Source organism: Meriones unguiculatus, chromosome 6 (assembly GCF_030254825.1).
Source record: "Meriones unguiculatus strain TT.TT164.6M chromosome 6, Bangor_MerUng_6.1, whole genome shotgun sequence".
NCBI classification, from domain to species: Eukaryota; Metazoa; Chordata; class Mammalia; order Rodentia; family Muridae; genus Meriones; species Meriones unguiculatus.
In genome coordinates, this window is record NC_083354.1 from 122335873 (window position 1) to 122480051 (window position 144179).

General features: G+C 41.7%; 1 protein-coding gene and 1 non-coding gene across 2 annotated transcripts; one reads left to right on the forward strand and one right to left on the reverse strand.

Moving 5' to 3' along the window:
- Positions 1–27810: 27810 nt before the first annotated feature.
- Positions 27811–118943, reverse strand: Ca8 (carbonic anhydrase 8). The gene is made up of 9 exons (XM_021645023.2): positions 118751–118943; positions 117878–118069; positions 108089–108213; positions 72314–72409; positions 67852–67914; positions 67033–67081; positions 65706–65818; positions 47693–47862; positions 27811–29909 (listed from the first exon to the last, which is right to left on the reverse strand). The coding sequence occupies exons 1-8, from the start codon at positions 118848–118850 to the stop codon at positions 47728–47730; spliced, it is 873 nt and encodes a 290-aa protein (XP_021500698.1). The 5' UTR covers positions 118851–118943; the 3' UTR covers positions 27811–29909; positions 47693–47727.
- Positions 102451–102582, forward strand: LOC132654969 (small nucleolar RNA SNORA17). The gene has a single exon (XR_009592569.1). It is a non-coding gene; the product is annotated as a small nucleolar RNA SNORA17 (small nucleolar RNA).
- Positions 118944–144179: the final 25236 nt, after the last annotated feature.

The following is a 144179-nucleotide window of genomic DNA, read 5'->3' on the forward strand; positions in this document are numbered from 1 at the left end:
AAATCACATGATTAATCCATCTTTACAAAACCCTATATGAAACAATATTATAATGCTTATTTCCCAATTTAAATAAAGTTAACATTAGCTTAACAGTTCATTGGAGTAGAATAGCTTCCAAAAATAGACAAATTTATGTACTTAATACAAATGTGCCAATATAATTTAATGGCCAAAGAAAAACCTCAAATAATGGTATCAAAACAAATGGGCACTTTAAGTTTTAGGATAGAGATAAGGCTTAATATCCCCTTTTTATGTTATGCCATACACATTTCAAAGTAAGCACAGAACTAAAAGGAAAATTTGAAACTATAAAATTTGTACAAGTCAGTGAGATAAACCAGTAAAGTCATTGCCAAAATGTCTGAAAAATGTTACACAGAAGAAAAAGTGTAGAGAGCTGATAATCATCTATACATGAAAAGGTGCTGTCTGGTGTTGAAAGATAAAGTGTTGATCAGATTTGAGAGCAAATATATATGTAAGACGTCAAGAATAATAATTCTCTGAGGACTTTTTCAAAACAATCCTGGGAAATTGCCCAAAAGAGGACAGTTGAAAGAAAGAGAGAGAGAGAAAGGAAGAAAGGAAGGAAGAAAGAAAGAAAGAAGAAAAGAAAGAGGAAGGGAGGAAGGGAGGGGGAAGGGAGGAGGGGAGGAAGGAAGGAAAAGGAATCAAGTCAAAAATAAACAATGTAGCCTGCAGAAAACAAGGGACACAATGAAGCAACATGTTGGAAGAGTCTAAATGACCAGCAAGTGGGGCCTTCACAGTACCAAGAGCAAAACAAATGGCTTCTACACTTTCAGCTTGAGGGGTAACATGTGTATGATGTCCTAGGGACTCTGGAGACAGAAACTCAGTTTGAAGAAGTAACAACCATGTAGCTACAAAGTAAGGCTCTCCTGACACGGCTTTGATAGACTTACTGCATCAGAAACACTGAACACTGGCATGACTCAATTCCAAAATGATTGTGTTGGTGGTGCCAAGAAATGAGGAAATCTCTAAATTTAAGGGGGAATAGTTGGAAACATGCTTTAAAAGTCTCAACAAATGGACAAATTGCAAGTGAATGAATGTGGGAAGTTCTGTAGTGGACTAGACCCGTTAAGCAGCAAAATGTGATTAAGACATAAGCACAATGGTTTGGAAATCTTCATGTGAGTTTTTAATATTAATATTTCTTAACCCTCATTCTAAAGATCAAGACAGCTCTTTCATTTAATACACTCTTAAATATGCAAGTAAAATGTATTAGCATACCACCATTATATGTGAAGGACCCTGTATATAAATGAAATTATTGAGATGTGTTGCTATGACAACTTATCTTTAAAATATGACATACTGTGATGAAAGACAAATGACAGAAGTTGAAAGATTTAATTAAAATAATTCAGCTGTTCTTACTGCTTTCTGACTAGCTTCAGCTTGTGATTAAAATGCAAATAATAGTAACAGTTATCCTGCATGTATACATCACTTGAGACACATTCGTGGCTGATATATGTCACACTTCTTCATACATATGATTGTTGTGGATATAAACATATTTTTGTTTTAATCCCAGTTGTTGGGTATGGGACTGATTAAGATTGTCCATAGCAGCAGGCTATTTGCCTCCTGCAGGCTCTGAGAGGGGCTCTTGGCCAGCTGGAATTAGTTGAATTCTGAGGACTTTGAGGGATATAAATATGGTGGCTCAGAAGAAGAAGGGGTGGGTGGCAGCTTGGAGGAGACGGAGGAAGACTGCCTGCTGCTCTTGCTGGCTGGCTGTTTTGCTGGCTACCTGGATTTCCTGATGACAAATATTGGTACTGCCCCCCCCCAAAAGAATCCTAAGACTCTACCCAGGAGGAAGGAGTAAAGAGGGCTAAGTCCCTTTCCCTGACAACCTTTCTCCCCTTCCTGGGGTCGGAGGGTTAGAAGGGAGATACAAGTTTTAAGGAACCTCCAAATACAGTAGCATTTGAAAAACTATCCCCTATATACGATCTTAGAAATAAATGATGAGTAAAGTCCAAGAATATGACAGGAGTGAGAGGCGGCTAGGGAGGCTTGATAACTAAATGGAATTTTGGAATTTAAAAGGGGTACTGGGGAGCCAGGGGGAAGAGTCTCCGTCAGTAAAATGCTTGCAGTGTAAACACAGGGGCCTTAATTTAGATCCATAGCACCCAGCAAAGGTGGAGGGGGAAGGATCCTTGTACCCCTATGTGCTGTAATCCCAGCACTGGGGGAACAAGCTAGAGGATCCCTGGGTCTCACTGGTCAGCCAGCCTTCCGAATGCATGAGCGCTAGGTTCAGGGACAGATCCTGTCTTAGCAAGACGGAGAGCAACTGAAGACACTGGTGGCAAGCCCTGGCCTCCACAGACACACCTACCTGTTTACATGCACGTTCACACACACACACACACACACACACACACACACACAAATTAAACCAAACTTTAAAAGGAAAGGGATGCTGGGAAATATAATAAGATACGGATAAAGAATGAATTTCATTCATAATAGTGTCCCTGTATTTGCTCATTTGCTGTGACAAATATCAGTGTCATATAAAGTGCTGACCCCGGGGAGAAACTGGGCAAAGAGTTCAAAGGGACGTCTGCATTACCCTTCAAATATTTCAGAAGTTGAACACAATTCTACATTTGATTTTGGCCAAAAGCTGGAGAAGCTACCAGCATGACACTAAAAGAATTATTTAAGTTGAAAAAAAAAAAAAAAAGGGGGAGAATTCAGGAGAAAAGGTTGAGCATAATAATAAATGATTACTGTTCAGGGTTAGCCTACAGACTGTAGGTTTTTAAACACCAGAGAGGTGTGAAAAGCACCAAAGTACGCTAAAACGTGTATGGGAGTCCAATGAACATGGAATGACATAAAGACTTAAGAGTGATCAAGGAGACACAATGACAACCTCCCATTCACTGTGTTAGCAAATTAAGACTTGGCCACACTCTGGTCAGAACTAGCGAATTCTCGGTGTCTGTATCGCTACCAGAGCTGACAACACAGCCTCTTCAGAAAGCATCTGAAAACTACACATTGAAATCACTCATGCTCACACTCAGATATCCAAACCCTGTTGATCATAAACTCCTCTAGGAATCGACAACAGTAATGCTACATCAGCTGTTGTGAACGAAATTGTAAAACAGTGCATACATTTATAAATAAGACAGTTATTACAGATAAAGCGCTAAGATGTGTGTGTATGATACACACATACAGTAGGTGAACTAGTGTGGCATCAAAGTTAGGAAGACTTATGTGGTAACATGGTCAGTTCTCCAAAAAGTTTTCAGAGCAGAAGAAACATGAGCTGTAACATAGTAAGTTTATTGTTCATGCGTTATAATAAAGAGAGATACAGAGAAAAAAAACCCACAAAATTATTTTATCTGTAAACCAATAGATAGATAGATAGATAGATAGATAGATAGACACAATGGATGTTTTAAATAAAATTTGAATGTGTAAATACTTCTCCCATTTTGATATGTGTTTACATAAAAAGTAACAGATCATGTGTGCCGCCTTGAGAGCAGTAGGTAGACTCAAAGAGAGACGATGAAGCTGGCTTTCTGGTCCAAGAAGACTCTAACTGAGGCCTGTTGACAAAGGTTTAGCACCTGGCTTGCCCTGACTGACTCCTGGGGGGTAAAGATGCCCACTACAGCTGATTCCATGTCTCCAAACGTTCCTTAAAATCTAGCAGTCTCTCCCAGGCCTCATACTCCACTAATTCTAGCCTATTTTCTTTCTGAAGTTGTGTAGTTAAAATTTAAATTTAAAAATATCTATTCCACCCAAGGACACCCCAGAGGCAGAAATCAAAACATCAGATTAAAACCTTTGAAAGCCTAATACTTCTCTAGTGTCACTTAAAATATCTAAGTTAATAAATGCCCAGCTAGGCTATTTGGATGGTGGTCATTGTCTTCCTGACAATAGGGATAAATGATCTTAAAATACCTTTAAATGAATGTCTTATCTGCTTCATCATCCATAAGCTTCCTGGTTCCTGAATGAAGAGTAAGATAATTAAGGATAGTGAATTAATTTTCTACTCTTGTGCAACAAATTAGCACACACTTAGCAACTTAACACCGTATGAATTTATTATCTTTCATTTCTGTAATTCACAAGTCTGAAATGGGTCTTACTGTGAGGCTAAAGAATAAGAGAGAGTGGAGTCCAAAAGGCCTCACACAAAGGCTGTGAAATTAGCATATGAAGGAAACCAGTTGGCAAAGAAGACTAGCCTCTCCCACCCAAGGCAGACAAGTAATAGTTAAGAGCATACATGAAAGCCTGCATTATGCAAATGATCATAAAAGTCCCAACCCTTTATGGAACAGGCTCCATTCTGCTTTTAGCCTTCTTCCGACTTCAGCCCACTTATCCCTTGAAAGTGTACCCTTTCTTTCCAACCATCTCTGCTTTCTGCTGCAGCCCAAATATCTCGGTCCAGATCCTTCTGCTGGGACAAAAGAATTTGCAAATCCAGGTGTGACTATCTGCAAGTGTCCAGTGAGTAAAATCAAGACGCCTGGAGAATTACATTCATTGCTGGGAGATTTGTGGGGAGGGGGAACGGATTCATGACTTTCCCATCTTCTCGAAGTCTCTCAAATTTTTCTGCAGCCCATTTCCCCATGCTCAGGGCCAGGGTAGTGAACGGAATAGCGCGCCCCTCCACGGCTGGCCTTGAAACGAAATTTCCTGAGGGGATCCTAAGTGTAAAGCCTCTGCCTTCCCTCCGCATTGATCCTCTAACACAGCAGGGAAAAGAAGTGGTTTATACAGATGTAAATACCAACAGCAGGACAAGGACTTGACAAAGACCAACAAGATAGACAGTGCAAATGGAGAACTGCTGTCGCGCTTGGAACTAGGAAAAGAAGGTTGTGACTGGAGGGTCCCCCCTGCGTTCAGAGCCAAAGGTGAGCGATGAAGAAACACTGACTAGCAAGCATGACGAGCAGGGTGCCAGACGCTGATCAGGAAAGAGGAAGCACATAGTCCTTCCGTACAGTGAAAGGACGTGTTCCTTTCTCTACTGGCAGGGCTCAGTACTTAGTGCTTGCTGCTCATCCAGAGAGCCGGAGTTTCCAACCGTGTTGGGCATCTCACAAACACCTGTAGCTAGAGTCCCAGGGAATTCAACACACACTTGAGGGAAAATGCAATTTTTTTCAATTCTATAGATTTTATATTTTTATTGTAATTTTATGTGTATTAGCATTTTTTGCACATATGCCTATGTGCCTAGTGCCCACAAGGACCAGCAGATGACATTAAATCTCCTGGATTTGGAATAACAGTTATGTGTCACAGTGTGGGTGCTGGGACGCTAATCCAGGTCCTCTGGAAGAGCAGCCAGGGTTCTTAACCACTCAGCCATCCCTTCAGCCTCTGATTCCTTATTACAATAGAGTCATCTGATATAGACACCGTAACAAAACCTAAGCAAACTGATTAGAATCTTCCATAGCTAATTTGGTCTCATAATAATTTGGTTAAAGTGCTCAAAGAATTTCAAGTTTTTTTGGTTGCTAAATTAGTCAAACAGGCCAGATCGAAAAATCCTGGAGTTGGGACTGGCATATTTTTGAGGCTCAAAAGCTCACATAGTCCCCCGGGTCCTCAAAATATGGCTGCAGGAGTAATCATCAAAAGCTGTACTAGGTGATCTTCTGTAGGCAAAAAGCCTACAAGGCCTTTAATAAATTCCAAGTCCATCAGGGATACAGGGATGGATCTGACTGGGCTCACAAGGGAAAAAAGGAAAGATAGACACATGGACACACAGAAAAGCTGAGATCCAGTAGATTGGGCTCTCTGATGGGGAAACTTCAGCATTTGGAAACTTTGGGGTTTTTATTAAATAGAGTTAAAAGGAGGCCAAGCTACTGCATGCAGCTGCACATGTGGGCAGGATTCCTACACACAACAAGAAGGCAGTGTACAGTGTGTATCTGGATCAAGGACACGGGCACAGCTGCTCTAGTAGGAGCAGTCTCCTGGTGGCCAGCCTCCGCACACATTATCAAAATCCACGCATGGCTTACTAGGGAAAGGGTAGCCATTCTCCTCTAAGCTTTACCCCTAAGGAGAAGACTTTGCCACTTCTCCCTGGGTCTGAGGTTATGGAGTTCTTGATAGGGTCATGCCCGGGTCAACAATACGTATTCACTAATTTGGGGGCTTCCTCCACTCCCTACGAGTCATAACCGAAAACATGTCCTTTCATTCTGTTTTCTTTTTTTATTCCCCTTGGAAGAGCCAAAAATATTAAAGGCAAATTTAAAAGGCTTTCTCTAGAAAGCTAAGAGGAACATATGACTACTCTGCCATTAAAAAGAAGAGTGCCCAGCTGGGCAGTGTTGTCACATGCCTTTAATCCCAGGACTCCAAAGGCAGGCTGATGTGGATCACTGTGAGTTTAAGGCCAGCCTGGTCTACAGAGCTAGTTACAGGGTAACCAAGGCTACAAAGAAACCCTGTCTCAAAAAACTGAAAGAAAGAAGAAAGATAAAAAAGAAAGAAAGAAAGAAAGAAAGAAAGAACACAACAGTGAGAAATTAAGTCCTACTAACAAGAATTTTTTAAAAATGAACTAGTTTCTCTCCAAAGTAGGCTGAAATATGATACATCTTGATTTATCAATAAAAGAAAATTCCATTTCTACTTCTGCTATCTTCCATTTGTTTTGTTTTCTTTCAACACAGAATGTCCTTAAGGAGAAAGTAATTTGATGAGCTACAGAGGTGGGGAATAGGAAAGAAGGTAATAGATTCAAAATAATTTTAATTCTTCTATGTAAATATATTCTGCTTTTAAATCTAAAGCTTGAGTATGATTTTTGTCTCCTGAGGTGAAAAGAAATATATCTGGTGATTCATTTACAAAGAGATAATATTTGTTCTTGTGTTTCAAAAGAAATGCATTCTAAGGAAGCTGGTATGTATATTACCGGAGAAATGCTAGATTCTCAGTTCTGGAAGCATTTGGGGGAAAATAGTGTAATTCAAAGTCTCATTTCCCCCAAAGGAACAATTTTATAATCAGATGGCTAACTAGAAAATGCTCATGGTTAGATATAATAAAGCTGAAAAGGAGTAAAATAGGATGGTAGTCTAGCTAGTAATGGGAGGAATGAGAGATCCTCATGACCTACTGCAATTTGGCTTTCTTTTTTGTTGAAATGAATATAGAATTCAAGGAAGCACAATTACAAGTTCTTATAAAAATGCTATGAGTAATTTTTAATATTTATTTTTTTTCCTATCTGAGACTTTCAGTGTCATCAGGAGGAGTCACAGAAGTGCTCGGATGATGTCACTACAGTCAGTCATCCTGAATTTGTGAAAGGCTAGCAATGTAATCAGGACAAATTGTACCAAAAACTCTGCATGGCTGTGCTTGTGAAAAAAATATTGTATTGTCACTCTCCCATTAGTGGCATTTCCATCACATAAAGTCCTAGGAATAAAGAGACATCGTGCATAGAACAACTTGAAAAGGAAACAAGTATAGTTTTTAAACTCATGAACATGGACATACTGATTAATTTAAAGTTTACAAGCCAGGCCACTTGAAACATTAAATCTAGACTATTTTAGGTGGCTTTAATATTTAACAGGAAACATAAAGAGAAAACGGAATATTTAGTAAAATTATTTTAACTAAAATATGCAAAATCAAAATTATAAATATCTCGTCCAAAGGTAACTAGTAAATGAAGCTAGTTTACTCAAATTAAAAAATTAATAATGGAAATGAATAAAAGTCAATCTATATGTACATTTCTCAACAAAACAACTGGATCTCATTAATTTATAGCTTACTAATCAATTCAGATAAATACTACAGTATCATACAATTTACAGAGAACATAAAAATACTGGGGAGATGATTATACTTAAAGGGTTCTAGCAGGCCCATGCACGGCAAACATGGAGCCCACAAGACAGATGTCCTTTGCCCTATTCTTGCTAAACTGCTAGATTGCATTTTTAAAGCTAGCTACCAAGGCCTATTCCTTTATTTGGCCATTGACTCATTCCTGAGACTGATCACCAAGGTCTAACTATCAAATCAGCAAGGTCCAGCAATCAAAAGCCATTATTTCAACTAACCTAATTAAATATCCAATCAGAAACCACCAACTACTCCTAGCTCATTCTAACACAGACGTCCCCCTTTGCCCTTTTAAAGTTAACACTTGCAAAGCTATTTGCTGATGTTTCTGCCTGGTTCAGCTTCAGGCACCTTCTCTCCTTGCCTTGCTTAATAAAGGATCACTTGCATTTGGTTTTTGCTTGAAAACTGGTGTTTGGGTGTGGTCTGTGCCAGGCAGAGAGAGGTAGAGGAGAGGAAAGGAGTGAGAGAGGGAGAGAGAGAGAGAGAGAGAGAGAGAGAGAGAGAGAGAGAAAGAGAGAGAGAGAGAGAGGAAGAGAGAATGAATGAAACTTGGCCACATTTGAGTTGCTGAATCCTCAAAGCCTTCGCCAAGGACACAACCTTCTCCAACAAGGTCACACCTACTTCAAGAAGGCCACACTTTCTAGTCCTTTCCAACAGTTCCACTCCCAGGAACCAAGCATCCAAATATATGAACCAATGGGAGCCATTCTCATTCGCGTTAACACAGCCTTGAAATGGTAAAACATCCAGCATGTTTTCGGGGAGCAATAACTATGTTAATGGGTATAATGACAATGGAGATGGTGGGTCGTTTTTTAGCAGGAGGAATGAGAAGGTTTCCTTGATACATGCCTATCATGCTAAGCACATTCTGCTGCTTTGCCAAGGAGCATGTTTAGCAGCTGAATATTTGTGTCTAGGAGTTTTTAACCTAATCAAATTGTTTAGCAAAAACTGTTACCACCCAGGCCTTCCTCCTCACTAACCCATCACTTGTCTCTATTATCCCTTTTGCTGACTTCCCTGGCTACAGTCTTACAATATTCAGTGGTGAGGTCTGAACCAGGATGGAATGAATTGGTCTGCTGCCCCCATTTAGGAAATAATTATGCAGTCATATCTACAATGGATGACCAGGACTTACAGATTGGCAATTTCTGCTTCCAAATGACAATGTATTACTTGTCACTTCTTGAACCTGAGCCATTCATATCAGCCCTGGAAGTTGACATTTTTTTAAAAATACATTTTCTCTGTGTTTTCTCCCCATCAGATTTGTTTGTGCTATTTCCAAGAAAAGTGCCATGGGAAAGAAATATTGGCTGAGTGACCGGAACGGTTCTCTCAGGTGGAACACGATGTTGGCTGGGTAGGCACTGAGGGTAACACAGTGAAGAGGCCTGGTGACTGAAGGAAGGACAAAGGAAATTTTGAAAATGTGGCCAAACAAAACAATACTATGTAAAAACTGAAAATAATTTATGAAAAACTTGTCATTATCCCAGGGAGAATCCCAGCTTCCAACACTGTTATCAACCCTTCCCTGTCTGTAAAACAAAGCTGTGTGTGTGTGACAAAAGTTCCTAGAAAAGTTAAAAGATGGAACCCGACATCTTCTAATGGAAACAATCTAAGTGAACATCAAACAGGGTATAAATAAAATGTTAACATAAAGTGGGATAGTTCATGTGTAGGAATCATGTTGGGGGGAAAGGATGATCAAATTCTATGTAGATTGAAATAAATGATAGAACAGAGATACACAAAATGGCACTGGAGAGATGGTTCAGTGGTTACAACCGCTGCTGCTCTTCCAGAGGATCTGGGTTCGATGCCCACATCCACAGGACAATTCATAATTGTTTCATGCCTGCACCTGTGTGTACAAGGCACAGACACACACACACACATATATGTGCAAAATACCCAAACACACAAAATAAGAGGTATACAAAGAACTAATGCAGTCACAAACTACATCAGTGAGCTGTAAAGCTGCCCACTCCCCTGGGCAGTCTGTTGTGGATGTAACTGAGAATGGTGGTTAAAGGGGGCTTTAGTTTTAAAATGGCTAACTTCGTTAACAAACAAGGTGAAGGATAACATTTCGTTTCACCCTTGGTGGTGGAAAAACAGTTGTTTTTAACTTTATCACTTGCACTTTTATGAATGTTAAATGCATAAAAATTATCATTCAACATTATGATAAAATAAAATAAAACTCCAAAATGAGTTAGCACAGTTTGCGGTATTTCGTTTGGACTGCGGTATTGAGGAGGAATGGTAAGCAGATACCCCTGCTTCTCACGTGGGCCCTGAGGGGATTTCTGGGTGCTGGGTAACCTGGAGTCTGTGGGGGCAGATTAAGGGTAAGATACCCTAGATACCACAGCTCAGCAACGAAGTCACATAACTAAGAGGCTGCGTTCTTGGGACTTGAACCTCTGGGCTGAATCACCTGAGCCCGTGTTCTAAAATTCTGCTCACTTTCTGCCTGTCACACACAAAGCCTCCACCAAATGCTAAACTACCTCAAAATGCTCAAAGGAAAAAAAAATCATCATACAGACTGATTTAAAAAAAAAAAAAAACGAAACAAAACTCATGCCTGTTCTTGGTGTCCCTTTAATGAGGGTGGCTTCCGGTCACCCATGGCGGTGAGGATTTAGCTGGTGATCTTGATAGCACTTGGAAAATAAAGCTGTGCGAGTGCACTCAGCCCGTCAAACAGAACGTGAGAACACCCTTCCTCTAAAGAGGAGGGATGGGATGATCTTTCTGGGTCTCTCCCACGCCCTGTGTTGTCTCCTAGCCTCCCTTCAAACCTGGCCTGTAAAGACTCTGGTTAGTGAGTAAATGAGTGTGTGGAAACAAACAAACAAGCAAACAAACAAACAATTAAATCCATTTTAACTTTTAATTTTTACTTTCCTTTCAGAGTGGAAAGAAAGACAAATCAGAAAAGCATGAAGCACGGACTGGGACACTTGTATGTATGCTGTGACAGCAGGATTTCCCCCAGTGTCAGCCAACAGAGAGTTTATATTCAAGCCATCAGAGACTGTTCCCTGGCTCCATGATCCCATCCTGCCTCACTACAAAAGGGAAAGGAGGCCAGATCTTTTCTTATCATCTAGGATTCCTGGGGGGAGACTGAGGCATCATTTCTGGCTTTGAGGTAAATGTGTGGCTTTCATTAGCATTAATGGGAGCACTTCACATAGAAAGAACACACTCCGGGTTTTTAAATGCTTGAATGATGAGCTGCACAAAGCTGGAAGAGCCTCTCTGATTTCTGCAGCTCTGCCCGCGGTGGCCGCCCTTGGATTACGAAGCACAGTAGGCTGTCCTTTTAAGACGCTTTGCCACTTATTCGCTTCAGAATGCTCGAGCAGAGAAAGATGTTCTGGAAACACAAGTGGCTCCAGCATGGAAGGTGAAAGCTTTCAGGCAGCCCTCTTGTGCCAACCTTTCTTGTGTGTGGGGGGGGGGGTGAGGAGTGGGGGGGGATAAAAGACTCTACTAATTAAAAAAGTGACTTGAGGCTCTGATTTTTTTTTAACTAATAGCTTCAAAGCAAAAGCAAAATAACAGTCCTGCTCTTGTGTCTGTAAAGGGTGGAGAAAACCTGCTGAAATATGTGAATCCAACAAGCTGGGCATAGCTTTCTCCTAGATTTAACAAAGAAACAGAATCCCACTCTCCAACCCCACCCCACTCCTGTGCATATGTGTGCGAGTGCGCATGCTCATTTTCCTATTTATGTGTGTGCATGCCTGAGGAGACCAAAGGTTGATAGCAAACGAAACAAAACTCATGCCTGTTCTCGGTCGCCCTTTAATGAGGATGGCTTCCGGTCACCCATGGTGGTGAGGATTTAAGAGTGACCCATGGGGTCACAATTCAGGTGCTATCCACTCTGGCTTTTTTGAAAGAGTCCCTCATGAGCCTGGGGCTCACTGATGAGGCGAAGATGGTTGACCAGTAAGCCGCAGCAGTCTGCCTGTCTGTGCCTTCCCAGCACTGGAATTACAAGATGGCACCCACACACAGCACATCTCAGTCTGTGGGTTGTGACCCATCTGGGGGTTGAACAACCCTTTCACGGGGGTCACATATCAGATAATTACATTGTGATGCATAACAGTAGTAAAATTCTACGCATGAAGGAGCGTCAGAAATAATTTTATGGTCGGGAGTCAGAACAACACGAGAAGCTTTACTAAAAGGTCACAGCGTCACGAAGGTTGCGAACCACTATTCTAGAGGGTTCTGGGAATCAAACTTTGCTCCTTGTGTTTGCAGGGCCGTGGGACGCGCAGCGAGCACAAAGGAGACACTGAGTGGGTTACTGCTGACCCATACATCCTCTTCAGAAACACTTTAAGAAATTAGCAGCCGTAGTACAACTACTTTTAATCAAGAGGACAATCCTATCCTGAATGTTTGATCTGCAGTGACCAACTGTGTTGCCTGCAGGCTGAAAGGGAAAGGAAGGGTTGATGTGGTTTTAAGATAGCCTCAAGGGCTAGAGAGATGGCTCAGCAGTTAAGGGCGCACCGTCTGCTCTTCTAGAGGTTCAGAGTTCAATCCTGGCAACCACACAGTGGCTCACAACCATCTATAATGTGAACTGATGCCCTCTTTTGTCTTACAGGAGTAAATGCAGATAGAGCCCTTAAGTAAATAAAACAAAAAAACAAAAACAATAAAACAAAACAAAAAAAAAAGAAACAGAGAGAGAGAAGCCAGGCATGGTGGCTCATGCCTGTAATCCCAACACTCAGGGAGGACAGAGGCAGGAAGATGTCTGTGAGTTCAAGGCCAACCTGGTCTACAAAGTGAGTCCAGGACATCCAAGGCTACACAGAGAAACCATATCTCAAAAAAACAATTAAAAAAAAGGCTATGAAATATTCTGGGTAATTTTAATATTACACATATTCTCACCACAAAAGCATGGGTTCAGCAATGGTTCCTGTGGGGATATCTGTACCGACATGAACAGACAAGTGTCGTTTTACATTCCCAATCTTTAAATTTGTATTTGGTTGTAACTGGAGTTTGTGTCTGGTAATAAAATCAGACAGCAAGGTGTGTGGAGGAACAGTCGGCCAAGGAGACAGCCAGGGTGGAAAAGCAGCCCTTGCCTTTGTGGAGGTAAATACTACCTGAGAAGGTCAACCGTGTGGATTAATATTTAAAAAATCAGAAAATCTCTCTGAATAAAGTAAGCCGAGGCACTGCACCTTCCTGTGTCTTGACTCATCTATGCATTGTGCCAGCCACACCAGGCCCAGGTGCCAGCTCCCAGGCAGGGGTGGGACAGACACCTGCTGTGCCCAGTGCATTCCATCTGCCCTCATAGCTGAGAGTCAAGACTTCCCAATACCGGTTTCCACCACTCCAGTCCAGCACAAATGAAGCGCAGAGCCCATGTTTGGATAGTATCCACTGTGGTCACATCTGCTGCAGACCTTGATCCTGCTGTTTGTGGTCCTTGGCCGTGTCTTATTCTGTCTTCCATGTTTTAATCATGTCTCCACTGCCTGTTACAGTGGCTGCCACTCAAGTGTTCCATTACTAATTTATCAAATTGATCCCTTATCTGTGTCAATAGGTTTAGGGTTTAATAGTTCAAAGTGACCGGTCTCGCCTTGTTCCCTAACACCTCCATACTCTTCCTGTGCATACATGGATTCATCTAACAAAGTTTGTTCATCCTCAGGGTCAGGCTGCCCGATCCCTTTATCGTATCTTATCTGTTGATATTCTCATATCTGAATCTTTTCACCTCACCTTTCTCTATATCTTCTTTCTTTAACTTTCAAGTCCTCAACTACTTCCTCCAAGAAGCCTTACACAGATCAAAATGTCTATTTACTTTTTTGAACGCAAAGTTTATTCTATGCACATGGCTCTTGGAAAACAATCTGGGTTATAATGGGGTATGCTTAGCCCAAGAAGTGGGTTTCAATGAGTGTGTTAGCGCCTGAGTGTGAGTGGGGAGTGTGGGCCTGTGTGTTCCTGCTGTGGAGCCCAGAGTTGATGTTGGATGTTCTCCTCTGTTGCTTTCGCATTTTGAGACAGGTTCTCTCGCTGAAACTGAAGCTCACAGACTTGTCTAGACTGACTTTCCAGCAAGCCCCCCAGGGACCCTTCTGCCTTCCCAGCACTGAGATTGCAGGCACATGCTCTTGTTTTTGTTGTTGTTGTTTGTTTGTTTGTTTAGCAGGGCTTTGAGCTTGCACTGCAGGAATTATATTGGCTGAGCCTTCTCCCTCCACCTCCAGGATGGGGTTTCCTTTAGCATGAAAACATCAGTTGAAACAGTTGAGGCTCGCAAAGCATTTGCTGACTAAATCAATGATAACATTGCATCCATGCTCCTTCCTTCCAAGGAGATGTCAGAGCACTAACCGTGACATTTAGTATATAGCAATAGAAGAGGGTTTGACATAGTCTTTCCCATATCATGTATATTCACCGTCTATATAGCCCTTCCGTTGTTAACAGAGCCTGCACTGGGTGACATAGATCTCCTTTTTAAAGATTCAATCCATGCCAGGGTATACACATGTTAAAGACCATAGCAACGTATACGATGAGTATTAGGTAAGATCATAAGCTTTTCCGACCCGAACATCATCCAAACCCAATTTCATCCTGTTTTCTGTTTAGGTGTGATTATAGAACCGCCTTGGTGAAAAATAATATCTCCTGTCACTTATGGAGCCTCACCAGTGGGGCTGCTCTTCTGAATTCTCTGCATCTCTAAAAACAGGACAATGCATTGATCCCATGCATCTACTCCATAATAAGGAAGTACTGTCCAGTAGGGTGGGATAAATTAGGAATGCCAGGGGAGAGAACTGAAGGGACTACTGTGAGCCAACACTTATCTTATAGATCACCTCCCACAAACCAACATCCTGTCCAGAAAGAAAATTGTCCTGTGTAAGGAAATGAGGCTTTTAATCCCTGAGAGACCATTAAGTCTCCTTGTCACTTAGTTCTGTACACACTGTGCTGCCGCAAAGAGCCCTGCCCATTTCCTCACTGTGTAGTTCAGTCATTAAGTAATTGTTGAGTTTTTCCAAAGCAGGGAAAATGCTGTCTAAAATCTAGATAAAGCAAAACACATTTAAATCCAGCAGCCTGTGCTCATATGCATCAAAATACCATCTGCTTCATCCGTTCATTCTCCTGCAAAAGTGTTTATAGGGAAAATCTTTGAGAAGTTTATTAGTGTTGTGTATCTGGAGTTCTCAGGAAAACAGAAACATCAAGAGAGACCCTGCTTTAACATAAAGTAAGAGAGAACTGGCTCCAGAAAAGCTACCCTTTCACCTATACATGCGCGCTGTGGGATGATAGTACACACATTCAAACATATACATCACACACACACATGCACACACAAGTATGCACACATATTAATAATAGTAGTAGTAGTGATGATAATAATAAAATAAACGGTTTCTAATCTTTTAAAAGAGCCCCCAGAAAGTTACCAAATCCCAAATAATGTTGGTGAGAGAAACATGAAATAACTCAGTATGCTTTGTGAGTGTGTGTGTGTGTGTGTGTGTGTGTGTGGTGAGTTGGAGATGCTAAAAGAGGTGAGGAGAGGATATAAATACAGTATCCACGTATGAAACCCTCTAAACATATTTAAATTAGGAAATGGATGAAGTAAACCCTCATTCCTATTCTGTCATCCTATTACACTAGTTTTTAGAAAGAAAAATTTGAGTTAATTTTCACAAGATGGTTTTATGTATAATATAATTTTGTAAATACAAGAACTCATAAGGCCTCCAATGATAGTATGAAAGTGTGTCCTTTTGCCAAAGATAATAGCAATAAAGATGAAATCCATCCTCTGAGAGGCTCCAGAATCTGAAGAATGCAAAGCTGGAAGCGAAGGGTTGGAACGACATTGAAAAATAAACTGCACGGTCAATTTACATAACATACTTCCAATATGATGACAACTGTCCTAGCCCATACTCAGTGCGCTGCCTTTCAGGGCGTCCTGCTCACCTGCTGCTCTGTCAGGACGGCGCTGCTTAGGTTGTCTCCACACCTTGGCAAATGAGAAACAGCTCCTTGTCCTCCAGAATCGTTCAAGCCTGCTCTTGGGAAGTCCAGGTTACTCACAGAAAGACCCTGCACGCATATCCTCTCCTGGACCCCAAACAAAAGCAAGGATGGAAGACTTGCCTACTTGCTGGAGCCCGCTTTCCCCAAACAGCTTTTGCACAGCCTTTCGCATGTATGAGGCTGGGTATCTTGCAATAAAGACTTCCCTAGACTTGAGTTCATGTTCTCTCTATCTCTCTCTTTCCCTTTTTCTCTCTTTTTCCTTCCCTCTCTTCCTCCCTCCCTTCTCTTTTCCCACTTTCTAATTATTCTAAATATACTTACTGAATACTAAATTATGTATATGATAAATTTTTATTTATTTATTTATTTATTACAATTTATTCACTTTGTGTCCTGGCTGTAGCCCCCTCCCTCATCTCCTTCCAGTTGCACCTACCTTCCCTCTTCTCCCCCTATGCCCTTTCCTTAGTCCACTGATAGGGGAAGACCTCCTCCCTTTCCCTCTGACCCTAGCCTATCAGATCTCATCAGGGCTAGCTGCATCATCTTCCTCTGTGGCCTGGCAAGGCTGCACCCCCCTCAGGGGGAGTTGATCAAAGAGCCAGTCACTGAGTTCATGTCAGATACAGGCCCTGCTCCCCTTACTAGGGAACCCACTTGAAAACTGAGTAGCCTATGAGCTTCCTCTGAGCAGGGTGTCTAGGTCCTGTCCATGCATGGTCCTTGGTTGGAGTAACCAATCTCTGCAGGCCCCACTGGGCCCAGGTTTTTTGGCTTTGTCAGTTTCCTTGTGTAGTTCCTATCCTCTCCAGGTCTTTCTCTCTCCCTCTTCTTCCATAAGGCTTCCTTCACTCTCCCGAAAGTTTGGCTATGAGTCTGAGTACTCCTTTGATATCCTGATGGGCAGATTTTTTCAGAGGCCCCCTGTGGAAGGCTCCCGTCCTGTTCCTTGTCTCCTCCTACTTCCGATGTCTATCCTGCTTGAACCCTTCTTCATTGCTGGTGGGAATGTAACCTAGTACAACCACTTTGGAAATCAATCTGTTGCTTTCTCAGAAAATTAGAAATAGTGCTACCTCAAGATCCAGCTATACCACTCCTGGGCATAAATATGCTAAACCATGCAACAAGGACATTTGCTCAGCCATGTTTGTAGCAGCTTTATTCATAATATCCAGAATTTGGAAACAACCTAGATGTCCCTCAACTGAAGAATGGATACAGAAATTGTGGTACATTTACACAATGGAATGCTATTTAGCAATTAAAAACAAGGAAAACATGAAATTTTCAGGCAAATGGATGAAACTAGAAAAGATCATCCTGAGCAAGATATCCCAGAAGCAGAAAGACACACATGGTATATACTCATTTATAAGTGAATATTAGCCATATAATATAGGATAAACATACTAAAATCTATAGTCCTAAAGAAGCTAAACAGCAAGGAGGACCCAAGGAAAAAGGTTGAAACCTCACTCAGAAAGGCAAATAAATTATGAAACACTTATAAATAGTATTTCATTCAAATACAATTTGTTCTATTTGTTCAAAGATATGTTTGAAAGAAAAACTACTAAACTTAAGTGAAATTCAAAAATTCATTTATGACTCCCAATCTCCTGCTAGGAAAGGGTAGCTTTCCTGATGACCACAAAGAAGCCAACTGTATGATTTAAACAATGTTTTTCCTATAACTGAGTTTGATGCACTTTTTTAAATTTCTTGGAGCCAAGTTTGAATAGAATTTCACGGGAAAGTTCCCATTGAGGCTGGCTGAATTCCAATATAATTTGAGAGCAATTTAATTTTATCCAAGAAATGGTTCTATAGTTAAGATATAAGCCAGGCCAAAAGGAAGCAAAAGAAGCATATTCAGATTTTACCATCTCTAAACACTTTCTTGAGTGCTACTGAATGACTGATTCCATCTTCAGTGGTGGAAAAAAATCTCAGCTTTCAGAAATGCAATTTTCTTCCAACCCCACAGCACCACTTCCAAATAAACTTGCCCGTATAGCCTGAGAGGTACAGCTCCTAGGAGGCGGTATTAAAACATCTAAATAGATATAGTATGCCCTTTCTTCTATCTTTTGTCCTTCTTAAAAATGTTTGAAGGGTAGCCACAACTCTCCCCCACGACACCAGAGAATGACAGCTCTGAATTGCTACACTAGTGGGTGACAGGTGGACTACCATTCAAAGTGACAAAGGAAAGGGTACTAGGCAAAAAGGTGACATAAAAATTAACAATAAATAGAGACTGTGCACAGCCTTAGAGCCACATTTCATCATTTCTGAGCAACACCTTAGCTTTTCCATTTTTCTCTATGTCTTGATACAAGGTGATATGATCTATTCAAGTAACATAGGCTGCTCTGTCATTTAAATATTTGCTATCACCAACCAAAGACCATGCATGGACTCAATCTAGACCCCTTGCACGTGTGTAGACGATGGGTATCTTGGCCAACATGTAGGTCCTTTAGAAAGGGCGGAGGGGTCCATCTCTGACATGGACTCTGTTGCCTGCTTTTTGATCACTTCCCCCTGATGGGGCTGCCAAGCCCTAGGGGAAAGCCAAGCCACAGAAGAAGAAGATGGACTCTGTCCTGATGTGACTTGATGTGCTGGTGTGAGCTGGTAGTGGGGGCAGCTCCCCTTATTTGAGGAGTAATGGAGGGGGCAAGGGAAGTGAGAGGAAGGATGGGAATGGAGGAGAGGAGGGAGAGGCTAGGATCGGGATGTAAAGTGAATAAATTAATATTAAAAACAAAAAGAAAACACTTTAAATAGAAGGTTGACAAGGATATTCAGTTTTTGTTATATAGGGTACATGGGTTTAAAAAAATACTTGCTATATTACTATATTCCAAGAGAAATATATGGACAAAATTCTCAAGAAAATAAATTTTCTGAATGTTAGTTTATTTAACCACCTTCCTGGGGTTACATTTGTGGAGTTAAGACTTGAAAACCATTAATAATTCCTTACCAATTAACCACTTCTAATTAATTACTTAAAATGGAGAAATAAGATTTCAGAGTAATTACTGCAATAAGGTAATAACTGATATTAGGCTCTTACAATTTCCTTTTCAATTTAATGAATGTTTCCTTTTATTTTTATTAGTTAGTGTTAATCACACAAAGTGATGAACTACAGTCTGACGTTGCTGTACCTGCGTATAATGGATCCCTTTATACCCTTTCTTCTCCACTCCTTCTCCCTTTCCACATTCCATAGAGGCTTCATTGACTTTCATCTCCTTTCTTTTGCCCCCAGATTCCACATGTGAGACACATTTTTTGGGGGAGTCCCTGCTCATTTTGCCTAACTTGGTGGTGTTCAGTTCCAGTCACTGTCCTACGAATGACAAAATTGTGTTCTTTTGTGACTGAATAAAACTCCAATGTGCACATAAACCACACTTTCTATGTATTCTTCCATTGGTGCCACCTAGGCTGATCTCATGGCTTAGCACACACATACACATGTATATATAGTGCCATGACAAATACACAGATATAGGCACTCAACAGTGTGCTTATGCAGATTCATTTGGGTATTTATCAGAAGTGGCAAACAAGGGTACATGGTAGTTCTATATTTTGAGAAAACCCGAATAGGGATTTCCATGGCACCTGGACAATTCACATTTTATTGTGGTTTGAATGAGAAATGTTCTTCATAGGCTCAGACATCTGAACACTTGCTCCCTCGTTGGTGAGGGCATTTCAGAGGCTATGGCCTAGCTGGAAGAAATGTATTAGTGGAAGCAGGCCTTGAGGGCTCCTGACCTCAGCCCATTTCCAATTTGCTCTTTCTGTTTCATCCTTGCATTTGAAGATGTGAGCTTTCAGTATCCTGATTTCACTGGCATGCCTCCCTACCATGATGGACTCTCAGTCTACTAGAACCATTAACCCAAACGAACCCTTTCTTTTCTAAGTTGCCATGCTCATGACAGCAACAGAAACCTAATTTACCATTTTACCCTCCATATAGAAAGATGCTTTCTCCTGAAAATATTTGTTGTGTTTGGTTTGTTTTCCTGATAGGTGCGCTAGCTAAAGTGAGATGGAATCTGAGTGTGCTTTTGATTTACAGTTTTATTTCTTCTGTTGACAACTGTCTGTTCAGTTCACTTGCCCATTTAATTGGATTCTTTGCCCTTTCGTAGGGCCTTTCTTTTTTCCGCACTTCCATATTGTGGGTATCAATCCTTTGTCAGCCGAACAGCCAGTAAAGTTTTCTTGCATTCCTGGGTTGTCTCTTCATTCTGTTCACTGCTTCCTTTCGTGTGCTTTTTGTTTTTTTTTTCATTTCATGCAATCTTATTTTCCAATTCTATTATCTTTTGGAAATTTGTGGGAAATTATTTGAAACTCCATTGTCTATATTTGTCTCACTGCAATTCTGATTATTTTGACTAGAGCTATTGTAAATAAGATTATTTTCCTGACTTCTTTTTCAGAAAACTTGATAGTAATGTATTAAGAAGCTGCAAAGTTTTGTGTGTGTGAGTTGGTTTTGTAACCCACTACATTACTGCAAGTGTTCATCAGATCTTAGATTCTTTAGGCTGAGTCTTTTTGAGTATTTTAAGTACAGAGTCACAGCACCCACCAACAGTTATTATCTGGCATTTTTCTTTTGGTTTGTATCAGTTTCATTTTTTCTCTTGCACCATTGCTGTGGCTGTGAATTCAAATAGTACAGGGCCTAAGACTAAAGACAGTGAACACCCTCATCTGGTTCCTACTTTTAAAAAAGTTTTCCATTCAATATGGTATTATTAAATTTCAATGTATTTTTGGTTAATGGTTTGGCAAATATAGATTTTACTATTTGGGGTATGTTCCTAGTTTCATTGGAGCTTTTTATCATGAAATGATATGCTCTTGGCTCAGTCTTGGTGGGTTGTGTGTGAGTTCTTTGAAGTTTTCTGATTTCAAATAACTTTCAAAACACACCCTAATGGCTCCCTAGATTTCAGTGAAACGTGATAGCCCTTTCTGCTTGAATTGTATGAATTTGTGTCATCTCTCCACTTCTTTTGGTTAATTCACTTAAGAGTCTGCAAACCTTGTTTATCCAAACAGACTACATGTTTTACTGAACTTGAAATGGACATTTTATTTCCCATCTCATTAATTTCAGCTTTGATAGCTATTACTCTCTTCTAATTTCCTGCTTGGCTTACTCTTGCTTGTCTAAGAACTTGGGGCACATTTAGGTTATCTTCTTGAGATCACTTGGATTTTTCATAGAGGCATTCATACCTACAAATTCCCTCCTTAGAACTGCTTTTGCTATATCCCACAGATATAAGTTGTATTTTCATTTGATTCTAAGTGTATTTGATTTTCCCCTATTGATTTTTTTCCAATGATCACTGTTCAAAAGCAACTGATTGTTCAGTCTTCCCATAATTGTGTGTGCTCTCTATGACTCTGATTCTGCTGTTATTTCTGGTGGTATCCCTTGTTGTATGATAACATACAACAAGATACAAGAAGCTGGTTTATTTTTTGTTGTTGTTGTTGTTGTTGTTGTTGTTTTTTGGTTTTTTGGTTTTTTTTATTGAAGACTCCCCACCCTATCCTACCTTTGGACACAGGTCCTGCATAGCCAGGCATGACTGTTCCTTTTGAAAACTTGACAGTCTAGAATCACTTCAGACTTCAGAAGGAAGTCTCAATGAGGAATTTTCTAGATTAGTTTGGCCTATGGGCATGCCTATAGTGTCAGTTGAATAACTGAGGTAGAAAAGCACACGCTAAATTTCATGAGCTGGGTGGGCCTGGACCGAAGGAGAAAGCAGTCTGAGCACTACCATGTGCAGGCCAGTCTACAGCCCTCTGCTCCTGACGGCAGATGTAACGTAACTGGCTGCTTTAAGTTGCTGCTGCACCGGCTCCCCCACAATGGTAATGTATGACCCAGAATGGTGAGCCAGGTAAACAAACCTCTGAATTCTTAAGCTGCTTTTTCACCCGATTTTGTTACAGCAACAGAAAATCAAAGTAGAACATCTTCCAAATACTTTTTTCTGTCATTCTAATGCACATTCACGAGGTTCCCAGGGGGCCCAGAAGAGGCACTGATCCTCCGGAACTGGGATAACTCACATGGTTGTTAGTCACCATGTGAGGGCTAGAATCAAACTCAGGTTGTCGGCAAGAGCACCTCGTGCTTTCAACTGCTGAAGCATCTCTCTGCGCCCACAATCTCCCACCCTCAGATACACTTTTCTGAAGTATCAGCTTACATCCCCGAGCTTTCTGCCTTTTTCGCTCTCAGCGTATCGGAGACAAGATTCTACCCTTTCCTTTCCCTCTTTCATCATAAAGGCATATATTACTTAGTTTTTCTTTTAAAATCTAACACTTTTGTTTCTAGATTTCACTTGGTCTCTGCCATCCACTATTGACTCTCATGCTGCCTTCTCCTCCATGGAAAAAAGATCTCCCTGCGGTCACCTATCTGGGTTTTTCATCCAAATGTGTGGAGATGCAAAAAAGTACCTTGTGCCTATAATCATTTCCTTCCGCGTAAGCAACCTTCCCTTTTAAATTATCAAAGAGCAAGAATCCTTGTGGTGGAATGGAGCACCCTTTGGGTATAGGCCCAGGAGTATCTGAGTCTTGAGGTAGGCCAATTCTCAGTTTTCTAAGGAACTGCGATATTCACTTCCAAAGTGGCTGTGTAAGTTTGCACTCCCAGCAGCAATGGAGGAATGTTTCCATTGCTCCACGTCCTTGCCAACATGTGTTGTCACTTGGGTTTTTGATCTTAGCCATTTTGACGGCTGTAAGATGGAATCTGAGAGCCATTTTGATTTGCATTTCCCTAATTGCTAAAGATGTTGAATATTTCTTCAAATGATTATCAGCACTTGATAGCCCTCTGTTGTGAATTCTGTTTAGCTCTCTACCCCATTTTCAAATTTTATTATTTGGTTTGTTGTTGTCTAGTTTTTTGAGTTCTTATATATTTTGGACATCATCCTTCTGTCAAGTTGGGTTGGTGAACATCTTTTCCCGTTCCGTAGGCTACTGTTTTGTCCTATTGACAGTGTCCTTTGCCTTCCAGAAGCTTTTCAGTTTCATGAGGTCCCATTTACTAACTGTCAGTCTTAGTGTCTACACTATTGGTGTTCTGTTCAGATAGTTGTCTCCTATACCAATACAATACAAGATATTCCCCAATTTCTCTTCTATCGGGTTCAGTTTATCTGGCTTTATGTTGAGATCTTTGATCCACTTGGACTTGAGCTTTGTGCAGGGTGGATCTATTTTTATTCTTCTACATGCCAGCATCCAGTTAGACCAGAACCATTTGTTAAAGATACTTTCTTTTTTCCACTGAATAAAATTGGCTTTAAAAAAAAAAATCTCACCTGTGTTCATGGCAGCTTTATTTGTAATAGCCAGAAACTGGAAATAACTTAGGTGACCCTCAACCAAAGAACTGACAAAGAAAACATGGTACATTTATATTACCAGTATTACTCAGCTGCTAAATAATAATAATAACAATAACGTGATGAAAATTTCAGGCAAATGTATGGAACTAGAAAAAAAAACATCCTGAGTGAGATAACTCAGGCTCAGAAAGACAAACATGGTATGCACTCATTTCTAAGTGGATTTTGGCTATAAAGGATAACCATGCTGCAATCCACAGACCCAGAGGGCTAAGTAACAAGGAGCTCTCAAGTGGGGGTAGGGGGAACAGACACATGAATCTCCTTGGGAACTGGAAATAAAGTAGACATTGGAGGTGGACTTTAGGTGGGTAGGGATGTGAACAGTGGGACCACTTGGGGGAAGATGGGGGGAAGACAACTGGAATTTTGGGGCATTTAGGGGGTGAGGTAAAAACCTAGGTAAATGGAAACTCCAAGGAATGTATGAGGATGACCCTAGCCAAGACTCCTCGTAGTAGGGGATACAGAGCCTGAATTAGCCACCTCCCATAACCAGGCAAGTCTTCCAGGGGAGCAACTGGGACACCAACCCAACCACAAAGCCTTCAACACACAACCTGCCCACAAGATGTGCCAGAGAAAAGGTGGCACAGAAACTGTGGAAGTGGCCAGTCAATGACTGGTCCAGCATGGGGTCCGTACCATGAGATGAGCCCATGCCTGACTGTCTGGAGAGCCAGGAACCAGAGGCTGGAAAGTCCAGAAGCCTTGGGTAGAACCAAACACACCCAGCAAAAAGGAAAAAAGAAAAAGAAAAGAGGATTCTTAATGATATTCTGCAATACTTGAAGAAAGGAGCCTAGCATAATCAATCGTCATCAGAAAGGCTCTCTTCAGCAACTGATGGAAACAGACGCAGAAACCCACAGTCAAACATTAGGCAGAGCTCATGAATCCTGCTTTAAAGGGGGAGGAAAGAGTGTATGAGACAGAGGGGTGAAGGGCACCACAAATAAAAGCCAACAAACTCAACTAACCATGGCTCACAGGGGCTGACAGAGACTAAACTGACAATCAGGACACCTGCATGGGTCTAACCTAGGCCCTCTGCCTATGTTATGGTTGTGTAGCTCAGCATTCTTGCAGAACTCCTAACAGTGGTAGTGGGTGTCCCTGACTCTTTTGCCTGCTTTTAGGACACTTTTCCTCCAACTGTGTTGCCTCATCCAGCCTAATTGCAACTTGATATGCCATGGTTGGTTGATATCCCTGGAAGGCCTGCCTTTTTCTGAAAGGAAACAGAGGAGGAGTGAATGTGGGATGGGTACTGGGAGGAGGGGAGGAAGGGAAAACTATGGTTGAGATGTATGTATGAGAGAACAGACTTTAAAAAATTAAAAAGCAACAGAACAAGTAAATTATCAAAGAGCATGTATCTACCTTCACTTATAATGATATCTGAATAAGAATGTTTTAATGTGCTTATTCAAGTGAAAAATTCAAGGAACTGTTCACCTAATATTTAAAATAATTTTCTCTATTAAACAATAGAAAACTATATCCACAATGGCTATGTGAGACTTGTGAACCAAACAAACACACAAAACAGCAACAGAAACTGGTAGAAAACACAAACATAGGCTTTTGTGTCTGTGAGTTCACACATGCACATTCTTGTGTAGACCTGGAGACCGTCCTCGGAGCACACATGAAATGATGAAACCGTCCTCGAAGCACACGTGAAATGATGAAACCGTCCTCGGAGCACACGTGAAATGATGAAACCGTCCTCGGAGCACACGTGAAATGATGAAATATTTAGTCCAGAATATCTTCTAACTTAATAAAAAATGCTGAGAACATTTAATTTGAAATATGACCCCCAAACCTTTTTCTTCTCTCATGCAAGCTTGTAAGGATGATTCTTCTACTCCTGGGCCAGGACTATGAGCAGGATGACATGGCTTCCTTTACTTTACATTGACAGGCTGCTAAACAGTTAGGTGTTCTAAATCTATGAGAAAAAAAATTTTAATGTTTGATGTTTGACCAAAAAAAATTATTCTACATATTCAAGAAAGTCACACGAGTCCAAGTAGCATAAACACAGATTTATACTCCCAAACATTATAGGAATAATGCTGAGGGGAAAGGGAAAATCAGAAACCAGCAAGAGAAAAGTGATTTGTCCCTCAGAAGGGAATATAATTGATAACACCACAGGAGAAACTGTGGGTCTCAGAAGACAGTGGGCCATCCCTTGTTTGATGAAGACCATTACTAAAAAATATTACATACATCAAAACCAAGTTTTACTGATAAAGGTGAAATGAAGACGTTATGCTTAAACAAGTATCACGAGGACTTGCCCCAAAGCACTGCCGATGGAAGATCCTCAGCGTGAAGCCTGGAGATACCAGATACTAATCTGAACCTATAGCCATAACAACAAAACATGGAAAACGTAGGTCACTACAGAGGAACAGTAAGTGGACATTTCTCCCTTACACTATAGTTGTCACTTAAATGACTACTATATAAAACACTGCTATATCATTGTACTGTTAGATCCACATCATATAGAAATGCAGCATTCTTGGCAATAACAGCAAAAAGGCAGATGGGAACAAAGCAGAACTAGAGCAAAAAACTTGACACTAGTCAATAACCTGAAGCCCTGGAACCAAATGAACATAACGAGAGTGACAAATAAAACTAAATAAGAAACTTTGTGACGAGGTATTGACTCTCCTTTCTCAGTCTCTTTCGCATGTACATAATTATAAAGATTCATTCTAAAATACATTATTGAGGATGACACATCTAGAAATGATGTAAGATAATAATATCCTTTGGTCATATCACAAGAATATATATATATATTTATATATATTAGAACAAAAAGGGAAGTCATGGGGCTATTTTGGAATAACTAAGATGATAATAAAGTTGGTGTAAAGCTAAAATCAATTCTCAGAAATTAGAACATACACACACATAAATATAATAAATTCTAGATCAAGACACTAAGAATATAAACTCAAAAGGCAAAAAAAATAACAGTAATTAAACAGTTATAAATATGTATACCCTTAACAACAGAATACCAAATGCACAAAGAAAATACTAAAAGAGTTTTTAAAAGAAATGCTCAACTTAACAATAGTAGTTGGAGACTTAAGTGTTTACTTTCACTAACGAGCAGAAGGTTGACAAGGAAATAATAGCCTTAACCAACGCTGTAAGTCAACTAGATGAACAAGCATCTATAAAACACAGTACACAAACGAAAAGCAAGCATCCACGTCAACCATGCTCATGCCATTCTCCATGACACATGAGAAAGCCTGCATAACTTGTAAAGTACCCAGATCATACTAAATATGTTGCCTACCCATAAAAACAGGATAATCATGAATGAGTATGAAGGCTTAGGAACTCATACTATGTACAAATTCACACATGTCTAAAGTGGCAATTGAACTAACCATAACAGTGCAGATTGCAGAGAATACATTGAAGTGAATGAAAACCTAAAAGTATCATTTCAGAATCTATAGGCTGTTTCTAAAAGCGCTTAAGGAAAACTTGCAACTGAAAACGTCTAAAAACCAAAAAACCTCAATGAAACCACGCAATCTTGCCCCTTAGGATACTGGAAAAGGCAGAGCTTAAATCCACAGTAAGCAACAAGTAATGAAAGAAAATACAGACTACATCAGAAACCCAACAGAGGAAAAAAAAAAAAAAACAAATCAAACCTCAGTTCTTTGGAAATCTCACCAATATTGGTCAGTCTCTGGATAGACTGGACAACAACAAAAGGAAACAACTTCCAGAGAAATGGTTCAGTGGGTAGTGGCACTTGCAAGCTTGTAAGGATGATTCTTCTACTCCTGGCGACCAAAGTTTGATGCCATGCCCAGGACCTACATGGCAGAGAGAGAGAGAGCCAACTCCTGAAAGTTGCCCTCTGACCTCCACATGCATATTGTGTCATGCGTGTACATACACACATACAAACACACATGTTTTGTTCATGGAGAAGACTGAAAGTACCTTGGCTGATAAACCTTCTGGGAACAATATCCCCTCACACACCGTTAGGTTCATTAATGACCACTACTCAGATACACTTCTGTATGTGAAAGCTTTATGGAAAGGCATTTCAGCTCGTTGCCTTTACTCTAAATCTCAAGCTTTATTAGATTCACCATAGAGCCCTCCCCCACATCTGCTCCAGAAGGCACAGGTCTCAGTGCATAACTTTTGATTTTCTTTCCCACTCACGATCAAAGTAATATAGATTTGAGAATAGTTATTTACAGTTTTATTGATGGACTAATTAGACTTTTAAATCCATTCATACAAGCACACACCAGTTTTTCTACTCTCAATCAGCTGCAATTAGCATTTGAAGGGGTTTTTCATACATATGAATTTTGGCGAGGGTTAGTGGCTCACACCTTTAATTCCAGCAGAGTTTGTGAGATTAAGGCCAGTCTGATAACCATAGAGATATCCAGGATGACCAAAGTTAAACAGTAAAAACTTCTCTTAAAAAAGAAAAAAAGACAGACAGAAAGAATATTAAATCTATTAAACCTCACCATGAATACTCATCTTAAATGGCCATTTAAGAAATACTCAGAGAATAAAATTTGGTTGCTTTATGAAATTCTTATCTTAGACTAGAGGATGAACACATGACAGCTAGACAGCATTCTGGAAGTCAATTGCATTAGTCTCTGTTGTTACATTTTCTACTTCATATGTTTCAGGGAAAGATGGGTAGAGACTGGAGGAAGGGTGAGATATGGAAACCAAGAACTCAAGTGCAAGTCAGCCCTGTAGGAGGGGAGACACGGACACCTATGAATGGCTGTGTCCCAGGCGCCGATCTACGAAAGCAGCACCAGGCGGACCATGTGACCGGCCAAGCATGGAGGGCTTTAGATCTAGTCCATAAACTACGGACTACAAAAAGTATGGATGACATAGCTATAAATGATGTCATCCCTGCAGCCATGGCTGAACATGGTCTCACAGTGCTAGCCTAGAAGATGTAAATTTAGATTACAGGGTTCTAGGTGTTTGGTTTTTGTTTCACTTATACTCCGCCATTTCCATTTTAGCAAATACTGAAAGCTGCACAAAGAAAGTATCCAGGGCCTCTCTGTGTCATCAGAGGTCCTTGCCTCTGATGGGCCTCTGGACCCACATGGCAGAGAGAGAGAGCCAACTCCATGTGGCTGGTCTGTTGTATTCCAGGGCTACTGATCATTCCTGTATCTCACTTTCCTAATGACCGTGGCTCTCGTCTCCTTCCTGCCAACAACTCCACTTTGAACCTTCTTTGCTTCTTTTTCAGGAGGTTTCTTGCAGGTTTAATGCAGCCTCTACTCAACAGATCCAAAACCTTCTACCTACCATCATACAATCCCTCCAAATTGAGATTGATGTTTAAGTTATTTGTTTTTTGCAGCTATTTTAACAACCAATAACATTTATTTATTAAGTTCTTGCTTTCTTCCATTATCTCTACCAGTTTACACCATTCCTCCGTCACAATGAACTGTGACTAAGGATGTGCTTAATTCACAGCCGCTTTTAAAAGAAGAGTATGGTTGACCCTTATCTTACCTCACCACAGAAGAGCAATCTATAAAGAATTTTGATGTCTTATAAAGTGTACAATACTAAATTAATATAGAATACCTTTGAATTTATATTTCTATTATGGAAACAAAGCTGTTACTGGGATGCTGTGTCCATCTTTTTTCCTATTTCTCATGCTATTCTTAACTTCGTAGAAACCATGCTTTCAGATATGTCATAACTATATTATATTCAATTAAATTATTTTTAAAATAATATATATAAAGTATTTTTGCATTAGCTCTAAATTCATTTGCCATGACAAACCAGCTTGACATTAAATTTGGTACGATTTAAAAAAAAAAAACACATGAGATAATTTTTGAGGCCTTCATGTTATATTTTGAAATTCTAGGCTGTTGTAAGTCAAAACTCTTATTTTATTATGAAGAATTACAATAGGCTGGAAGTGAGCAAGACTTGGCTGTGGAAATGTTTTTTTTTTCTCATATTGTTATATGATACAATCATATTAACAGGTCTGGAAGCTACTTTCATTCTTTCTACACATAAGCAATAAGCAGTATGTGCAAAAGTATGAATACCAGAAGCTGTGGTGTATGCATACACACTGAGTTTCATTACGATAACAGCAGTTCTAATATTTCATAACAGCATGTTATATAGACAGTGGTCACAGATAGTCATCAAAGCTGGAGTAGCTGAAGACAATGCAAGCTTGAGGGTTAAGACAAAGCTGCCACTCAAGAGTTTCCATTCCGCATCCAAGGGTTCCGTGCGACCACTGTCTTCTTCCTAAAGCAAAGAGAATGAAGCGGTTAGGTGACTGGCACCCTTTCACAGCATCTGAAAAGCCTTTCTAGAGCCCAACTAAATATGGTGGAAATTAAACACGATCTAATGTAAAATTTTTTAAATATCTTCTCAGGTTTTCTATCTTTGTTATTTTCTTATAGAGTCTACCATAATTTTATTTCTATGTCAGAAAGAATTAGAATACAATATCATAGCCACAGATATTTTCAACTGAATTAATACTTGAGTTCTATCACAAATGAAATACTTACATGTGAAGTCTAGTAACTAAAAATAAAGCTTTAAATTGCTATGAGTTCATATGCAATAGTCATGGTGGATAGGAACAACTTCTTGGTCAAAAAGCATCTTAAAGGTCCTATGCCTTACCCATTTAAATATAGAATAATACACGAAACAGTACTTTGGGAGGATAACAAACCACAGGTTGCCCAATGAAGAGGTTTGAATGAGAATGGCCTCCACAGGCCATGTTTGAATACTTGGTCCCCAGTTGGGAAGGATTAGGAGGTATCTAGAAGTGTGTCACTAGGAGCAGGCTTTGAGGTTTTACCATCCAGTTAGCTGTCTCTGGCTCATGGTTGTGTCTCAAGATTTTGGTTCTTATTTTCTGGTTCTGTTGCTCTCCTTGTGTGGTTCCGGTCCTCTCCAGCTCTTATTATTTCCCACTTCTTACATAAGATTCTATGTATTCTGCCCAACAGTTGGCCATAAGTCTCAGTGTCTGCTTTGATAGTCTGCAGGGCAGAGGCTTTTGGGGGCCCTCTGTGGCAGGTTCCTAGGTTGCTTCCTGTTTTCGACTTCTTCTGATGTCCAACCTCTTTGCCTTTCAAGATGGGGATTGAGAGTTTTAGTCAGAGTCCTCTCTCTTGCTTAGTTTCTTTAGATGTACAGTTTTTAGTAGGTGTATCCTATGTTATGTCCATATGAGTGAGTATATACAGAAAATATGAACACAGGGAACTTCCCATAGACTCGTACTCCAACCAAGGACTATTCATGGAGATAACCTAGAACCTCTGCACAGATGTAGCACATGATAGTTCAGTGTCTAAGTAGGTTACATAGTAATGGGAAGAGGGACTGCCTCTGACATAATCTGATTGGCCTGCTCTTTGATCACCTCCCTCTGATGGGGGATCAGCCTTACCAGGCCACAGAAGATGACAATGCAGCCACTCCTGATGTGATCTGATAGACTAAGATCAGAAGGAAGAAGAGGACCTCCCCTATCAGTGGATTTGGGGAGGGGCATGCATGAGGAAGTGGAAGGGAGGGTGGGATCGGGAGGGGAGGAGGGAGGAGCTTATGGGGGAATACAAAATGAATAAAGTGTAATTAATAGTAAAAAAAATAAAAAATAAAAAAAAATTGGTTCTAATCTATTGCCCCAGTGTCATGCCTGCCTGACTGCTGCTATGCTCCCCAGCATGATGTTGATGTCATGGACTCTAGCCCTCTCGAACCACGAGTCCCAAATTAAATACTTTCTTTTATAAGTTGCTTTGGCCGTGGTGTTTTTATAGCAATTGAAAAGTAACTAAGACACCGATTAGGTCCTGATGCTCTCATGCAGATGCCCAGTGTGGTACTTTCAGACAATAGCTATCCATTCAAAGACATAGTGCATCTTAGGGGTATAGCTCAGTGACACAGCACCTGCCCAGCATGTGGTTCAATCTCTCAGCACCACAAAAGCATGTGGTTCAATCTCTCAGCACCACAAAAGGAAAGGAAAAGCTAAGGATTCATAAATTTTTTGAGAAAAAAATAATTTCTGGAAATATATAACAAAGACAAAGACACCTAGTCAATTTTATGTGCAAGATTATTCACCACCAACACAGTAACAAGTAACTCTTCAACAAAATATAACACATGAAAATACCTTAGAATCATCTATATAGTGTCCCTCTCCATCAGTCCATATGCCTGTATACACTTGCATGTCATGAATATACACATCTGGACACATAGAAAGTTCATAAAACAAAGGATTTTAAATGTTGGGGTATATAGTTCCAAACGCTATTTCAAATAAATCCTGTCTAAATATAAATATATAAATAAACCAGCCTTTTAAAATATTTCAGATTGACAGATTAGGTTGACATGATAGTGTATACAACATGATGTTCTGAGCTATACTGTAGAATGGCCATATCAAGCTAGACAGTAGATGCCTTTCCTTATACGATTGTCAATTTGTGGTGAGAATGCTTAAAATCTATTTTATCCATTCTCCAAGAATACACTGTTTTAAACTACAGTCACTATGATGTTCTCTGAAACCCATTCCTAGCTTAAACTTCATAATATGGTCCAACATCTCCTGACTCCTTCTCCATCAAATCTATAATATTTGGGCCTCAAATATCTGATTTTTCTAGGGTAAAATAGTATGTCAAAATACATATCTTGACAATGATAAACATAAGGAGTACAAATGAAATGCATGAAACTGACTGCTACTCAAATTGATGCACCACATTTAATAAACATGCAAGCATTTTCTGCAAAGGAAACAATATACATTGTTTCCCAAAATGTGTTCCGAACAACACTAAAAGTTGGTTGGAAAAACATGTCTAAAAAACCTGAGGAGACTCTAGAAATGAAGTTCTTAACTCAGAATCATCAGGATGTCCTCACCACCTTGCACTGTAAATGTCTGAAAGGACATTATATTCAGGACGGAAAGAACCCTTACCGACTTAAGAGATCACCCCACGTCCCAGAGCTCTACCGTTCTCCTTTGGGATAGGCCGCTTCACACACATTCTCTTAAGTTCATAAAGGGGAGTTTTACCTGAAGAACATATCCTAATTTCTAGTAAATGTTAAACCCAAACAACAACTAATAAAATATGAGTCTGTAATATGCCATCGGTTTTGGTTTCAGACCTGACCTCATATGATCTGACCTCCAGTATATTCCACAGTGCAAAGGCTCACATGTTCTCTGGTATCCTTTTCATTTCTCAAGCTCCGGGGGCATGATAGAAGGTTCTCAGCAAATGCCTACGAAATTCTAATTAATCTTGGCATGTGATATGCTGGTAAACTTGGATGCTTACTTGCTAAAATATGCCCAAAGAGGAAGCTAGAAACAACGGAATGGAAATATGCTAGGTCTCCTCTGTGCCATTTCACAGAGGCCCAGCCTGCTACCTGACCCCAAACAAATGCCACGAGGAAGGCGTGATGTGCACAAGCATGTGTGTATGTACTCCACACACACGGGGACGCACATGCACAAAAAGTATAGCAAAAAGATGACAACAGCAGGTGTTCCTATTTAACTCTTTTATTTGCATCAAAATTACGTTTAGGCCATTTACACAATTAAATGAGTAAACGTGTTTGCTATGAAGACTACCTATCCTCTGCCTTCCGTGTCTCGGTGGGGCGGTTTTATGAGCATCACAGACCACGATGCTAAGCTCACCATCCAATTTGCTTGGGCTGACTTTCCAAACGGCAGGGGAAGATTTGAGGCTCTTTCCTCCAGTCAGCCGTTCCTCCTCACACACACAGAGGCACGCCACCCAAAACAAGTGCAGAAATCATTACCAACATCCCACCCTGTAATTTTGGTTGAATCGATTATTTTATGTTATAGTAATGATAGGTAACAGTCAGAATGAAACTATGTGTTTCACTGGAATTCTTTCTTTCCTGCATGTTGCTTTCTCTGAACAGAGTAAGTACCTTAAGTTTTTCATAATTACTTGAATTCAGTGCTATCTAGCAGCTGCCCTACTTGCTCCAAGAGGTTATGGCATATCTTTGTAGCTGGGTAGTGTGGCATATGCCGTTGATCCCAGTACTTTTGAGGCAGAGGCAGGTAGAGCTCCTTGAGTTCAAGGTCAGCCTGGTCTACATAGCAAGTTCAAGACCTGCCCAGGTCCATAGTGAACTCCTGTCTTTGCATTTACATCTCTGCAAAAACCTCTTCTAGACACTCAGCCACAGCTGCACTGACTGATTTCTGTATCTGGGATCTCACTTCACTGCCACCCTAGGCATGTGCCTTGTTCATCAGCTGGAGAGCAGACTCTCTTTCTGACACTGCACCAGAGCCTGGGTGGAGCAGAAGAAGCCAGGAAACGTGAGTTCTCAGGAAATCGCTCCTCCACCCTTCTTAAGCCCAAGTTCCTTATTGTCAACTCTCGTCTGCCCTCTCCACACGGTAAGCACTTCCAAGCATCTTCCCCTTGGAAGGGGATTTTAAGATATAATGCTTCTCAAAGAGTATTCAACTAAGACAGCTAACAGCATCTTCTTTGCCCTCCAATGTGCAGAGACATCTGCTGCAAACTCCCAGGACTCTGAGAGCCCATCACAGAAACACCACTTCCTCCATCACCACCATATGCTTCCCGCTCCTGAAGTCCTGCTTCCCTTATCTTTCATCTTGTTTTCTCATCCTTGCAAACTTGTACATATAAAGAAATACTCTTTTCTGCTATTGGAATGTAATTTGCGGTAAAAAAAAAAAAAAAAGGAATGTCAATGCTCAATCAGTGATCATTATTTGTGAAAAACATTCCTATTGATGCCTTCTGTGTATTTTCTAAACTCTTTCTGATAACCATATCATCTGGTCATCAGAACATGAATCTGTTTGATAAAACAATCTAAAGAAAATGACAAAGAAACAGAGGTAATCAGGCTTGTATTCTCCTCTTTGGGATGTCTTCCAAATATCCACTTGTATAATAATATAAACAGAATATAAACAGAAAAGCTTAAATGTAGATTACATTTTTCTGTTCTGCAATGATTATTATTCACAATAATGACCTTGAAGTATGACCGCATTCTAAAGTCTGTTAAATCTTCAGTTCTTTCAATATAATTATAACAGATGTTATCTTTCATATGCCTATTTTGAACCTTAATTTGTCTTCTATAAAGAGACCCCAGGGAATGCATGCAATTCAGATCCCTTCAGGGAATTTCCTGAAAGGCTACGAACAATACAAATGCACGTGTGCACACATCCTGCCCCTCAAAGGCCAGAGGCTGACATCAGCGACCATAAGTCTGACTCAGCTGACTATCTACTAAAGCATCCTTTTAAGAACAATAATTGAAGACCAAGTCTCCAGGATGGAAACTTTTAAGAATTGGTGACATGGGGGCTAGTGATGGCTCAGCAGCTAAGAGCATGTGTTCTTGAGAGCACCCAGAACATAGTGGCTCACAATCATTCCAAACCTCAGTTCAGGGAACCCAAACTCCTCCTTTGACAACAAAGGTAGCAGGGGCACAGAGAGTACACACACATACGTGTAGGCAAAACACTCACACACCTAAATTGCTTATTACCAACTCTTGTCTGCCCTCTACACAAGGTAAATACTTCTGGGCCTCTGCCAGGCCTTGGAACCTAAAAACAAAATTTAACTTAAAAAAAAAGTAAAAGGAAATGGTGATGTGCTGAGAATAAGAACTCCTTTTAAGCAGCCATTTCCTGGGGAACTAGTGGCACATCCTTGGGTGTGTCGTACAAGCTCCGCTGACATGGACTTAGCTGTGCACGCCTGCCTCCGCCCTAGCCTGGAAGCTACTTTAAGCGGCTCAGAGGAGTCACACACAAAAGAAAAGGGCTGCAATTCAATGTGCTTCTATTATAAGCAATGGCACAGAGCTACCTGCTTTTCCCACTATTTCCCACCATAGCCACTAAACACGGGGAAACAAAAGCACAGATAGGGAAGCATCAAAGAAGAGAACAGGAGTGGCAGTTGCTTTTGAATACTCCAAGGTGCGATACTGGGAAACAAGCATCTGGGCTTAGAGCATCGGAAATAAGCAGACACCACAGTTAATTTAGTTAAAATTTAATAGAGGCACCCATTGGTGCAATGGAGTAAGAACCATTCAAATTAGAAATCCATTAAACTGTCATTACTGACAAATGCTACCACGGTTTAGCTAGAAAACTCGAAATAAATAACTGTATTAGATATGAGAAAGTTACTAGAAGCTGTGTGAAAGGAACATTAGAAAAGCAGGTTCCAACCTAACAAATCATGTTTCCCACAAAACATGCATTAATAGGGAAACAAAATGGAGAAAGATGTGAGTCGCTATGGGCAAAAAAAACATCACGTAACAGTGAGAGCTCACGCTCCATGAATGCCAATCTTGTACTTAACATCGTATTAAACTACTTGGTACATGCTCAGCCACAACCCAGATGCTTCTGTCCAAATATGCCACCAAGAGGACTGTCAACAAAGGAAAAAAAATACATGAAGTATAGTTTTACAGTACATGCATGACATAAAATTACAGTAATTGTACTAAAACTAATGTCTACCCTCTGTCCCTCAATATTAGAAAAGAAATGAAGCGATATGCAAGACAAATCACACATTCTGGTGGTATTCTTTCCTTCCTTTTTCTTGTGTTTTGTTGTTCTCTTTCGTTGCTTCTATTCTTCTAGTAAAAAAAAAATGATTCTGTTGTTTATCTGGACATTTTAAATGTGTAAGGACACCTGATAAGGAGTCTTGTCCACGCTGTCACAACTGCTGCAGTTAGTGCCTATCACCGCACAGAGTAATGGCAGTGTCAGGAACGCCAAGGACCCCACGACTCGCTGCAGCGCAAGAGTCGGCTCTGTGCAGGTCGGCAATGAGGAGAATTTCCTAAGGATTCAGCTGCCAAAAGTAAAGAGGAACCTCAGCTGGACATATATGACCGGTTACAGCATGAAATGACACAACTCTAGCGGACGGTCATTTACCCCTGACTTAAATAAAACTCTGGTAATTTATTACTAAGAACATTTTAAGAAAATTAGCTATCAACTAGGCCACAGTATAGCTGATTATAGCAGAACACTGGAAATGACCACGTGTGAATACATTTTAGCACACGTTGAAAAGTAACATACTGGAGCTGGCTTAGTGGTTAAGAGCACTTGCTGCTCTCCCAAAAGATCTGGGCCCGGGTCCAAGTAGCCACAGGGCAGTTCACAAACATCCTTGACTCCAGTTCCAAGGGAATACAATGATGAACACCAGGCATGCATGTAGTTTACACACATACATGTAGATTACATCAAACGCAAAATAAAATAAATCTTTAGAAATTTTTTAAAATAACCTATATTTAACAAGCACAGTTTTCAATGACAAGAAGACATAGCATCAAACCAGCAAATAACATAGACAGAATAATCCCATATGGAGCATTACATCCATGTATACACAGATACATACGCAGATCAAATATAAACAAGTAATGATGGAATGATGTATGCAACTATCCTTACATAGTTATACTGCAGAACAAATAATATAAACACTTAGATTTTGGTTTTTTATTGTAGCCTCCCCACCACCTCTGAGACACAGATTGCTATCCTTTTTTGTTTGTTTGTTTGTTTGTTTGTTTTGCTTTGCTTTGTTTTGTTTTTGAAGACAAGCGTTTCTCCGGGCTGTTCCTAACTCACTTTGTAGACCAGGCTGTCCTCGAATTCACAGAGATCCACCTGCCTCTGCCTCCCAGAGTGCTGGGGTTACAGGTGTGCGCCACCACGCCTAGCTGCTACAGCTTTCAGTGAGGGGAGAGGATCAGCAACTCTGTCACAGTCACACCGAGGACTCATGCTCACATACACGCTGCAGGGCCTACAGCCACACTGGACACCTGGGGCCGGTGATGGCTGTTGCTGGCAGCACAGTTCCAGAGACACAGCTGCTTCGTGGAATGCTGTATTGCTTGAATTTTTTTTTTAACGATGTATACCTATCAACTGTATTGGGAGTCATGAAAACATAAGCAAAGAAATAACTCAGAGGTTAGCCTGTTACAGCGTGACTAGGGAGGGCGAGGAGGAGGTGGACTGGATGACAAAAACCCATTCTGTAAAATATTCCCACAGTGGGCGTATGTGAATCAGTGAACCCTCAGAGGAATTAGCAACATGCCCCACAAAGTGAGAGAACACACACATCCTCCCCGCTTCCCCAGATAATCTCATTCCCAGGGGATTCTCTAAGAGGGAAGAGGAGGCAGAGAGGCCTGAGCTACAGCTGAACAGCTCACGGAGGGGAGTTAACCCCACTGCGATCTGAATGGCTTTCCTGGTTGTGGCCTTGGGCAAGCTACTCAGCACTTCTGTGCCTCAGTTTCTTTAGCTTTAAAATGCAGGTAAGAGCATGTGCCTCTCAGGGTTTGGGGAGTATTAAGTGAGATGCTGAACAGCACACCGTCTGAAGCCATCCATGGTGAGCATTCAAACAGGGAGCTTGACCCACTCTGTGGAATAAACCTTCCTGCTTAATAACCGCCCACTCCTCAGCACTGGAGATATGAAACACTCGAATTAGCTTCTAAACTTATTCAGAGGTAAACCTATGTGATATTTTGACACTTTCTCCTTCTCAGTTAAGACTACACTAATTAACGAAAACATTTTATACACGACAGTGAGTCGCATTTTTCTTCCTTCTTCCCCACTCCCTGGTGTGTTGTAAGGGTGATTGAGTGTCTAATTACTTCTTAATTGAAAGCACATATTCTTCATTTTTCACTAGTTCAGGCTTAATTCTTCTAGTCCAGAAATCAGTCAATGAACTTAAGTTGAATTGGGATTTGGGCAGCTATTATGAAAAAGGGTTTGTTTGCACTGTGTCTCATTATAAGTAAAGATGAGTTTTTACCTTATTTCCCATGTAAATATTTCAGGTACCAAAATGTGGCATAAATGAATTATTTTGACTATTAGGAACATTGCTATTCTTATTTGTTTTCTGGAGCAATACAGTGATTTTTTTTTCTGTGATCCACTAATTATAATCATTCTTTAAAGGAAAAAAAATGACATTAAAGAAGCATGGCTGCGCTTTTGAAAAATCAGAATGAATTTGCACGCCTGCAAATATTCACTGCTGTTTTCCTGCAGTACACAGGTGTGGGAATAATCCCATGTGAGCTAGAGGACCATGCAAATCTGAGAACATTTAAAAATACAACCATTTATGTACATCAGACATACATATTTGCTGAGAATATGAGTTCCCCCAACAAGAGAGCATCCCAGCAGGGAGCAGAAGGCACAGTACTTCATGAAGATGATGGACTATTCCCTTTGGATATTATGCTGGTGTGAATGCTGAAGGAAGTATTTCCAGTGAGCAAAGCCTTAATTGTTTTTTTTTTTTCTCCGTAAGTATGAGGAGCAACCATTTGGAATAATTTAGTTGAGGGCAAATCTTCAGGCAAAAGATTAGATTAAAGAGTGTCTTGAGATCCAATTCCGTGCCACACTCCTCAAAGTCTCTGAAAGTATTGTATTTTCTATAGACAAGCGCTGCAGATCTTTAATTCCTAGTAAAGCCCCTTGCAGAATGGACGATGAGAACTTGGAACGGTAAGAAGATGGACCACTTGCAGGGTTTGTTTTAATAAGCATGGGAATGCAAAATAAACTCTTCCGCCATTGTCATGGATTTACAATTTTAGCAATTTATTTTGAGGAGCTGTTATATAGTGACATATTTCTTGACTGGAGAAATCTCTATATAATCTTAATAAATATTTCACGTTCTATCAAAAGTGCTGGGGGTAGATTGTTGTAGCTCTGTCATGAAAACAATTAACTGGGGTGTTTAAACAAAATTAAAATAGCCAGAGAATTACGCAGATCTATGTCATCTGCCTTTAAAAAATTCTCTAGAATTTACCATTAAAAGCAATCATTTGTCTCTGGTTATATTCCCACTGAAAACATTTTAAAGTAGATGGCTCCTTAGCCTTTGGAGGCTCATGTCAACATCCACTTTCCTCTTACAAGATTTCTTCTATGTATGCTTGAATGGTCTAAATGTTTGTCTCCCGATTCTTACCGGGTTAGTATTAGGAAGTAGGGCCTTCAAGAGGAGGTTAGATCATGGAGGCAGAGACCAGACTATGGTCCTTTCCTCACTAATACTGATGCCATTTCTCTTCCCATCTGTTCAGGTTGACCTTTTGGTTAGAAGCCTTACTTAGTCTTTAATGGCTGAGCTACCTCCAGCCCTGAGACTGTAGGTTTCTCAAGCACTTCCTGCACGTAAGCAGAATCCTATGTAGTATTGGAGGGGTAGGGGTTAGTGCCCTTAACCTGGACCTTAACCTGTACATGAATGAGATGAAAATATTGACAAAGTAAAACAGGGGATTCAACCACTCTGACTTGCTTCTCTACTTCCTCAGGAACGTCTAACTTCAAGCTACATAGTGCCGGCTAATACAGATCAATTTTCCAGAGCCCATTTCAGAAGACACTACAGTTAACACCTAGACAATTAAAGGCACATGTTAATAATGCTACCTTTCATTGTGGGCTACAACAAAGAACAGAAAACCATCCCACCAAAGGCAGGCATTGCCAGCCAGTCCCATCACTCTTTCTGTGCTGAGCTCACAGTGGAATTCAGAATTTTTAATACTGTCCAGACGGTTTCTGCCGGCTGACTGGAGTTGACATGAGTGCTGTTACGTGTGTCTTACCTTGGCAGTTTTATTTAGAATGCATACAACAGTTTTACATAATCTGATGCTGTAATTATGTAAATCAGGCTGTGATGACAGATATGGAGACACTACACAGCTCTGGAAGCCATCAGAAGGAAAATATACAGAAACAGGTGACATATTAGAAAAGTGGCGTAAGGTGAGGGAGCCAGGGTCCTACATGGCCCACCTTTGGACATCAGCCAGCAGAGCGCTGAGCCTATATAAAGGGACTGTGCATACAATTGGAGTCCATGAAGCCTTTAACATGAAATGAGCATCCCCCCTAGATCTGCCCTTCCTTTCCTAGAGGCATGAAGTAAACAGGGGGTCTCTGGGCCCTACATCTCCTAGCTCTGCTTATCCTCACTACCTTAGACCTTCCAGAACCACAAAGATCCCTTTGGTTTTGGATTTCCTCACACTTGGCAGTCTGCATCCTGCTATTGCTGTCCGGCCAAACCTGTGCAGTAGTATACCCTAAACCTGACTGACTTGAACCTTGACACAGTAAATATTCTTAGAAGTCTTCCATTAAGAAAACTAGCCTAACATAGTAGTTTACAAACGGACTTAACTCCAGTACATAGGAACTGACACGTTAGTAGAGCAAGGAACAGGCTAAGTTGTAAATAGCCAATCTGACTTTCTAGGAAATTCTCTGGGTTTTTCTAATTGGGAAAACTGTTAATCTTCCTATGATCATATTTTCCCTTTAAGGCTCTCGATCAGAATGGAACGCTGGTGTGGGAGTTGCTTTCTATATGGTTCTGTTTCTATAGTGTCCTGTGTTAAAAGGAGACCACAGACTCATGTATCTTAGAGAAAATATCTTCTTAAAAATCCTGATTAATCCCTGAAGGAAGGGAGGGCTTGGGACGGAAGGAGGAAGGGAACCACGGGGGGGGGAGGGAATACAAAGTAAATAAAGTGTAATTAATAAAGAAAAAAAAATCCTGATTAAAGAACATTCTATTTCTGAGGAATTCTGTACTCATTTTTAGCATTTTTGACAATTTCTCCAAATTACATTTTTAGCTTTTACCTCTTCTAGCCAAAGACTTACTATAAAACGTTACTAACTTCTGCACCTGCTCGTGTCCATGCTGCCTACTCTCTCATTTGCCTTTGCCATGATACAGTTAGTCAAGAAAGAAGGAGGCACATTCACCACACAAGCCCACAAGTCAAAGGCACCCAAGAGGTCTGCTGGACTAAGCCTTTGTCCAGCCAGCTTCCCATCGACGCCATGCAGGAAGGAACTGGGAGAATTCTGGTCCAGAGCACCCCTCAAAAGCCTTCTCTCAGGTCTGACCTACTTATCTGTGGAAAAAGTCTACCCTGCAGCTCCTAGAAGAAAATTCTTTCCTTGGCTGATGTATGTCCTCTCAGCTGCCTATTTAGAACCATTTTTATGTCAACACGTATCTTTTGAACAAACACGAGAGACAAATAGAATATATTTAGATCACATACATTGGCCACAGCCATGATGGCTTTCCTCTGGAAAACATTCCTTGGTGTTAAAAAATCATGAAATTGTATTTTAGGGATCAGAATATACTTAATGCTCAACAAACACAGTAGTTCTAGGCTGCAAAATCTTTTCTTCCCAAATGGCTTTGTAAATTCTCAGGTATAAAAAAAAATAATTTCAGAATTTTTAAACACAGTAAATCATTAACATTTCTAAAATATAAAAAGGAAAAGATACACACTTCAAGGCAGAAATTACTAGCCTAGTGCAGTAATCATGAAAAGAGCCTATGCAGCTCTGATATTCTTGACTCTTGTGCTAATAATAATTTTATCACTCATAAGCCAAACCTAAGAGATGGCTTAGGCATTCCTGATGTTTAGGCATTGTACTGACATCATTCTGTAAGCTTTGGACAATCTATTTCATCCTAAGGGAATGCTGTAGGATCTAGTAAACAGGAAACAGCCTGATCTGTTATTAAGTTGTTCAACCCAAGTGGTGCTAACTGAAAACAGCTTTGAACAGCTTTCCATTTATCCTGAAGGGATAATGGGTAGGCTTCAACACCGAGACTTTTCTCACCTTCCCCACACGATCCTTCTTTTCCCATAAGGCTTTGTGTTTTTCTAGCCTAGAATTCTTTCTGGTTACAAAAGAAAACATATGTGAAATTGATGCTAGCTATTGCCTCATCAAAGCTGAGAAGAAAAAACTATTAATTGCAAAAGCACATGTCGGGAAAAGTTCAATATAGGCAAGGACCTAGAGAGAAAAATGCCAGCAATTCTGAAAAAGGTTTATTCTGGGATGTTTGCTGGACTTTTCTTCATTCTTTCTTCTTTCTGATTGTTGTTACTGTTATTTTTAAAGGGATAAGAAAATTATTTTTAAAACATGTATAATTGGTGCTTGCAGAGAGTAAATCATTGTGATGCATTGTAGTTAGTGGAAAGCTGTGCATGGATTAATGATATTTGAGTCTTGGGTAAGCTACTCTGTGACAAGTCCAAATGGCTTTTAAATCAGGCTGACACTTAATAAAACAGGCACATAATTATTTCTGGATCAGTACCAATATTATGATACCAGGCATAATGTATAAACTGAAGCCCAAACCTGGTCTTCTTATATATTGCTGTGACTAAGATTTGGTTTTGGTTTTCTGAATCCTATTTTTAAAAATTCAAAGACTCATTAAGACTGGAGAGATGGTTCAGCAATTAACTTTCTGCTCTTGCAGAGGACCTGTGTTTGGTTTCCAGCACCCACACTGGAATGCTCACAACCTCCTGTAATGCCTGTTCTGGGGAATCTGACACCCTCTTCTGGCCTCCATGGCCATCTGCACATATGCAGCACGCACTCACACATACACATAAATAAACATTAAAAAATACCTTCTAAAACTGAAATAAATGATGACCCTCTTAGCAGAAATTGTCTCCCTGAAATGTGAGCCATCACTGCTGAACCAAAGAATTCCCAGCACTTTGGCAAGTTACATGTTAATTTGATAAACAACTACCAATTCCTAATTTAGATATCCTAAATGCTTACATAAAAAAAGGTCTCAGATTCCTTGTGGGAATAATAATTCTTATCAAAGCCCTCCAGATGTCCAGAAATGGTTCATTTTAAAAACCTGTCATGTTAATTCCAAAACTAAAGTCATTTCAAAAAGCACAGCTGAAATAAATCTGAATTATTTTAAACATTTTTAGGAGAACAAGTACCATGGAATTAGTTCTGAGAGCTTAAACTAAATATTTATGCATTAAATTCAAATAATTTTACTTTAATAAAAATTTGAATTACGTGCCTTAAGGCATTATTAAATATCAAATAAAAAGAACACATCCATAAGTCTGATTTCCCAATATAATTTTATATGGAACTATGACTACATTTGTATTATACATTTAAAGACAAAGGGATCATGCATTCATGAAAAGACAAAATCAGAATTAGAAATTCTTAAGGCTTTCCCTCTTTGAAAAAAAAAATCTCGATTATAATTAGTTAAAAACCTAGAAAAAAAGTAAGCATATTTTTTCTATTAAATAATTAAGGATTTAAAATACACAAAATCTCAGTGCGAGATTTCACTATCTCTGTGTGATAAAGACAGAGAACAGTGATGCACGTTTAGATACTCAGACAGAAGTCACTCATAGATTCCTATCTAGGACCAGGTATGAATCAAACACTCAGGGCAACAATCTCATGTCACTAAAAGTGCTGTTTATGCTTAGCAATATTCGGGTAAAGAATGCCAACTACAGTCTGGAAATCCTCTTTTGCTGCCAGGCACCAGTCCCTTTGCACCTCTCTATGACCTTCTCAGTGGCCCTCTCCCTGTGGGTCTGTCCTCTCCTTCCCCCAGCTTTCCTGCCACTCTCAGCCTCATGGTGACCACCCTGTTCCTCAGTTAAGCACAAATCAAGGCACAGACAGGTCTCTAAGTCACCACCCCCTTCCTCCTTCCTCTTGGGGCACACAAGGATCTTACCAAAACTGGTCTCCCCGGGCTCAGGGTTGCAGCCTTTCCAGGTGCAAAGTCTCGGAGAATAAGATCTGTCCCCCAGGACAAGGTGCTAAGCTGCATGCCCTGCTCCTCCTCTGTGCATGCAGACAAGTGCTGGCAGTTCTTGTGCTGAAAGCACAATCAGCCTCAGCATAGTGCTTCACCTGGCCCAGTTTACCATAATAAATACATAAGGTATGTGTGCATGAAACATCACAGTGGATACTGTTGATCTGTGGACTTGATAGGTTAATAGCTTGTTTATTTATTACTTATCTATATCTATCTATTTATTTATTTATTTATTTTTAGGAAGATCAATAAAGCCAGGCAGTGCTGGTGGTAGAAGGACCCAGAGCTTTTCGGGGGACTTGAGCATACTTTAAGAAACCACCAGGCAGCCGTTTATCAAGTTAAACAAACACTCCTCTGAAAAAGAGTGTTTCCCCAGTGGCAACACTTTCTATTAGCCACAGCCTCTGCAACACGCATCCTCCATTGTTAAGCCACTCTCACCACCAGAGTGGAGACAGTCTCCAACCTCAGCCCAAGTGGTGATAAAAAAAAACGGTCCTCAGTCAAGATGTTCAGCTTCGCTGTTCAAAAAAGGGATTGCTTAAGGCAATGAATGACCTGTCTTCGCTGTCTTTTGATTACCTCTACTGTAAAGCCCCATATAAAATTGCATAAACAGTCAATTAATCCCTCTGCTCCATTTGAATGCCATATATTTTCCCTCTGTGCCAGATAGTTCCATATTCACACAGACTAATTTTCTGATCTTGGTGCTTAATTTTGATTTTCAACTTGACTGATTAAAAAAAAAGTGTCCAGGACATTAGAAAGTTCACCACTGGGTGTGTATGTGAAAGTGTTTACAGAACATTAGGGCATGAGGGCTCAGAACTATCCAGTGGATTAACGCTCTGGTAGGTTCATATAATGGCATTGATGGAGAGGGTGAGAGGCAGGGACAGGGCCTGGCTGGAGGAAGCAGACGACTAGAGACTGTTTCCTGCCCTGGCCTCTTTCTGTATATGTGCTTCCTGTTCACCATGAAGGTCCTCTATCACGTGACACCATCATGTTCTGCCCAAAAGACAAGGCCGAGCAACCATGGACTGAACTCTTTGAAACGATAAGCTAAAGCAGCTCCTTCCTTTTAAGATGTTTCTATCGGATATTTGTTCCAAGCAATGAGAACATTAACCAATGCATCTCTACCCATGAAATTTTAGCAACCTGTCTATATAATCCCACTATTATGATGGACAGGTATCTCTTTATCAACATCCTCCAACTCAAACTCTTTATATTTCTGGTCCCAAAATGGCCTCCTACAGTTCTCCTGCTGTTACTCAATGGCATTCTACCCATGGTTTCCTAAGACCCAGACCTCAGCATTTAACCTGATGATTCGCTCTCTGTCCACCCTTACCCAGCTCATCAGTAGATACCATCTACAATTTCTATTTCCTATGCATTACCTACTCTCCATTGCCACTGTTTCCAATCTCAGGTCCAGGCCTCCATGTCTATCATTTAGCTACCCCACAGATTTCTTAAAATTGTTCTGTTCTTGATCTGCTCTACCTTAATTCAATCTACTAAATTTCTTCTTAGGGATACATGGGATAAAGCCAGTCCCCTAAGTCAAAGTCTTTAACATTTTATGACACGTTACATACAGAAGGTTCATGACACATCCACAGTAATGCCAAGATTTCTTAGTGCGGCTGACAGCGTCTGCTGTTTGGGTCTCACCTGCTTCACCCTTTATTTCTATACTCTAAACACACCAGGGTTTTCTTCAGGGACCTCATTGCACCTGTGTCTTACCTCCTCCATAGCAAGCATGCCTTAAAGCCTTTGTAGAAAGATATTTTCTCTTCCTAGAAGTTCCTTTGTCACTTCCTTAGTTCTCCTCATTCACATAATGTATTAATACTTGCTATGGTATATTTTTCAGTACTCATTTCTCTACTGTCAGACTCTACCTCTGCCTCTAGATTCTAGAAGGGCAGAAATCATGTATGTCTTTACCTGGATACACACACAATTGGTCAGAAGTGCTCAATGATTATTTGGGGTTTTCATTTTAGCTCTTTGGCTCATCTATGTTGAGATTTGACCTAAAGCACCCTTGAACTTTCTTTCTTTAACATCTGAATTACTCTACAATTCTTCCCATTCTTAACAATGATAAAGTTGCTGGACCTTCACTATCCCAAGTTAGAGAAAGGAGAATTTGCACTGGCCAGTTGAGAGAGGAGAATGAATGAGGCTGCTGCTTCTACAAGTGCAGTTCTGAGAAACTTCTAATTGGCCTGAAGACAAGCCAAGTGTGACACGTGATGTGTTATAGTGGGTCCATAGTGAAACAAAACAATTCCAGTCCTTAGGGGTTTGACATACAATAGAAACATAAGGAACACACAAATAGATAAATGGAAAAGGGGTCACAAAATGAAGTCTGCGTTAAGTGAAAAGGAGAGGATCACTGTTGAAACTGGCGTTTGAGCTCAGCCCAGCGCAGATCAGAGGCCAAATGTGCAAAAGGAAGGAAGTGCAGTACAGAGTGAGCAAAGCATATTCCAGGAAATGAGACCGTAGCATAGAACAATAGAAGAAACAGGAAAAGAAGATTGACAAGAGCATCACCATTTTACATCTCCTTTAAGAGTGACCAGGTCGTGAGACTGTGAGCTCTGCAAGGCCTGAGATTTCCATTCAGCTGTGACTTCATAGTGCCTAGTATATGCTAACTCACATATCACGCCATCCTCTCAACAGTTCATCCCTGGTCCCAGCTCTGTCCTGCTTCTCCAGGCACTGTTCTAGCAGATATGTCCTGCTTATGCGAAGCAGCTCTCTGCTACAGTTTCTCTGATTGATACACACTTAGGTGGATTACAAGGTAAAGGAAGATTCCCATACATAGTAACATTTGCATATTTTTATCTTTCCCGTGTCTGTGAGCTCCCTAAAGGTAAGTAGTAAGTATGTTGAATTCAATGTCATTCAATAAAATAATGTACAATATTAAAAGAGCTAATATATGTTTCTCGACTTAGGAAATAAAAACTACTTCCAGAGAAACAAACAAAAGAGAGTAATGGTACAGGGGTATGAAAATGCATCATAAATGTATCAAGATGAAGTGCATTTTGGCAGCCAAACTATAGAATGACTTTGGGATGCTGGGTTAAGGTAACTCATTTCCTTGTCTGTCTCACATACCCTGATGCAGATGGCTTTGTTCCTGGTCTCTCTGGCTACTGAAATGCAGCTCGGATGACTCTGTCACTCAGGGGCTGGGTAGGTCGGAAATTGTCTCCCAAAATCCCATCACAGCCTTCTACAAGTTCTGCCCCCTTAACATGTGTCCTGAGTCTTCGAAATTCTTCTATCTGAAAAAAAAAGCAGAATTAAAGGGAATTAGTCACTAGCCACACATTAGCAAGTTCAGAGATTCATAAACCATTTAAAATGTGCATAGATTACAGAATAAAAGAAAAAGTGAAAGGTGAGCTTCAAAGACAGAGGAACAGAGCTGAAAAGAGAGCTCAGCCCTAGCAGAGGACCCAAGTTCAGTACCCAGCACACCCGTCAGGAGGATGCAGCTGCCTGAAACTCCAGCTCCAGGGATACAGCACACACGTCTGGCCTCAAGGGGACTGTGCTCATAGTGTGTTTGTGTGTGTGTGTGTGTGTGTGTGTGTCTGTATTTATACAAACTTTAAAATAATAATAAATCAAAAAATTTGAATAGATTTGGTTGTTCCAGAAATAAGTACATCAGACAAAGCCCTTAAAAGATGATAACAGGAATCTATGTAATTCCAATGTCTATAGAAGCCTACTAGATTTTTAATGTAAAGATTCCATCACACACACATACAAAAAAAAATGTGTCAGCTTAAAACACACACAGAGAGAAAAAGAGAGAACAAATGAGTTCTTAGAAGTTTCTCAAGTACATCCCTAACTCGCCAGCTCTGATGTAAGTGTGGGTCATCTCATTAGTTATCACATTTGCTGCAAGGATTCATGGATTCCTAGAAAATTCTGGCCAAACATCCATCTGACAGAGGATTAGTGTCTTGAATATATAAAGAACCCCCCCCCAATAAAAACCTAACTAAACACTAAGAAAATAAACAACCTAATTAGAAAGTGGTGAATGGGACCTGGAGAGACAGCTAGCAATTAAGAGTGCAAACTATTCTTTAAAAAGACCTAAGTTTAATTCCCAGCACTCACACCAGTAGGTTCAAAACTGCCTGTAACTATGAACTGAACAGAGAATTCTCAAAAAGAAAAAAATACAAATGGCTAAGAAACATCTTAAGAAGTACTCAACATCTTTAGCCATCAGAGAAATAAAAATTAAAACCACTTTTGGATTCCATGTCACCCAAGTTAGAATAGTCACATGGTCATGATCAGTATACAACCAACCAACAAATACTAGCATGAATGTGGGAAAGGGATTTTTTTTATAACCGTTGGTGTAGGTGTAAACTATTTCCACTTTGGAAAGAAGTCTAGAGGTTTTAAAACTAATAACCAAGTTATAACATTCCTTGGCACATACCCAAAGAACTTTATATCACTATAAACAAATTTTCACATCCATATTCATTGTTGCTCTTTTCATATCCATAATAGATAGAAAATGAAATCATGCCAAACGTTATCAACTAAGAAGTTAATAAGACAACTGTGGTACATACACACAATGGCATATTACTCGGTCATAAAGAAAAATGACATTTGCAAATGAAACTGGAAAAATTATACAGATGGAGCAGTAAGTCAGACCCAGAAAGACACAAGACAACGGTGGAGAAAGTAACGCAAATGAATTATTAGGTAAAGGTCTTATGGAAACCTACTAGCCGATGAGCTAATTTCAAAATATAACTTTAAAAAAAATGGGTTCAAATGGAGGCACCTTAAATTGGTGCACATCACCATGCCCAGAGGACACGGGTTAGTAAATATGTATTGCAATGCCAGACATGGGACACATCCCTCAGGCGCCCCAAAGCTCTAGAACAGCATAGGGTATTATCATTGCCCTCGCTGCCCACTAGCACTGCATGCCAAGACCTTATTGCTGAACACACCACACACTATGACTGCAGGCCATAGAGAAGCCAATCTCAAACTGTCCAGAAAAATTACTCCCTGCTCGTTAGCAAGAGTAAAACATTATTGTTCTTATTAAGAACTGGCTCTTTGGCCTCTCCACCCCCGAAGGGAGGAGCAGTCCTGTTAGGCCACAGAGGAGGGCTTTGCAGCCAGTCCTGAAGATACCTGATAAAACAGGATCAGATGAATGGGGAGGAGGTCCCCCCTATCAGTGGACTTGGAAAGGGGCACGGTGGAGATGAGGGAAGGAGGGAGGGACTGGGAGGGAATGAGGGATCGGGACACGGCTGGGATACAGAGTTAATAAAATGTAACTGATAAAAAAAAAGAAAAAAAAAAGAACATGGATGCTACAATACTGACCTGCTAGGAGAGATGTGCCCATGCCATGACTGTTTTATAGGGTGACTAACTGCAAAGACAGCAAGCTGTGCAGAGGCGCATAATTGGTCAAGGTGATGAAAGGAAGAGACGGAGTGCTTAGCCCTATATGAGACATCTTTAAGAACTTCCCACCAAGGCTGAAGGAGCATCCCGGAAGGGGAGGCAGAACTTAAGAGCTGGAGGATGAGGAGGATTGATGTGAAATGCTGTCTTCTAGGCATGACACGGCTATTAGTCATGAATCACAGGAACTGTGGTTTACCTGCATAGATACTTAGGATGAAGGCATCCAATAGAGATGGGGGTTGGTCTCCAGGCCTGTCCTCTTACTGAGGTACCACTGGTAGGTGACAGCTGCTCATTAGGGAGAATCAGTATTCTTTGAGGATATGGCCACTAGTAAGTTTCTCAGGCCCTCTGAGTAGCCCCATGCACATATATGTAGCACTAATTGCTTTTAGTAGGGTATCGTAGAAGAAGAGGACGAGGAAAAGAAAGAAGAGATAAAGATAGGAAAGATGTGAGATATGAGTGGTGTTGGAGGTTATGTATATGACTATATTTCATTACATATATGTATAAAATGGTAATAAAATTAAACAGCTAAGTAAATAAATAAACTGATGCCTCTATCAGCAAAAGACAGACCCTGCCTCTCATCTACCATGCTGGGGAACACAGGTGCAAAGGATGTTTCTTGTTCTCCCAAAGTGCAAACCCAGCTGCGTTTCTTAGCCATTTACAGCCCATCTCCCCCTCTGAGGTCACCTCTCCACATTATGACTTGCCTATGACATGTGAAGAGGTTTCTAGGTCTCAGATGACCTCACCTGTCAGGTTTGAGATTCTGAAGAATCTGGACTCTACCAGATGTGAATGTGACAAGAATGTAACTAGCAAGCAACAATATTATGTGTGTTCCCCAAGCTCATCCTTCCTGTTCCCCAAGTAACCTAAAACTTACATTACTTTGCTAAAATACTACACAGCAATAAGGCACAGCCATGCTTCATTCTTCTCACATGAGGGAACTGAGGCTAGAGAAGCAAAGAAAATATCCAAATTAGCTATTGCTCCTCCCAGCTCCACAACAGCCTCTTCAAAAACTCCAGTCAGATCAGTACAACTATACCTCGCTTGTCCCTGGTACTGGGCACTGAAATCTGAACATCCATCCAGATGTATCAACGTTTTGTAGTTTAAAAAAGTCTGTATCAAAAGAATTCTGTCTTCCTTAAAGAGAAGCAATGCAGAAGATCAGCTAAGTCAGGGCTGCTAACTAAAAGCCTGGACTTCAGGGGGCCAGGAAATCTCCAAATGATAGCAAAAACATACACGTGTATTCTCCTACATCCACAGCATTCTACTTCTGTCCACTCCCCTAAAGCGCTGGGGAAAATTAAATGACAGGTTAGATTGCCAGCCTGGTTACAAATACGACTTGTAACGTTTTATTTATTTATTTATTTATTTTTCGTGTCTCCAAATACGGATTGGTTTTTCTAAGTGAGGAAAGTCTGGCCCAGCTGGAACTGCCCTGCTGATCTGTGTCTTTCCTGTGTCTACATATTGTGTTTGCATAGCAGTGCCAGTCAGGCAAGTAAACCAGTAAATCGTTTCTTTCCCTGGCCCTTCTCAGGATCCTACACAGTACCCAATGCTTACGGCAACTGAAAACTTCCTAGAACCGAGGCTTCGTGAGAGTCCCCTGTCAGTATTTGCTTTCGCCTTGATGTTTTCCCTAAGGGGGAAAGGGAAAGGCCCCGGGCACTGCAGAGTCCTACACTAGTTCAAAAATAATGCAGTGGCGAGGGAGTGGGTTTGTGGCCAAACATCTGTCATTCTCTCTTGGCTCTGCTACTGGCGGTCCTAAATGACCAAATGGTGTCACCTCTTTCTGCCTCAATATCCCCAGTGCAACAGAGATGACAGTGATGACAACATTCTCAAGGGTGACATAAACAGAAGAAGAAGAAAGAACCGGCACACAGTTACTCAGCATAGTGCCGTCAGCGCTCCACTAACGCTAATTACTAACCAGCCATCCACTGTGCCACTTCCTTGTACGTCAAACCTTTAGCATTTGGAGAGAAATCTTTAGCCGAAAGGGATAGTAAATCAAGCCACTGGGGGAAGCCCAGCCTCTCAGCATTCACTTTATATACTTCAAACTCTATGAGGAGTCTGCACCAAAGTTCAAGACCCATGGGAAGGGTCAATGAAGGGTCAATGAAGAGCAGTGTGCTCTAGAAACTTAACTGCCTAGGCACATTATAGGAACTATGTCATCCTTTTTTTTTTTTTTACTGACTTTGAAGCCTATTTTAAAACCTGATTAATTTTATATTTTCTTTTCCTAAGCTGAAGGCACATCCTGGGCCACAGCCTGGAGCATGTGATGTTGTATGAAAACAACTTCTTGAGAAGAGATCTAGCCAAGTGCTAGCCTCAGCCATTACACTCTGCAGAAAACTACTTCACGAGAATGTTTTTCCCTGATTGCAGTGACACTTTGAAGATTTCAAACATCAGTAGAGATGGAAGGGAAATTCATCTTCCTAGAATGTCATTTTTCTGAAATAACCACCCCTCAAAACCCTTTATCAGCTTAAGCAGCTTCAAATGCATGTGAAGTCAACCCAAGCCAAAAGGAGGGGCTCTGATGAATAACAGAATAACATTTCAGGATAAAAGTCTTCAATAAACCCAGGAAGCGGGCATTAGAAAGCATCACTGAGTGCAGAAATACAAATAACTATAGGTCACTGTATGGTTTTGTCAGGTTATTCCATTGAAACATGCTATTCATTTTTAAATAACTTGAAGTGGGGGAAAGAAGAGGGTGGAGAGGAAACGAGACGTGAATAAACATCCTGCACCCTGGAAAAGAGCCCTATCTTCTGAAGTGATTTATTTGAACAAGTGCTGTGTGTGAACCAGAGAAGCAACCCAACTGACCAGACACATATTTAACCTCACAGACTCACAAACCAAACTACTGACTAAAAGCCCAACTCTAAAACTGTTTCTTTATGGGTGCATTCAAGAGGCTAGTTTCCATGGTTTGCAGTTTGAGGCAAATTACCTTACAGCAGACCCCTGCTTCTATGGTCATCCAATCTAACAGGCTTACTCTGATTTCTTTTTCCTGTGTCACTGTGCTAAAAGGATGCATAGAAGTCAGTGCCCTCTATTAACTCAAGCACCATAGACATTTTCTTGTTTCCAGGCTTGGGCTACAAATAACATATGAGGGTAGGTATCCCTGCAAGGTACTGAATTCAGTGTCTGTGGTTCCATACACAGATGCAGAGAAAAAAATCAGACACAGGAAGGCTATGTGATATCACTTATATGAGAATGTTAAACAGAAGATACAGAAGCAGAGAGTAGAAGGGTGGTTACGAAAAGCTTCAGGAAGTAGAAATGGAGAGGAGATGGACAAAGATACAAAGTCTCAGATTTACAAAAGACATGGGACCCGGAGATGTACCATATGGTATAACACTTACTACTAACAATGTTGTCCTGAGCACTTAAAAAGTATTAGTGAGTCAGATCTTGAATTAAGTGGGCCCAGCAAGAACACATAATTCTAAAGGCAATGAGAAGAAATGCTGGAGGTTGTCTAAGTTACTTTTCTATTTTGTGAAAACAACACAACCAAGGCAAGTTACAGAAGGGTTCTTGGGGAGCTTTGACGGTTTTGAATGGCAAAGGCCCAAGTGGGTTTACATGTCTGAATACTTGGTTCTCAGATGGTGGAACTGTTTGGGAAGTAAAAAGAAGCTCCAAGATGGCAGCAACCACCGTGCACCATATCTGAAGGGCAGAAGAACTCCAAAACTGGTGAGTGTTTGGGCGGCTGAAGCCAGAGCATCGACTTTGAGGCTTGCTGGGCTAAAGGGAACAACCCATGAGCTGGGACAGATTGGATACAGCCCCCCCCCAATGTCTCCAGGGTCTAAGAGTGGCAAGCTATCAACGCCCATGCACCTTCATTTGCTCTGCTTGTCCTGGGGGCACAGCAGCTGTGGGGAGAGCATAACCCCAGGTACGGAGGGCCTCCTTACTCTAACAGCCAAACAGGAGACCCAAATCTGAGAGTAGAAAACTGTGGGCTCTCTGCGATACCACGTACACCTGCAAGTGAGTGCTTCTGCATGAGAGTGCATACAGAGACTCAGATCTGGGTCCCTCTACCCTAGCAGCCAGACATCGGATCCCTCCCACCCACGCCCCCTGCTTGGGCAACATAGGGATCTCTGGGACAGCATTCTCAACCGTGAAACCCCTCTTCTGCAGTTTTCCCAGTGGGGTTCAGGCAAATAATTCCTGGAACCAAGATGGTGCAGCTCAGGCAGATCTGAGCACGTGGAGCACAATACCAAGCCATTCAGGACACCTGTGAATGCACACTGTGCCTGCAAACAGCAAACTGTGCCCGCACCACAACCTGCTCTTACTCTTCTCCCTTTCACTTCATCCTTCCAGGAAGGCACATGTCCACACATGCTCCCATGCTTGTGCACTTACCCTGCAAACTTCCTCCCTTAGCTGCATCTGAAACACCAACACCCACTCACCAACCATTGGACCGTTCTCATCTTCCTGAAGAATACTCCAGACTCCAGAGACAAATGGACCCAGTCTGAAGTACAGGCTCCAGGAACAAACAGCAAAGGCTACAGACCATCAGATGGCTAGAGGCAGGATTAAGAACACATCCAACAAAAATTGGGACATCATGGCTTCACCAGCAACCCCCAAAATCAATGGATATTTTAATTCATCAGAAACACAGGAAAATTATTTTAAAGCTATGCTTATCGAGTTATTAGAGGCATAAAAAGAGGAAACAAAACTCTCAAAGAAATACAGGCAAATATAGCCACACAAATAAAGGCACATAAAGATGATATGAATAAAAAAAAATGGATGGATGCCATCATGGAAAGATAGGAATCCACATTCAAACATATGAAGGAAATGGTGCAAGACATGAAAACAGAATTAGAATTAATAAAGAAAACACAAACAGAGAAAACCTGGAACTAGAGAACATAGAGAAAAGATCAGGAACCACAAAGGTAAGCATCACCAACAGAATACAAGAAATGGAAGAGAGAATCTCAGGTGCTGAAGATACAGTTGCAGAAATGATATGTCTCTCAAAGAAAAAAATAAAATTGGGAAAGTCCCAAACACAAAACATCCAAGAAATCAAGGACACCATGAAAAGATGAAATCTAAGAATAATAGGAATAAATGAAAAAGAAGATTCCAGGCTCCAGGGTCCAGAAAAAATTTTCAAGAAAATCATTGATGAAAATTTTCCCAACTTAAAGAAAGAGATGTCCTTAAACATACAAGAGGCTTACAGAACACCAAATAGACTAGACCAGAAAAGAAACTCCTCACATTACATAATAGTCAAAACACTAAATCTATAGAACAAAGAAAAAATATTAAAAGCAACAAGGAAAAAAGGCCATGTAACATACAAAGGTAGACCTATCAGAATCATAACAGATTTCTCAACAGAAACCAAGAAAGCCAGAAGGGCCTGAACAGATGTCATGCAGACTCTAAGAGAACACAGATGTCAAACCAGACTACTATACCCAGCAAAACTTTCAATCAACATATATGGAGAAAACAAAGTATTCCATGACAAAACTAAACTTAAACAATATCTACACAGCAGCCCAGCCCTACAGAAGATACTAGAAGGAAAAAATCCAATCTAACAAAATCAACTGCAGCCAAAGAAAATAGGACATAGATAACCTCACAACAAAAAATTAAAAAGAAAACAAGCACAGAAACACACTATCACCAACTCCACAATTAAAGGCACTAACATTTATTGGTCACTATTATCTATCAACATCAATGGACTCAACTTTCCAATAAAAAGACACAGACTAACAGAATGGTTGCAGAAACAGGATCCAACATTCTACTGCATTCAAGAAACACACCTTTGCAACAACGACAGATACTGCCTGAGAGTAAAAGGCTAGAAAAAGGTTTTCAAGCAAATGGGCCCAGAAAACAAGCTGGAGTAGTTATCCTAGTATCTAATAAAATAGATTTTAAACCAAAATTAATCAAAAAAGATGAGGAGGGGCATTTCATTCTCATCAAAGCAAAAATCCAGCATGAGCACATCACAATCCTGAGCATCTATGCCCTAAATACAAGAGCACCTGCTTTTGTAAATGAAACATTATTAAAGTTCAAATCACACATCAATCCGAACACCTTAATTACAGAAGACTTCAACACTCCACTCTCACCAAGGGGCAGATCATCAAGAGAGAAGCCAAATAGGGAAGTAATGACACTTACAGAGGTCGTAAATCAAATGGACCTAATAGATGTCTACAGAACTTTTCACCCAAACTGAAAAGAGTACACTTTCTTCTCAGCACACCACAGAACCGTCTCCAAAATTGACCATACAGTCAGACTCAAAGCACTCCTCAACAGATATAAGAAGATTGAAGTAATCCCTTGTATCCTATCAGACCACCATGGCCTCAACAAAAACAGAAATAACAAAAAGCCTACACATGCATGGAAACTAAACAGCTCTCTACTCAACATCAGCAGGATCAGGGAAGAAATTAAAAAAAAAATTAGAGACTTCCTAAAATTCAATGAAAATGAAGGCAAAACTTACCCAAATTTATGGGATGCAATGAAAGCAGTGCTAAATGGAAAGTTCATAGCACTAAGTGCCTTCAGAAAGAAGTTTGAGACATCTCATACAAGCAACTTATGGGCAAACCTGAGAGCCCTAGGAAAAAAATAAGCAGACACATCCAAGAGGAGTAGACTATTGGAAATAATTAAACTCAGGGCTGAAATCAATAAATAAATTAGATAGATAGATAGATAGATAGATAGATAGATAGATAGATAGATAGATAGATAAAATTAGAAACAAATAGAACAATTCAAAGAATTAATGAAACCATGAGCTGGTTCTTTGAGAAAATTAAAAAGATAGGCAAACCCTTAGCCAAACTAACTAAAAGTCAGAGAGAAACTATCCAAATCAGCAAAATAAGAAACTAAAAGGGGTACATAATGAAGACACTGAGGAAATTCAAAGATCCATTAGATGTTACTTCAAAAGCCTATATGCCACAAAATTTGAAAATCTAATTGAAATGAACAATTTTCTTGAAAGAGTCCATTTACCAAAGCTAAACCAAGATCAGGTAAATAATTTAAACAGTCCTATATTGCCCAAGAATATAGAAGCAGTCATCAAAAATCTCCCTGCCAAAAAAATAGCCCAGGGCCAGATAGTTTTAATGCAGAATTCTACCCAACCTTCAAAGAAGAGCTGATGCCAATTCTCTTCAAACTATTCCACAAAAATAGAAACAGAAGGAACATTACCAAACTCTTTCTATGAGACCACAATAACCTTAATACCTAAACCACACAAAGACCCAACAAAAAAAGGAGAAAAATGCAAAAAGATCCATATTTATCACCTTGCACAAAACTAAAGTCCAAGTGGATCAAAGACTTCAACATAAAACCAGACACACTAAACCTGTTAGAAGAAAAAGTGGGGAAGAGCCTTGAACTTATTGGCACAGGAGAAAATATCCTGAATAGAACACCACCAGCACAGGCTCTAAGATCAACAATCAATAAATGGGACCTCATGAAACAGAAAAGCTTCTGTAAAGCAAAGGACAGTCATCATAACAAAACAACAGCCTACAAATTGGGAAAGGATCTTCACCAATCCTATATCTGAAAGAGGGCTAATATCCAGACTACTACATAAAGAACTTCAGAATTTAAACACCAACAAACCAAGTAGTCTAATTAAAAATGGGGAACAGAGCTAAACAGAGAATTCTCTGCAGAGGAATATCGAATGGCAGAGAAACACTTAAAGAAACTCTCAATGTCCTTAGTCATCAGGGAAATGCAAATCAAAGCAACCCTGAGATTTCACCTTCCACCTATCAGGATGGCTAAGATCAAAAACTCAAGGGACAACACGTGCTAGAGAGGTTGTGGAGAAAGGGGAACCCTCCTCCATTGCTGGTGGGAATGCAAACTTGTACAACCACTTTGGAAATCAGTCTGGTGCTTCCTCAGAAAATTAGGAATAGAGCTTCCTCAAGATCCAGCTATACCACTCCTAGGCATAAACCCAAATATGCTCAAATATACAACAAGGACATTTGTTTACCCATGTAAGTAGCAGCTTTATTTGTAATAGCCAGAAGCTGGAAACAACCCAGATGCCCATCAACAGAGGAATGGATACAGAAATTGTGGTACTTTTACACAATGGAATACTACTCAGCAATTAAAAACAAGGAAATCATGAAATTTGCAGGCAAATGGTGGGAACTAGAAAAGATCTTCCTGAGTGAGGTATCCCAGAAGCAGAAAGACACACATAGTATATACTCACTTATAAGTGGGTATTAGACCTATTAGACAGGATAGACATACTAAAATCTGTACACCTAAAGAAGATAAACAAGAAAGAGGACCTGGGGTAAGATGATCAATCCTCACTTAGAAAGACAAATGGGATGGACATTGGAAGTAGGAGAAAATAAGTAACAGGACAGAAGCCTATCTCAGAGGGCCTCTGGAAGACTCTACCTAGCAGTGTTATCAAAGCAGATGCTGAGACTCATAACCAAACCTTCAGCAGAGTGCAGGGAATCATTTACATAATGGAATACATTTACATAATGGAATACTACTCAGCAATTAAAAACAAGGAAACCAACTTCTCAACTGTGAGTGATTCCGTACAGGCTCCTTAATCTAGATAGGCTTTTCCGGGGAAGAATTAGAGAGAGAAAGAACATCCTCTCTCCAGGCACGCTGATATCAGAGTTCCTCTTATTTTCATCTGCAGCCACAGCAGCTCCAGTCCCAGCTGACTTCCTCTCTGCTCCTGGGTAGCTGCTGCTGAGCCACACACTAAAACTCCCTCCAGAAACACTAGACCCTAAGGCTGCATCCACCAGGGAAGTGATGCAAGATGGAGGAAACGCTCATACAGAGTGTTACAAAAGGTGCTACAAGTACATAAAAAGAACACTTTTTTTTTTTAAGAAAGAGGGGGAGTCTCTCAAGGGAGAAATCCTCTACACCTGCCACCAGCTCGACTCCTGACTGTGCACACAGCCACAGTACAAACTGAAATGCATGTGAGTACATAACACTCCCAGAGGACTACAGACTTAGCATGAAATTAAGAATGCAAAAGACTTCCCAGCAATGCCTTTTCTATGACTATCTGTTGCAATCACATCACACGTGTCTTGGGTAAACACACCATTTGGGTTCATTCCTCCTGGTTGTGTTTTAACACGTATGCATGTATTCATGGCTATGTTTCCACAAGGCAGGGTCCACACTCATCTGCAGAACCTCAGTGTTTGGAATATTCTAATTCTAACATATCTAATACATGTTTGGGGGTGAGTACAGGACAGGGTGACACAGTAGTTCTTGACATGGCTCTCAAGAATGGAAAATGACAACTGCCAGCTCCTACAACACACCTATTTAATTAGCATGTCAGAGACCCCAGAGACTTCCCGAGGACATAGAAGCACACACAAGTCTGAGATCTGTAAGTACTTTAGTCTTTTCTGTGCTATGATTGCGGAATACCTAAGGCTGGGTGATGTAAAAATAATCAATCTGTTTCTCATAACTCCAGAGGCCAGAAATTATAAGAATAGGTCAGGCACATGGCAAGGTCTTCACACAGCAAAAAGTGGAAGAGGAAACAAGCAAAATGAAGTGTGAAACTTGTTCAGCAACAATTCATTAACACCATAGCCATGGTCTCAGTTTTTTATCGCTGTGACAAAGCACAATGATGAAGGCAATGTAGAAAAGAAAGCACTTAATTTGGGGCTCAGAGTTACAAAGAATTAGAGTACTTGACCATCATGGCTGCGAGCAAGGCAGCAGGTAGGCAGGCATGGTGCTGGAGCAGCAGCTGGGAGCTTACATCCTGAGATGCAAGCATGAAGCATAGAGAGCTACTGGAAATGGTGTTAGGTCTTGTAACCTCAAAGCCCACCCATAGTGACACACATCCTCCAACAAGGTCATACCTCTTAGTCCTTCACAAACAATTCCACCAACTAGGGACCAAGCATCCAAATACATGGGGGGAGGAGGCATTCTAATTCAAACCACCACATTCAACTCCACAGGTTCCTAGCTATATCATAATACAAAATGTGTTTTAGTCAAACTTCAGAATCCCTATAGTCTTTTGTAGTCTTAACATAGTTTAAAAGTCCAAAGTCTCCTCTGAGACTCAAGGCAATCTCTTAATTGTAACCTACAAATTTAACATCAAAAAGCAGATTACATAACACCAACGTAAAATAGCACAGAATACACAGTACTATTCCAAAAGGAAAAAATGAGGGCATAGTGAGGAAATAATGGATTGAAACCCAGTAGGGCAAACTCTAACCTCTGTAACTCCATCTCTGATATCAAAGGCCTTAGATGGTTCTGTCCTTCCAACTTTGCTGACTAAAACACACTTCTCTCTTTGGAGATAGTTTTACTCACTGTGTGCCAATTGCCCAGGCAAATAGCCCACAGTTCTGGCATCTCCAACACAATAGAGTCTGCACTTGAATCTAGGCTCCACTTTCACAGCTTCACACAATGGACTCACACAATGGGTTGCCATGCAGGGACTCCTCTGCTAACAGAGCTGGCCTCAGCAGCTTTCCTTAACTGAAGAGGAAGGTTCCACAACTACACTCCTCTATCCTTCATAATCTGAAGCCAGACCACTTGACTGAGGGTACTGTGTTGGGCTGCTTTTCTTGGGATAGAGGCCGGACCCCTCCTTTAACCATGTATTTGCTTTTTAAGTGAAGAATATTCTTAGAGCCTTTTCCTTCCAAAAGTTGCAGCCTTGGCTATATGGAGCTTTGCCCAGAAGACACGCTCCCTTTATTCCATTCTGGATCAGAACCTTCCTTATCTACTTCAACATAAGCCTTGTCTCCAACATAAAATTTCCTGATGTTCTCTTTCTTCCCAAACCAAATATTTCATATTTTGCTTAGCCATTTTTCACTGATCTACATAAGAGTTATTGGTAATAACTACTCAACAGAATCAATATTGTGAGAGTCAATATTAGCTTGCCTTAAAATCTCCTCTGCCAACAAAATCAGTCCAAGACTCTTCTTACATCTTGATCCCATAAACAAGGAAGAAACCTTCATGGTAGATGCCACCTTTTAGTACTATCACATTGCCAACAGCCAAGTTTTGGAAGGGACCACCTCAGACAGATTCTTAGGTAAGGGCAGCCTCATTGCTCTCAGCACTATTTCTTGTAAACTCCTACTTGGATGGCCCATGAAGCTCTGATAATAGAATTTAACCACTTTCCTAGTCCAAGGTCCCAAAATTTTCTATATTCCTCAAAAAAAATAATAATAATAACATAGTCAGGCCTGTGAGAGCAATAGCCCACTCTCTCTGGTACACCAACTTCTGTCTTGGTTGCTTTTCTATTCTGATAAAACACCATGACCAAAGCAAGTTAGAAAGCTTTTATTTTGGGGCTCACAGTTCCAGACGGTGAGTACACGATTGCCATTGTGGAGAGCACTGAAGCTTGAGCTGGCACTGGAGCAGCAGCTGAGAGCTTATAGCATAATCTGTAAATAAGAGGCAAACGAAGCTAACTGGGGATGGTATTGCCTTTTGAAACTTCCCTAGTGACAGACTTCCTTCAACAAAGCCAGACCTCTTAATCCTTCCCAAACAGTTTCATCAACTGGGGACCAAGTTTTTAAACACATGAACCTATGCAGGCCATTCTTATTCAAACCCCACAGCCATGGACATAGATGAAAAGCTACAACTGGCATTCCAAATCAGCTGAATTCTTCTCATGAATGACCATGATGTGGACCAGGTCTTCAGGCAGCAGCCAGCCCCATATGGAATAATAAGATCCTCCAGAAAGCCATCTGTGATCCTAGTTTATCACAATTCCTCATCTGTCCATAACAAGAGGTGCAGCTTAGGAGAGAGCATGTGTTTATTACCTGCAATGCTCTGGGCTTGATACCCATCACCCAAAACAGACATGACCCAGATCCCACAGACCATAGATACATCATGTTCTAACTCAAGCATGCTTTCAGGTCTAGGAAGACTCTTGATTTTGATCCCATTTATTGAAGATAGGGAAAGGATAGAGAGACCAAGAGGATAATGTACAGTCACGTCCCTTTGCGCAGTGGCACTGTTTACAGCTAACAGACAAAGGAAAAGCAGGAGACAAGTAATAAGAGAATAGAGATAAGCTAAGAAATTGAAACAGAGAGATGGGAGAAAAGACAGGGTGGGGAAAGCAAAGAAGGGTAGCAATAACAAGCCCACCTCTCTTGATATATGTTCACATCTCTTGATCTACGGCCACTGACCTATCCAGCATATCCTAGAAATGCTAGATGGCTCTGTCTCCATTTTAATAACCAGCAAAACAGAGGATGTCTTAAAATTTCTATTATACTTAATGATGTTTGGCATTTTTATTATGCTTTGGAAATCTCATTTCTAAGCAACAATTCAGATAGGCATTCAGGTAGTAGTTGTTGTTGCTTGATTTCTAATAATTAGAGCACTTCTTACCTTAAAGTTATTTAACGGCCCTATCACTCCCATTCAGATCTCCCCAATCACCTTTTACACGCCAACATACAGGACCTTAGCCAGTATGAAAAGGTTATCTATGCAGGGGCTTCTGGTTATGTGTCCTGGAGGCTATGGGCACTGCAGCAGAAACCTGCCCCTCTTCACGGCAAGCTCCTGTAGATTTGGCTGGAAAGCAGTATTATTTGGTGCACTTGTCTCAGTGTCGCTGGTGAACACAAGGCATGCCGAGACACCAAGGCTTCTGTGAGGCAGAAGGACAGCTCCATTATATACGCTGACCACCTGACCATGTGAGGCAGGATACGGCCCCCTGTCTTCTCGATTGTGTGGTATGAGACTCCGCCTGCCAGTTACCTCTTAGTGGTGTTTTACATGAGTGTTTCTTTCTCTTCTCCTCTGTCTCAGTCCCTTTCTCCCCTTCTCCCTCTCTCCTTTAATAATGCAAAGCTTCTTGATTTTTCTTGGTCATGCCCTCTTTCTCTGGACCTCTTCAATCTTTTAACTTTACTTTCAATGGAACCCTATGAAAAGCAGTGAGTGAAAAATCTTCAAGTCAAAGACAGACCTCTTCTAAGATCCTATTTTACAAAACCACTCTAAAGTGCATTTCCATAGACACAAACACATGTTGTATATATGTGAGTCTGTGCTTACACTACTTTCCTCTCAGGAGATGCCACAGTGCTCTGTGCTAAACATCCCTACGCCTTTTCCCTGACAGATTAGAGTGACTGGGAACGCAGCCATTGTCAAAGCAAGGGGAGATATTTCCTCCAAACACACACACATTATCCTCCGTGGGGACTACTTGGTGCAGAGTTAGATTTGATGTCTGTCCTTATTCGGAGAGGCAACACAAAGCCAGCTTCCCTTTGAAACCACAGTGACATGCAAAACAATGGCTTTGCCCTGCATCTTAGTACAGCAAACGGTCGGACTTGACAATGAAACACCCTTTCTAAACCGCACTTGAGAATGTTCACAACAGCGGTCAGCTCTCACATGCCCAGAACCTTGCTGCCAAGGGATCCTCTATGCCATTTCCGATAGATCATAAATCTTTGAGGTTAAACAAACTCATATAACATAGTTATTTACTCTAGGTCAACAAAGTTGGAGGTTTATGTATTACAGAAGATACTGCTACTGTTCAATCTCAAAATTAGGTACCATTAGCCCACGGTTCTGTTTTTAACATTTAGAGTGAATTTTCTAATTTCTTCACTCCCACCAGACAAACTGACTTTTCTGACGTCATTCCTCAGGCCATCCAGTCTGGACTCACTGGGACACATTACCACAACTGTAGCCTGTACAGTCATTTTCCTTCCAAGTGACAGCAACACTTTTGAGAGTGAAGGTTATACTTCAGTCTTTTGTCCCCTGTGTCCAGTTGACACTCATTGTTTCTTATAAGAACAAACGGATGAAGAAGAATAATGGAATTAGGATTTGTCCGATGGAAAATAAGAGCTGAAGGGGATGTGGCTAAAGTTCAAATCCCGTGAAAGGTAGGCAAAAGAGAATGAAAAGAGAATTTATACTGTTCCCTAGACAACCAGAAATAAGAATTGAAAATGCTCAGTGTGAGATTTTAAGGAATTAATGCTAAAATAATAAGAAACATTGAAAGTGAGAGAAATAGTCTTTCCCAGACAAGAGAACACCAATTGGATTGACTACCAAATGGTCATCCCTGGAAATCTACATACAAATAACTTTATGCAGACTAAGAAGATTATATCTATATAGATATATGTATTTATGAATACATATATATTTGTAGATATATACATTACATAAGTGTGTGTGTTACAACTAATGAAAAAAGAAGCCACAACTTGAAAGGGCAGGGGAAAGGGGTTACATGGGTACCTTTGAAAGGAGGAAAGTGTGTAATTGTAATCTCAAAAAATAAAATATTTTAAAAATAAAATAAATGAAAATAACACTAGCAAAGGAATTGATGTAGAAGTTAGCAAACTTGAGCTTCTTAAGTTCAAGAAATGATGAAATATGAAAAAAGAATCATAAAACTTTCCTGAAGAGAACCTGGTATGTTCTATTTCTTAAGCATTTGGGGGTTGGTCATGAAGGAAAAATACAGCTTTTTGAGAATATGACGCTTAGAGCTCAAAAAGACATAAAACATTCAAACATCTTGGTAATGACAGTATAATCATTTCATTATTTTTGTATATGAGTGGCCCTGTCTGTCAGAGCCAGGACCACACATAGTAGGCAAGAGCTGTATCCCTATCCTCTTCGGAATCATTAACACGATAGAGGGGCTAACTCACGTCTTCAGCGCTAACGCCCAGCCAAAATTTACGGGGCTGTTTCTGTTCCCTGTGTATTAGCATCTGTCCTTCTTTCTTCTTAAGAATGCTTCTTGCTACCATACCTAGCGGAGTCTTAGACTCCTGGACTCAAATGACTTTATCACCTTAGCTTCCCTGTGGCTGTGGTTACCCACAGACGGCTTTCATTAGCATTTAGGGAATCTATGTGAAACCCAAGGACAGCAAGAGTAAAGATAACGAGTAAAGATAAGACGTTCCCAATGCTTTCTTTCTGGCTCTCTTACATACGTACTCTCCTACACCACAGTATTTCACATGCCATGAAAGAACTACATGCCTGTGAGATCATCAGCAGTCTCACTCTATTTCTGGAACATTCTCTCCCATACCTGGAAAGATCCGCAATAAGGGAACGGCTGGACTAATTAAAAGTTTGGCTGCTTCACGATGATCTCTCTTTGCTCCATAAAAACTAACTCTTAAAATATAGATAATAAATGAGTATTGGGTTTCATTCATCTTTGACCTTCCCATTGCTTTCCCCGGCTCACAATATTTAACTTTCGTCTGAAAGCTATGATTGATCTAACAACAGGAATTAAAGCACAAAACAGACACTTTCCCTTTATAGGGAGGCTATTTAGCCTGAGTAGGCCACTCTGAAAGGCTTGAAGGCGCGCACTCACCTGCAGCTGGGATATAGTTAAAGGGTACCGGAACAATATCCACGTAACTCCTTCGCTGCAAGGTGGAATAGTCAGAGATCCTTCATAGACCCAGTAATCCCGCAGAAGAGGGTCTGTGCAAACACATGGACATGAAACGGCAAGTTGGTGGACTTAAAACTCAACATTTCCAAGAGGCAGTCTGTTGATGTGACACTTCTCAAATGGATGCCATTTTTAAGTTAGAGCCTCATACACAAATTTTTACACTACCACTTGTGAAGAAAATAATCAGTGAAAACATGATTAATTCCCTTTATATCTACAGAGATATCTATCAATGACTCACTAGGCCTATCTATCAAGATTGATACAGCTAGGAAACTTAGCACTTTTCATATTAGCTGATTCACAGCTGTTTCCTATTGAACTATGTGTCAAGTACTATTTAGAGCGCTATACATCAATTCATTGAGTATTCACAACAAAGAGATAAGACACAGTAGCCACATTTTATACAAAAAAAACTAAGTTACACAGCGTGTCCATGATCACACAGCTAGTAACTGGTGGAGCATTTGAACCCAAGCAGTCTGCTTTCAAAGGCAGTGTTTTCAAACATTCTGTTCTAGCTATCTCTATATTGCTTCCTCAACAGCACATTACTAAAAATCCCAGTGTGAGAAGAGAAAATAAGTCAAATATTTGAAATCCTCAGCACTGCCTAAGAGAAACTGATGATTAAATATACCAAAGTAAGCAGGCAAAAGATGAAGGAAACTGGTGTGCAACAGAGCAACTAAGTGTAGAAACAGGATACAATGGATCAGCCTATTTGGTTTTTCTTGAAACACTGTGGAATAGCACACAGCTGAAGCCGAGAAATGCGGAGACCAAAACTGAACTCCAGGTTATATTCAGAAGGCTTTATGTATAATTATTGCCTATGCATAAATACAATTAGAATATTTAATACTGATGCTGTAATGAAGCAACCTTATAAAATTAGATATAAAGTTTATTTCATTCTAGAAATGACCCGATCGTCTCGGAAGTGCCTCAGTTATTTTGAAGTTTGCCGGTACTTTGCACTGAGATGGCAACTTTACACTTTACAAATGATGTTGCTGATTAAGGCCTTGTGGGAATAAGGAAGCTGAGGCGAGGGTTTCCTAACACTCAGAAGGCTTCCTTGCCTTAGCAACAGTGATCAGGTGCACCTGCTACAGAGACCAGAAAGCACAGAGGATCTTTATCAAGTAATACTCCATGATTATGAACATCCTAAAGAAACCAGTGTGGTTGCACACAGCTAAAGTTCACTTAAGGCCCTCAAGTCAATGCTTACCTGGTAGTAAGGTATTAGGATTAAAGCATGGTATTGTTTTGGATTTTCCCTGAAAAAGGAAAAATAATTCAGTCCAAGTTAGTGTAAAACTTATAAAGTCTGCATAAAGGTTATTAGAACTAAGGATCTCTACACTTAAGTCTTTTCAGATGAATTCACCTGTCCCAATATTAGTGAATGGACCACTCTCTGAAACAGATGCCATAGGAAAAGTTATCGGAGGAAGTCCCATCTTTGCCTCCCGGACTCTCCAGAGCCGGGCTGCTTAGAGCCTCTGTATCCTGACGTCAGGACGGACCCTTGGCTGCCTTCAGGAAGATGGCTTCTGAGCTCTTGGAGTACCCCTGCCCCCACCCCTGTTAGGAAGCTTTCCTATGCTCGAAGGCTTGGGGCATGCCATGTTTAAGTTTTCAACCTGGCCTTTGGGGCCTGCTACACTGGTGTGAGCCGATGTGCTTATCCCAAAAATGCATGGATGCCTGGTTTAGCTCACTGTTAGAGAAATAACAGCAGGGTGTAAGAAGCCAGGGGAAATTGACTAGACAATCCATGCTTAAATGAAGAGAAAAATATCCTAGTTCACACAGGTGACACATGCTAAAACTGCTAGGAGCCCAGAAGAAAACACTAGGAAGTGTGTTCCAGGTCCCCCTAGACTTCGACACATGTCCCTTTCCCAGCATCACACTGTGATAAACCATAACTGTTAACTCTAGCAGCTCTTCGGAGTCCCCTAAATCCTTCTGAGAATTACCAAGCTAGAGACAGTCACTGGGAACTCATACAGAACTAGTTTACATCATCCGAATAATGATTTACCTTATACTGAATATCCTGGAGGATCTCAGTCACAGCCTTCAAGCCAACGTGTTCCTTCCCTATCTGAAACACATAAAGCACAAACCAGAAACACATATTTTTCTGTGCTTAGCTTTTACCTAAAAAAGCCACCAGAAGCAAGGCCCCGGTGCAGCTGAATGACCTTCCTGTGAACTAAGTTACTTTTCTATTTACACCTACGTTAATAACTAGAGATAACCAAGGTTTTAAAGCTTGTACAATATAACACTTGAGAATCTATCTAAATTCATGTTACTACAGATATTTATCACTCTTGGTGTCATATGTAAGATACATAACCATAAAAGGTTACTACAGAAAATGTCCTAAGTAGAACTTTGCCTTCCTTTTTAAATGGCGGGCTCTCTCTAACTAGCCCTGCCTTGAAACTTGGTATGTAGACCAGGCTGGCCTCAGGCATCAGCCAGCCTATGAATCTGCCTCCTAGGCCCTAGAATTAAAGGCATACACCACCATGTCTAGATTTTTCACTTTTATTTATTTGCCCATTTTGCCCTGCATTCTTGTCTTTGACCTTTATAGAGTGTTGTCATGAATATTTCCATAATGTTGAAATTGTTCACTAACTCAGAAATGGGTATGTTGTTTCATACATATGTCACTGTCAAAATTTAAATATCTCTGGATTATCACTGATCACTATTCAATAGCCTTTTCTTCTTCATTCTTACTAAAATAAGACTGGTTTCCAAAGCTCACTACTATATATACACATGTATGTATATATAGCAAATATAATTTACTTTCTACTATATATACAAATATGTGGTAAATATAATTGAAACATATGTATATATATATTTATATAGTAAATATAATTTAAACATACATATATGTTTAAATATACATAAATATTGAAAGTAATGTTCAAAAACCTGATACATGAAATAAGTTTTCTGGCACTTATTGTCCTTGTCCTTTTGTAAATGTTTAGTGCCACCTGACTGCCACTTTCAGTCTGCCTCCAGTGGACCCTGACAATGGAGAGGAAGAGCAGAGCTCAGGCATTATCTCAGATAGGCAGGCACTGGTCTGCTAGGCTTTTTCTCTTTTCATATGTCTGCAGAATGACCTGTACGATGCTGTCAACACGCACACTTTTGTTTCTCCTAATATTAAACTGTGAAATGTGCAACAGAAAGAAACAAGGAGCCGAAGAATGGCCAGTCAGTTCACTAATAAAAAACATCTCCTGAGATGGGCTCTAACAACAGAAAATAAAATTTCTAAGGTTTATATAAGTGATCCTGCAATTAAGTGCTTTTATCTATAAGTTGCTCTTGCATATAGTGTCTCTTTACTGCAATAAAACAGTGTCTAAGACAATATACTAGATTTTCTAGAAAACAATTCTAAAGTTTAAAAAACATCTTTTGTAAATATATGCATAAATGCAAAAGCCCGTATCTCAACCAGAAGCCTTCCCAGCTCTTCAGGAGAAAAGGACTCTCCTTATTTCATGATTTACCAGGAGGTGGCTTTTGGAGGCATGATGCCTGGCTGGGATCAGTCTTCCCTTCATAATCTCCCATCAGATCATAAACTCCACGAAGAGTCCACATCACAATGTTGTAAAACCACACAACACAGCGGTCCAGCAGTGGGCTCTCATGCTGCACTGACAGGCTCAGCTTCTAGTTTTGACTCTGGCACATTTGAGCTCCGTGACCTCAAAATGGTTACTTGAACCTCTATCTCCTCCTTGCTGCCACTTTGAAATGTTCAACTCCAAGAGGCCACTCTTTCTGCTCAGGCTTTCCCATCCACCCAGCCCTCTCTTCCTCTGTTCTCCCTTTGTACTGATTGTTAGCCGCCAACATCTCAGCCCCTTTGATTCATCCTTTCTCCTTAAGTCGAATGACATCACCTTCCACCACTTTGCCCTCCTAAATCACCTGCTCTTTAACTGATCATCACAACAATTTGCTAGAACGTCCTTTCCTCCTACGTGCATGGAGAATAATAGCTCCTGTGCTCTCCCACCTCACCCATGACGTCCAGCCTTGAGTGGGTTTGCCTCACAGACTGTCTAGTATCTCCCTCTCTCTCCTGGCTGTTTCAAAGTCAAACCCTATGCTCAGGTGTCTCTTACTCTAGAAGACTGCTTTTGCATGTCTTGGAATAATGAAGGCACCAAACATGAGCTACCCTCCCCGCCCTCTCTTTACCTAAGAAAGCAATTGTCCTGGTGAGGCCTCAAATCCAAGTAGACAGGTATATATCCTTCCTGCTACACACTCCCTTCTTCTTATTATTTTTATTTTTTTAATATTAGTTACAGTTTGTTAACTTTGTATCCCTGCTGTATCCCACTCCCTCTTTCCCTCCTAATCCCACCCTCCTACACTCATCTCCTCCCTGCCCCTTTCCAAGTCCACTGACAAGACAGAACCTCCTCCCCTTCCATCTGATACTGGTTTATCAGGTGTCTTCAGGACTGGCTGCAAAGTCCTCTGTGATCTAGCAAGGCTGCTTCTCCCAGGGGGGGGGGGGGGTGTCAAAGAGCCTGCCATCAACTTCATGTCAGAAACAGTCCCTGTTCCCCTTATTAGGGTACCCACTTGGATACTGAGCTACCAAGGGCTACCTCTGAGCAGGGGCTCTAGGTTGCATCCATACATGACCCATGTTTGGAGAAACAGTCTCATAAAAGACCCCTGTGCCCATATATATTTGGTCCTTGTGGAACTCCTGTCCTCTCCAGGTTGTATTAACTCCCCCCCCCCCCTTTTTTTTTGGTTCCCTGCATTCTGCCAGAGGTTTGGTTAGGAGTCTTAATATCTGTTTTGATACACTGCTAGGTAGAGTCTTTCAGAGGCCCTCTGTGGTAGGCTCCCTTCTTCTTTAAGATGCCCAGCAACCACAAGGTAGCTCACAACCATCTATAGTGAGATATGGTGCCCTCTTCTGGTGTGCATGTGCACATGCAGACAGAACATTGTATGCATAATAAATAAATAAATATTTAAAAAAAGATGCCTTTACATTAACCATCCCCTCTCTTTTCTGTATTTTGTTAACTGGTTCTGTGCTAGGTCTCGGATCTCAAATCTGCCACTAGCTTTGCTCCGTTGGCCCTTTCTTGTTCGAGTCAAGCTTTCAGAAAACAAGTCAGTGCTCTGAGCCCTCACGTCCTCATATCCTTATTCTGATGCTGCATGGCTGTGGCCAGGGCACCCTATCTTCCCCTGTCACTCCTCACACACTCAGCCACTCCAGAGTCATTCCTCACGGTGAATGCGTGGAGGTAAAAGCACCTGTGCATACTCTGAGGCTTCCTGTGACCATAAGCTTGTTCCTGGAAGGTGAAGTTTTCAACCCAGGGCCCCCATAGTCCTCACAGCATTACACATGGAGGGTCAGACAGGCAGTGGTGACAGTGAATAAGCATATCTAATTAAACCCCCAAGTCGGAAGATGAATCTGTTCCTAGCTTCCCATACAGCACCTTGTTTTATTTGTGTTCCTATGTTGATCATCCTTAATCTTCTTCCCAGATAATGACGTACACCTTCCACTACCTCAACTTGGCCAACATGATACTCCACTAACTTTTAAGTTAAGTCTTCAACACACTAAAAATTTAAAACATTTTCTGCCAATAATTCATGAGTCCTTTCTACCAAAATAATAGTTGCGAAACTAAATGATATAAACCTGTGCCTGTGTAGACATGTTAAAGACTGAGAAGAGAATTCAACTTAAAATGCAAGGATTTGTTTTAATTCTGTCCTAGGACGCTCTTCTTCTGAGACCCAAAGGTTGCTAAAATTCTCAAGGGCCTTTCGCTTTTAGTAAGTCTTTAATCACACCATGAAGCTGAGGACAAAGTTTAAAACTCACCTGAAGATTTTAAATTTCTACTTTATAGCCTATGGTTCTATTTTATGTGTTTGTTAAACCATGCAATATTCTCTGTCATCACAGAGCTCAATGTCCATTTGAAACTGATTAAACATGCCATGGTCTTTGCCAGTCTTCATTTTATCACTGTTTTCTATAAAGCATTTCAAATCATCTTTGAATGAAAATTATTAATAACAAAAAGAAGAGACAATTCACTACATGATTATATTGAATTTTTTTTTTTTTTTTTTAGATTTTGTAGTAAGCCTGGGTCTAAAACAGTTTTTCTGAAATTCTTTTTCCTAAATAAAAAAAAAAACTTTAAAAAAATGAAGTCTGACTTCAGGAGATATTTTCTAAGTTGTTTCTCCAAAGGCCCCAGGTACCACTCTGCAAAAGGCACTGAATAAATAAATGAAGTATTTATACAAGAAATACAGTTCAACTCTTGGCAACTGTCAAAGTAGCCTTTGTTTATATGTGTTTAATTTGACCTGCAAGTATTAAAGCTGAGAAATGAAAAATATTGGACAAAATGACTGCAAACAGAGGAACCTCATGGTGGGCAAGTTACCTGAACGAACAGTGCGATGATGGCAATGCCGTGAGGCTTCCCAACCGCCTCGTCGATGCTGCCAAACAGGGTGGAGTTCCAGTGGATCAGATGGAGCTGAAGGCACAAGACCAACCAGTTAGCACGCTACTCAGGAAAGCGGGCGTTGTCTATCCGACTCTCAGAGCCTACTGGATAACAGTCATACAAAGGGATCACAACCAGTCATGAGCAGACTACAGCACCAAGAGAAGTCTCTGTAAGAGTCTTTTCGGTTTCTGTTCAGCTCAGCATAACTCAATGCTTTCACGCTTTCACGCTTTCACGCTGGCTGAGCATTGTTCCTTAATCCAGGCCCCGTGGATGGCAATGGAGCAAAACCACAGGTGTAGAGACAAACACTATCATTCACTGGAAGGCTGGAGGCAGGGAGTGTGGCTTAGCGGTAGAGTGCTAGTGTGCTTAAACCCTAGCACCAACACAGAGGGGAGACTGGATTATGACCTGCATAACTGCCCAGTTTTACCAGTAAGAAATCTTAAGAACATATTCTCAAAAGCTGGCAAATTATTTCAACTCTCTGAGAATTTCCAGAAACAGAAAACTGCAGTTTCTCACCCAAAAGCATACCTAAAATTTGACCACTATTCATCTTAGCCTCTTAAATTTTCAAAAAGACTACCATAAGGTGTCATTTTTAACCTCTAATTTATTTGGGGTTCCTGAAAGCCTGTCCCTTCCAACCCTCCAACCCTAAGTAGGAGACAGAAGGTTAGTGGGGAGAGGAGGAGCAGACTCCTTTGTGCTTAGGGTCTGTGGTTTCTTTCGGGGCTATACCAGTCTCTGTCAACAGCAAATGCAGCCAGCAAACTCCCACAAACTGTCGTGTCCCAAAGCGTCTCTCTCTGTGTCTGCTCCAAACCGCTACATCATCCATCTATGGCCTCTCCAAACTGCCACACTTTCTCTTTCTGGCTCTCATATTTATATCCTCAGAGCCCTAGACCATGCCTCTCTCCATGCAGCATGAGGCAGTGACCAGCTGTCAAAGGCCATGCTCTGCACAAGACAATCATCACCTATGGACAAACTAAAGCCCAGCTAAAATCCCACACTTGGTATTAAGACAAAAACATATTTACATAACATAACTGAGTTTACCAAGAAACCAAAACTTTCCTTATTGTAAAATAAGGATTGACTAAAATTTTATTTTCAACTGCTGAGTTTGTCCACAAGTTTTAGCTTAGTATTTTTATGGTAGCCTTGACTGTGAGAACAAGTAGGTCTCTGACTCCTGTGCCTGCTTTTGGGGCTCTTCTGTTCGGTTGCCTTGTCCAATTTCGACAGGCTGGGTTTTGCTTCATCTCGTTATATTTTATTTTGTCACGTGTGGCTGTTTTTTATCTCTTAGAAGCCTGTTCTTTTTAATGAGAGACAAAAAGGTAGTATATCCTGGTAGGGAGGAACTGGGAGGACTTAGAGGGAGGTACCCTATATTAATTAAAAAATAAAAATACTACAACTGACCACTAGAGGGAGGTAACAAAAATCAGTAATAGAATCGGCAACCTGAGGCCAGGCTGTGAAAACTCACCAGGGCTATTAATGATCCAGGTACAGCCTTTCTGAATGCAACCTCCTATCGTTTCTCAATTAATAATGAAATGCTGAATAATTTTAATCTTTCTTCTCTGGCTTCCAAACATCCTGTGGTATAACTAAGAGCTGTGGGCTCCTGCTAAATCAACAAAGCGCTAAATCTGAGCGCTCCACCACAGGATATTTTTATTTATCACATGAGAGTTTAAAGGACATTTTTCTCCTCATAACAATATTATAGGGTACTTTTTCCAGAAATAAAACATTAATAAACTTTTTTAAAGCATGACTTTTTGTTTTCTGTTTCTTTTGGGATGTGGAATCTGGCCTGATAGTCTTCCTAACTCAGTGGAGCCATCACACCTGCCTTTCAAGATGTTTGCACATTCTTTTAATCACTTAAACAATCTCAAAGGTTGCCACTGTCATGTGCACAGTGCATGGTGACTGTTTCCAAAAGTACGGTACACAGAGCGCGTGTCCAACAAAACTACATGATCAAGATCGGCACACAGCTTGTCACACTGACAGTCAGTGTCTGGATAAATGATGAAGACGGCACTGTGCCTATGTGTTCTTTCCCCCAGTAACTGTTAGCTACAATGTAATCACAATCAAAACATCAGGCAAAACACCTGGCCAGCGCATCTCAGAACTGCCATCAAGAAGAAAATGAGAAAATGTCACACACAAAAGAAGCTGAAGAACACCAGAGCATTAACAGTAATAAGGTATCATAGATGGATTTAAAGACAAAAGAAAACTCCACAAAATTAAGGAAATATGAATAAAATCTAGACTTACTAATGTATTGGCATTAGCCCACTAATTCTACAAAATGTATATTGATAGGAAAAAATTGCTATGGGGCACATAGAAATTTTTTGTATATCTTCACAATTTTTCTGCAAATCTCAAACTAAAAATGGTGATTTTTCTTTTCCTTCAAGGAAAATAAGGAAACACTAGCATTTCAGCCATCTTCAGATAAAACTGACAACAGCTCTCTGTGGTTCCCCACATATCTAGAACAATAATTCAAAATGAAAGTAGCAAGACAATCTCTATCTCCTTTGTCCAACTGGGTCGCCACCCATCACCTGAGACCTGGTGGCTCAGGGCCAAGAAGACTCAAAGTCAACAAGCATCCCATATTCTGACATTAAAGGGCCATCCTGGTCCCGAGACTTTATCTTCTGAAGACGTGTTCCCTCTTACAAGGAAGAGACAATGGGAGATTCCATTTCCACATTAAAAGAGATTAGATGGCTAATTCAAGTCCCAGGCCAGTTTCCAACACACCCTGGAAGCTGGCCAGCCCTGGCTGTCCCCCGCAGCAGTAGCCAGATGCATGGTCTGCAGGATCAGCACACTGCATTTCAGAGTGTGTACGTGCAACACACTGCATTTTTCCTGCTTCTCAGCTCTAGGCTTGCTCTGTTCCTCAAGGGCTTTTCTGCTCTGTCTACACTCGTCCTGTGAGGGACACTCTCACAGCATGCCACAGACTGGAAGGCTGAAGCAACAGGAACTCATTTTCTCATCGTTCCAGAGGCTGGAAATATGAGAGTCAGGTGTTGGCAGCATGTTTCTCCACATGACAGTTCTGTCCCTGGCTTACAGATGGCTTTGTCTGTGTTGTCACATGATCTCTCCTGCAGGTGTGTCTATGTCCTATCATTGCTTCTTACAAGGACACGGTTATACTGGATGAGGGCCTGTGCATAACAATTCCTTTCCTAATTACTTCTCTAGACATTTGATTTCCAACTACACTCACAGCCACAAGCATCAATACCTGGGTTTCTGAGAGACACAATTGTGTTCATACCTTCGTCCGTCTCCCTTATATGAGGTAAGCAAACTTGATGTAGCTGAAGCCAATTTGAGTTGCAAGCACCATGCCCGCCCTGAGTAGCCATCATGCATTTTCCTGCAGCACTGTGACCAGACCCTGGCACTGTCACCACAAGCAAAGTGCCTGAAAGCTTTCCTGCCACCTGGGATAAACCAAGTAACTGCAACTTGGGTGAAGCAGTGTGCTCACTGCCACTATCTAGGTGCTCTCCCTCTCACTCAAGTCATGGAGATCCACCAGTTTGCCTGCCCACTTCTGGTCTCACTTCTGTGTGTAACTCCTCCACGGCGCCTTATAGTATTCCATGTGCCTGATTCTTCAGTCTCCAGGCACCTTCCGCCTCTGCAAGCCAGGTTTTCTCGCGGGAATTTTCCAGAACACTCCTTTTTCCTGTCTCATAATCACAGCATGGTTTGTTTTCGTCTCAAACTCCTGACTTATTCAGCTTCTCTTTGTTCAACGCAGCCCCGCCTTTGTTCCTATAATTTTAGCAGTTCTTCCTTAGAGGGATGTTGGTTCAGTTCTCCAGATCAAACTCAGAGATGTAGGGAAATCATCAAGGAATATGAAGAACTAGAATTCCTTTGTGGGGACCTAAGTTTGGGGATGGTAAGAGGGGGCTGAAAGACAGGAAGGTCTTACTGCAAGGTGCTTTAGCTTTTGTAATAGAGCTAATACGTAAACACTGGAGTTATTGCCACAGTCATTGTTATAATTTACCTCTTGAGTCGTTATTGGTATTCTGTACTGGGTCGGTTTCAGTCACCTGCTGGAGGTCTTGGAACAAGTACCCTCCACCCCTGGATAAAGAGATTCTGTTAATAAAACAATGCATAACTACAATGTTTTGTGAAGTGCTCATGTATTATGGCTAGTTCTAATGGAGGCAGTTCGACAAAAGAATCTGAGGTCGCAAAAAAAGACTGCGGTTTACAAAGCGATGAAGCAGCTGTAAAGGGACATGACGCCACTTTCCCCACATTTTCTTAAGAACTGGCTTCTGAGGGGTCCAAGCAGACAGCTATTGTGAGCGGAAGGGCCTCAGCAGATGAGCTTCAAAGAGAGGGCTAAGAGTGCAGACTTGCTGGGGGCGTGTCTCGCTACTACAAGGACAGAGGGAAAGGCTGCAACCTGAGCACCTGCAAGGCCGGACTCTCGCAGGCAAAGTGCCCTCACAGACCTCAGCTGGGAATCACAGGCGTTAGGTTCTCCTTTCAGCCCTGCAGCCGCAGCCCTGTGAACTTCACAGGTCTCCACCTCCTTTGAGCATCGGGCTCTCTGTAACCTTAGGAGCACCGTACTTCATAAGCTGAGTTCACTCTCACCTCCGTGTCTCCCCGTGCGCCCTCTCCTATATGCTGTCATTCACGTTGGTTACCTGCAGCTCGCACGAGCCTTGAAGCAGAGAGCCGAAGGCTGAGGACCGGGAGCAGTTTTCCCAGTTTACAGTGCTGACCAAGCATTGCAATACTGCTTGCTACTGCCAAGAACTGGATGGCTTGTCTCTGTATCCACCGACAGGCTCTAGATGGCCCACCGTGCACAGCTTAAGGGGCACCGAAATAAAGATGAGCCCTGGGGCCGAGATGCAGCCCCTAGTCCGTGAGGATGGAGGAGTCTTTGCCTTGGAAACACATGGTACGGCGGGCAGCTGAGGGCTGTCTTGCACAGACTGAACCTGACTCATACAATGGCGACCAAACACCTTCAGTGAGTTAAAGATTTGGCTTTCTCCTAGTATTGGTGTGTCAGAGCAGAAGAAAAGGCCCTTTCTGACAATCAAACCCAGCCCTCCTCACTTATTACAACTATTTCCCCACTCAGGCCACAGGCTGAGTGACATTCGGCCGGTTGTAACCCACCCTCCTCTAGTTTCTCGGGAAATCTTTGGCTGAGTTTTCACTGTAAGGCTCACAGACTCTAATTTCCTGTAATTGATTAGGCGACTTTACCGTTAGTCCCTGGAAAACATTAATCTTAATATACTTAGCTCATAGCGGTGGGTAAGCGCGTCCAGAGTTGTGAAACTCTGACACACCGCGGTCCTACAGTCATTTTGTTTGTCACTGAGAAAAAGTAAATTGAAGATTGCATGGCAGATTAACAGAAAGCTATCTTCAAGATAAATGAGGTTTACTGTTAACATAAATAACATGACGGCCTGAAAGTACAGAAGAATGAATCACGGGCACGGAAGAAGTTGTAAAGACTGAAAAGGCCACTGTGACTCACCACCCTCCCCACCCCCGGCTCCTGTGCGTTTTCTGGAGTCTCCTATCTGCGAAAGCTTAATAGCACTTCCTTCCAGATGTCTTCTTGCTACCACAAACAACAGTGCTAGAACTGACACCTATTCCTTTCCAAGGTGCACTCTGGCTGACACTCAGCAGCGCGCTGCATCTCCCAGGCTTCCCACACCAGCCCTTATCTCCGCACGCCAACGCCTTTCCTGTCCCTACCCATTTGCCTTACAGGGTCCCGCTAATCTCTCCGGAGCCCAGCTTTCACATTTCCTCTGTTCGAAATCTCTAATTGCTTTTATTTCCTATTCCAATCATTTAACAAGCCAATGCTCAAGGCAAGGGTGACCCCACTACCTCAGAACTTCTCCATTCTATTTACCTTCCAACCTCCTCACCCTTCCCCACCCACTCAAATCCTCTCTGCCCTCTGGCCTTACTCTACATTTGATAGAAAAATAGACTAAACAAGGAGGTGAGCTTTGAGACAGAGGGGCAGGGAGATGGAGGCACAGATGAGAATCCGAACTAATGCCTATGAGAGAAAAGCAAGAAAGGATGGATAGCTAGGATTCCCACAATACGCCATCAAAAGTTCAACGAGCTCAGTTTTGGATGGGACATTACATGTGAACTTGGTGCCGTGTTCCCGACGGAGACAGATCAAGAGCCGCCAGGAGAATGCAGATTCCAGATAGGGAGGTGCAGCCTACTATGGTCTGAAGATGCCCCCAAAAGCTTGCATGCTGAGTGCCTGGTCCCCAGTGGGTAGTGCCATTTTGGGAGGTGGTTAGAAACTCCAGAAGGTGAGACATACCAGGACGTATCATTAAGGGTTACCCCCCCCCCAACCTCATCCCTTCCTCCCCACTACTTCCTGGCCACCACAGGATGAAGAACCTCCTCTCACAAGCCGGCGCTGCACAATGTCCTGCCCAAGTGTATACAACCAAGTGGCCATGGACTGGACCCTTGGAAGCCACATTACAAAATGACTCTTTCCCCTGAGCCTGTTTCTCTCTGGTATTTGGTCACAGCAACAAGGATACTCATTGTCAGCTGACTCAGTGTACCTGTGGGCCTGAGACAGACAACAGAGACAAGGCTGAGCAAAATGAGGCAAGGCCACTCATGCTAGGAGATGGGCGGAGCTGTCAGAAGACAGAAGCTAATGGGTAGCTGATGTGAGTGCTAAAGGACTATAGCAAAAATCAGGAAAAACAGCACTTATGAGTTTAAGCAAAATTCTCCTCGGACCTTCAATCTTCTTCTCATCTACTCTTTTGAGTAGTCCGGAGCAGAGCCCTAGGGCGTCACACAAACTGCTGCTGTGCATTTGGTAATCATATGCATTCACAGTGACCTCTGAACTCAGAGGTAACTGAGTCTAGGAAAGATCTTCCTCCTCCTCTGTGGTCATGGAGTGCTTTCACCGAGCTAGGCTACCACAGCAGGCTCCCGGAGGATTCCAGCAACAGATCCTGCTGTGTGTCCTGGGTTTGTTCAGCTGCTTTCCTCAGTGCCCAAAAAAACCAACAGCGGAGAGTGAGGTCTCCAGCAGGCACCGTGTCAGCCTCGGAAGCTGCGTATCTCACCTGTTGCTCACGAAGTCCCAAAGCATGATTTGCGGAGCATCTGGAGAAGCCATGATTTTTAGTTTCCATGGTGCTGGGGATCAAACCCAAACATGCTAGGCATGCAGAGTTACAATTTTTTAGGAATAAAAAAAAAATGTCCTTATGCTATCAGAGACTGAAAGACAAAAAGGCACTAAATGTTGGCATAAAAAAGAAAAAGAAACCAAAGGTGACGGAGTAACAGGCTGGAGTATTAAATAACAGGAAAGAGCTAAGCGGTGCTTCTCTCTGGAAGCGCCTTCGCTCTCAGTCACGGGGGCTCATCTGCAGGGAGACAGGGATGCAGTGCTGCACTTTAAGGCTCACTATCAATACGTGATGTGGCTGCTTTCCAAGAGGACACCTCAAGCTGTGGACTGATGTTGCCATCATGCACGTGACGGAGAATGAGTTATCAGAAATTCTCTCTCAACCTGACGCCCTCTTGTCATGTCTGCCTACACTTGATTAGGAATCGTGTCGTTTAGGTAAAAGAGAAACAGGAGGCAACGATGGAGCAATAACAGAACGGCATTTGTAGTATTCTCTGGACTACGGCTCTACCCCTTCAAAGGCATCAGTTTTCTGTGTAATTCATAAAAGGACTTTCTCTTTGGAGTAGCATGCTTTCCTCTCTGAACACTGAATTCCTTTTTTTCCCTTGCATATTGCTGCCCTGTGAGGCACAGGACATTGTCACACCAGTGGGTTCTCTCCCAAAGTGAAGGTTCCTGTAGGAAATTCACCATGAAAGGTTCAGAAAGTCTTGTGAGGGCTATGACGTGAGTCAAAACAACAACAACAACAACAAAAAGTGACATTTAAAAACATTTTTTACTACCTATAAGACAAACAAACAAAAAACTTATATTAAAAAAAAAATTGATGAAGAGTAGTGATAGTTTAATTGGTGAATAACCAGGGAGTGGTGGAACACACCTTTAATCCCAGCAAGCAGGCAACAGAGGCAGGCAGATCTCTGTGAGTTCAAGGCTAGTCTGGTCAACATGCAAGTTCCAGGACAGACAGGGCTCCATAGTAAGGCCCAACAGAAAAAAAAGAAAAACAAAACAAAACAAAACAAAAAAGCTGTGTGTAAATATACAAGGAAATTCAATTGTGTGGTGCTCTCTTTTTTTCCTCATGTGTCAAAACTAATGTTTTTGGCATTCATTTCCTGGTTTCCCAGAAAACATCCTGTTACTTCATAAAGACCTGAATTGTGGGTGATAGATGCAATTAATCTGCTGTAACTTAATCTGTACTGCACTTACTATTCTATAAAATAAAGAAGACAAAGTAAAGAGACTGTCAAAGTGTCTTGGCAGTGCTGAATAGTTTAGGTCTGTTCATTCAGTACAGTAAGTAAATAGTGGTGACGATCCACTTCTCACGAGGGACCATAAGCCACACGTGAGGAAGGCACTCTAAGACAATGGCTGCACTCCTCCAAGCACTTACTGAACACCCACATTATCTAGCATTTTAGTGTTCACAGCTTTTGACACCAGAAACACAAAGACTTCAAATCTTTTTACTAAAAAGGCCCAAGGTATGTATAAATAAAAATACAAAATTTACAGCGTAATGGAAGAAAATGAGTGAAAGGATTCGTACACAAGGAAAGAACAGGATGTCACAGTCTCTGTTCTCTGTCGCAGGGCTCCTTCCTTATTTGCATCTCTCTAAGGGTAGATTCTATCATGGTCATTGCCATGTTTTGTCTCCTTTGAGGAGCACGTAGAAGTTTAAGGCTAAGTGCGACAGCTGTTGGATGGTCAGCCCTCTGCAAGAGGCTCGGGTCTTCGAGAGGCCTGACTGTCTTTTGTACAGACTGAGCTGACTCCTGCTGTCACGTGTTTTCCTAAGGTTTCTTAGTTTCTAGGAGAGTGGTTTTTTAGGGAGTCACTCTCCATCCTTTTCACATGTGTCTGCTCCCCCTCCTGAGTTCTGTTGCAGTGAAGAGCAGAAAGCGCTCACCAGCAGTGAGCGGCATCCAACACTGTGCTCTTAGGACTTCCGAGGTCCAGGATGGGAGCAAGATGAACCTCTACATCAGTGGTCCTCAACCTGTGTGTCATCCTCCATAGTAGATATTTATACTACCATTCACAACAGCAGTGAAATTATAGTTATGAAGTAGCAACAAAATAATTTTCTGGTTGGGGTCACCACAACATGAGGAACTGTATTAAAGGGTGCCACACCCACGCCAGTGTCACCATAGTAGCATAAGCTACAGGGCGGGGGATATGATTTCCCCGGAAATAATGCCCCCTGGAAGGTCCCTGGCAAACTCATCCCACTTGGAAAAGAGAAGTGTTCTGAGATTTCTACGCTTCTTCAGTTGTGGCTCTGGGGCTGGAATAATGAATTCTTTGATTTTTCTCTGTGACACCTGAAACAGCACAACTAACTTTATAAAGAAATTTATTATTAGTAGATTGTTAAAGGCTTTAATAAAAATAAGTTTAAAAAAGTAATAAATTAGATTTAGTATTAATAGGCATTAAAAATAGTAAAATAATAATAGGCTCCTTCTTAAGAAATAATAGCATGAGAGGTGCAGCTGGCGGGAGTTTCCCCCTCCCTTCAGTGCCTTGTTCCTAAGGAAGATCATAAATCTTGGGCAGGACATATGGGAGGAGGGTTAACAAAGGTGTAGTTAGATTTTAATATAGAGAGGGACTTTGGCAGGCATCTGACTTAGCTCCTGACTTTCCTCTTCATTGGTTAGCAATAATGAAACTATATTTGAGGTTTCTTTTCCTTTGTTTGCTCTGATCAAAAAGTTTTTAGGCCAAGATTATTCATGGGTACTGCTTTATGTTTGACTGCATTTTGAGTTAAAATGTAAACTTTGTATTCTTGGTAAAAGTCTGAATGTTCTGGGAAGTATGCCAATTTTAAGGTGCCTTTTGTAAAAACATTATAAAAATGTTAGCTTGATTTCAGTAAAGTGGCAGCAGAGTCAAAACCATCGAGGTGTCTCTGTCTGTCAATTCTTCGCCGAAAGCGTGTCTTCCTGTCTAAAGCCTTGTTCTCCCGCGGACGACGGGAGCCCAACTGGGCCGGTCCGTGGCAAAAGGGTCACAGCATTAGGGAGGTTGGGAACCCCCACTAGATAGACACATGCTATTGTCTCTGCCCTCAAGAGTCAGTACAGTTGGTTTTCTGTAATAGTCTCTGTCTGATGCAAAATGAGGGGTAAGAGCCTATTTGTGGGAATTGAACTCAGAACCTTTGGAAGAACATCCAGTGCTCTTAACCTCTGAACCAACTCTCCAGCCCCACTTATTTGTGAGTATAAAAATAAGTATTTAGAATGCTATTGAGGACTGTGGTAATTTAGTAAAGTGTCAGTAGTAGGTTCTCCTCTTAAGATCCACGTCACTAGGCCCAGGTAATTATCTAGGCTTCAGTACTAGGCATGATTTCCTTCCTGTTGAGCAGGCCTTAAGTCCAATTACCACCAAGATAGTGCCTCTATTGCACCCCAAGATTCCAGTGCCACACTGCTTGTTGTTGTTGTCATTCATAAGTGTAGGACTTTTAAAGAACAAGTAATTGTGGGGAGAAGAGCCCTAACTGATACATCTATAACTCCTATGCTCTAGGCTCAGGAAACAGCATAGGAGAGGAGGCAGAAAGACTGTAAGAGCCAGAGGACCAGAAATCCATTGTGCGTTTGTGTCCCCTAGAAATGTCAGAAAAGCTACACCCGTGAAGTCTCACCAGCTTGGCTGTCTAAATATGACCTGAACAAGAACAACACAACAGACACACCAGTGGGGAAAGAGGAAGCTCACAGGATCTCAACCCTAGAAAAGGAACCATAGACCACTAAGGAGGGCCAGGAGCAGGCTAAATTGTCTTCCTTGGGAGTAAGCTCCTAATTGTTGGTACAATACCGTGTGGTCAACCTACTCGTGCTCAGTGTTCCAGGATCCATCTTACAGCCTCCTTTTTTCCCTTCCCTTCACAGGTTGCTGGTGGGTGATCTTGTCTACTCCCACACCGGATCTGTAACCTAGATGCCTATGACTCCCAAAATCGATATCTTTAACTCAAACAGACTCTTGAGAGTAGGTCTCTGTGCTAAACTGCCTACTATAGGCCCTCGTGCAAGGTACTTTAATGTTGGTGTGTCACAGCCCTCACTGCCCCCCTGCCAGTGTCATTTCTCATTTCTTGGTTTCTCAGCTCTAACGGCAGAACCCAAACCAGAAACCTGCTACAACATGTCCTTCCTTACACACAGTCAATAATTGCATCACGTTCTACCTCCACCAAGCTCCCAAACTCACCCGCTTAGCCAAGTCTCTTCCGTTCCTTAGCTTAGGTACCTAAGCATACTTACTACCCAAAACTCACTGGCGTCGATGCTTCCAAAGCTGGCATCTCACCTCCCTCTGTACCTTGCCCTGGTTCCTCCGAGGCCATCACTGCGCAAAGGGTACATCTGGAATCCACAGCATGCAGTGTCCAGACAGAACCTCTTCCCACAGTCATCAAGTGTGACAAGCATGCCTTGATTTACATTCACTATTTCAAGTATGGTGATAGTTATAGATGTGAGGTCTCTGTAGTACCAGGAATGCATACAAAGCAACTTTAACTGGATTTCAAAACCTAACATGATTTCTTTTCTCTGTGCAACACCACTATAAGTTTTTTATTCAACTCGAAGTTTATAAACTTCATATTTTGTGAAGTTTATATAACCTCATTATTCAGAACAATATTTTGGACCCAATTATGATATTTAAAATGAAATGAATTTATCTGGTAATGTTGAAAAGAGACAACATTTCACTTTAATTCTCACTTTATCTACAAGGGACTCATCTGTTAACACAGTTTTTCAATTTGAATTATCCAAAACAAAAATCAGAGCAATTTTATTAGAAATGAGAAAAGCAACCTTAGTTGCTTTGGGCAACTTATTTAATGCTTCTTGGCCTGATTATGCAGTTGAAAAATAAACATTAAAATGTACATACAATGGATGAAATAAGATATTACACATACATCTAGCTCATGCACAGTCTTCAGAAGCATTCACACGAGTTTCACCATTCTCTGGGAGTCTGAGTGGAATGCATTTTGCTCTAACCTCATGCTCACAAGACAATGCATGGATATAAAACTGCCCAGCAATATAACCCCCTATCTTCAGAATATTATGAGGAGAGTGAACTTTGACAGGTTAAACCAACACCAGTACACACAGCAACACATGTAATAGAATTTTATCAAAATCACTCCCTGAGTTTTCTCTCCTTCTCTGCAACCTCATGAACACGAAGAGGGGGCCCTAATCTGAAGACAAAATGTTCTGTATAAGCACACCCCTATGCTCTTCTCACCAAGTACTTCCTTATTTGCCTAAGTTTTGTAACTCACTTTAAAATCAAAACATGCTAATCCAACTCACTCATTGCTCAAGAGAGGAGCACAAAGAACTATTCATCAGCAAACTCACAGTGAGCCACATTACAGGTGCGTTTACTGTGATGGACAGGGCACTGCAGGGCCTGACATCTGCTGAGATTCTCCTGCTCCCCTGGTGCTAGAGACTATGCAACACCATGAACTAATTATGAAAATGGAGCTTAAGAAATCATGGAGCCAAACCGCAGAGACCAGCTGCTTTTCAGTGCTATGAGAAGCTATCGTATCAGGCCGCTTGACTGAAGTGGAATTTGAACAGAGACATTGAGAATTTACAAAATAAAATTTAAAAAAATAAAAAATAAAAATAAATAAATAAAATGTTCAACCGGACACAGGAAAGAGATCAACCAGAACTCAGATAAGTTTATCCTACATTTTCTAGCACTAAACTTCAATTTTGTGCAGACTATGATGATATGGGGAAACATTTCTAGATAGTATACCTTAGACACAAGCCAAGAGTCTTCATCAGGGTGGAGGTGTAGCTGAGGGTTGGTGTAAGTACATTCCAGTGTTCCCACAGGAACAGAGTAGCCTACTGGTGTGCTTCTCCTGTGTCCCTGGTGCTAAGTAATGCATGCTCTACTCTTTTATTGCAGACCTCATTTTTGTCAGTAAAAAGCCCAAACTGTATCTGGCATGTGTATCTATGCATTGTGATGTATCCCTTAGGAAAGGAAAGCCCTTCCTTGCTCTACAGTAATGAAACACAAGAGGTAATTCCACTTTCTACAATTATAACACAAAGCTGAGTATAGTGACACATGCCTGTAACCATAGCACTTGGGAGCTTGAGACAGGAGGATACAGATTTGAGGAAAGCCTGGGCCACATAATGAAAAATTGTCTCCAAAAAAAAAAAAAAGTAAGATGATAAAAAAGGGGGGATGTCCAATTATCTTATCTTTGCTTCAATCTTGTAAGAGGCAGCAACAGATATTTTTAATCAATGGGCCATTAAGTCTTTAACAGTAATGAAGACTAGTTAAAACATTCTTCGATTAGGTAAATGGTAACCATTGTAGTCAACACTTCAAGATATGGTGAGGTGTGTTAAAGAACAAATATTCTGCTTATAAGAAAAGGTTTAAGGAAAATGCAGTTGGAAAAGTTAAAACGGAATGATTAAAAATGTCTACTAAAAGAAATATCCATTGAGTATATAATTAGATAGTGGCCCTGGCACTAAGAAGGAGTCATAGCTTATGGAAATGCAATGAAATAGACACTCATGAGTTAGAGAGTTCTGTTTTCGTGACCTATCTATAAAACTTTTACCCTAAAGATAATAATAATAGAACAAAGTGAGCACGGTGGTACACATACCTGCTGCTCTCAGGAAAGTCAGGCTGGAGGGCAGTTAGAAGTCTCAAGCCACAGCCTCAGAGAGCAAGTGTAAAGAAATAAAATGAAGACTAAAACTGTTCTAAAAGTGCAACCAATAAGGAAGAAAAATTGTAATTTCGCCTGTATGGAGCACTGCAAATAATACCGCCAAGAAAATAAAAATTTAGCCTAGGAATTTGAGAAAAGATTTGTAAATTATTTGTCTGGTGAAGTTTTACAACTCAACAGTAAGTAAAAGAAAATAATCTTTCCCCCTGCCCCCCCCCTTTTTTTTTCTTTTTTGTGATACTGGGGTTAAACCCAGGGTCTTACACATTTCACAAATGTTTTACAGTGAGGTTTATCCCAGCCCAATTCAATGTCATGAAGTGTAAAAAGGCTTTGAATTGAAAGGTATATAAATGGTCAATAGGCACATGAAAAGATGTTCAATATAATGTAACCATCAGAAGAATGTTACTCAAAGCCATCATCCTATATTACTTCACACATAGGAGCATGGCGATACTCAAAACTATAATGACATGTTCATCAGAGTACAGAGAAATCAGGACCTACAAACTAGAACTCATAACACTGTAAGTGAAACAGCTACCATTCACCTTGGGAAGGAGAGGAGTTAAGTACTGGCTGGTTTTATGTCAACTTAATACAAGCTACAGTCATCAGAGAAGAAGGAAACCAAACTGAGAAAATGCCTCCATTAAAATCCAACTGTAAGGCATTTTCTTAATTAGTTATCAATGGAGAAGGGCCCAGACCATTGTAGATGATGCCATCCCTGAGCTGATGGTCCTGGGTTCTATAAGAAAGTAGGCTGAGAAAGCCGGGGGGAGCAAGCCAGTAAGCAGTACCCCTCCATGGCCTCTGCATCAGCTCCTGTCTCCAGGTTCATGCCCTACTTGAGTTCTTTTCCTAACTTCTTTTGGTGATGAACAGTAATGTGGAAGTGTAAACTGAACAAACCCTTTCCTCCCCAACTTGCTTTTTGGTCATAGTGTTTCATTGCAGTAATAGAAACAGTAACTAAGATAGCATAGGACCTGGGAACTCTTCTCCCAGGGAGATAAACCCAAGAGAAATAAAAACATGTACATAGACAGATACAACATTCAATAGGCCACATTATTCATGAGCTCTACAAAATAGAAACTCAAAGATACAACAGCAGAGCATATCTACCCAACAAAGCACTCTGCAATACCAAGAACGGTGTGCTGGGGGCAGCCACATTCTTATGCCAAGGGACAAAATTCAGGAAAAAACCATAGAGACATAATCCCAGTCTCTAGGCAGGCAACTCTATGAGACAGAAACTCAACCTTAGGCTCGAGAGAGAGGGGACAGAGAACAAGTGCTTGAGGGCTGGGGGCAATAAAAGTTTTCTAAAATTGTAATACAAACTCAGGCTGTGTATATAACAAGCAACCGACTTGCTGTCTGTATAAAATGCAAGAAAATATTAAGCCTTCCTCTCACTTCTAAGAACTAACCATCAGAACTGGGGCTTGCAAATACAACCATGTCCCAAACCAAATGGAAAAAAACAGACCGTTAAAGAGGGGGAAAGCAGCCCATGTACATCACAGCTGGTCAGTGAATCACCCAGAACCGGAACTGTCCTTGGCGAATTCTTGTTCACTGGGACTAACTGCTTCTTACTGTTTTCCAGTTGCATCTTCCACTCTTTACTGGAAACCCACTCCTAAAAGACGGAGGATGCTGACAAAAAAAAAAGCTCACACACAAAAAACTTAACAAGAGAAAATTTCCTGATATTTGCTGAAAATAAGGTTTTATTTTAAAATAGACAAGGAAATTGAGATCACTGCTGATTTAGTTTTTCACAAAGGTAATCTAAAGACATTCTCTAGAACATCATGTGTAGTATTCAAAATAAAGACGTGCATCCTTTAAGTCAATTGTCACGGACAAGATATTATGTTGCTCAGGGCTGGGGTTGGAGTCTCTCAATGGGTAAGAATGAGGACCTGAGTTTGAGTCTCAGAGTTCACAGAGAAGCCAGGCATGGCCAGGGATGTGGTAAAGCTCAGAGCTGGGGGAGGGGCAGAACAGAGGATTCCTGGAGCTTGCCTATCACCAGCCTACCTACCCACAGGTTCAGTGAGAGACCCCACCTCAGGAGGATAAAGCAGAGAGTAACAGAGCAGACTAGATGGTAGAGAACCTCTTCTGGCCTCCACATATAGGCAGAGATGCCCACTTATGTGCATATATCACACACACATCCCACAGGCGCACACACACACCCAAGGGAAGAAAAGAAAACCTATTATCAAAGGCCATTTTAAGGCCATACACCTAAGTATCAAGATATTAAATCTTTCCTACTCACATCGAATAGCTTACTTCCTAAATAGCTATCTACAGATTGTATTAGCAGTAATTTGTTACTCAGAGGTGTGTAAGAAATATGAAGAATGAACTGACTGGGAATGTGACTAAGAATAATATGCTACGATTGTAGCTACACTCACACCATGGCAGCTGGGCACACGAAACAACATTACCTATGGTCTAATTTCCTTTTGGCAAAGTCTAGCATGATTAGGCTTGCTAAGCAGCATTCTATAGGCCTGTGATGCCAATAAGCAATGGTACCAGGACACCAACTCAAAATTATAGCTGTTACCTATGGCACTGTCATTTCCATAGAGCCCAGATTGAGAGAGAAATAGGTGAAAATTAGCCACTGCCATGAATCTGGTGTGCTCTATTCCGAGCTAGAGATCTATAGCCCCAGTCTCTTCCTGGACATTTTATGGGATGAATGGCAACTGTCAAATTCAAAACATGCCAAAATCTGCATCCTGATTTTCCCTGGCAGCACTGTCCAAAAGCTCCACTCTTTTTCCAGTTTCCAAGTCACGTGCTCCACTTCCCTCTGACCTCCAAGCAAATCAAAGACTCTGACGATCCTTCCCTCCCTACCTTTGCTCTTTGCTCCTCTTCTCTCTGCCAAGAACACCATCCCATTGGAGACTGTGTAAACAACCACACCGGGCTTTTAACAATGATCCCTTAAAATGTGTCACCTCTCTTGACCAAGGAAACAATCACACTAAAGGCAAAGTCTTCTGGGCATTGTGACTTCTATCGATATATCTGTGAAATTTACCGGTTCTGAAAACTGTCTGGAACATACATAGTAGGAACCCAACAAATGTGTAGTGGGTCAACCCAAACTCAAAGCCGAGAAAGTGGCCAGCAATACCCCACCGCTCTTAGTTAGACACCATTTACATACCAAACGTCTGACCACAGCCATTTTTCAGTGAAAAACTGAAAGTTAAGCTTCCAGTCTCTGTCCTTAACCAGCCATTTTAAATTCACCGCCAGCTACCTAATTTCCATATCTGCTAAAACCCAGCAAAAAGTAGACCATTATGAAATAGCTGTATTGCGGCATTTATAGACATGTAGCAATATATATTTAGTTACATATATTTTATATGTACAGTTATATTTATGCCAATAAGTTTCTATAAAAGGTTATAATGAAAAACCAGCTAGAGAGGGGGGAAAGTTGGGGTTTGCCTCTCTGTTTATATGACATGTGAACAGAGGCCCAAAGACACTGACATAGCGAGCCATGTAGCTCTCTGAACAGAAAGCCGTCTGGCTAGCAAACAGGAAGTCTCCAAAGTGGAAGAATGACCTCTCTGTCACCTTTGTGGCCTCACTACCTGGCACCACGCCTCCCATTCTCTCATCTGTTCTTTACTGTTTTACCTGCTTGTTTTATTTATTTAAAACCCACAGTCTGTCAAGAATTGCTGTTCTGTAAGACATCAAGACAAACTGCGACGCATGAAAATTCTTAGACTCTAGCAGAGTTTGTTTTAAATTGAACACACTCACAGCATCCACATGACTGTTTGACCTTGAAAACTTTCTCCCGCTTCTTCTGGCCTCCTTGTAGTGGCATCATTAATAACGTCGTTCCTCTGGGGCTTCACACTCAAAATTCGCCTCATGAAAAGTACAACATACATGCTCACGAGGCTTCATGCCAAATGCTCTCAAATATTTGGTCAGTCTTTAGCCTATTTTTTTCTACCTTCACCAAAACAGACGGCTTGGAGAGAGGAGCAGAGTCATCTGCCATTCTCTCGAGTCTACACATCCCACGGGATGCAACACTCACTTCCTCAGAGGCGAAAACCTACGATCTTCTGAAGTCAGACCTCCTCCCGGTAAGGAAGACTGCAATCAGGAAACAATACTCCAGTTCCCCAAGTGCTTTTAGCCCTCCCTAGACCAGGACCTCCAGCAAGACAAATTCTAATCACATTAAATAAAATTCTGTAATTGCTTGACACAAAACTAGTTTTCACTTCTATGTCAAAATTAGGTCTCTATTAAAATTTTGATATAGGCAAATGTAGGAAATCCAGGAAAGCTCATGCTTCCTTGATTGCTGCTTGCAGTTCAATGTCTTTCTTTCCTTCCCCTTTTTATTTATGAAAACATGGAAGTTATGAGACCTCCCTCTACTGGGCACATGACGAAACCGAGATATCTATGTTGGAAAATGCCACAGGTAATGGAGGTACATATAAATAAACAGAGGCTCTGGAAGCAGCCGTCAACAGCAGCAAGGAGTAGCAACTGCAGGGAACAAAAGTATTGAGATTAAGCCCTTCACCAAACACCAGCAGATAAGACAGTGTGGCAGACGTCGCCTAGGAAACCAAAGGAGAAATACACATTTTCCTGTGGAGATTAATAAATTAAGACACTTGTACTAAAGAAGGGAGGGAACACTCTAAAGCTTAATCTCCCCCCCACTGACAATACAAATCAAATGCAATTAACAATAAATAAGAACTAAAATTGATAACGTTAAATTAATCCACACTGTTACACAGAGAGGCATTACTATTCTACTTGAGACTCAAATTATACACAGCTTAGCACGGCTTCAAATGTGTTTGTGTAGCCATGAGCACCTTTATGAGCGCACCGAGGGGCTGGACCCCCTACTATTATTCTCTGTACAGTTTGAAAGTGGGGAGAACTGAAAGCACTGTAGACAGTTACAAGATAACAACGACTCCATTGTTAAAACCTACTGACTCATTCATCAGTACCACACAACTATCTCCCTACTGGGGCGCCTCACTTTTTAACTCATTACACAAATAGCATCTCTAATCCCAAAATCCAGAATCCAAAATGCCACGAAAGCCAAAATTCTTCCAATCTAATATGACATCACAAGTTGAAAATTGTTTCATGTATATTATAAATGCAGTATATTATAAAATTCACCTTTAAGGTCTGCGTGTAAAGTGTATGTGGCATGCATACAAATCTCCTTTTGACACTTGAGCCCAGCCCCATCATATCTCACGGTTACATGCACATATTCTGAAATGTCAAATCAGAAGCACTTCCGGTGCCCAGCATTTTGGATTGGGGACGCTCGGTCTGTAAGGACTCCATTATTCCATTACCCATTTCAGGAATATTTCATTACTCCTGTTCCATTTCTCAGCATTCCGGTGGCTTGTTCTAATCTGCCTCGCCTATATACCTTCTACCACATCATCCTCACACCCTCTCATCTTCCCCCCCTCTCTGCCCCATACCTACTTCACCACCCTAAACTCACCCTGAAATCCACCTGCTTAAACAGGCCTGTACCTCCTCATCTCCTCCAGAAAGTAGAGTCTAATTCTGAGGTAACTCTGTATTATTCAGTATCCCTTCTCACCCTGGATCCCTAAATAATGCTACTCCTTAGCCCAGAAACAGCCTTTGATTCCTTGTTTATCCATTCCACTATCAAGGCCTAGTCCCAAAATCAGATCTTTTCTAGTTTTCTCCAAGCCTAGCAGAAATCCATCATTCCATGATCCATATTCCTCTCTAGCACCCACACCCTAAAAGCCTTTTTCAGGCAAGCAGCCATTTTGAATCGGCCTTCCACCCTGTGGAGAATGAGTACTCCTTTGTCATCCTTGTCAACCCCAAGCACAGCAGTGAACACACAGCCATAACCCTGGCCTGACTTGCTCTACAATGCCATTTAACAACAGTCCAGGTATCAAATATGTTTCTTTCCTGGTGCTCCCATCAGACTCAAGGAGTCGCTGGAAGCAAACACTGTCTTCTTGCATTTCAGATTTCTTATGGGGTGCTGCTTCTTGAACACAGACACAAACATCTGTTCACTGAGGGCATCGGCTACTCCAGCGCCTTCCTTCCTAATAGACGCAAGCATCAGAAACACGCTTCTCCTCTTCTGGCCACAGTTTGAATCTAGAATGTTCTCCACAGGGTCATGCTCTATGTGCTGCTTCCCTCCTAGCTCTACCTAGGGAGGCTGCAGAAGCTTTAAAGTGATGAGAGCTGGCTGAAGGGGGAGACTGGAGTAGACCTTGAAGGTCAGGCCTGGACTTTAACTCTTGCTTCCTGGGGTATGAACAGCATCTGCCAGGCACTCCTGTTGACACACACACACACACACACACACACACACACACACACACACCCAGCAGGATGGACTGAGACCCTCTGAAACCACAAGCCAAAATAATTCTTTCCTCTTTTAGCAAACTTCTGTCAGATGCTGTGGTCAGAGTGACGCAAAAGTAACTAATGCATAGCCCGGCGTGGAAGATGCCTCCAAACCACAAATGCTGGAAAGGAAACAGCTTGAGGGTGTTGGGCTGACAAAGGTGACACACAGCTATGAACATCATGATCCTCCTTCCCTATGGCTCACGGTGCCACCGTACACAGGAGGCTTTAATACAGTAGAGGAAGAGTGAGAACACAGCTCAGGTGCACATCGGGGCTGAAAAGTCCATCGGGAACAAAACCCACTGACTACAAAACTTGAGATATCTCTTCTCCAGAACAAGATGGATAACTGGTCTTTGTTTTGAAAAATCATTACAAAATATTTCCACTGCTGTACAACCCAAATTAAGAGGAGGACTGGTGACTTATGGCCTGGATCAAGGCTACGGGTGCTGAAAAGTGTGACAGCTATAAAGCACCCTTTGTGAGTACCCGCAGTTCAGTGACAGGCCCAGGCTGAAAGGATGGACTGGAGAAAATCTACCTAAATGATTAGAAAGAGGAAATGGGAAAGCTAAATCCTGGCAGGATTCAAAACTCTATGCCCACTCCACCCCACGCCTCCCCAAATCTTTTTAAAAGGGAGGTGAGGCCTCACAGATGGCTAGGATAAACGGGTCTGCAATAAAGGAAATGGGATTGCCTTTGGTGGCATTGGCCTTCTCTCTAGCATCTAGTGCCATGCCAAGCAGCCTTAAAGGGCGAGAGAAGAGCATGGAGCCGTAAAGGGTGAGTGGAGAAATCTGGGGAACTGGTGTCATTCACAGGAAACATATCTTCCTTTTTCCTGGTTTCTATAACAAGAGTGGGTTTTTTGTTGTTGTTGTTTGGTTTTGCTTTGTTTTTCTCCCTGCCCTTTTCTTTACATTCACCCTTTTTCTCTTTTACACATGTGTGAAATCTGAGCTACTCTCAGGAACTTAAGTACTTAGACTGTCTGGGCTATTCCCCTCCTGCCGCCTGTAAACTAACTGCACAGGCACAACCGTCTAATGCTCTCCACTCCCCTTCCTGCCTCGCACTGTGCCATCTCCGCTGTTTCCACTCACGGCAAACGCGATGCTTCACAGTCCATCTACAGGCTCTCAACAGTTCAGAGGACACCCTGGGGACACTGGATCTTTCCATCGGCTCCCCTCACTGAACTCACCAATGCAGAGTTCTCAAAGAATATCCCTGGGAAATGCACTAACTCTGGAGCCCATCAGTCAGTGCCACTGAGTAAGTCATTTCATGAAGAGGTCTTCGACTTATTAGGCAGAGTTCAGAGAATTTACTTGCTGCGGGGTCTCCAAACACAGACATTAATGAATGGGAAAAGGCCTCCCGATTCATGTCAGGTCTTAAGTATCTTCCATCTGTAGTTAATGTTTATATTTAACTTTTAGGTCCTTTGGGGCTTTTAAGTAACAGTAACCCACAGCCCTAAGTTACAGCATTTACATTGCATTCATCCAACTATGCTCATGGAATGCTTTTGAAAGCGTTAAATAAGTAGCGGACCGTGCTTAATAGCAATAGATACTACCATCATAGGAGGGACTGAGTAGTTCCAATTCCAACCCTTACACTATAAATTTCTTTTTAGTGTTGGAGAGGGTGATACATATTCTTGTTTACGTGTGTGTATGTGTGTGTGTCTGTGTGTCTGTGTGTGTGTGTGAAAGAGAGGGACAGAGAGAGACATGTGCTGTGCCTATGGAAGCCAAAGATGAACTTTGTGTGCCTTCCTCAATCACTATCCACCTTGTTTTTGTTTTCTTAAAGACATGTCTTTTTACTTAATTGGTGAGGTCCAGGAATCCACTTATCTCTGTGCCCTGGACTGAGGTTAGGGACACAGGCTACTGAGTGTTGAGAACATGAACTCAGGGCCTCTTGTTAATACATGGCAAGTATTTGCCCACTGAGCCATCTCCACAGCCCCTATATTGCTGGTTTTTAGAGCTTGTCTCTGCTTCGCATTGTTAGGGACAAATGTATTTTTATATGTATCAATGAAAAGAATTTAAGTTGAACAACCATGTGGAAACTAAACAGCAAATATAATGAACTAGAATCAGAATGAAGCATTCTCTGACTTACAGCGCACATTGCCAGGGCCAGCTGCCTCCTGAGGAATCATGGCCCCACCAAAAACTCTATCTTTCTGTCTGAGAGTATTGGATACATTATCGTAAGGTTCTGCCATGAACTTTTATTGTGTAAAGCCCTATGAAACCAAAAGAAAGAATATTTAAGCACATCTAAGAATTAGCAAAAACGCAACCATCCTACAAACATCACTGTACCTTCTTTTTTTTTTCCTCAGTTCTGAGAATGGGACCTGGGTGACACCAGGCAGGCTTTCTACCACTGTCACACACCCAGTCCCTAACCTGTAATTCTTCGAGCACCAAAACCTGCATGTCTCTTGGACTAAGGTGCCTCAACGCTAAAATCTTCTAATGCCCTCTCATCAAGCCAGCAGCTTAATACCGTTAGGTCATTATCCTCCCGGAGCGGTGTCTATTTTCACTCCCAAACAGCTAACGGTTGGAACGTGCTCCAGGAATGGAATCACGTGAGGAGAATTCTGAGGGATTGTGAGGAAACTCCTAGAAAACAGGACGAGTTTTGTGACCTCAGTTTCTGCAGAACACAGAATTGTTCTTGGAATGTGTTTTCGTGCCCCACCCCACTATAGCAAATAGGAGTGAGTTTACTTCCGATTCCCCTTATCGCTTGCTGTTGTTATGCAGCTAAATGTTTACAACATCTGTTATATACGTCTATTGAGAAACGTGGTTTTTGCCACATGCAGCTAATCTTTGTGGTTGTGCTAAAGTCATGGGACCTTTACTTACCTGGCCTCTCTTAACCCTCAGAGGATAAATTGTCTGAGGCTCTGAATAAAGTTGGCTATTACATGAGACTTTACTGTGTCTCATTTACTAGCTCCATTGTCGCAGGTCCCAGTGCCTGCAGATCAGTAACAACTAATGATGGAAATTCTATTTTATATGTACGCAAAATAATCATAATAAAAAAGACAAGGGGTAAGAGGGCCTTAGAAACGGATACTGACTAGAGCCTAGTCATTAGAGTCTAAATGCCAATGTATTCAAATGAAGAGGAGGGAGAAGTTACAAAGATCAAATCAACACTTTCTACTTTTTCTCCATGAAAACCTTCAGTGTGTCTTATTATTTGCAGTATCTACAAGATTTTATCGTCACAGCCACTGAGATCCATCACACCTAAGATTCTCCCATCTCTTCCTAATCAGGGATTACAGAATTCCGACCTCTGAGCTAAATTCTTACCCATTACATGGGAATGTGAACTTGGAAACAATTCAGCTTACTAGCTTATCCAAGACTGAAGAGTTTACATGAAACCAAGATTCTGTCATTCCGGCTAAACTGCCCATGGTTCCCAAATAAACCTCCTTTCTTAACTCTTCCCTATTATAGCTTTCTGTCCTAAATCTCACTAGTTCTAAATCTGTTAGGTTACTGAAATTCGTTTAGCCACAGCAGCCTGTGCTGGGATTGCCAGGCACAATGTCTTTCATATACTACTTTGATATTCTGTGTGGTTAGCAAACATCTGCATCTCAAATGATGTTTACATTCTAATACATGGCTTCAAAGAGTATTCTCATTAGTTTCTAATGGTAAGAATTTGCATATTGTATGGACAGGTTAAAGGGTTAAGGTCCTCTCTGTATCACAGAAAGAGTTGTATTTTCTAAATACTCTCTCTTTTAGAACAAAACTGGGGAAGAAATCACGTATGTTACATTACATTCGAGCTCTCCCATTATGTGAAAAATTCCACACTCCACGTTGCATTCATCACTAGTACTTAGTCAAACTCCTGAATAGTAGTAGGTTTTTAAAATGTATTTTCAGATGGATGGATGGGTGGATGGATGAATGAGTGAGTGAGTGGATGGAGCGATGGATAAAAGATGCACAAAGAGATGAAAACTTAGAGACAGCTTCTCAGTTGCATACTAAGTATCAAAATCAATGTTTATTATCTGAAGGCATATTGAGAAGAGACATAATTTACTACAGATCGTCAGTCTGTTAAAACTCAAGTCTCTAAGACCTATATGTTAATTGTATACCACGAATATTACAGCCCTACACTGATTTGCTTTGTATCACAAAATCAGCCAGAACATGAATACTTCTTCCAAATTTGGCTTGGCAAAACAACCTTCTGTGTATCTTTATACAGTGATGAAGAAGAAGCTGCCTACAGATAAAAAACCAGAGGTGCCTTCCAAAAGAAAGGTCAGATGGGGAGGAAAGGTGGGTGCCCTTGCAATGCAGTACAGCTGCAAGAACATTTCTGTTTGCTCAACATTGTAACTTTATCTTACAGTCAGTAATCTGGTAGGCATCCACGCACACAAACATGTAATAAATGATGCTGGATAATGATGCAAAGACTGTGGTTTTCATGGAGTAAAAAGGCAAGTGTTTGGTAGAATTCAGTTAACATGAAATTGTTGCTAAAATAAAGAGAGTTTCTACGACTGTGACCACTGGAGAGGCCAGTGGTCAGTTTAGCCTGGAGGCTCCATGTGTGAGTCCCATGGGGAATACCAGGCTACTAAATAATGTTCTTTCTCATTGGAGAATAATAATACTTTATTGGTAATAATACAACTGATCAGAGAAGCCTAATGTTCAAACTGTAGTTTCTCTTAGCAGTCTTAGCTCCTCTGAATGTCAACTCTTCTTCGCCCAGCACCTCAGCAAAAAGTATTAACCACGTGTGCAAAGAAAATCCCAAACTTGTTGATTTTCCTCATAAGAACTGACCTGGGAAGGGGGCTCTCCTTGAAGCGGACATTGATTCTTGGGTCCTTCCTCCTTCCTTCCTTTCTTCCTTCTTTCCTTCCTTCCTTCCTTCCTTCCTTCCTTCCTTCCTTTCTTTCTTCTTTCCTTCCTTCCTTCCTTCCTTCCTCTCTCTCTCTCTCTCTCTCTCTCTCTCTATATATATATATATATATATATATATTGATTTTTCAAGAAAGGATTTCTCTGTGTAGCCTCGGCTGTCCTGGACTTGCTTTGTAGACCAGGCTAGCTTCAAACTCACAGAGATCCACCTGCCTCTGCCTCCCTGAGTGCTGGGATTACAGGTGTGCACCACCACACCCCACTATTCTTGGGTATTTCTGAAAGCTCTGGTCCTGAGCCTAGCCAACTCCCTCTTCAGACCTAGGAGGTGCAAAGTAGACAGAGCCAGGCAATGCATTAAGTACGGCATTCTCAAGGCACAGTAAACATTACACATTGGCAACACCACGCCCCTTACCATAACTTACCCATTGTGGGTCTTGGTTTCACAGCTGGCTTTAAGTGCCACAACCCCCATTCCATTCCCCACTGGCTGTGTTTGAGATGGCTGCAGATACAACAACCAATCAGAGGGGCAGATTTCAGGAATGACTCCAGTATTGTGTGTCCATCTGATACACTAGCAAAAACAGCCCCTAGGAGGACAACCCTTCCTTACATGGAAAATAAACCACCTCTGTGCTTCATCAAGATGACATGTTGTTTTTCCAACAAATACTTGGTGATACTAGACTAAAGGCTGCAAGCTTTGACCTGTATTAGATAGGCATTTGGATAGCCGATCTCAAAGGTACCTTTTAAATCTGAAATGCTTTAAACATTGAGTCCTATGTCTAATTCTCACCATTTTCTGCCATAAAGTCTTCATATTACATTTCCTTGGAAGTCAGTGGACATCCCTCTTAAAAAAAGATTCACAGGACTGAAGCTCTCTGTGGGCAGCTTCTGGAAGGAAAAGAACTCACTCATAATTTCTCTGCTAGCCAGACAAGCTCTTCCTAAGATCTCTTCAGAGAAGTAGAGAAATGACAAAAAAGAAGTATGTCTTTTTTCAGGGAAATACAAAAATTACCTGGAAGCAGTGACTATAAAGACCGGGTCATTTGTACCCAGGTTGCAATTCATGGTAGACACCCTGCCTCCCTGAGGCACATGTCTAAGTGGAGGGAGCAGGAAGGCCCAGGACTCTTGAGAAGTAAAGGCACAACAATCTCCTTTTTTACTACTCTCAACGTACCACAGACAGTGGGTAGTGGCTCATTCATCACTCAGCCCAATCAGTACACGAAGCAAGAGCAGCTCCTTAAATTTAACCTAAATAAAGACAAGGGCCTGTACTAATGTGTCAGGTAGAATGCACCGTCCCATGTGATATGTTTTGAAAGTAACCAAGTACCCTACCCCACAGGAGGGAATCCATGCCTAGTACCACAGACCTCCTCCAAACCCCATGCCTAAGGAGGTAGACACCCTGTCTCCTAAATTTCTGTGTTTAAAGCCAGACACATGATGTTCTCGGCCCGAATTAGAGACGGCTCTCTACAAAGAGAATGGTGGTGAATACAGGGACCCATAGATGCCCAAGATGTTGAAAACAGCATCTTGGAGTTGGGGGTTCAGCTCTAAATAAGACATTTAAAGCACCCCCTTTAATGTTCAAGGAACATCAAAGAGGATGCAGAATGTAAGGGCCGAAGGGCTATGAAATTCCACCTTCTAGCACAGACACTGTAACATGAACTCATCACACCAGGTTCTGCCCCAGACTAGTCCTGCCAACTGTCTGCCGTAGACGAGGAAGGACTTTATAAAGCCTTACCCATTACTACGTAACTAGTGGCTACTGACACTCTGGGAAGAGGTGGGCATTGTCTTCAATTGCATACCCATCCACTAGTGAGGCCACCAGCCAATGAAGAGTTCTACGCTCAGAGTCATACAGACGGCCCTAGTTAAGCTCAATAGATAATAAAGTAAAACAAGAAGTCGTAAGTATAGTAAAGAGATCTGTAGGAAGGACATGGGGTGACAGGAGCAGGAGGGAAATAAAACAGGATGATGGGAAAATAGCCAGGATGCACTCTATACATGTATGAAACAATCGACGCAAAATTTATTAATGACACAGTCAGAAAATCCTAAGGGTCAGTCAAAGAACTGATCCAATAAAAGATATTCTAGAAATTTAAAAAGGAGAATCGGGGAGGAGTTGGGGAGGGATGAATATCATCAAAATATGCTATATAGATTTTCAAAGAATAAATAAAGTATTGCAAAAATTTTTAGGACCATTGCCATAGCTCTCTTCCAAAAAGACTACCAGCTTCAACCTTGCTGTAATGATACATAAGAACCCTCCCCTCCTCAACATTATTACCCCAGTCTTCACCCATCTCTGAAGTGAGAATACTTCAGACAGCAGCAGTTAACTGAATGACACGCTGACGCCTTTTAAATGCCTCCTTTGTTTGGCTGCTGCTATGGGTTAAGAGTGCCTCGCTGACTTACCTGTGTCGTTATAAGGGAAGAAAATCAACCACACATTATGTGCTGTCTTATTTTCCTTCAGGCTGTGTGTTGTCGTTTGCTTTGTTCATGAAACCTCTTGTTAAGTTTCTTGACTATCACATGGTTAAATCTGTCTTTTATGCTTGACATATCTTTCACATTCACACGTATTTAGTATAGCCTTCTGGATCTGCAATTATAAAACTGTACATTCATGCATTCCACTAATGTTTTTATGTTTCCATTTACATTTTTACCACACTAATACTAACCTTTACGCTGACATTAATTTTTAATAGTGGCATCATGAATATTATTATTAAACATGTTCTATCCAATGCCAAAAAGTAATTAAAAATAAATACTTTAAATAAAAAAAAATGGTAGAGACAAAAGTAACTCCACATATTAGCATAAGAAGGGGATTTTTCTTAATTATTCCATATGAATATGACAGCTTTGAAAGTCAAGACTTAAGAACCAAGGAGTTCTTAACTATTATGCTTGAAGGAGAGGAGGATATGGCTAGTAGCAATAAGCCTGGAGGGATTTAGAGAAAGAAACGCTTAACCTGCACAATCTGTTCAGGTCTATGATTTATTCTGAAACCATGTTCTGTACATTCAACAGTTAAAGACCCTCTTTCAAATGATGGGCAGACAGTAAGTGGCATTTTACTGAAAAAACACTAACACTTGGCCACCGCTGGACTTCTGACCGATTTTTAGTTTAACTGGCCCAGCATGGCACCAAAACAGCCTCCTCTAGCACTGTGATGGTAGCTTTTCTTGTGCAAACACTGGTCATGATTTGCCAAGAATCAGGCAGGCCGATGTCCGGCTACTTCAGAGCAGCAAGGAATAGAGGAACCACAAATGACAGAGCCAGGACACAAAGCCTGCAGGAATGAGAATCCCTGGAAAGAAGCTGTGTCCACGCATGCTGCATGAGTGATTAAAACCTCAGTGACAGGTTGGAATGTTGCCGTTCAAGAGTCTAATTACTGAAGAGCCATTCTGTGACCCCCATCTGTAACTCACCTAACATCCTGTGCCTAGCCATACCCAAAATCCTGACAGATAAAAACAAACCAAAACAAAAAACAAAAAACAAAAAACAACTTTGTAGTATATAACCTAAAAAATATCTAGTTTTCCACCAATCAAAAGGCTAAGAATGTTGTCAGACAACATCCAAGGCCAGGAGGCAGTACTGTCTGAGCCAGCCTTATGCTAACCCCCACACTAGATGTACACGCCAGCATATTTGAAGTGTCTAACTTAGGTCTATTGTTTTCTTTGTCCTTTCCCTATAAAAGTTCAAGAGCTCCAACCTCGCTGGAGCAGGGCTCTCGGGTTAACCTAAATCTATGTTCCTGAGCCATGCTCACTCACATTTGGCTCCACCATAAACTCTGCCCTTTATCCCGTTGTGACAGCTCCTTCTTTCATTGAAACCTGAAAATAAGATGTAAAACTATGAGTCTAACTACGTAGAGGTTATGAATGTGGAATAATATTACATGTAAAAGGAATAAATCATTCCAGCGTACATGGATGCCTTAGCCTACCACTGTTTGCAAAGTGACAAGGCTGTCCAGAAATGGCATGTACTCTCAATCTTGCTTAGTAAAGGAGCTATAGTTAGAAGTCAAAAAACACGCTAACTTTTGAAGCAGTGCTAGGGCTGAGTCTTAACAGTATATTATATATATATATATATATATATATATATATATATATATATATATATATATTTCGGGTGGATGGGTCATTGAAGAAATAGAGAAGTAAACTTTAAAGTTCCTAGAATTAAGTGAACAGGAAAACAAAACATATCAGAACCTATGGGGTACGATTAAAACAATCCTGAGAGGGAAGTTAACAGCTACAAGTGACTCCATTAAAAATTCAAAGTAATCTCAAATAAGTAACGATGCGCCTTAGAGGCTTGAAGAAACAAAACAAGACAAAGTCAGTAGACAGAAATAACTAAGGTCAAGGTAGAAACTAATCATATGAACATGGGGAGGGGGAGAATCAATGAAAAAAAGACCCCTGCCCCTATAGGCTTTGCAAGTCTGGCTGCTGTGTCACATGAGCGTCAGTAGGTGGTAGAGACGAGAGAGGCTGTGTCTACGCTCAGTGTTCTGACCTATGAACATCTGAATGATTACTATCCTAACATTCCCTGAAAAAAAAAAGCAAGCCTGAGACAACCACCCATCTGGTACTGTATAGGCCTGGACGGGCTGCAAGGGCAGGGAGGGAGCCAGAGACTAAAAACAAAAACCAACTGGGACCAAGGGCCCTGAGTGGGAGAGAGCCCGAGAGAGAGAGAGGACTGTCACATGGGGCCAAGAGGAGCGAGCCAGAGATGACCAACAGATCAGCACCATGGGACCAAGACAGGGAGCTAGCCTAGATGCCCATTAGTCAGGCATCACATAAGCCTGGAGTGGTAGAACATGTCTGAGATGACCCCTGCCCCGTACCATAAGGCATGATCGGGGCACAGCTGTCCTGAGAAGACCCAAGACACTAAGAGGAGCAAGCAAGTGGTGGAGAAATGGGAGAAAAAGAGACACAGAAGGATGTGGGCACAATGAAGAGAGGCAGAACTGGAGACTCTAGGGTAGTGAGGAACAGCCTGATGTGAGTGGCTGGTGATACCACCTGAGACCATGGTGGGGTCCTGGCCGGTGCTGCCACTGGGGGACTCCTCTGGGTCTGTGGCCCTGCAACAGCAGAGGTCTATTACCAACAAGGTCCAAGCACATGTTCCTGGTCTGGGCTGCCTGAGGACACGTTGATGTCTGAGGGCTATACAGAGCTGGTCCCGCCCCTCACCTCAGTTTTAGGCGACAGCTGGCCCTGCAAAGTTTCTGCCATGCAGTAGCATGGTCACCCCTTGTCACCTATGGAAGATAAGGAGAGCAGGAGAGCTGTCCCAGCCCCTCACCTGCTGCAGCAGTCAGGAGAATGGGCCCTGTCCCTAGCCTGGACAGCACAGCAGAGCCGGACCTAGATGTGGGGGTTGCAGGTGAGCCGACCAAGGGCATAAGCACAGAAAAGCCTGTCCTGCCTCTTGTCTGCTGGGCAGTGGGGCAGAAGAAGGGTTATGCCTTCCTCCCATCCCTTGCCTTTCATCACCTATGGCAGGCAGCAGAGCTGGTCTCAGAGTCATAAAACAATTCACACACAGATTTGCAACAAGTGATGAGACTGAATTAATGATGATGATGATGATGATGATGATGATGATGATGATGATAATTATAACAATAATAATAAAACTCAATTATAAGATGTCCAGACAGAATCATTGCTAAATTGTAACAGATATTTAAATAAGAACTAACATCAGTGCTTCTGAAACTATTGTACAAAAGGAAAACATAAGGAATGAAACCAAACTCTTTTTATGAGTCGGTATTACCCTGACACCAAAACTGAATAAAGATGTACCAAAAAAGAAAAAAAATTAAGCCAATCTCTCTGGGAAAAAAAATTATCAGTAAAATACTTGCAAAGTAAGCTTAGAAACACAGCCAGAATATCATTTACTGACCACAATCAAGTTGGCTTCATTCCAGAAATGCAGAGCTGGCTCCACACACACAGAACGACAAATGTTATAAATCACATGGACACAGTTAAAAACAGAACTCACACGGTAACCTAACAGAAACAGAGAGGGGCTTCAACAAAATTCATTACCTGCTCATCACAAAGCCCTGAAGAGACTGAAAATAGAAGGAACATCCATCACTTGATATAATAAAGCCACTCACGACAAACTACAGACAAAAGGGTACTAGTGGAAAAGAGCTCAAAGCATGTCCACTAAATGAAAAAGGGCAAGAGTACCCACCACCTTCCCTTTATCCAATACTGTGTTTCAAGTCTAAGCTAAGTCAAGGAAGCAGAAGAAAATATTTATGGTTCTGTATATGAAACACTGAAGGTCCACCAGCAAATTATTAGAGCTGATGAATGGCTAAATCAAAGTGTCAGGATATAAAATCAACATATAAAAACAGCTGACCTTTCTACATACCAATAACTAACAGGCTGCAAAACAAAATAATAATTCCAAACACACTTATGGCCAAAGAAGTGAAAGACATCTTCGATGATTATGTTAGAACAATGAAGAAGCAAACTGCAGAAAACATCAGAAGCCCGAAAGATGTTCATGGGTTGAAAGAATTAATATTGTGAAAATAGCTATGCTTCTAAAAAGCATCCTACAGATTCACAAACTCTCTGTGATACCCATCAAATTGTCAGTGCTACCTGTCACAGTAGGAAACACAAACGATCCAGGATAGCCAAGGCAATCCTGAGCAAAAATGCTGGAGGAACCTTCCCATATTTAGTTATACTAAGACTCACATTATCAAAACTCATATTGGCACAAAAACTGACATGTAACAATGAAATAGACTAGTGAACTAAGAAATAAGCCAATACAATGATAGGTACATGCGTTTTGACAAAAATACTCTAATACACATTGGAGAAATGGCAGCCTCTTCAAGAAAAGGCGTTGGGGATGTATTTCCACATGGAAAGGATGAAACTTGATCCTTATTTCTCACCATGTCCAAAAACCAACTCCACGTGGATCTTATGTAACACTTAGAAGTCTGAAACTATAGGAGGAAAAACTCAGGAAAAAACACTTTAAGGAATAGGCACAGGTGAGGACTTTCCAAATAGAATCCTTCCTTGTTCTCCAGAAAGTAATCACCAAAAATGGAGTCAGGTGTGCTACTGTTATGTCTCTAGACTAAATTCTCAGAAAACAAATTTTTAAAATGCTTTTAAATTGTATTCAAAATTGGGGGAAAATCGTGACTGTGATTCTGGCATTAGCCTTAACATACACAAAAGGGTTGGGACGCAGTCCCATGGTAGAGCACTAGCCTAGGGTGAACAAACACTGGGTTCACTATCTAGAACCACGAAAAAGAAAAAAGAAACAGAGAGAGAAGAAGGAAGGAAGGAAGGAAGGAAGGAAGGAAGGAAGGAAGGAAGGAAGGAAGGAAGGGGAAATAAGAGGGAAAAGGAGGAGAGAAGGAGAAAGGGGAGGAGAAGTAAGAGGCAAGATATAAGAAGATGGGCAAGAGGAGAGAAAAGGGAAGAAAGGAAAAGGAAAGGAAAGGGAAAAGAGAATTGAGAAAAAAAAAGATGCATAGTCTCCTCACATGGGAAAAGAATGAAAAATATCCTTGTGTTTAAAAGGATACCTGGTCCCCTCTCCTTCCACCATCCTGCGGGCTGTGTTTCATAGGTAAGATGTTCTTAGTAGCTGTGCAGGACTGGGGATCAGTAGAAAGCTATCTACACAAACCTTCATTTGTCATCTCATTGCAGACTCCGCATTGTTCTTCCACTGGCATACTCTCTCTTCTCTGTCACCACACCAGGAGAGCCACCTCCTAAAAGCCAGCTCCTTACCCACAACCTTTATGGAGATTGTTAGTGTGTGTGTATGTGTGTGTGTGTAAGTAACGTGTGCACACACATGAAAACAGTGCCCCTGGAGGTCTGACGAGGGTGGAACTGAAATTATGAGTAGTTGAAAGCCCCCTGATATGGGTGCTTGGGAACCAAACATGGCTCCTCTGTGAGATCAGTCAGTGCTTGGAAGCATGGCGCCATCTCCCCAGCTGCCTGTACCCTTTTAAGAGTGTCAGGGCACTGATCCTCCTCTAAACCCTGTGAAGCCGCAGCATTTATCACCAACAGAATCAACCCAAGCAAATGACAGGTGAGTGACGTAAGGATTTTTCCTGGGGCTGCATCAAGGATAATCTAGGATAACAGAGAATACAAATACCACTCCTTAAGGACTTTGCGGGGGGGGGGGGAATAGAGCCAGTAATTCCATTATCCCAAATATAAATATCTCTACAGAAGTAAAGCCTCGCTGTTAAAATTTAATCTTCACACAGAATAGACCCTTTGCTTGCACTTAAGGGGATGGAGCAGTCAAAACAGCCCCAGGTGGACACAGCTGCCTTGAACATTAGCGTGGGAAGTTATCTGACTGCCCGTAAAGGCCGAAGACCACTGACCCTAAAATAACAATACTTCGCCAAGGCTGGCAACGGTGTGACAAGCAGAGCCACGGCACCCCGTCTGTGGCTCTCACTGCCCCACTGTGCCCCTCTCCCCCTGTACCTCTGCCTCTGAGAACTGATTAGAACAAAATGATGACATGGACTTTCAAATCAACCAGAAGGCAGGGCTTGCTCTGCCCTGCCCTCTGACCAGCGCCATGCCCTCCGCTGCTATGTGCGGTGTCTTACTTCCTCTCTGTTCTTGTATGGTGTGTACTCTTCTTTCTCAGGTGTGCTGAGGACAGAACGGGAGCCCGAGGTAACATGAAATGCTTTTAGGGTGGTAGAAAGGAGGGGATGTCTCAATGCTTGGGGGACAAGGGAAGGCAAAAAAAAAAAAAAATGAAAGAGCAAGGCGGTGCAGGGAACCTTCCTCAGCAGAAACTTGAGGCCACTTTCTCTTCCTGAACTCCTGCAGGCATGAGTCACACACTGCCATTCAGGTTGCTCCTCCATCCTTGAAGCACTTCACGTCTCCCTTTGAAAACTTGGGTCTCCTTTGAATGAAAAGGGCTAGCTAGAGCTTCCAGGGAGATTTTCAAATAATGATTAAGACAACCTGAAAAAGATTCCAGGGTAATCCTGTCCAGTCCGCATAAGAGGGATATAAAATTATACAATGGTGATTCTAATCATGGAGGCAGATCTATATACATGGCTTCTGCAGAAGACTGAGTTCATACTTAATGTGAAGTGCATCCACAGTGTGGATGACAGAGAAAGAAGCCTAGTGTAAGCAAACCCAAAATAGTTCTTTTTCAACAGGTAGATGACCTTTACTCTGTAATGTCTTCCAGGCATCCAAAGAGAACATCCATTAGGTGGTTGTCTATGATTCTCTGTGGAGGTGAAGTCGAGACCTGCCTGGTGTTAGTTAAGATGTAAGGTCTTAGAAATTGGTTAAAAACCACAGGACTAAGAGGAAGGGTGGGAGGGAGGCGCTTAGATACCAATGAGCATCTGCTTCTTGGGGAGAACTGAGATTTCCTATGGAAAGAAATCCAAGTCCTGCACCAACGGGGGCAACCCACCAGCTTCATGAACTTCTATGATGAGCCTGGCAGTGAGCAAATGAAAAAAGTCAGCAGAGGGATGAATGGGAAACTGTCCTCAAAACACCATAGCCAAGAAGTCAGTGGGCTCAACGTCTGCCAGTCTGTGGGATGAGCGCACGGCAGGACACTATCACGTCCAGTGGGAGATTATAAAGGGGAAGAAGAAGTCCATGAAGGCAGGGAACCCAGGAAAAATACCACAGGAGACATAATTCTTCAACTGAGTGTTGAACATATATGAGTTCATGAAGAAAGAAGTGCTGTAGGGAGGGCTGTGTGGGATGGGCATGTTCTCAGCATAAGTGCTGATCCGCTCCGTGGCCTGTGCCCCCTGCACACTCCGAGCGCAGGAAGTAGGCAGGTGGCTCCATTAGCTGCCCCACCTGACACTTGTCTTAGCGCAAACATAAAATTCAAGGGTTACACATCTACTTTCAAAACGAGCGTTTTCGGTAAGTTGCTGAATTCTTTACTACGTAATGAGGTTTTTACAAGACTGTTGCTCTTACCTCCATGGGAAAGGCCTTGAAATTAACCGTGTGCTCAGAACCACGCTGGTTTTCTCTTCCCCAGTGAAATCTAACTTCATACAGCTCAAACTCGTGTCCCTGAGGCAAAGGTCCTCCTGACAGAACTGAGAAAAGAAAAAGACACTGCTGAGTGCTGTCACAAGTGTTACACACAAGAGGTATTTTGATTGTGCTATTGTTGTTAACCCCCCCCCAAACAAACAGAAAAAAAAGCTCTCCTGGGCTCTAAAGACTTAATTTGCAACATCAAAATGAGAAAAATATTTCAACTGAGGTAAATTTAAACTGGTCAGATTTCACTAAAATTCTTAAGTGTACTATTCCAATAGGACCTTAGTAATAATGTGCATGTTTTAAGTTGTTTTGTGTTTTCAGTCCAGGAACAGATGGGTAATAAATCCTTCCTGACACTCTTTTTTTTAAATATATTTATTTTAAATTATGTGCAGGTGCTCATTGGGCAAGAGAGCAGTGTTGGATCCCCCAGAGCTAGACTTATAGGCAGTTACTAGCCACCTGATGTGGGTGCCGGGAACCAAATCCAGGTCCTCTGCAAGAGTCATGCTGCCGCTTAACCAATAAACCGATGAGTTTAACCAATTCCCAGTCCCCCAGCCACCACCCCTGCTACTATTTAAGCTGAGCACTGATGGAGAGATATGAACATGGTCAGAGCCCCATACAAATCGGTCCTTTGCTGTATTGATCTATCAATGAGCTAAGCCACATCTTTGGGTCATCTACAGCCATCAACAGAATTTCAACCAGAAAACAGGTATAATACAAGCTGATAAAATATCCAAGGAGAATTGATAGTAATACAGGCGATGGAGGCTGCAGAGGCAGTTCAGTGGTGAAGAGTACTCGCTGCTCTAGTGGAGGATCCCAGTTTCCCAGCACCTCATGAGACGGCACATGACCTTCCTGTAACTACAGGAGATCCAATACCCTTGTCTGACCTCCTCAACACCCACACACATGTGTCATACACACATATATACATGCACAGAAGCCTGTTCTAACCGGATTTATGCCAATCTGCAAGCAATACAGCCAGAAATATGTAAATTAGAAAGAGAACAAGGGGGAACAAGATGGCAGAAAACAGAGGCAAGCTGAAGCTGTCTCATACACCATACGGTCATTGAAAGCACCTTACAAGCTTGGTTTGTCTTTCTACCATCTCAGTGGGAAATAGCACATCCAGGAGAAATTTTAATAATTCTGCAGGTGGAAGTGAATAGGCCCCATGAAAGGGGAGGAGGAGGGGGAGTCAGAAAGCACAGACAGCAGATTAAGACTACCACACAAGATTCCAGAGTCCTTCTATCACAGCAAACTCCAAGGGTTAGTGTTCTCACCCCTAGCGACAGAGGGGAAAGGGGTGCTTGAGGGACTAAGTGTAGTCAGCCATAGTCACCCAGCTAGCAAGCCCAGGACAAAGCCTGGAGCTGAAGCCTAACCACCACGGCAGTGAGTTAAGGACAAAGACCTAAATTACACTATCTATGAACTAAAATACAATGTAGTCTCCAAGCCTAGATACCTAGACTCTTTGAGAAGCAAATTCTATCAGATTTTCCAAAAGACACAACAAATCTAAATGCATGAAGCAAAAAGATTTCCAGATACTCAGAACTCTGTGAACACTTGCTCTGCCTTTCTGTTCTGTGAGCACCATGATACAGGCTTAAGGTTGTAGGCAAAGCTTTCATTTCAAGAAGGCATCAGAGATTCTGAATAGTGTACTACCACTAGGTCCATTCCACTGATTGTCCAAACTCCATCTTGAGAAAAACAAGGAAGGAGATCAGATATCTACACTGTCGTCCAAACCAGAGAGGAAAAGGGGGAGTCTCACACAGCACCTCTGCCAGCGTCCTCCAAAGAACACAATGTATCCCCACCACTACCATCACACTCAGCATGGACCTGATTCCAAACTTCAGGAAAAATTCTGGAACTCTCCATTTTTAAAGGGAGCCAATAAAATTATCTTGGAAGAGGCTGAGCTTTCCTTGTTGCTATGAAAAAGAAGGGGGCATGTCATAAAATTAGACATACAAAAGAGAAAAGGAGTTAAAATATTTGCCCCAAACCCCTTCGTAGGATACACATGAACACACACTTACAGAAGCGACTGTAGAATGTAGAACAGTGTGCTAGTTCTTATGGGAAAAGGTGATACAACTAGGATTGACATGGATCTCAAAGCAACAAAAATATATCCACATTTCAAAAGTATAGGACCAAAATGACCAATGCTGCGAGTCTTACAAATTATTATCATGTTGTGTGGCAGGAGAGAAAATCAACTACCAAAAAACAATAGCTTTTCTTTACATGAATAACAAACATATAGAGAAAGAGATCATAGATACACCCCTTTTCACAACAGCCTCAAAGAAAATGAAATATCTAGGAATAAACCTAAATAACGAAGTCAAAGTCCTCTACAACGAAAACTTTAAATCTTGGAAGAAAGAGACAAAGACACTAGAAAATGAACGATATTCTGTGCTCATGGACTGATAGAACTGATACTGTAAAAATGACCATTTGTGAGGGTATGTGAGCAGGCAGGAGGGAGGCACTATTCCCAGACTGGTCCTCGGAGAAAGGAAGCAAAGAGGTGGCTTTGCCAGGTGTCAGGGTATTTTCACTTTTGCTGCTGGCGAACAACCCCAAAGGAAACCATAGCAACACCATGTGGCCACAAAAAAAAAAAAAAAAAAAAAAGCCATTTAAAACGGCAAAACTCTGAATTTACTCTGAGGTCCCAAGTAAACAAACGCCTTATCCATCCCTCCAGATCAAGTGTTCAGACACCAAAATAAATTGTCAATGTCTGGCCCTATTCAGTGACATCCCCTAAAGCTAGGACACTCATTTTCTACAGACGGCGTTTATTAGGAACCCACTCGACCCGGTGGGGTGCATTTCCTACAAACCTGCACACTAAGTTCCGGAGAGTGATGTTTGGACACCGCTTGGCTGATTCCTTGTGGGGATGACATTAACTTCAAGGAAACTACAATGACAGAGCACAGAGATGGCTCATTCGACGTGCTGCATTTCCTTAGCGTGACAAAGTTGGGAGTAAAATCTGCGCAATGAGTTGATGCCATTGCTTCACCGTCCCCATTTCTCAGCTGCTCTTTAATAGACCTTGCCATGGTGCTAAAGACACATGGAAGGAGCTCCTGGAGGAATGCTCTACAAAATTTGACACTCGTGTGACAACTTGATGAACAAACATTTACCTAAACCTGTCTAAGCCTCATAGTCCTTGATGAGAACAAATTTACCATGTAATTCAAAAGCGGTGACTGGAGAATCCCTTCACGTTTCATTTGAAGTGAACTCGCATTTTGAGTGGGATGACTAGAGAGCAAACAGAGCAAAAGGAGCCAACCTCCACAGCAACAAGGCACCCCCAGTGCAGCCAGGCACCCCCAGTGCAGCCAGGCACCCCCAGTGCAGCCAGGCACCCCCAGTGCAGCCAGGCACCCCCAGTGCAGCCAGGCACCCCCAGTGCCTAAAGAATGTTCCCAACAAGAAGTGTCAGACACAGTGAAGAAAATGTATGGACAGCAGGTGAATATCCAGCTAGAGTCATGCAAAAAACAAGAAGCAATCACAGAAAAACTTTCTGGAATGACAGCCACGCTGAACCTTGAAGAATATGCCAAGGGAATAGAAGAGGGCAGCCAACGCAGGGAGAAGAGCCTGGGAAAGGCTTGGAGAGGCCAGGAAGACCACACGTGTTCCGAGAGGAAATCAGATGTCACCAGTGGATGGATACAGGGGAAGGAGGTTAAGTTAGGGATGATCATCTGCCCTAAATTAGATTGAGAATTATAAAAGACCCAGAAGCAAACCGTTCTAATAAAAGTTGCTATAATAAGTTACAGTGGATATTGCACATGATCTAGACGGATTAGCAAGTTCTCCTGGGCCGATAGCCAATTAAAAATGTCATCACCTTTGCTGGACATAGGGGACATGCCCCTGTAACCCCAGCACCCAGAGGCTGAAGCAGGAGGATGGAGAAATGGAGGCCAGCCTGGGCTGAGAGCAAGACCATCCTTCATAAAAACCAAGTATTTACCCTTTGTGGCCAGATGTAGTGGTGTGCTGTCTGTCATATGGGCTTGGGCAGTGTCACGCCCGAATACCACACTGTCTCCACTGGAAATCTATCCTTATCTGTCTGTAGTCACTCTCTGTGGTTTTTGTAATCTACATTCAGCCACAAACTGAAAGCACTGAGTCAACAGTTTCAAACATATAGAGAGACTTCCTCCACATAATTTGTATTTCAGTACATGTATAATTTGTATGTGATTATTATGTATTACGCTAACTTTGTACTGTGCCTAACTTATAAGGTAAACTTTATCATAAGTATATGTAACAAAAAAAAAACAGTATAGAGTTCAGCACAATCTACGAGATCTGAGAACATATCCACTGCCAACAAATGAGAACTGTTATAATATTCTAATATTTATGCTATTTTTCACATGATCATAAGTATGTTCAATTTTCCTTAGTTGGTATACCTCAAATTTGAAGATTCCTGTGATTGATCAGCACTACTGATGAGAAACCAAAATGATGTATGCGACAGCTTTAAATAACTTCTCTAGCTCAAGGAGACAATGGGGCAAGGGGCCTGGTCAAACCATCATGCACAGGATGTGAAATTGAGCCAAACAGCAGGCCAAACGGAATTCTGCCACCTTTAAGCAGACCCAGTGCAGAGAGGATCTGAGCCCTGGTCCAGTCTCTGAGACTCCACTCTTGCCCAGCTCTGTCCATTCCCTCCTCTCCCCTGCTCCTCATGCTACCCACTAGATCTCTACAGACCACACCTCAGTAATTACCTATGTCAGTCCTGCTCTTCTACTGGTAGGAACTGAAATGGCCTCAGTAGCAGATAACTTAGTTTCTTGCACTTAATTTTCAACCAGCTCCCAATCTCTCCTAGGTCCCAGCTCATTCTGTGATGGCATGTTAACTTTCCTAGATCAACAGGCTAGTTAAGACTCCTATGGGGAAGAGAAGTCTTGATTTTTTAGACCCTGTTTGTGATGCCTCAGGAATGTGCTCTAACACACCCTCACTCTCGTATTTCCCACAAGCCCTTTACCACAAATACATCTTCTTCCAGATGTGCTAAAAGACTTGCCTTTCCTTTTACCATCATCACTACATTCCTCCCAGATCCTTGTGAAAGTTTCTCTTTGTTTTGTGGGGTTTTTCTTTCTGCTGTTGTTTGCAGCTCTCTGCTCCATATCTTACCAACCTACAAGCATATTTACTCTTCAAGATCACTTCAAATCCTACTTCTTTCCAAAATTCTCCTCTAATAATTTCCACTAAACAATCTCCCTTCAATGGCTCTGTGGCTGACTTATATTTTCCACCTCCACAGCATGTAACTCTTTCCATCAGGTGAAAAATATAGCCTTGCCAGCTTCATTCTTCCTGCCAGAGGAAACCAATGAGCAAGTGTGCTTGCTGCACAGGGACACACCTCCAGCTTCTCTCAACCCATCAAACATCCGGCAAACCCGGCATGCTCTGTCCAGGCCCTCCCCCTCGAACACCACAGGTAAAACAGACAACCAGTAGCTGTTTCTGGACTTTTATTCTCCTAGCTGAGAGTATCTGCCTAGCTCTTACAGGCAGGTGAGTTTATACTGCTGTAATGTCAGTAAGTGTTGAGGGATGAAGGGCTGTCAGGAATTGAAGGAACACATGTATCAGAGAGGAAAGATGCCACCTGCCTAACGGAATGACAGCAGTGTTCCAAAGCGTGCGTGTGAAAGCCTGACACAAATGCTCTGTGTAGGTCCAGAACGCTAAAACAGACATAATGGGGAAGCCGCAGAACTTTCTGAGCTGTGAAATTGCTCAAGTGCAAAAGGCACTCCTCAGAGAGAACTGACTTTCCTTCCTTAGCTGTTCAAGCTGAGGCTGTCCTGACCTGCCAAGGGGTGTGCAACATAGGGCCAGCCTGTTGACGGAAACTTAGCATGAAACAAAGCAGCACACAGTCACTACACTGGCCGTCGATGTGAGAGGAGGCCTGAGGAGGAAGCCTAAAGAGCCCAGTATGCTAAGGATGATTGAGTACGAAGAACTGGCAGGAGGAAGGCAGTCAAAACCTAAAACAGCCCTCAGGTAACTGTGTCAGAGACCAGAGTTTCCACACAGCTCACTTCAAAACCAGCACTTAGAGAATGATAAGAATTTTACAGTTGCCTCTGGAGAAGATTACCAGTGGCCTCAGCTGGAGGAAGTCTCAGCAGAGCTGCATGGTGGGGAGGCTAGGCCATGGGTCCAAGAACTGCCCCAAGGCAGTGTTTCCAGATGGGACCATATATAGGAACTGTATCTTTATGATGGCTTGAACAGCTTTGGTTTGTGCAGCACAAACACTGAAAATATACTGAAAAAAAAATGGTATCATCATTTGGGCTAATTCTTTGAGAGTATTTTTACAATAAACATAGAAAAAAATAATAAAGAGGAAATAAAAATGGCTGCATACATGGCCACTGGCATCCTAACAAAAACAAAGATCTTAACACTGCAGGTGACAAAATGTCAGCTTTTGTTCCTAAAAAAAAGACCTGTTCTGTCCTGGAGAATGGAAAGAATGCCCCCCCATTACCCTTCTGCAACTTGAGGACACAGCTGCAAAGCCCCATGTATACAGAACGGCATGCCCTCATCAGAGGATACGTCTGCATACACCCTGCGCTGACACTCCAGAACTGGAAGGCACAAACTCCCATCGTTTATAAATTACTTAGCCTAAGGCATTTTGTCATAGCAGGCAAACGGAAAAAGACAGGAGGACAGCAGACTCGGAGCACAAGGACACTGGTGTGCCTGGATAAGGGTGGAGGCACAGAGTGACAGACTGCAAACAGGAAATGAAGGTCTCTGGAAAGAGAGGTTTGCTCTGCATCCCCACTCTCCATAGCCAAGCAGCTGCCTTCGCAGTCCCTGGCAGATGACGGGAGAATTGGACCATACCATATGTTGACACTCTTGGCCGGCCCTCCCTCCCCGACCACCTGCCATCCCCAGAGAAGCAAAAACAGCAAGCAGGTAAGTTCCAGGGACACCAAGCCTACCTCCAAAGCTATCTCTAGCACAGCCATGTCACCGCTGGACTCCATTACTGACCACGTGAACAGGCCTCGGCCTTAGCCTCCTGAACTGAGTGTTTTAGGCTAACCTCGATTCATCTTGGTTAGCAGCAGAGAGCTTGATCTCTAGGTGTTTGACAAGAACCCTCAAGATGAAAGGAAAAGACTGGACTGATAAAGAAGGAACCCAGAATAAACAAACAAAAACAGGAAGAAAGCAACATAAAATGATGAAGGGCCTCACTTTCACAAAACACTGAATGGTGAAATTCAAAAAGAAATTAATACAAACAATTAGCACCAGTTTTAAGAAGTTAAAAGTGTGAGAGCAAAATTGAAAAGTGTATGTACTTCAGTGTTTCAGAGGCAGTCCGAACAGCTCCAAGGGGCCAGAGAAAGGACAACTTGGTGTCTTTGAATGTCCTGAGACGGAGCTTATCATCTGTCACAGTTAAAAGTGAATTCCTGTTAGGTAACTTTAAAAATTAATACACAAAAATACAATAACTCCAGGGGCAAACACTGTTCCGTAACGGAAACAATACAGCCTCGGGCCAAAATGGCAGGTGGAAGGTCATAGCAATAATATTTTGAGTATTAACTTTAATAACAGTATAAGTATGTGGGACGGAATCAGGACAGGAGAGGGTGATAAGACTAGCCTCCCCTTCCAGTGCAGGAAGCCTGAAGGGTTCTTAAACCTAAGAGCAAACAACATAGACAGGTCATTAAGAAATAGAGAAGTAAAGACAAGAGAAACAATTGTTAAAGGTTCAGCCCTGAAAATAAACAGCTAGGTAACATTACACAGACTGAGCAGGTTGTTTATATATGCAGGAAGATATAAGCATGTACATTTACATGTATGTACATAACAACAATTAATGAAAAAAGGGCCATGAGTTTGAAAGATAGCAAAAAGGGGATATATGTGAGAGTTAGGAGGAAGGAAAGGAAGAAAAAAAGTAATTATAATATAATCTCAAAAGACAAAAAAAAATTTTTTTAAGATTTAAAGTAGTTGTTACTAAAGAAAAACAGAAGTTGTACGAAAGGTGGCACAGGCTGGAGCTGGAGGGAGAGAAAATGGAGACACAGCCAACCATTCAAATTATGTCTGTAGTCCATTTTGATTAAGAAAAAAAGCTTCCTTAAGTAAATAAATAATAGTGCTCAGAGTTTAAAGAAAATTCCTTAGAGAAGCTGAAATAACCTAGAAAAAGTAATAAACTAATCATTAGTTTCTCGCTTTTTTTTTTTTTTTTTGACATGTTCTCACTATGTAGCCATGGCTGAACTCACTCTGTAGACCAGGCTAGCCTGGAACTCATGGCGATCCCACCTTCCTCTGCCTCTGGAGTGCTGGGATTAAAGGTGTGCACCACATGCCCGGCACTGACTAACTTTTAAGTTTGTTGAAATACAAAAGGGAGAAACTACTGTAGTGACAGAAAGAGGACAGGCACCTGAGGGAGGAAGGTCCCCAAAGGAGTGGAGAGTAAAGTCCGGACCAGGCACTTCTATTCAGGACAGAACTACTCACAGCATAAAACATATAATGACCAGCAATAAACATCTCCAAAACATTCCGGTTTAAGCTCAAGTCTAACTTCAGTGTGTGATTTTTTACTAACCCCACATAAAACTCTCACTGTCCCCAAGGAGCCGTCCTCACCTTGATTAGACTCTTAACAGCTGCAAGGAATACGTGTGTCTTATTGAACCAAAGCTCTGCAACATGACGAGTTAAAGGAAGGAATGGATGCCTTACTCGCCTAGTGACAAACCGAATGGTTTTGTGCTTTGAAACACCTAGTTTATTAACTTGGAATTCAGACAAGCAAAGTCTGTTTGCGAAGCTCATCAACGTTCAGCACGCTCTAACATCACATTCTTCCCGGGAGGAAAACTAGTCATTACTCCCCAGGAAAAACACAATGTTAATGCTAAGGTTTTTCTGATCTGTTTTCATTTCTCCTACACTTAAGCTGAAAGCCAATTTTCCTGGAAATTGCATTTTCCACAAAACTTTTCAGATTCATGTCAACTAGGTTCAAGAAGAGTGGGTGAGTTAAAAATAAACAAAAACAAGATCTGGGGTTCCAGTTAAATATCTGCTGGGTGCAGAGCATGCTTTTAACTGTCGTTAAAATTATTCTTGTCATTATTAAAGGAAAATTCACTTGAAAAGTTTATCTCGAACACAAACGACATCAATGAATTTTAACCTTTGTTTTCACAAACCAGCAAAAACAAAGCATTCTGATTAAATGACTTCAGCTAATCAATAATTTAGAATAAAATGCACAGCCGAAAAAATCAAATCAGTATGCTTGTATCCATACCCTTTTCCTCACAGTTCAGTAAATGTTTGTTCAAGCAACTTCGGCAGCTCCAAGCACAGCCTTGGAAGAACAGGCAGCAGAGACAGCCATCACTTCACCCTTAGCCCCGCAGAGCTATTTAAAAAATAATAATAATTCCCAGAAAAGAACCATGAGAACAGAAACTGCGTTTGTGCCCCCTTTAACACCACACAAGTTAAATCAGAAATTGTCCACTCGCATAGAAGAGTACAGAAACATGCTTTCCAAAGTACCTGATTTCGACTTGAGGATGACTTGAATGGTGTGGCCATCGTTGGTGACCTCACAGTCCCGGCACACCACGTAGTTTGGAGACAGTCGCACATCCAGCAGCGAGGGGTCATACCTGGCTTCTCTGGAGTTGAGGTTGATAGGAGACTGGTATTCCCCGTTAGCATCCGGAAACACTAAGCCCCACTCTACCCCTGAAGACAAAATGACAGAGAGAGAGGGAGAGAGAGGCTAGGTTTTTTAAAGGTTTTTTTTTTAAAGGTTAATGACAGTAAAATAGAACATGAAAAAACTCATAATCCTTGACATTATAACCATGACTATCATCTGTATACAGATGAAATATGAGAAATGTGCGTGGGTTTTTACATTTTGCGAGTGATCTGCTGTTAAACACCACACACAAAGTCCTTTACTGCGTGTTTCTCTCTGGACACACAGATGCCTTGATTTAGGGATCTAGGAAACTTATGCCTTTAAGTGACTAGAAAACAACACCACGGAAATTTCCTCAGCTCCTCAGTTCGGTTCTGTAGCGGCAACGCTCAACAGGCTTAAAGACAGCAGAAAGCCGGGAATGCTCAGGAGCACCACTCGTTTAATATGTAAATACAGTATTAGTATCGCATACATGTATCTATGGACTCTTTTGCGCTTTTCTCCGTGTATACAGTAAACATGGGCACTGAAAGCTATCAGGAGCCCTGGGTCTTCGGGGACAGATTTAGGAAACTCTTTCTTAAAGTGGCCAAGAGCATTTTCCTAAAGCGCGTTGGGTTACGCTTCCCAAGACTGGAGAGCAACTCGGTTTCCCGACAGCTCCGGGCTGGGCGGCGCGGCTGCCCGGGCGCAGCAGGTGCGTCCCGCGAGCCTACCTTCCTCGTAACCCCACTCCACGCCCTCCTCCTCCTCCTCCTCGTCTTCCTCCTTCTCGGGGAAGGCGACTGCATCCTCGATGAAACTCAGGTCAGCCATGGGCAGCTGTGCGGCGCGGGCGCGGTGGGCGCGGGCTTGGGGGTGCCGCGCGGAGCGTGGCAGTCCCCGCGAGCGCGAGCGGCGGCGGGTCGGGCGCGGCCTCGCGCGTTTTAAGGCCGGTGGGGGCGTGTCTGGCCCGAGGACACGCCCCCGCCTTACACCCCACCTCCACCCACGGCACCCGGACCCGGCAGCGTGCAAAAGCCGAGCTGGGGCTGCGGCGACCCGAAGAGCCCGCTGCACCCAATCCCTAACAGCCTTTCCTGAAGCCTCTAGACCCCTAGGACAACCTGCTCTCCACCCCCAACCCCGGCGCTCTCCTTGCTCCAAGCGATTCCTAAAAGGAGAGGAAGAGTTGCCTTGCTTTGGGGAAGGAGTTGAAGACCCGTGAACACGCTAAGACTCCTTTGCGAAACGGTTTATTGCCCATTATTTACCGGTTAGTGATGCTGGGGTTGGTTTTTGTGAGACAGGGTCTCAAGGAGCCCAGGCTGGCTTCAGTCTCCTCCCTGTGGAGAAAGGGATGACCTTGAAGTGCACAGGCCTCCACTTAGCAAACACTGGGATTGCAAGGGCGCTCCGCGCTGGTGGCAGCTGTTGTGCGAGCGAGTTTTACTTTGTAATCCATCCGTAGAGCACAGTGAAAATGAGTATAGGTTTTTTGTTGTTGTTGTTGTTTTTTTTTTTTTTTTTCAAAAAAAACTGATACAAACATCTCAGGGGAAAAAAATTAACATCAAGAAGTATGTATACTTTGAGAAATTTTTGCTAAATGTATTTCAAAGACAATGAAATGGGGTGTTTGGTTCCAGACTCACCTTGCTGTGTACACAGCTCCCAAGCGCCTCACGAAACCGTGCAAATAATGAAATGCACACATTACGAAACAAACAGGAACTCTCCCTGATCCAAAGAGGTCAAGTCCTTACCTCTGAAACATGTTTCCCAACCCCAGGCTAATGCTTCATCTAGTGTTCAGCCCTGTTCAGTGACCCCAAGCTCCTTTATGCCACATTTGTAGGAGATTTATTTGCATAGTAAGCTAGGATTCAGGCCTGGAGTACGATTTACCTTTTTTTATACCCCCGTGCACACTCCGAAATGTCTGTGAGATCATAACATCTTTCTGCATGTTAGTTCCTCAAACAGGACGGAGGTGATTGATTAATTGGTAAACGTTATGGTACTGCATGCTGGGACCATAACTTAAGAAAGAAAAAAAAAATCACATCACATACGTCTTCAAGAAGTGGATGGAAGCTAAAGAGAGAAAAAAATCAGGAGTTGACCCACTTGACCACTTTCTGGAGAGTGAAAATTCCTGGCCAGCTTCAGCACTGACATAGCCTGTAGACTTCAAGCTAATATTTCTTTTCCTCATCACAGAGGCTATAGAAAGGGCTTCCCCATCCAAAGGACTGAAATAAACAGACTCTAAGTTCACCTTTGATTCTCTGCCGTCCTGCGTGTTTAGGGAGACTGTATCTTCCATCTTAATAAGCCCTAGGCAGCCTGGAGCATCCTTCTACCAGAAGCATGGACAGAAAACATCCACCAATTCCTGCTGATATTCTCCTAAAAGGAATTTTGCATTTCTTTTACTTTCTACTTGAAAACTTTTTCACGAGGCTGGGTTTGTTTTGAGTTTCTTGCATATGTATTCACATTAATCAGATGTCATAGCTTATGAAGTCCCTGCAAAGGCTGTGCAGGGCCTCTGTGATTAAACCCCTGGGCCATTCTGAACTCATCAGTAATGCCACCCCACACCCTCAAACAAGCCTAGATGCAGCACTGTGGCCATTGTGTGACCAGTGATTGCATTTAAAGTATATGAACTGAAGGTGTTTACCAAATCAAAGGACATCAGACTCCCCTTGACAGTTAAGTTTTTCATGAGTAAATGGTGTGCCATAGTTACAAGAGATAGGCTGAAATATTGGATTATTTACTATTGAAGTTTTCAGCTAATAGTGTCACATACAGCAACAAGGCTTTGCTTTTTAAAAAATGTAGCTGCCTGTAAGACAAACATATGTTTGGCCCATATTTATTCCTTCTGGATTTCCAGCCTTATTTGTCTAAAGTAACTGCCGTAAGCAAGCAAGCAGTACCTCCATTTACACATGAGCTGTTTTGCTCTGTGACCAAATATTCAATTACCATCTTTAATTGCTTTGAGACTGTGTGCCTCACACACTGCTAATTATTAACACCTTAAGACCTCTCCACAGGTCCCCTGCTATATTACCACCAAAGATGCTGTTTCTAGTCCTAGTTATTTTAAAGGTCTGTCATCAGTAAATCTAAACACAGATCAAAGATACAGGCCAGTTCTTTAATTGACAAAATAGAACAAGCCCATCCAAATCCAGTATCAGAATCTATAAATACCAGTGCTTCATGTTAGGAACAGGAGTACATACTGACTTTGGGTGTCTCCTTCTTTAACTATTTTCTTTATTGATTCACTTCACATCCTGGCCGTGGCCCCCACCCTCCTCAACTCCCAGTCCCACCCTCCCTCTCTCACCCTTTCCCCTAATCCTCAGAAAAGGGGAGCCCCCCCTACTCACCTACTCCAGCTCATCAATTCACATGAGGACTGGCTTCCTCCTCTTCCTCTGTGGCCTTGTAAGGCAGTCACATCGGGAGAAAATGAAACAAAGAGCAGATGACAGACCCCATGTCAGAGACAGCCCCCGCTCCCCAAGCCTAAACTGCCCATCGGCCACAAATGTGTCGGGACTTAGGTCCAGTCCATGCATGGTCCATGGTTGGTGCTTCAAGACTCTACAGGCTCCTCTGGATGTCTCTTAAGCTAACATCATATCTGAGTCTTTAAATTGGCTTCCTCTGCTCACACTTAAGTGTTTGCATAACTGAGGTCAAACCTTATCAGCAGAACAATTTCTTAACACTGAGATCTGCATACATAATTGTCATTTGATATAATCACAGATCCTGGAAAGGGAGAATCTCCACTAGATGTCATAGGAACAGAGAAAGTAGGATCGATTCTCAGAGTCTCTGTATTTTCCTATCCTCCCAGCCAATCTTTCTTTACCCTAGTTTGGATCCTAGGGTAATCAGGTGTAACTGTCACCTTCCTTGCCTTGCCTGTTCCTTATTTTCTGGGAGCACCTTGACAGTAGAGCCAGGGTGTGCATGACAAAATGCTCTCCATGCAGACTTTAATTCTGGAACTTCAGTAGGTCAGTGGAAGACCTCAGAGGAATAATACCTACTTCCGCCCTCAAGGAAGTTATAGTTTCACTGTTACAGTATCAGGAGTGCTTTTGTTATACTTTTACTCAACTGCACCACTGCCCTCCCCTGTTCCCCCTCCTCTTGATGGTCCTTCTCCACCTCACAGATAGTCTCTCCTTCTGCATTTACCTCACATATATTCCATTACACTCTCGTGTTGCTCTTGCTCCTCACCCTTAAGCCTCTAGTATTCCCCTTTCTATTTTCATGACCTCTATATGTGCGCACTTGCATATATATAAATTTAAATCTGTCTTTAACCTATAAGAGAAAATGTTTCTCTTTCTTGAGTCTGGTTTATGTGGCAGAACCTAATGAGCTTAAATGCCATCCATTTTCCTGGAGGCGTCATAATTTCATTCTTCCTTAGACCTGACTAAAGCTTCCTTGTGTACATGTACATTTTCTCTATCCATTCATTTACTGGTGGACATCAAGTCTGGTCCATTTCCTGGGTGTTGTGACTAGAGGAGCAATAACCATGCAGCCATAAGAATCCCTGTGGCGTGCTGACTTAGCTTCCCTCCAGTGTATAGCCAGAACTGGTATAGCTGGATCACATATATAATCGTTCTATTTTTAGATTTTTTTGAGGACTATCCATACTGACTTTCATAGCAGATGTATTGTCCCCAGCAACCATTTGTAAGTGTTCCTCTCCAAGACCAGCATAGATACAATGATGCGCAATTGTTTCACGGCACTGGGGAGGCAAAGACAGGTAGATCCTCCGGGCTTGCTGTCCAGTCTAGCCTACTCGGCAAGCTCTAGGTGAGAGCTCCTATCTCAGAGTACAATGTAGATGACGCCAGAGGAATGACACTCCGAGTTAACCTCTGGCTTCCATGTGCACCTGCACACACACACACACACACACACACACACACACACGGGGGGGGGGGCTTCATCTTTCCCCACTCCCCGCCTATGTTTGTTACTTGTTTTCTTGAGGACAATCCTTCTGATAGCTAGATAAAACTTCTAAAAAGGTTAATTTGCATTTCCCTGGTGGTTAAGGAGGTTGAACACTTTCTTAATTTTTTTTTTAATTTGGTCATTTGTATTACTTCCTTTGTGAGCTTTTCCAGACATTTCATGAGTCCATTTATTACAGTGTTACATTGTTAGAGTTTTTCATATATTTAGATATCGGGAAATCCATCCTATGTTGTATAGTTGGCAAAAGTTTTCCCCTGCTCTGCAGTGCGTCTCTTCTGTGGACTGCTCCTTTTGCAGAGCAGGGGCTTCTTCCTTGCTTGCACTCCTGCACTCTGGTTTGTTAATACTTGGGACAGTTTCCTTAGCTATTGGAGGCCTTTTCAGAAAGTTATTGCCAATTCCTATCTTTTAAAATATTTTTCCTGTGTATTCCACTAGCAGTTTCAGAGTTTCAGGTTTTGCATTAAAGTCTCTGAGGCATTTGGAACTGAACTTTATGCCTGGTGAGAAATGGAAATGTAGTTTCATTCTTCGGTGTGGGCTAACCAGTCATTATCAAATCCATATAGATAGAAGTGGCATGTGCTACCTTCTTGGTTTTTTAACTATTTTATTTTGTGTGGATGGATGTTTTGCCTGTATGGTTTTGCCTTGTGCTTGCAGAGGCCAGAAGAGTGTCATTTTCCCTGAAACTGGAATTTAGACAGTTTGTGAGTTCTGAGAATCGAACCTGGGTCCTCTGAAAAAGCAGCCCGGGTGCTGTTTTCTTTAGGAGAAAGTCTGAGGAGTTCCTATGTGGTTCCACCATCATTTTTTTTCTGTATACCACTACTGAACCAACCAAAACAGCCATTGCTTTGTGCCAGGACCCTGAAATGAAAAGAACCCAGGAACTGGCCCTTGATTCTAAGAGCAGGGCTTTCTCCCCATGTTAGCACCAAAATGATTTCTGTTGCAGTTGGGATGATTAAGGTCATCGCTCTGATGAAGGATACTATTACAGCAACCAAACCTTCTCTGGGGAACCAAACAACCTCCTCACTGCAGAGGCCGAGTGCCTTTCCCCTGTATTTTTGTAATATACATGTGACAGTTAATCATTATTGACAGCTTGAATGGATTAATAAGTGCCTAGGAGATCAATAAAGCATATCTTTGGCTGTGCCTGTGACAGCGTTATAGTTACAGAGACCGTTAGACCGTGAGGGCTCTGACCTAATGAATGGCTTAATCCTTGGATGAATTCGTATGATAGCATCATTGAGAGATTTTGAAAGGTAGAAGGGGGAGGGGCTCTTCCTGTCCTCCCGCTGTAGTGTTTCCTTTCCTTGCCAGGCTGGATGAAAAGTTACAAAAGTGTTTGGTCACAGCAGCAAGAAAAATAACTCACAAAACACTGTACAGATCTCTAACCCTGGTATATTCCATGTTAAGTACGTATTTTGTGACCTTTTCCTCCAACATACAGTGAGCTTCCCACACCTTATTCCTCTGTGGAGGCTTCACATAGCACACAGCATGTGCTTAGAAATTAGTTTCCTCATGTTATCAGCCATAGAATCGCCTGGTTGACCTTTATAAATATATTAGAGCAATAAACTTATAGTTACTAAGGTGGAGGCTTTTGGAGTACAGAAGTGCCTCAAAGGAAATAAAAGGGTGTGACCAAGTTTACCTGATGGCAGGTGTGTCAACAGGAGCTTCATCAAGGAAGTGACATATGGCCGACCACTCTTGAAAGATAAATAAGAGCTCTTTTACCCACAGAAGGCACTCAGAGGAACTCAGAACATTCTAATTCAAAGGAAAAATATATTACCCAGCCCCAATATATTACTCCTGTCATTAGATATCCCTCCTTCTCTGGTCAGTCTGGAGGTAGACAGTACTGGCAACTACCTCTGAGTTGTTTAAAAGGAAAGAGTAGAAGAAAGCGAGAAATAATACTGCAACATAAAACCTTTTTTAAATAAATGATATTTCTGGAGTTTTTCCTGCTTTTTTGTTTTTTAAGCAATTTTTTTTATTACACGGAAAAATGAACGAAAAGCACCAATACTTCTTCACTTCCAGTTTCCCCTACTACTGATGGCATGTCCTCTATTGACTGCACTTCATGAGCCAGTGTTGGTACATCGTTACTAAGCAAGGTCCACAGCACACACGGGAGTCACTGTGTTGTCTTACTAGTCAATTCTCTTGTTGCCCTCACCAAAGGAACCTCAGAAAGAAGGGGTTTGGCTCACAGTCTGAAAAGAAACAGTCCATTCATGTTGGAAAGGTGTGGTGGTATGAAAATGAACTGGAACCAGGGAGAAATGAATGCTGCTACCCAGCTCACTTTCTTCTTTGTCCTGTATTATTCAGTCCAGGGTCCTGAGCCATGGAACTAATGCCATCCATGTTCAGGATGGGTCTTCTTACCTGAGGTAAACCTCTCTAAAATAACCCTCACAGAATCACCCAGAGACGTGTCTCCTAGGTGATTTCAAACATAATTAAGTAGTCAATCACAATCACATCCCTTGTCAGCTTGACACCCAAACACATTTTATTACTTATTCTATATATGGAGGGGGGTACTGGGAGGAGACAAGGGAGAGAGCTACAGCTGGAATACAAAGTGAATAAATTATAAATAAAAATTAATTAATTCCGCAGCTCTCTACAGTTCCCCCTTTTTGTTTTAGACGCATCAGGCAAGAGTAGAGGTCTGATCTCTGATATTAGAAATAAATTGGGACTTTGTACCGATGTTCATTTAGGTGTCATCCACCCAAAGAGCATCAGACCCATCCGATACCTTTTTCTCAGAGGCGGGACCTGGGGCATCAACCCGCATGCAATCAGACATGCTCTTCTCTGGGTCGAAAGCGGCTGACCCTGAGTGCAGTGCTTAGCCTCGCATCCTGAGCGTATCATTTTAGCTTTTTATGGTATCCAACTGTAGAGAGCTGCGGAATGCTATGCCTTAAAGATGGAGCTGGTTTCCGCCTTCCACCTTCCCGATGGTGAGTGCTCTCTGTCACGAACAACTCCACATTTGGCTAAGGCCGAGGATCTGGCTTGCTTCCATGTATGTGGACCTATCTGCATTGCCCACGTGGCACGCCTGGGTTGGCTACCCAGAGGCTATTTAAGCTGTGGGCTGGCTTTCCCCAGGGTCCGAGGATTGTTCAAGGTCCCTGAATAAACTGCATTGAAAAAAAAATAAATTTAAAAAAAATTAATTAATTAATTAATTTTTAAAAACTAGCCAGATGCTGTTTTTATCTCCAAATCATAAGGTATAACGTAGACATAATAAATAAATTCAGAAACTAAATGTGCTCTTCACTGCTGAGCCATCTCTCCAGCCCTCAAACACATTTTAAGTCATAACACTCTTCTCCTGACTTCTTAAGTCTCCCTTTGATCTCATAATTCAAAATATACTTAGTCCATTTCTGAAAGATCCTATCGTTTTTAATTGTCCCAACATATTTCAAAGGTCCATTTTTTTCTCGGACTCAAAGCAGACTCCTGACTATAAGCTCCTCCTATGAAATCATCAAAAAGCAAGTAACATCTTCTAATATACAATGACAGATAATAAGCATTCCCATCTCCAAAGGGTGGAATAGGAGCATAACAAGGAATATGAGGCCAATACAAGACTAAAACCTAACTCAGCAAATACAAATCCCACAGCTCCGTACCCAGCATCTGGAGCTCTTAGACATCAACTGAGATCCAATAGTCTTGGGTAGCCCTCACCCTTCAGCACTGCTATGTCCAGGATGCAGCTTCTCTCAGGCCAGCTCCACTCCATGGCTACCTACCCCATTCCTGCATCAGTGTCCTGCATTCTGGCATCTCCAGCATCCTAGGGGCCCCTCTACAACTTGAGCTTCACCTTTAGAGATTCAGGCAGTGGCCTCTCAGTTTTCCGTGCAAGAAATCTAACCCAGCTACACATTGCCTGGCATTCTGGGACCTTGTCACAAATCCTCCATGACCCTGTAATGCCTGTCTGCCAAACGAGTTGCCAACTTAAAAGATGAAGTTTGACCCCTTCTGTCACAGCTGTAGTGTCCTCTGTGCGCTGTTGCAGCTGAACCTGGGAAAACAACTTTTCTAGGCGGTTGTTTTAGAGCAGAGAATGCCCTCAACGATATCCTCAGTCATCCCATCCCCTTTCAAGTGAATCTGCATTTTTAGAGGTGGGAGCCTTCAGTAAGTGGAGTCTTATGGTCAAAGCACCTCCTATCCCAGTGCAGATTGTTATGTTTCTCTTTAACTGTGTTAAGCTCTTTAACTTTAACAGTTGCAGTGTCTCTCCCCACACTCTCCTTGTTCCACAACTTCATTTGTTCACCCATTTCTCACCAAAGTGAACACTCCCTTCTTTTCTACTGCGCTGTAAACACAAAAGCTGTATTGTGGATAAGCCTGGGTAAACACAGAACCTGAATGCGATGCTCCTTAGGTAGGCTTGAAATTTTCTCCAAGGTACAAACTATATTTTTTATTTTTTTAATTCAGCCTCACTCAAAATGTCAGGACTCACCAGGAGAATGTCTACAGGCTATTTGCCAATGAAGCATGCATGGCCATTTAAGCCAGCACCCACCGTTCACCCTCAGTCAATACTCTGGTTTTTTTGTACTCTCACCAGCGCGGCCCATTAAGTTCTACTTGCAAGACTTGAGGTCTTCTCTAGCCCATGGTTCTAAACCTTTCCACAGTCTTATGAACCAAACAATTGCCTACAAACCACAGGGAGAGGGTTAGCACAGCAACAACCCCCTTCAATCAGGACCAGTTTCTATGTTAGGTGACTGTAAATCCCATCAAGTTGGAAATGAAGACTTACCAGCACTCTATGCATTATTTGAAGATTCCACTTATGTACAGAAAAGGGAGTCAAAGGCTAGACTACTAAAAAGATGAGCTCCCAACCCTCCTCTGCAAGCACATCTTTTTTTTTTTTTTTTTTTTTTTTTTTTTTGCTTTTTCTTTTTTCTTTTTTTTTTTTTTTTCAATGCAGTTTATTCAGGAACCTTGAACAATCCTCGGACCCTGGGGAAAGCCAGCCCACAGCTTAAATAGCCTCTGGGTAGCCAACCCAGGCGTGCCACGTGGGCAATGCAGATAGGTCCACATACATGGAAGCAAGCCAGATCCTCGGCCTTAGCCAAATGTGGAATTGTTCGTGACAGAGAGCACTCACCATCGGGAAGGTGGAAGGCGGAAACCAGCTCCATCTTTAAGGCATAGCATTCCGCAGCTCTCTACAGTTCCCCCTTTTTGTTTTAGACGCATCAGGCAAGAGTAGAGGTCTGATCTCTGATATTAGAAATAAATTGCAAGCACATCTTTATACACTTCTGTTTGCTTCAGGTCTGTCCTCTTTGCTGTCTCTCTGGGCCTCCTTTTTTAAACCCATTCTCTAGAACTGACATCATGAAAATATCAAAACCTGGAGTGTGTTACAGTCATTAGCATGGAGGGAGAAGGCTATCTGGATACCTGATCTCCCTCTTCCGGTTTGTCTTGCTCAGACAGAGTTCCATCTTTTGATAGATTTCAACGTCCTTTTTCATTGGCAGGTAACTTATGATAACTTATTGTGTGTTCTGTGTGTGATATGAGTGAGCCATTAATTCCCAGCAGTATGAAACAAAAGTACTTTTGAATAGCGGAGAAAAGGAAACCTGGAGGATTACGTGCTTTGGCTATTATCACACAGCTAACATAGAGAGGAGCCAAGAGGTCACAGTCGTCTGACCAGCTCCAAAGCCAGAGCTCATTCCAAACCCTCTCCTTGCTTCTCAGCTCAGTGAAGATCTGTTAATCACTGTTGTACAAAAAGATCATTCATGTAGCCATTTGTTATTCATCCATTCACATTTGCCACCAGCTCTCAATGAGATTTCAATTGTGAAGTGGCTGTTTAGCGAGTCAAAATATTTCTCCTCCAAAACAGAAAGCATTCAAGATGTTTTATGTTAAATATTTCTATTCTGTAAAGATGTTGTGTAATGAGGAGGAACCAGGGACACTAACGGAAATACAAAATAACAATAAGCATCTGGAATGCTAATGGGACTCAGTGTGTTTACACTGATTGGAAGCCCTTGATTAGGCTTAGCTGGGTGTTATCAACATAATTATCAATGATGGAAGAGAAAGTCAAGCCTGCTGCTGAGCACATTTGCAGCACCAGCAAGACTGATATCACTGCTTTCAACTAAAACTCAGTTATTTAATAGCCAGTAACATACAACATGATAGCCTGCTATTCCTCCACTTTTGCAGAGAAAAATAGAAAGAAAAAAAAAACAGGCTAAAACTAAAGCATAAAAGACTTAAGGCAAAACAATTATCAAGTACTGAAAATTATTTAAAGAGGACTTCCCCAAAATAAATCAAACTTCAAAAATCAGATGGAACCACATCTTATTAAATGTATTTTATCATTAGGATACTATAAACACTGAAGAGCAAAGTAGTATGATGGCTTTGTTATTTAAGAAGTTTTGATCTTCATCAAGTTGTTTAACTCAATAAATGAAGGCAGTGGCTACACCAAATCAAATGGGCTATTGGGAGGATTAAAGAAATTAACATAGGCAAAACACTTTGACTATCATAGGAAGGCCCATTAGAATGTATGTTTTGAAATGCAAGTTAATGTCAGTGAAATCAATATAATAGTGTAATTTAATTAGAGAACAGTTACAATTGCTGAACAGTTTGAATGTGTGGTTTTTCTCTCACCTTTTCTCATGGGAAAGACTGGAGAGACACAGAAACAGTATCCAGGAGCACTGAGCCTGCAGGGAATACACCAACCTATGATTCCTATATTTGAAAGATTTTCCCATGTACATAGAACACAAGAACCATCATCATAAAAGAATCTCAAACATGGTGAATGGCTCAGTAATTTAACCTTCATCCCATTGAGACCTCAGATCAAAATAGGATCTTCCAGGGGCCTAGGTGATATGGTATTTGACATCAAAAGTTAGACCCAGATATATATTCTGGATTAGCCTCCACCCATGGACACATAATTAGGAAACTAGTGTTTATATTTCAGTTGAGGTAGGCAATAATCTTCTCTATCAAGGAGTTGAGATCATGGAAACAAGGCAGGAAAATCATTTGAGATGTGAGCTTTCTGCATATTACAGAAACAGTAAAATTAAAATATAATCGTGAGTTTCTTACTGGGGAAACCTTCTGAGAAATGCATCATTAGGTGATGCCAGTGTTATCTCAACATACGATGCACCTCTACAGGCTAAGATGGACACAGTGTCACTAGACAACCTATGCAGGCCATCGTCGATTAAACCATGGTCATACAGTGTATTGTTGCAAAAGTTGTAGGTGTTTTTCATGCAGTCCATCGCTCCTACAACTACAGGCGAATGTGCTCATTCATCGATTCCTTCACCCAGGGAATGTTTATTGATCAGGTATTTCTTTATCTTGCTTTATGTTGCTTTGATAAACACCACAAGCAAAAGCAACCTGGGGGAGGAAAGGGTTTATTTCAGCTTGCACAGTCCAGCATGAACGGATGTCAGGGCATGAACTCAAGGTAGGAACCTGGAAGAAGAAACTGAGGCAGAAACTGTAGAGAAATTCTGCCTACGGGCTTACTCTCCACAGATTACTCAGCCTTCTTCCCTACTCACCCCAGGAATGCCAACCCTGGGGTAGTGCCACCTACACTGGGCTGGGCCCTCCTAGATCAGTCATTAACTAAGAAAATAAATGTCTTCTAGGCATGCCACAGGCTAGTCTGATAGAGGCAACTTCTCAATTGCAGTTACCTCTGCATGGTGACTCTTATATGTGTCAAGTTGGCAAAACCTAACCAACAGAGATCCTGTAGAAAATATCACCCAAATATTTGGGATTCCATGAGGAGTAGTGTTTGTCTCTGTCCTTGAGGAGTCACAGCCATGAAAATAGCATGCTAACACTAAGAATGTCTCAAGGGAGGACACAAGAACCCAGCCTTGGAGACAGTGGCGTGACACGCGCAAAACATCCCAAAGCATTTCACATGGACTGCCTACTGTGCAGAAACTAAGACTGTAATAGAAAAGACAGTTCTGTATGTCTTCACTTTAAAAGCATCACACCCCACTACACTTTCACGTATTAGTATATTAAGCAGGGTAACATTATTCCATGTGAAAAACATGTGATTTGAAGTAATAGCAACTCATAATTGTAAAACAAAAGTTAATATATATATATATATATATATATATATATATATATATATGGGTCCTAAAATTTGTAAATAGTAACACAATTTTAAACTGGCCTCCCTATCTTCCTTGTTGAATTGCTTCTCAAATTTCATGTCTAAAATAAAACTCACTGGCCACCTTCCCTGTCTGCCCTTGCCACTGTTTCTTACTCCAACTAAAGAAGCCATCATTTATCCAGAGCGGAAAGCTTGGGATCAACTTGTATTTTTTGCCTCTTCATGAATTGAATGTTCATCTCTAATTCATTGTGAATTCTGCTCCGAAGTCCATCTCTGAACCTCCCATTTCAATTCTCACCCAGGTGAAACCACTCCAGGGCTTTTTCTTCAGGTGATCATTGTCCATATTAATGAGTGGGAAATTCTGTTGCCTCCTTCTTACTTAAAAATCTTTACTGACTTCCTGATGCACGCACTGTGTAAGATCATTTCCTAGAATTTTAGCCACCTATACATTTGACAGAAGCTTAGTCTCTAGAATACACAAAGGACTCAAAAAACTGAACATCAAGAAGACAACCCAGTTAAAAAGTGAGTTATGGAACTGAACTGAGAGTCCTCAGAAGAACACAAAAGGCTAAATAAGGGTAGATCTGTAAGGAGTTATGGAGAGAACTGAAGATGATAATGATCAAAATAACCATGTGAAATCTTGAATGAATTCACAAAATATTATAGTTATAAAATGAATTAAGAAAAAATTAAAAATCCATTTCCCTTAATATGGAACACGGACCTTTAAACTGTCCAAATTTTACCATCTGGCCTCACTGACTTCATTATAATTGACCCCAGACTTCAACTACATGAAACTTACCATCAATAAAAAATAGCCAAGGCTTTTCTTTTTTTAATTTTTAATTTTTTTTTATTAATTACAGTTTATTCACTTTGTGTCCCAGCTGTAGCCCCATCCCCATTCCCTCCCAACCCCACCATCCCTCCCTCTTCTTCTCCTATCTATGCTCCTCTCCCAGTCCAATGATAGGAGAGGTCCTCCTCCCCTTCCATCTGACCCTAGTCTATCAGGTCTCATCAGGACTGGCTTCTTTGTCTTCCTCTGTGGACTGGTAAGGCTGCTTCCACCTCAGGTGGAAATGATCAAAGAGCCGGCCCATGAATTCATGTCAGAGACAGTCCCTGTTTCTATTACTGGGAATCCTCTTGGACACTGAGCTGCCATGGGCTACTTCTGTGCAGGGATTCTAAATTATCTCCATGCATGGTCTATTCCTTGCTTTATTAGAGGAAGTTCCCCATTCCTGGGTGAGTTTGAAGAAGAAAGGACAGTAGGGTACAACAGAAGACTCAACATTACTGGTTACTTGTGTATTTGCCTGTGAAAAGGAACTAATTAAAATCATGTCTCATCTATCTGCACATTTCCAGGATCCTGGCCTACAGAAGCTACTCAATAAATTTATAAAATAACAATTTTAATGGAGTGTTTTGTGATGGTTGACCATACCAACTTGATGGAATTTAGAATCACATGGAAACAGACTTCCAGACATGTCTAGAGTAGATTAATTGGGATGGGCTCTAAAATCTTGGACTACATAAAAAGAAGAAAAGAAGTCAGCAGAAGCATTCCTTTCTCTCTCTCTTTCTTTTTCTCTGTCTCTCTGTCTTTCTCTCTCTGTCTTTCTCTATTTGCTAACCAGATTGCCTCAAGTTCCTGATACCCTCTCTGCAACTCTAGTCTATACTCTCAAACTCTGAGCCAAAATAAATCCATCCTTCTTTAAGTTGCGTTTGTCAGGTGTTTTATTATAGTAACAAGAAAGGCAACTAAAGCAATTTCTACTGATATTCCAAATACAGCACTCAAACACAATCAAAGTCTCATAGCTACCAGAAAATAAGATCATCCTGGAAGGATCCAACAGACAATGCTCAACTTTCCACTGAAAGAATACTCTTGAATCTTCCCACACACACACTTCCAGCTACTTTTCTTGACAGATGATATTCTGAAGATACTTTTTTAAAAAATTTGCAGTGTACATGTGCGTGTGTTCACATGTGTGTGAGGGTGCCTGTGCATATAGTGTGAGCAAGCATGTAGAGCTCAGAGGTTACATGTGTCTTCCTTGATCTCTCCTTTTTATTTTTTGTTTTATTAATTAATTAAGTAATTTAACTTAATTTTCTATGTACACTTAACCAACAGCATGCATGGAGAGGTCAAGGACAACTTGTAGTCATTTTTTTTTTTTTATTCTGCTACTTGGATTCTGGGGAGAAACTCAGATTATCAAGTTTATCACAAGCATCTTTACCAACTGAGCCATCACGATGGGCCTCTCTCATTTTGCGAGACAAGCTCTCTCATGGAACCCAGAGTATACTGATTGGATAGACTGCTAGCCAATGAGTTCTAGGAATCCTATTTCTGCCCACATCCTCCCAGTCAGCACTAGTATAACAGACATGTACCACTGTTTGCAATTTTTTGTGTGGAGGCTGAAGATCTGAACTCAGGTCCTCATGCTTGCCTAGAAATCTTCTAGCTCCCAAGGCCCCAGATACTTTCTTTTTAAGGCAATGCTCAGAGAAGCCACAAGGTGCCCAAACTTGCAGTTTTCATTGATGGACATCCAACAGATAAACAAGTTTGAAGTCTGTTTTTTTTATGCTGGACTTATTTCCTAGTTTACTCATTTCTTTTCGGATAGAAATGCCCACCCTAGGATTTTGGCAAAGTTCTCTCTCTTCTCATCAATACTGGCGGTTTCCATTTTCATTCTGACACTACATTTTCTTTATGTTCCCAGAGGGAGCTCCACAACAGGTCTGTAGTTGCCCCAGGTATCCATAACCCAATGAAAACACCAAGCGTTTCCAGTAATGACTATCTTGCCATCTGTTTTCCCAGCACTCTTGTGTTTTATTAACATGTTCAACTAACATAAACAGCACAGAATCATGCCGTGCAATGAAGAAACTTTTAAGGTAGCTTAATTCTTAAAGTCATCACAAACTTAAATATGTGTGTGTGTGTGTGTGTGTGTGTGTGTGTGTGTGTGTGTGTGTGTGTGTTATTTCTGTTTGGAACAAAATTCTAGTTCATTGGATGATCCAGAAAAGAAATGGATAAAATTAATTTAGACAAAACGGTATTGGGAAAAAGTCTTAGGATGATATAAACACTAACCTTAATGATCATGGTATTAGGCAGGGTTCTCTAGAGTAGCAAAGGTTATAGGATGAATCTCCTTCTATCTAAAAAGGGGATCTCTTAGAATGACTTACAGGCTGTGGTACAGCTAGTCTAATACCGGCTATAAACAGAAGGTCTATGAATCCAGTAGCTACTCAGTCACAAGGCTGGATGTCTCATCTGGTCTTCAGTATAAGATTTAGTCTCTAATACCTGTGAAGGAACAGACTAGCTAGGAAGACAAGAGCAATCAGGTAAAAAGCAAAAGCTTCCTTTTTTCACGTCTTTATCTTGGTTTCTAGCAGAAGGCATGGACCAATTTAGAAATGAATCTTCCCACCTCAAAAATCCAGATTAGAAGTAGATCCTCCCACTTCAAATTAGACAAACGTCCCTCATGTATATCCCTCCATTTACAAGTTTTTGATAATTGCAGTTGTAAGCAGGTTGACAACAAAGACTGCCCATCACACTTGCCAGTTCCTGGTTATGAAAGAGGATCCTTGTGGACCAAAGGAAGATGGTCAGATAGGACACTCTTGTGAAAAACTAAAAACAGAACCCACAAATCAGTTTGAGCTTTAGGAGAATTCCTCTAGATGAAATAGTGTTGATTTTTAGGCCGTGGAAAAGAGAGGATTAGAATTTTATAAAGCTCTTCTGAGTGATGTCAACATGTAAAGGAGCTAAGGGTCCCTGAACACAGCAAACCTCTAGTAAACCTTCCAACAAGTGTCCCAATTTCTTCAGCAATGTCACAACTTTCAAAAGCTCTAGAACACCGTATTAAGCTTGCAAAATAGATACCAAGGCAAGGGAAGAGTTAAGGCAGGATCCGTGATGCGCACATCTTGAACACCAGATATCGGTCCACTGACTTACACAGTCCACACAGATCTCTGAGGGAGTGTCTTCATTTTAAGCATGAGGAAATGGAGACTAGGAGAATTGACGTGGCTTGTTCAGATGGATAGAAATGATAAGCAGCAATGTTAGAACAGCCACAAGATCGTCTAAGTCCAAAGATAGTGTGATGCTCATTAAACAGAGAATAAATACTGTGGCTCCAGAAACATGTGGAAATGCTCAATAAACACTGCTTAGTTAGGGCTGTAACAGTGGCAGAGCACTTGCCTGAGAAGTACAACTTAGAGGTTCTGTAGGAAAGAAGGAAGGATAGAAGAATGGATGGAAGGAAGGAAGGAAATTGAACTTAAGTAAATATCTGTGATAATGGTGAACATGGTTTTAAAATCTTTTTCAGAAGGAAATTTGAATTTCAACATATGCTAGATCCATATAGATCTGCATAGTAGAGTAACCCATATAGATCTACATAGCTAATTGTAACCCTGAATGTTAAAATGGCCTAAGTGATCCCCTACATCCTTTTCTCCCCATCTTGAAAGTACAGTAGTCTCAGAATTCCCATGTTCTCCGTGCTGGCACTATCTCAATTGGCATGAACCATCTTTCCTATAACTCCAATACTGAATACATTCTGGTCTCCAGACACACTTTGTTATATCCAGAGACAAGTATTACACATTGTGCTCATCAGCCCAAAGGCAGAACATCTGCCATTCCTTTTCCTGCTCCTTCCACAGCCCACCTTAGCCCTTCATTGTCGACAGAACTCTTCACATTAACTCTCCCTGTAGAGCACTGGCTCTCAACCGCAATACTTTAATACAGTTCCTCATGTTGTACTGATCTCCAACCATATAATTAATTTTATTGCTACTTCACAACTGTAGTTTTACTAATGTTATAAAATATAATGTAAAGATCTGGGTTTTCTGGTGGTCTTAGGTGACCCCTGTGTAAGGTTTGTTTGACCCCCAAAGGGGGTCAAACCCATAGTTTGAGAAGCGATGCTGTCGACCCCTCCTTGCCTCCCACCATTTGCAAGGCACTTGCTGTTATTTTTAAAGTGTTTGCATCATCCTCCTTCCTCTAGCAATCAAGTATGAACTCAATGTTTATCATTAAATCCCCAAGACCTGGCAAAAGTCACACTCATGATATGCTTTCCAAATATACTTACTGACCAATTCACATGAAAACACACCACTCGTTTAGAAGAACAATGTTAACATCTTGGAAACTGATTTGACACTAAAAATGAAGATTCCAAAACTGCTGAAAATTGTTTTTGAGAGATCTCAAACAAAAATCAACTGAAATGTAATATTTCATACTTTTCTTTTATAATATTTCTTTTGGTTTGTTTGCTGTTGTTGTTGTTGTTGTTGTTGAGACAGGGTTTCTCTGTATAGCCCTGGCTGTCCTGGAAATAACTATGTGGACCAGGCTGGCCTTGAACTCACTCAAACCTGCTTGGCTCTACCTCCCAAGTGCTGGGATTAAAAACATACGCCGCTCTGCCTACCGATTCTATGTATTTTAAAGTACAAAGTCTCGTGCTTTTATTAATTATTAGTGTGTATGTGTAGGGAGAATATGAGTAAGACCAAATCATGTTCTTTCCTTCCCCTTTATGTGGGTTCCGGGATCCAACTCAGGTTATCAGTCTTGCCCTTCAAATGCTTTTACACTGAGAGTCTTGCCCTTACCATATGGTCTCATGCTGAATTAGCATCTATAAGCTACAATGGATCTAGGTTCTATTTTTCCTATGGGAAAAACCCTTGTAAGAATTTAATTTACATGTTAAACCATTTGCTCTCGTCCCCCGTGGGAAGTTCTGCAGTATTCACGGCCTTCCCTCTGTAACAGAAGCCTGACGAGAACCGTGTGTTCCTGACTTGTGCATATCCCGAGCCATCTATATTTGGAGTTGATGGAAACCTTGTGCCTTGGTGAGAGCTGTGAGAAAATGGCCCTGCTTATGTTCCAGAATGTCCCATGAAGAAGAAACTTTGCTTCTTGGTTATGTGAAAATAAAGATCTGTCTTTCCGTGAATGTCCTGAAAAGAAACTTTTGTCTTCTTGGCCACCAAGAGTGTCCAACCCTGTCTCCCTTTCAAGTAAACTTAAAGGCAACTTTATCCACCTCTGCTTTCTTGCTTTTTCCCTTTCATAACTGTTTAGATAGTAACAGGTGATTTTTTTTTATAGTCAATATAGGAAGAAATGTAGGTTTTTATAGCATAAGTTGAAAATAAATCTGTTATTAATAGAGATATATGCCCAGGGATATACCCAATGATAAACACCAGTATGTGAGACCCCAACCAAAATATCCAACTCCTGTTAAGTCGACATTCCATAATGCAGAATGTCCTATCAGAGGGAAAGGCTTGTCTCGGCTCATAGTTACAGAAATGGCATCCTGTGGTTGTCTGCTCCATTGGTTTATGAAGTAACAGTGTGGCAGAGTAAAGCTGTTTGCCTCACAGAGGCCAGGAAGTTAGGGAGCGGGAATCACGGAGGCCAGTAAGCAAAGAAGAAGAAAGGATCTGGGCTTCCAGTGCTATGTTCTTTTGTTGCTGTTTTGGCTTTTGTTTTGTTGTGTTCTTTCAAGACAGGGTTTTATTGTGTAGCCTTGGCTGTCCTGGAACTAGCTCTGTAGACCAGGCTGGCCTCCAACTCACAGATCTGCCCGTTTCTGCCTCCCAAGCGCTGGAATCAAAGGCGTGCACCACCACCACCTGGCTCTCAGAGCCACTTCCAAAGCAGTGTGAAGTTAATTCTTTCTACTAGTCCCCGCCTTCTGATGATTCCAACACCCCTCAGCACCAAAGCATACTGACATCCAAGACATTTCCTATGAGACCCTGGGGACACTCCAGGTCCAAATGATTACATTACACGCTGGATCCAAAGTGTTATACTCATTTCATAATGCAAGATGTACTAATTCTACCTCCAAGTGCCTTACCTGTCCTAGCATTGCTGAAAAGCCCAAGTCCAAAGTCTTCCCTGAGGTTCACAGTAAACTTCTAGCTGTAGAATTATCTCCTTGTAAAATACCAGGAAGGAATTAAGTTAATTCCAACACACAGTGCAGGATAAACATTCTCTCTCCAAAATAGAGGAATTCGAAAATGGCAAGAAGAAACTGGACCCACGCAAGTGCAAAATTCCGCAAGGCAAATGTGCTAGAACTGTGTGTGCGGCATACAGGGCCATGGTGTCAGGTCATCCTTACCCTACAGCCTTGCTAGCTGTAGCGCACAGTCAACTTCCTATTGCTACAGCAAACATCTACTGCCTTAAAAATCTATTTTCAAAGGGGGAGCTTATTTTGGCTCATGGTTTTAATCCATGGTTATTTGGCCCTTCTGATTTGTGACCCATCATGATGTGAATATGTGGCCAAGGAGGGACTTTTCACCACACAGTGGCCAGAAAGCGAAGGAGAGAAAGGAAAGGTCCAATGTTAAAAGGCATGCCACCAATAATGCAGCAGGACCAAATAGTGGGCCAGAGTCTGGAAAGATTGGTCATATGAGCCTTGGGAATCATTTCACAACTTTACCCAGCAGAGAAATCTTAATGCCAAGGCAGCGGTATGGGCCTATGACTTTAGCACTTAGGATGTAGATGTACCAAAAGTTCAGGGCCATCCTCAGCTTCATGACAAGTTCAAGGCTGGTCTGGACTACATGAGACCCTGTCATAGAAAAATAGTAGAACAAAATCTAGGGCTGGAGATGGCTCAGCAGTTAAGAGTACTTACTGCTTTTGCAGAAAACCTGAGTTCAATTCCCAGCACCCACATTGTTGGACTCGTAGCCACTTGTAACTCCTGTTCTCAGGGATCTGACACCCTCTCTAGCCTCCTCAAGTACCTACAACACACGCACATACCTCTCACAGAGACATATACACACAGAAATAAATATATTTCTTAAACTTAGAACTTTTTGCTAATGTTACACTGTGCTTTTAGGACCATGTACTTAACCAGCGCTTTCCTATAGCACACTTAATTCAGGCATGGCAGCCACTGCTGTAAACACTGCAATTGTCTTAATTCAATTGGAAATCTGCTGGGTTAGTGGTGTTTTCACCCCTATCTGATCTGATCCCTGAGAAAACTGAGTCGCTAAGAGGCTTAGTAGCTAAGATTCCAGACAAACAAGATGGCCTATGGGGGACATTTCATATTGAAACCACAGGATTACTCCTGTGGATTTTTCAGCTGAGTTCTATAGGTATGGAATCTGGGCGGGGTGTAGGTGTGTGCCTGTGGTTCTATGTCTTCCACAAGATTGCACTCACGGTGTGGACTGGGGATGCCATCAAAAGGCTCTGCTGAGGGGGGATCTGCTTTACAAAGTCATTCACTTGGCTGCTGGCAACCTCAGTCTCCAGTGAGTTTGGCTAGAGACATCAGATCTCTGTGGGTCCCTCATAAAAGAAGACAGAAGAATGTGGCAACCAGGAGACTGTAGGCCTCCTCTGAAGCCATCTTGGATGATGTTTCCCATCCTCTCTGTCCCATTCTGCTGACTAGAAGTGAGTCAAAAAAGCCACCCCACATTTGAAAGAGGTGACAGAGTTTGTCCTTTGTACTAGCATCCTAGAGACAAGAAGGGATAACAGTGGGGCAAGGATTTGAAGTCTTAACCTACCTTAAGATCATGCATCCTGACACAAAATACTTCTACAAAGTTAGACTAGAAGATGTCAGTCAATAAACTTGGGCAAACAACAGAGTGCCCTGACGTTTTCTCCTTCAGGAACCACTGATTCTCAATGTCCTGAAAGCCTCCAGGATTTTCTTCAAAGTCCCTGAATGGTCTTGTCAGCGTGCTAGTTGCGTGAGAAGCATGTGGCGGTACGAGGGACCATGTGTCATCCATCTTGGTTCCCATTACAGTAAAGAAGCTCCGTGTTCAATGATCCTGAACACCAGGCACACCGGAGGGTATACTCCCCCTCCCTGGGTCATGTTTTCCTTCCGGGAGTGCCCCCCCTTCCCTTTTTAATCCCCCTTCACCTCATGCTGTCCTCTCTTCCCTCATTGGTTTTCACACTCTCTGCATCATCTTTATAGAAATGAGCTAGAAAAAAGCAGCTGACAAGGCCCCCAGGGTGAACCTCGGGCAGCTCTACCCTGTCTTGGGCATCCTTGTGACTCTCCAGAGCACCTTTCTCCGCCACTGTTAACCCGGGACTTCTGCCACAGCAGGAGTGTCCTCTTCCACATGTCTCCGACTCAGGAAGTATGTCTGCGCGTGAGCCTGTGTGCCTATGTTTTCTGCCTCCACTATAGCATGTGTGTGCATGTATGCCTGCACATGTGGGTGTGGTCTGTGTGTACATGTGTCTGAAGCTGTATATGACTGTGTCTGCTAATATGCATTGTGGGTATGTGCATATGACATTATTATCTGTCTTATCTGTATGTGTCTGTTTGTATGAAAAACTGGAAAGGATTCAGAGCCTTCATACAGTATAAAACAGCTTGTTTTGTAAAAGCAATGTCTTAAGGATTGGAGTGTGGCTTATTTATAAAGTTTCTACCCATCATGCCCTAGTCCCTGGATTCAATCCTAGTACATACAACACACACATAAATATCATTTAAGTATGCTTGTGTGAAAACTATAAATATATTCTGGCTGGTGACAATTATGCATTTTTAAATTATGCATTTGGATGTTAATAAGACATCATTAAAAGATACTATGCAATTTGATTTTTTGCCTCTAACTCAGTTAACTGCTGACTAAAATTCTCTCAGAAGGCAGTGTTGGGCAGGTCAAACTGGTCCTCATCTCACTAGAAATGGACATAGATCCTATGCCAACAGTGTTTGTGGAAAGCAGTGCATTATCTGGAGCCAAGGAGGTGATACACCGCCATATGAACTAAACCTGTACAAAGCCACAGCATTTAAAAACCAGACAGGGCCTGCACAGCTCATCTAGTCCATGCCTGTCACTTTCCCTTCTTGTCTTACTGATGCAGAAAGAACCCAGGACCTTGAACATGAGACACAAGTGATCTACATCCCTAGCCACAAGATCCACGTTTTTAAATAAAGAACCAGATGTCAGAAATTTCAGAGGACCAAAATAAGACAACAGTTTCACTGTTATAATTGTGAATTCAACAGTTAAATATTCCTGTTTCAACTGACGCATTCCATGTAATATCTTCTCAATAAATACAAGGTATAAAAAAAAGAAAATTTATCCTTAAATATTTTTTCTGTTATCAACATCTTTTAAATTTTTACCAGAAAGCCCATTGTACACACCTGTGTTGACAGCACTTGGAGAAGCTGAGGTGGGAAGGTCATAAGTTCTAAACCAGCCTAGACTATGTAGCAAGACCTAGGCTCAAAGTAAATAAGGTTTTTTATAGAGCTTACTTCTTGCTGAGTGGTAACAAAAATGAAAGTCAGTGAAGATGGATGCAGATTAAAACAAAGAAGGGAAACAGTTGTCCCTCTGTGTAAAACCAAAGCCACTTTTTAGTACTCACATGTTTCAGCAAACATAGTCTAGACAGTTCAGTGTCCTAGAGTCATGGCCCTTAGGACCTACTTTAAGACATCCACCCTCTCCACAGCAGAGAACCTCACTGCCCCACAATTTTCCTTCCCCATGTCCTCTGTAGATCCTGTAGAAGCTGTGACTTCTGTACAGCCACTGGAGTCTGCTCCAAGCCACATGCAAAAGGAAAGCCTGGCCTCCCTTGCTCCTAAGGGCCCAGCATTAATCACATGCTCTGCCTTCCCAGAGCTGAGGAGACAGTCAGGCTTTGCAGCTAAAAGCTAGCCACAAAAGCGACTTTGAATGAGATCAGGCTTTCCTTTAATGCCAGATTCTCTCTGACCATTTACTAAATACATCACAGGTTGTACTTCATGTCCTTTGGGTTTGAGGAGGCCTGGAAGGGAAAGTTTGTGTCCAGGACACATTAAATCAAGTTCATTTTGGAGACACCTTTTTCCCGTCTCCTACTTGTTGCTAAGAATCATACTGAAAATAAAGAAAATTAACAGCTGTAAAGCTAAGCCATCACTTTTTTCCCCTCTTCATGGTTAATCCCAAACATCTAAGTTCAAGGACATACGGGGGAAGTATGGGCATGGTTAAATTAGTAGCTAGTGGAAGTCCCTTGATAAATTAAAAAGAGATGAATTAATATTATCATTTGGGGAGGTGAGGCCTGGAGCACCTCAAAAGCAAAGTTAACTTAGGGTGACCTAGTTATGCTTCTAATGAGGAGCTGAATAGGATGGTATTCCCAATAGAAATGATGAAATTAGAAAGTTGTGTGGTAACGGTAACCCACATATAAACCATGGCTGACATTGAGAGCTAGACGGCCAGAGGACACATTAAAAAGCTATTTACAAATTTAATGTCATTTAGCCTTGATAATTATCTCCACTTGAGAGATTAAAAAAAATGTGGAAGATGGAAAAGCTGCCATCAGTGAGAACCAGCAGGATAAAGCACTGAATCTGAACATTAGAACCCAGAACCCATACTTGAACTGTCTGACTCTAATAAAGGCACTTACCGAGCTCATTCTGGTTGTACACCATAACCATGGCTCACAAGTTCCAAGAGTGTTGTGCGTTTCTGGCTCCCCCCAAGGGGCCAACAACGAGGGTTGGGAAGGCAAGAATGTCTTTGCGAGAAGGATCTATTGCCTCAGTGTCACGGAAACAAAGAACTGTGTGCAGCACTCCCGGCTTCATGACCACCTGAGGGAGCTGACAATGAGTTTGCCCTTCCCCCGAGCAGCCCGAATTCCAAGGGAGTCCAGTGAGCACGTCTACCTCCAGACCGCCTTGCTTTTCAATGTCTTCGTTCTGTTCTTGGGAAAGGCAAAGAGGAGGCTGGTGAAAGGCTCAGCAGGTAAAGGCACCTGCTGCCCAAGGCCGACTACCTGAGTGCCCCTGGAACCCACACAAGGAGCAGACGTGGAGCAGGTTAGACGGCTCCGTGGATAAAGGCACCGGCTGATGACTTGGGTTCAATCCCTAGGACTCACCCGGTGGAAGGAGAGACCTGACACCCACAAACTTTCCTGAGGTCTCCACACGCCTGATGTGGCACCCCCATACACACACATTAAATTCTCTTTAAAAATCAGTTTGTAAAGAGTCAGATAGAGTCGCACACATCTATCCATAAGCCCGGCATAACTACCAGCAGATGAGAGGCGACAGAAGGTAAGAAGGCGTTCCTGAAAGTTGACCCCTGACCTCTACACAGGTACGATAGCATGAGCTTGCATGTGCATGAGCACACACACAGGCACACAAATGATAGTAGGATGAAGGAGAAGGCTTTTTAAAAACAAAGAGAGAGAGAGTTAACAAAAAGGGTAAGAGCGATTGGAAAAGGGAAGTCTGCGGGGCTCTCCCGCTAGAATTCAGCGTGTGCTTCAGCTAGACATGATATATGACTCTAATCACAGCAGTTGGGAGGCTTTGGCGGGAGGCCACAAACTTGAGAGCACTCTGATCTGCAAGGGGAAATCTTGTCTCAAAAGAGAGAGAAAAAACTGAAAATGGAAGGGAGAGGAAGGGGAGGGGAGGAGAAGTGGAAGAAAAGGGGGGAGGGAAAAAGTTGCAGAGGCATGGAAAATCCCCAGTGTGAATTCCTGTCCTTCCACTGAAGCGCAGAATTCTGGCTCTTTCTCAGATGGTTCTGAAGGTATAGCACAGCTAGAAAGGTGATGGACACACAGTAGGGACAAGTGGCAGCCTTACAGTGAAATGAACCAAATTTTAACTTGG

Coding starts and splice junctions, on each gene's coding strand:
- Ca8 (XM_021645023.2), bottom strand. CDS start 118,850: ATGGCTGACCTGAGTTTCATCGAGGATGCAGTCGCCTTCCCCGAGAAG. Junction 108,214..117,877: donor CATCCTCAAGTCGAAATCAG/GTACTTTGGAAA, acceptor TTCTTTTCTCAG/TTCTGTCAGGAGGACCTTTG. Junction 67,915..72,313: donor TCATCGCACTGTTCGTTCAG/GTAACTTGCCCA, acceptor TATGTGTTTCAG/ATAGGGAAGGAACACGTTGG.